Source organism: Cibotium barometz, chromosome 8 (assembly GCF_041138505.1).
Source record: "Cibotium barometz isolate CiBa-2024 chromosome 8, ASM4113850v1, whole genome shotgun sequence".
Taxonomy (NCBI): domain Eukaryota; kingdom Viridiplantae; phylum Streptophyta; class Polypodiopsida; order Cyatheales; family Cibotiaceae; genus Cibotium; species Cibotium barometz.
In genome coordinates, this window is record NC_141053.1 from 46,234,954 (window position 1) to 46,359,473 (window position 124,520).

At 43.6% G+C, this 124,520-nt stretch overlaps 1 protein-coding gene across 2 annotated transcripts; it reads right to left on the reverse strand.

The window, feature by feature from the left end:
• Positions 1-38,975: 38,975 nt before the first annotated feature.
• LOC147636337 (cysteine proteinase inhibitor A-like) lies at positions 38,976-93,892 on the reverse strand. 2 transcript variants are annotated; one of them, XM_086801772.1, is made up of 3 exons: positions 93,732-93,892; positions 39,330-39,510; positions 38,976-39,171 (listed from the first exon to the last, which is right to left on the reverse strand). In XM_086801772.1, the coding sequence occupies exons 1-3, from the start codon at positions 93,879-93,881 to the stop codon at positions 39,155-39,157; spliced, it is 348 nt and encodes a 115-aa protein (XP_086657898.1). In that variant the 5' UTR covers positions 93,882-93,892; the 3' UTR covers positions 38,976-39,154. The 2 variants fall into 2 exon arrangements, with proteins under 2 accessions (XP_086657898.1, XP_086657899.1); XM_086801773.1 differs by having other exon boundaries at positions 38,976-39,179.
• Positions 93,893-124,520: the final 30,628 nt, after the last annotated feature.

Genomic DNA, 124,520 nt, shown 5'->3' on the forward strand with positions numbered 1-124,520 from the left:
CCGTCAGGTCCAAGCCCGACCCACAACACCGTCATAACAGGCAGAAATTTGTTTGAAGAAGAGGGGCAGATGGCGAAGGGGAATTAATCAAAATGAGGTTTAGCGATGGTCAAGAAGAAGCATTGCTTAATTATGAAGGTGTAATCAAACGATGATGGATTGGTGGGAAAACACATCTATATAGAGTGTGATCAGTAACAACAAGAAGAAGAAGGGCCCAAATCGATCATGAACCGCACCCAGCAAAAGAAACCCAGTAATTTAATTTGATTATGATACAAAATGCCCATCTTCTACCTTAGCTGTTGAGATCCCAAGCCTAGTGTAGGGCCACATCGATACAAGGATTACAAGGTTATAGTGATTACTAATCTTCTCATATCTTGTCACTCACATCAAGTCAATTTTTGACCGGCTAACTCCCTTTTTCTTTTCAATAATGGCATTTTTATTATTGAAGAAAATCGAGACAAGTTACAAAAGTCGGGCTGACATCAAATAGCGGTCAAGGCCATTTTCAGGCCGAGACTTCTCTCACTATCCTAGGCAATCAGCGAAGAGCAATGACCCTCTGGGTCTCTATCCTAGGCTCTAGAGGTATTGGAGCTTCAACACATAGCTTAGATCCACGTTTACAAGATATTCTCTCTTCTCTTGAAGCTTAACTATTGTTGTACACTCTCAACTATAGTTGACATTTGTGTTATGAAACTAGAGAGTGTGATTGTACTCAGGGAATGCTAGAACTTTTGGGCAATTGCTATGTATTGATCTGTCATATTCTGGAGTGTAACTAAGAGCAAGCTTTCCATCTCATTATTGTTCTGAGTGTCTTCTATGTCTAAGTTTATTGTATCACTGTTATGCTAAATATATTGTGTGTTCATGAGAAAGTGTGTGAGATGCTTTAGTGGAGTGTGCAGAGAGTGAGCTGAGAGAGTGAGAGTGATGGGTGGCTATATGGAGTTATGTTCAGTGTGACCCCGTGACCATATGGGAGTTAGTGTTTGTACCCGGAACCTCTGGTGCGTGACTGTATGTCTCCCACAGCATTGCCTGACGAGTTTGCTAACACAAACTGTTGTCTTGGCTGTCCGCTCTGTTAAGGAAAACAATGAGAATCACTTGGTGATCTTGCTAGGGACTACAATTTCTTTGAACAAGTCTAAAAAGAAATAAGAGCATGGAAGGAATTCTCCGGAGAACTCAACACTTGGAGAACTTCCCATAGCTTCAGGCATGCTACACGCATGTTCAGAGATCTAAGAATGATGAAAAGTAATGCCTTCCAAGAGACCCTCTGGGAAGCTTGCAGCTAGAAGTGCCTCGCACCGTCTCTCAATCAAGAAGGCAATGCTAAAATTTCTGCAACCTCGCACGAACAAGAAGAAGTGTTAGAATTTAGGCACGACTCAGACGAAGAAAAGGAGTGCCAAAAGTGAGAAGTCGGGCACAATCCAGGTCTGCAAAGCCCAAGAAGGATGGATCATGGAACAACAAAACTAGGAATAACAACCACAACAAAACCCTCAAAATGGTTCAAGGGAGCCATAGTGTCATTAGCCATGAATTTCCCAGTGTATTCATGAGAGAAAGGGGAAGATGCAGACCTGCATGTGAGGAGATTTGAGCAATACAAGAAAGTAGCCAAACCTCGGGATATGGAAGAGCCAGAGTAGCTGAGTGAAATTCGCAAAGTTGCTTTCATGAATACCTTCAAAGATAGAGCCACAAAGTGGGTGTCAAGATACCAGGACAACCATTTCCAGACCTATGAAGAGGGCATGACTGCTTTTTTGGGAAGATTTCCAGACCTATGAAGAGGGCATGACTGCTTTTTTGGGAAGATTCTGCAAAATAAAGTTTGCAACTCAACTCTGTGATCAAATGAGAGAGCTTTGTCAAGACGATATGGACATGGAAGCTTATACAACAAAGCTACTAAGCTAAAGGAAGAGAGTGGCAGAGCAAAGCCGACCCTCCATGAAAATTGTGGATGACTGGTTTGTCCAAGGGCGAAATTCAAATATCCACGTAGTAGTTAGCACAAAACAAGTAGAGATTGAAGAAGCGTTTGATGAACTGGTGGAGCTGGCCAAAAAGGCAAAAAAAAGAAGTTGAGAAAGGAGACAAGAGAAGAAGCCTAGAAAGAGTGTCACCATCAAAGAAGACGATTCAAGCAACTCTTCGCAGGACACACCAGTGGGTAATGAAAAAGAAGAATGACAAAAAGAAGAAAATCGAGAAGGCACAAGGAAGCACTGGTGAATTAATGCTACAGGTAAAGCAGCTCATTATACAAGAGATGAAAAAGAGCAAGGGCTTAGAATTCCGCAAGAATGTGTTATGTTCCTTCCCAATGTAGGCAAGAAGTTCACCTCAAGGAGGAATGCATTGTGCCACCAACTTGCACTATTTGTAATATGTACAATCATAGTACATAGAATTGCAGAGATACAATATGAAAAATAGAGCTCCCATGGTGACCAACATGGAAGGAGCAGAAAGAAGACCTCAAGGAATGGGAAGGTATGGAAATAGAGGCAATGGAAAAATTATTCAGGAAGAAGAAACCAAGGACAAGCTGGTGGTTCAACAACCTTCACCTGCTATTATTGTCAATAGCCTAGTTACACCAAAGCAGAATGTGCTAGGAAGAAAAAGCATGATAAAGAAAGATAAACAAAATTGATGCAGGTCAAAGAAAATCCACCAAGCACCAACATGATGTAGGAAGATGACATATAGAAGGAAGTGCATGACATCTTGACAGTCACAAGGGCTAAGGCTAATGAATCTGAGGTGGTAATAACTTTGCTACATAATCAAAACTCACCCCAAGCCCGCAAGAAAGCAGCTGTGGACTAGGATCAACAGGAAAAGGTGAGAATGCAAACTACTATGGAAATAGAGAAAACGTAAAGTAAGCAAAAAGAGGATGGCTCACGAGAAATCAACACGAAATTTCTGGAAACAAGTAGAAGCAAGCATTCAGAGCACCTCTATAGGGAATACCCGGAAGAAAACCAAAATGATGCTGACTAGTTACAAATGAATATAACGTCAATGCTACTGGATAGATAGGTTCAGCTGAGACAAGTGCTGGACTTATGTCCAAGGTTCAAGGCCCAAATCCTAAGGGCAAGCATTGAAGGATTGAGCAAGGAATTAAAGAACTCAATAGAAGGAGAAACCTGAGAATAATGCAGCAACATGTAAGCAGAAGAACCCCCAGTATATCTAGAGATGATGAAGTGGCCAAAGTCACAATTCAACGCTGAGCAATGTACTCATTAATGATGCAGTGCTGGATGGAGGATCCGGAGTGAATGTCATCACCATGGAAACTTCATTGAGGGATTGAGTCTCAAGTGGGAGCCCATTTCATTCAACATAAGAATGGCAAATATCAGGGTAGTGGTACCTAAAGGAATAATAAAAAATGTTCCAATGAAAATCAAACAAGTTAACTTCAAGATAAAATTAGTGGTGATTACCATAGAAAACCACATTGGGTCTTACCAGGTATTATTCGGAAGGCCCTGACTAAGAGACCGCAAGGTAAATCACAACTGGGGTAGGAATAGAATTACCATCAAAAAAGGAAAGCAGAAAGTGTATGTCACGCAAGGGGAGTAGTGAAGCCCGCTCAAAGACCACCGCTCAAAGACCAGTCCATGCTGAAACATTTAACATGTCAAAAGGCTTGGATGACGACAATGAGAACATAATACTTTGTGAACACCCAAACCCGGTGCCCTTATACATGTTAAATGTGGGGTAAGTAATAAGGCATTATGCAAAAGCAGAGAGTGAAGAAGGAGGCATCGGCAGATAGACAAATGAAGAAAGAATAAGATTCTGAAAAGACAGAGGGCTCAAAATTAAGCAAAACCATTTAGAAAAAAGCCTCTAAAGAAATCAAGTGGGCTCAGAATGTGGAGAAAGAAGAAGAGATTCAGGAGATCCAAAATTGGGTGCAAAAGCAAAAGGAGAACCAGGAAAACAATGCAGCAAAGGTGAGCCCAGACAAATTACAAGAGGTAAATCTAAGGGATGGAAAAGAAGAAAAGCATGTAAACAGGATTTGGTAGCCTTGCTAAAAGAATATCAATATGTCTTTGCTTAGTCATACGAAGACATGGAGGGCATTGACCCTAAATTCTTCCAACACAGCATCAACTTGACAGAAGAAGTTAAACCTGTCAGGCAACAAAGGTACAGAATGAACCCGAATTATGCAAAACAAGTGAAAGAAGAGATTGACAGATTATTGAGAGTGAGTTTCATAGTACCAGTAGAAAAGGCTACGTGGATATCCCCGATTGTGGTAGTTTCCAAAAAGAATATGAAAATCAAGATCTATGTAGACTACCGCAAGCTGAATGCCCGCAACTAATTCAGATCCTTTTCTGCTCCCTTTCACAGACTTCTGGCTGGATGAGGTAGCCGGAAAGGAGATGTACTCTTTCTTATATGATGGCTTCAGCGGATACAACCAGGTGAAGATGTCTCTAGAAGACAGGAAGAAGACTGTATTTGTCACCGAATGGGGTGTCTTTTGTGGTGGCAACTGTTATGATGTTTGGGTTAAAAAATGCACTTATTACCTTCCAGATAATGGTGCAAGAGATTTTCTATGACTATCTGATAGAATTCATGAAAGCATTTGTAGATGATTTCATCTTATCCAGAGATAAACCAAATCACATCTACCATTTAAGGCTATTCTTGCAAAGGTGCAGAGATACAAGGGCTGAAGTTGATTGAATCCAGCCAAGTGTCCTTTTGCAACAAAATCCAAAACTCTGTTAGGACACATTCTGTCAGCCCAAGGATTGGATACAGATCTGGAAGGCAGAGACCATATCCAAAATGTCTGCTCCCTAGAATATTAAGCAACTTGAAATATTCCTTTGCAAGGTGAAGTGGCATGCAAGATTTTTGAAGTACCTAGCTGATATAGCATACCCATTATATGCACTGACCAAGAAGGATGCAAAGTATGAATGGAGTCCGGAGTATCAGAGAAGGCATTTCACTAGGCTGAAAAGCATGGTATCATCCGCACTAGTAATGACCAACCCGGAATGGAACTTAATGTTCCATGTTTATGTAGATGCTTCAGACAAAGCAGTGGGCAGTGCACTAATACAGGAAAATTAGAAAGGTTATATGCAGTCCATCCATTATGCCAACAAAGCCCTCACAAGGGTGGAAAGGAACTACATCACAACAGAACGAGAAGCTCTTTCGATGATCTATGTTGTGAACAAGTTCCATCACTATCTCTTGGGAAATAAATTTGTTTTCCATGTAGGCCATCAAGCTCTCATTTACTTGGGTAAACAAAGTTTTTCTAGCGTATGGAAGATGGCAAGATGGATGCTTCTCTACAAGAATTTGATTCCACTATTCAACACACACCCGGAAAAGAAAATGCAGTGGTTGGTAGATTTTTATCCAGACTAGATTCCAGAGAACATGATTTGGGGGGCATGGAAGATCAACTCCCAGACACCAACTTATTCACAGTGGTAGAAGCTGAAGTGGAAGAGAACTGGTATTATGACATGACACATTTCCTAGAAGATGGAATATTTCCAAAAGGGTACACTACTGACAAAAAAAGGAGAATTGCCTTAAGAAGTAGAAATTTCACTATGATTATTGTGGGCAGCTCTACTAAAGAGGCATAGACGAGATCTTACGTAGATGTGTTCTGGATCATGAACAGCAAGTTGTGCTAAGAGAAGCACACTGTGGGATCATCAAAGGACACATGGGTGGAGAAATAACAGCTCGAAAAATTTTGCAAGCAAGCCTATGGTGGCATATAAAGGATGCCAACAGTGAAGAAAAGAACTGTGATGTCTGTGCATCTCACCTGTACTACCTCTATCTCCGTTCATGAAATGGGGATTGGATTTTTTTGGACCAATCAAACCGCCTGCAAAAAGCAATAAATGTGAGTACATCATTGTGGCCACCAATTATTTCAACAAGTGGGCGGAAGCTAGTGCTATAAAAAGTAACTCCGTAAAAGAATGGGTCAACCCGAAAATGCTGATAAATTGTCCATCTCACCTATACTGCCTCTATCTCAGTTCATGAAATGGAGACTGGATTTTGTTGAACCAATCAAACCGCCTCAAAAACCAATAGATGTGAGTACATCATTATGGCCACCGATTATTTCACCAAGTGGCCAGAAGCTAGAGCTGTAAAAAGCAACTCTGCAAAAGAAGCCGTGAAGTTCCTATTCATGGGTTTGGCAAACTGTCAAGCCTAGCTCATTATATTCATGATCTAGGCAGTGCTAAGATCTTGATTTACCATAGGCAACAATGGAGAAGCCATTGTTTACTTCTTTAAATGTTTGTCTAGGGTTTTAGGTGGACATGATCTTTCGTGGCAAAAGGAAAAGATCATTTTAATAGAGAGGTTGTCTGCCATAGATATATTTGGGGATTATGTGAATAAGCAGGCCTCTAGGGCCACTTACTTTTTGTCTTACACTTCTTATGCATTAGCATGTGGTGTTAAGGAGCCTAAATGTTTGGAGGGCTATGGAAAACACAAGCTCATAAGGTTTCGAGAGCCACCCATGATTGCATCAGGCAACACAATCCAAGAAGAAGAATACGTGGAGATAGCCGAAGAGAAGGATACCCCTCCCAGACAAGCAAGAGAGGCAAGCATTGATAAACAGACAGTCGACATCAAGCCAACAAGGAAGAAAAAGAGTCCAATCAAGATCAAAAAGAGAGTTCCGATTGGCAGGCCCTGGGAGTAATAGGATTTAGTCATCAAATATAGCACAAAAATTATGTGTTGAAGTTGAACTGATTTGTACAAAGTCTTTGATGTCTGGTATGATCTTGTATAAATGAACAATATGTTGAAGTTGAACTGATTTGTACAAAGTCCTTGGGATAGATAGAGTGGTGTCATTAAATATTAAACAAACAATATATTGAAATTGTGAACAAATTGTATCACCTTTTTGTTATCTGTTATCTTTTGGTATAAAGATGGCATTGCTTATGAAACGATTACTCTCTGATACTTATAAAGGTAAGCATTTTATTATATCATCCGGGAAAAATCCATCACAAAATTCTCAAGTACATTTCATCTGTTCACATTTACAACAGCCTCAAGAGAGGTGGGATTCATCTACACCCATCCTTCCTAAGGGCATGTAATAACATGGCTGAACAAAACTGCAACAAAAAGAGATCTCCCTAATCCTCTCTATCACAATAGTATCCTCATCTTCTATCTAGTCCTCCTTGAATGGAGTTAAGCCCTCCTAGGATAGACATTTTGAAGGAGGGAGGCAGCTCCGAAATCTTTGTAATTTCCTTGTAGAAGTGGTGCATTCCTTTCTTACAGCTCCGGCAGGATAAGCCCCAATAGGGCTAATCGTCTACCTTTCCCTCGTAGAAGTCAAAGAAGTACGTCCAACATCATGCCTTCATCTGCCATCTTAGTCTTCCTTTGCCGGCCCCTTGATATGTAAGACTATCCGCGTCACAGAGTTAAGCTCCTTCTTGTTTTGCAAGATCCCCACCCACCACTTCGAATTAATATTTGAGAAAACCACACTTCAAAATATCATTCCAAATTGATATTCCCTCCTCGATGGTGGTGGTGGATTGACATGCATCTTGTCATCAGTTCCTTGTCCGTATGGACGATCAGTACCCTTTTGCATTTGTCCCATCACCGTACGACACTTCAGTACTCTTCCCACACTCAGTAGCTTCTAAAAGCGTTTGACACTCAGTACCTTATTGGTAAGGATCAATAGTGTGTCTAGCATAATTAAGTAGTATTGATTGAATTTTTTGTGTGTAGCTCATGGATGCATTGATGCTTGTTAATATAGATCACATGTTTCACAAAAGAAATACTTTTGATGGAGTCTCAAAACATATAGGCATAACACCAAGAGTCACTTGTTCCACAAAAAAAAATCTATTGATTGAGTTTGAAAACATGTGGACATAACACCAATAAGTTACAAACTGCTATTCATGTTTACTTTTCCATTTATGGTTTCTAAATATCTTCGAATCCCTCCATTGTCTATGTCTCTCTGCTGTCATTGAATTGTCCAAAGTTTGTCTTCGTCTTTGATTTTGGGCTAGAATAAAAGCAAGCTTGACTTTGGAGCTAGCAACTTTTCTTTTAGCATGCAGCCTCTGTAGTATGCCTCGGTAAAACCATTGGAAGACTTCCTTCAGACTATTTGCCTTTTGACTCCCTCCGTAGTGTTGTGTGTGTCTAAAAAATGCATTACGTGCCATGTAGTGAGACTTCTCCATGCCTTGGGTAGACCAAATTGCTAGGCATCCATACTTTTTGACAAAATAGGGAAGGTGGTTGTAGATGATATGCTGTTTTCACAGAGACAAGTTATAAAAAAAAAGAGGATCACACTTAAGTAAAAGAAGAAGATAGAACCTTACCATGTAGTGAGTTATATTGCAGGGGCTGTCCACGCGTCTTTCATTGACTTCCCAAAATGTTTAATTGCCTCTTCAAAGTTCTTGTAATCACTCTTTGTCCATGTTACATTGTCACAGAACATGAAGAGTTGATCAAGAGACTTCCACACCTCTGCCTTCACATTTCGTGCTTCCCCATCTGCCTCATGATCTTTCACGGCATTATGGACTTGCTTCCACAATCCATAATTAATCCTTGAAACTATTCTACCTTGCCTTACTTGCTTACTACTGCGTTTGGGTCGAGACAAGAATCTTCTTGCCTTAACACCACCAATAGAGGGCTTGATTGGTACCTCCTTGCCATTGGTAGACTTTTTAAAATCCTTTGTGATATGAACATCACCTCCATGCAAACCTATATCGGATAACACTTTTTCCAATGCTTGAAGAGCATCCTTTCTATTTTTTTCGGGATGGAGTTGCCAAGCAAATCCAATATACAAAAATACCAATTTCTCAATAATTCGACATAGACCATGCAATGTGCATATGTGAACATTACATACTGGAATGTCAAGAATGGCCTTGAAGTCAGGGTCAACTTTATCTCTATTAGGTGCTCTCTTCCACCATTTGGAATCCATTACTTGAGCTGATTCTTTGCAGTAAAGACAAGGAGACTTTGACTTGCCTCCTTTACTAACGTTATACATGCACTTAAGTGTTTTAAGATCCCCCGCCATGTGCCACTCTACTTGAAAATCACCTTTTCCTGCAACATGGAGATTCTCTCCTTGCACTTGTCTTTTAATTATTCTTGGTATTTTTGTGTGGTGAAACACCCAATCTAGTGTTTCATGGTCTTCTGTCTTCACCTGTGATTATAGAAAACAAAAGTCCTATAAAAGATTTGAAAACAATGACTAAAATCAAGTACGAAACAAAAAATGATCATACCTAGAACGAGCCTAACCACCATATGTGTTTCTCCGACTGCACACTAAAATACTTCGAACTTGCTTCAATTAATGATGTATCAAGTGCTCCATTCATCAATGTAATAGTAATCCTTTCCATTTTCTTTTCCTTTACAACCTCACACTCATCCAGTTTGATAACAAATTTCAAAATGCCTTTGCACTCCTCAAATGTTATTCCATAAAACTCGACCATTCTTCTTTGAAGTTGTTGTAGATCTACAAATATATTGTTCCAAGGGTCATACATAGTGGTTCCTTTACCACCATGAAATATTTCTTCAATATGGATATATTGTCCAATAAACTCATCTATACTTTCATTCAAATGACCTCTTATCCTCCACACGGTTGCTGGATTTGGTAGTAAAACTCATTTAATCCTTTGATCTTTCAAAGTTGAGGATATCGCATGGAAAATCGAACTATATCCCTTCCTGCTAACTCCACTAACATCAAGAGCCTCTTGGATTGTAGTGCCATCAACTTGATTATTGGATATAAGGTCCTCTACAACATTGCGTTTGATTGTTTTGTATTTTTTTCTTCAATCAAACCTTTTGCTACACCACAAGAAAGCAATCCTTTCATTTGTTTAATAGGAAGAAGGTTGGGATCCATATTTTCTTTTGCAGGCGCTCCAATAGTTTCCTATAGTAACAACACAATATGCCTATATCATTCAACACCTCCATTCTTGTTTTGCGTTAATGGACGAAATAGATATAGCCATTTGAGAGCCTTTTTGAGTATACAAAATGAAAAATTTCAAACTAGCCTTGCTTCCTGAATTCTTCGCTTGCATCCACCAATCCCAGCCTTTAAATTTGCAATGTTTTTAATCTTCCTGCTTCGTAGTCTGTCTCCAAGCACGGTTCTCTTCTTTCTTGTTCTTGTCAACTATTTTTTACTCTTTGAATGCTCCTCAATTTCATTCTGTAAAACTGCTGGTCCAATTTTGCACGAATGGCTATCTCTTGCATCCTGGCCCTCTTTTCTTGTAGGTACATCATTTTATACGTTTCTGCAAATGCAGACTACGCTGAAATATAACCAAGAAGTCCATTATGTCCATCGCCTACAAACCTCAGTAGTGTGGTTGGATTGACAAATGGAGGTGTAGAGTTTTTTACTAGACATTTTGGATATATGCTTCCATCGCACCATAAGTCAATATGTTGAAGCCCTTGTCTTCTCATATTTTCCCCTTGTTGAGCATTCAACACCGTATCCTTTCGTCTTTTTTGTGCTGGAGCATATTGTTCTTCTAAGTCGATGTGAATATGGTGTAATCGCTTCTTTTGAGATCGTGACTCACTAGTATTGGCCATTTTTTGTGCTTCTGAGGTTGCGAAGTTTGCTTGTCAATCTCATAGTCTTTTTGTAACATGAATCGTGGAAGTGTGGTGGTATCCAAAATATTTTGAAAAAGTGCAATCATCAAGTTCAGTGAGATGGATTCTTTATGAGAGGCCTGCACACGTCGTCAAAAGAGATGCGGAATCTTCGGGAAACAAAAAAAAAACTAAGGAGATATTTAATGCAAAATCGTGTTAGTTAGACAAAAGATTATCTTATTCCTTTCTGAAGTGACATTTCTGTAGTCCTTACTGACAGTTCTGAGCCACGTTTCTGTATTTTACTATTTTTGAGGTCTTTTAGGAGAGAAATAAATAAAAAAAAATAGTGAATTTCTTGCAGGGCCCCAAAATGAGCTCCCTTTTTCCCTAACCCCAAAAAGTGATAATCACCCCAGGAGAATTAGCCATTTTGGTGAGCCTTAACTTGTTAAAAGCATACAAGGATGACTTATTCATAATGTCCCTCTCCTTAATGCCATCTGTTTCTCGCTGTTTTCATTAACAGTCTATGGTGACAGACCCCTCAGGCAATGCCGTGGGAGACATACAGCCACCCACCAGAGTTTTTGGGTACAAACACTAACTCCCATATGGTCGTGGGGTCATGTTGAAGATAAATCCATAGAGCCACCCATCACTCTCACTCTCTCAGGTCACTACACACTCCACTAAACATCTCACACACTTTCTCATGAACACATAACATATTTAGCATAACAATGATACAACAGACTTAGATATAGAAGACACTCAGAACAACGATGAAGATGGAAAGCTTGCTCTTAGTTACATTCTAGAATATGATAGATCAATATAGAGCAATTGCCCAAAAGTGCTAGCATTCCTTGAGTACAATCACACTCTCTAGTTCCATAACACAATTGTCCACTACAATTGAGAGTGTACAATAGTAGCACTCGTTATCTATCATAGTATCTACTCTATTCCTGCCTATGAGTGCACTATCCTCTTATCACCGTACATAGTGACTGGTTGCCCTTTTACACTAGTCATCTTATTCTTGGCAATGGATCCTTGGTGGTTACAATTTGCCACCTTCACATGTGTGATAATGAGGTGGTGCGCACAATGTGTGGAGTGGGTTGCTGGCGCTTTTTGCCACCTATGAGTTGCAAGGCACAACGCTTGGTACACCTAGTGCTTGCCCTTTTGCTCCTGAACCGGTCTCCCTGACAAATTCATGTTTGAACCTTATGAACATTTCTAGTGGAGTATGGTCCGGGATGTATATGTCATCTGATTAGGTTGCATGCTTCTTCATCCTCATTAGTTTTTTTTGCTTGCTCTTCTATGTATCCCAGACCTCTGTTGTTGGTCTATGGTGTCTTCTGATTAAAAAGTCTAATCACTAGTTTGAGTGGGGTTTTCCCTAAAATTTTCTTTTCTACCATTGGTATGGGTCTCCACTCAACCTGTGCAGCTTCTTCATACTGTTCTCGATCATTGGTAGGTGAGATTTTCTCTTTTTCTACTTCTAGGTGAGATTTTCTCTTTTTCTACTTCTAGGTCTCTGGTACTCCAGTTCTAGTTATTGATATTTGTGGGTGTTTGCATTCGAGGTGGGGGCATCCTTCTTCCCTCTGGTGTCTGTGAGAACAAGAATTGCGAGCAACGGGTATTCCGAGGGAAGAGGTTTTCGGGCAAGTATTGGCCTAATCCTACTTGCATTCTCGAAGTATGGCAGTAGTTCCTTGTTAGCTCTTAATAGCTTCGAGAACATTACATGAGAAGCTTCAAAGAAAGGGTTGTCGAGGCTGGCCCATGGAGCTGCTGAGCTGTTGACCAGCCGGTCTTTGAGTTTCTCATTCTCTTTGTGCAAGGCTTGGTTTACATCAGTCAATTTTCGGACCTCTACCACTAGCTCCCCTCTTTCTTTTTTGGGTACTCTGGGTGACAGCACTGTTGTATTTGCAGTGGCTAGTTCAGCATCGATCTTTACTTTTGCAAGTTTTGCTTGAAGTCTGGCCACTTCTTACTTTGTTTCCCCCTTAGCTCTGTTTTCCACTGTAGCCTTGTCTTTTGCATTTGTTGCACCTTCTCTATACCATCTGCCTTGCCTTCTCTATACCATCTGCCTTGCCTCCTCTATTTGAATCTGGAGAGCAGTCTTGTAGCTTTCCCACTCTCTGGGTCCTTCTTCTCTAAGCTAATTCTCCTTTTCCATGCAGTGGTGTAGCTCTAATTCCAGCACGTTCAACTCATTGATGGTGTCCAGTTCAAATTTTGCACTTCTTTCCAGCCTTTTCTTATAATCCTGTACCTAATCCTTGGCCTTTTCTCTTTCTTGGAGGGATTCTCTTAGTATATCTACATATTCTCTGGAGGGTGTGGTGTTTTGCAATTCCTACTGTAATGCCTTATTTCTTTCCACCAACTTCTTGGCCTCCTTTTCCCAGTGTTCCTCCTTCCAAGTGATGGCTCTGAGTATTTATGCTAGATCATTGTCATCATTATCCACTTGCTTTCCTTTTCTTGAGGTACTTGTTTTGGGGGATTGTTAGCTTGATGCATGTGCTGTTGCTGTTGAGACTGACTCCTTGTCCGAATCATCATCTTTATCCAGGTCATGAATGACCTGTTTGTTGGGGCTTGCAAACTATTGTTCATGAAACTCTATCAAGGCTTGTAACGCTTGATCCCACACCTTACTAAGTCTGGCCTTTGCTGTATTTAGCACTGCTGCTTTGGCATCTAATGGGAGGCACATGACTTCCTCTTCTTCTTGGTTTTTCAGGGCTTGGACTTCTGTTTGGGCAACTACCAATGCCGTTGTTCTATCCTACAATTCATTATTTAGCCCTTGGATGGTGTCTACCAAGACCTTTGTTGGCTTCCTTGCTTCAATTGTGCATGTATAGCCTCTCCACCTAAGCTTGAAGTAAGTGCCTCTCCATCTAAGCTTGAAGTAAGTGCTTCAATTGTGCATGTAGCCTCTCCACCTAAGCTTGAAGTAAGTGCCTTTTGCTGATGAGGGTTTTGATCTTCCCCTCACTCAGCTTCTTTTATTGGACTAAGGCCCTTTCTACCATGTCAATCTTTTTCTTTGTCTCCTCGTTTTGTTGTGCCATCATCTAAGCTTTGCTCTCCAATTCTTTGGCTTTGGTCGTGGCATTTACTAGCATCCCATGCTGTTTGTGATTTTGGGCACACATGTCATTGATTGTGCTTTGGGCCTTCTTCTCATACTCTTCCACAGACAAGAGGGCTTGTGAAAGGATGTTTTGGGCTACAGACATTAGCCCTTTGTTTATGTGTGGTTGTTGGCTGGGAAGTCCTACTTCTAGTTCTCCAAGTAGCTTGAAATTGTGGCTTGGTCCTTCTTGCACCTTATGTGCCAGATTTGCCACCCAAGACTGTATTTCTACTGGTATCACCACTTCTATCCTTATGGGCTGTTTCCCCTTTTGGGCTTTCTCTTTCTTCCTCTCTTGTTCTCCTTATTTCCATTTCCTCTCTTCTTCATCATTTCTTCTCTTTTCTTCTTCTACCTTCTTCTTCTTTTCTTCTTCCTTCTTCTTTTCTTCTTCTTCCTTTCTTCCTCCGTAGCTTCTCATTTCTGTTTCTCCTCCAGCTCCCTTCTTTTTTCTTCTTTTGCTCTTTGTTTCTTGATGTCTTTTGGGTCACACAACGTTTCTTCATCTACCCTGTGCTTTCACTTCTTGCTGGCTCTCTGAGTGATCTTTTGCCATTCCTCTTCATCATCAATGTCATCATCAAATGAACTGAAGGTGACCTTTGCAGCTCTTCCCATAGGTGCTCTAGCAGTTTATCAAATCCACACTTCCTTGGCCACTATTAATGCTCCTTTCTCCTCATATATCGGGGACGATCATGGGCATGCAAAGGCTCTTCACAGGCTTTTTGTTTGACCTTTTGGGCTTGTTGATCTTTGGCATGGTGATGTTTTCAGAGAGGGTGTTGTAGATGGGTGCAAGAGATGTGAGCAAGAGTGCAGATTGCAATTCTGTATTTTTAGGCTCCTCGTGTTCTTTTTTGTGATGTTTTCTCCTTTTTGCTTTTTTTTTGGTATTGTCGTTTTCAACTTCCCTCTTTTTGATGTGATGTGACCCTTGATACAATATGTAAACCACTCTCCTCGCATATTGTTACAAATATCTGGGATGTTCTATGAGATTATTGGACAGTAGGACTGGGACATGTGACAAGAAATGCTGGAGCTTAGTGAAAATGTGGGATATGGGATGTGGTGGATGGGAATTACCCAGATATCTGGACATCAAGAAGTCTATGGATGGAAGAAATATATATAAAAAAACATTGAAAAGAATCTAGAACTCTGACCTTTCTTTTCCTTTTCCATGATGTTGGAGTTGCACTAGTGAATCTTCTGCTCTTTCCCAAACTTGAGCTGTAGCCTAGGTAACCTGGAGATCTGGCAGTGGTAGTAGTCTTCAGGCAGGTTGCAGTCTGGATGGAGTGTGTTGGGTAGGAAGGGATCAGAGTGTGTTGGATGGAGTATGTTGGGATCAGAGAGGGAAGGAAAAGGATGATGGGAGGGTGCTGGCAGGGATGAAAGATTGGGAGAGGTAGGGGAGGGAAGAGTGGTTATGGAACTGATTATGAAATCATGATTGGCACAAGTTCCAAGGCAAAAAGTGTCCCATTCACATGTGCCAAGTTTCAAACTCCAAGAGATCTGGGTCCCATCCACACGTGTGAAAAAATGACTCCATTCCACACATGTGGGATTTAGTAGCTGCCTTGTTTGTATTTTGCACTAATCTTTTCCCTCCTGTTTAATCTCTCCTGTCTCGGCCCTCCCGTCTCAGCTCTCTTGCCTCCCTACCTCCCTACTCTGCACCATCAGCATCCTGACCAGCAGCACAGGTTCATCCCCAGCAGCATAGGGTACTTATCAGCAGCATAACACACCCACAAATAGCTTCCAGGTCAGTAGGACTCTCGATATCCTTATCTTCTTGTTTAATAGTATAACACACATACCTTTGGGATATGATGTAGCTTAGATATTAGGATAAATATTATAGGCAATCCTTAGCTTTTTCCACTGCAACCACAAGCAGGAAGACTTTTGAATTGGGCTGGTTGAGTGAGAGATTGATCATCTTTATAGATTTCGCAATGTTTGCAGATCTTAAAGTGTGATAATTGCATTTAAGGGTAAAATTTTATTTATGGGTACTTCCTTTAGTCTATGCACTCTTCTTGCCTTCCATAGACTCAATCCATCTTGCATCAAGTTGCAAACACAGTGAAATGACTGAAGGCATGTTCCAGCATGCTGCCTCATGAATTTGCAGGAAAACGCGAGGAGAAGGCTTTAGGAATTTCAAAGAGCCGAAATGTTTGTTGCAAATATTGAACTGTTGCTTCATCCACCCCTGTCATTGTGGTTTTGTGTCTTTCCAAGTTGTCCATGGCTGTACTCTCCTTGCATAGACTCAATCCATATTGTATTTAGTTGTAAAGACAGAGAAATCACTGTAGGAATGTACCAGCATGTTACTTCAGGTATTTGCAGGAAAACGCGAGAGTGAGCTGTTAGGAATTTCAAACTGTCGAAATCGCGTTTTGTTGCAAATTTATAAATGTTGCTTCATCCACCCCTGTCATTGTCTTTTTGTGTCATTCCATGTTCTCCATGGCTGTAATCTCTTTCCATTGCTTTGTATGCAGCTTGTCAGAGTGATGGCAAGAACCAAGTCAACTGCAAGGAGTACTGGCAAAGGGCCAGGGCTTGCAACAGCAGCAATAGCAGCTGGGGCAGGTACCAAGGAATTTAGTGTGCCTCCAAAGGGAAGAGGTGCACATGGCAGGAAGGGGAAGCCAATGAACCTGCTCCAGCAAACAAAAGGCCAAGAGATTGAAACATGGTGCAGGTGTGCTAAAGGAGACCTGGAAGCAACAGAAAGTTATAGGCTTTGCAATCCCCAAGGCACCTTTTCAGAGACTAGTGAAAGACATATGTGATAGTGGCACCTTGGTTTCAGGTGGAACAGGACTGCCATTCTTTCCTTACAGGAAATGGTAGAGGATTACTTGGAGAAATATTTTTAAGATGCAATGCTAGTAGCAGCCCATGCTCACAGGGTAACTCTGATGGCCAAAGACTTCAACACTTTGTCCAAAGTGAGATGGAGGTATGACAAGCTGGTCCATCCTATGGAATGGCAGGACATCAAGATGAGAGACATATTATTAATTCCACCTACAAGAAAGTCGAAGGTAGATGAGGTTAAGGTTATTGAAGTAACCCACTCAAAGAACACCAGAGGGAAAGCTGCTTATGAGGAGTCACTGAAGCAGCAAATAAAAGAATCCAAATCTTTTATAGATGTGGAGACTGTACAGAGGGAGCTGCAGATACAGAGAAGGTTGCAGGAGCTGGGCCCTAACATAGTTGTCCTATGGAATGGCAGGACATCAAGATGAGAGACATATTATTAATTCCACCTACAAGAAAGTCGAAGGTAGATGAGGTTAAGGTTGTTGAAGTAACCCACTCAAAGAACACCAGAGGGAAAGCTGCTTATGAGGAGTCACTGAAGCAGCAAATAAAAGAATCCAAATCTGTTATAGATATGGAGACTGTACAGAGGGAGCTGCAGATACAGAGAAGGTTGCAAGAGCTGGGCCCTAACATAGTTGTCCATATTGAGGATGAAACTTCAGTGAATGATTTTGACTTGACAAAACCATTCTTGGCAGCTGGAATCAAAGAGAGAAGTTTCCAAACTAGCCGTCCACTTCCAAGGCAGTAATGTTGGAAGTGATTGAAGAAGAAGGTGATGAAAGAGATTATCCTTCAGTTTTGCGAGATGAGGACATCTCGTGTTTTTTAAGTGGGGTTAGGATGTAAGATTCCTCCCTCTAGATTTTGAGATGTAAAGGTGTAATAACCTCCCCTTCTATCTCTTGTAACCATTCCGGCCTTAGAAATGGAAAAAGATCTTGTTTTGCCCTGTTTTGGCTTAGAGAGAAAAAATGTCTAGAGAGAGGTAATTCAAAATTGAGATATTTTTTGATACAAAAATTCTCCTAATGTCTAAGATAAATTCCTCTGAAACAGAAGTTCAAAATGAACTTTCCAATGTGCATTAGGAATTAATTGAATATGTGTATAAGGAAGGGATCTTAGCCTAAGGGTCCACATTTTTAGAAATTTTTGGATTAAGGTCCAAATAAGGTTCTTATGGGCCAATAGGATTAATCCAAGTGTTGGAATGAGATAAATACAAAGAATAAAAGAAAATACCCCAAAAATGAGTAAATGTTCACATAAGATGAAGAGTTGACTGAGTACAAGGTCTATTAGTTAAAAAAAACTAAGGTATATTAGTTAAAAATGAGATATTTAGGTGAAATTATGCATTTTTGACACCTCAGTAAGGTGGGAAACCCACTTGATCTAGGCGCCTTCTTCATCATCATTGTTTGGCTTTTTTAATTCAAAAAAATGAAGATATTTCATCTCTCCTCTCTCCTGGTGCAAAACTATATCAAAAAAGGGAGCTAAACTGATCCAAATCTTGTCCGAATTCGGTTAAACTGAAGCTAGAAGGGTCTAGAACCTAGTTGGACTTGGTTAGTGGCCTCCCTCACCTATAAATAGATCCTCATTTCTTTGTATTTACATATGGGAGCAATACCATGCCAATATTATCTCTAAATTAGCATATTTCTATTATCCCTCTGATTTGCCTCTTCTCTTTAGAGCTTTGGAGCTTCTCTCTCCTCCATCCTCTCTTGGAGATTACTCTCCCTCTCTTGGTGGCCAAGGACTTGCTTGGGGGCTTCACTTCTAGCCAAAGAAACAAGCCCAAATAAAAGGCAAACCAATTTTAATGGTTTTCTTTCAATTTTCTCATTGATTTTCTTCTTCTCAACCCCTCTAAAGCTTGAGAAGCTTTCCAATCAATGGCTTTTTCTTCAAATCAAGCTTTCCATAGATTCACAATGTCTATTTAGATCAATGTTAAGTTTTATGCTTAGTTATAATGATTTCTTTAAGAAAGTCTCTCTTTTGGAAAGATTGGTCATTCTTATGGCTAGATCCTGGGTAGGAGGATGATTCTGAATAATAATCTCTTTATCTTAACCCAAACTCTAAGCTTGACAAGCTACAGAAAGAGATTAGTTATTTTCATGATTTTTAAACTAGGAAAAAGGATGATTAATTCTTTTAAACTTATTTATGATATGGAAAAATCATATTAATTTATCCTAAATTAAAAGACGGTTATGCCAACATTTTCAAAAATAAGGAATGATTATTTTAATCTAATCTAGAGAATTAATCATAATTATGCTTATAATTATGCTATGTATGCATAAATTTAATTTTAACTTGAAAGAAAAGTTTCTATCATATTTTCATTAGAAGTTTTCATTTTGAATAGAAAAGTGAATATTCTCAGTAATTGCAAGTGAAGCTATGGTAAATTTTCTAGAAATATATATATATATATATATCTTATTTTTATGCATAATTGTAAATAATGCAAAAAGAGGAATTCCTATCATATTCTAGATATTTTTATACTAAAAGAATGATTTTTGTCATATTTATAGAAAATGATTTTTAGTATTTATGCACATTTATTTAATTAAGAGAAAAGATAAATTTTTTATCAATTTATTTTTCATGCATAGAATTTAGATGTAAAAAGAGGAATTCTCATGATAATCTAGATTGAAACATTTAAATGTTAAAAGAGGAATTTTGGTATATTTTAAAAAAAGAGTATTTTTATTTACTTTTCAAAAGTGGAATTCTGAGTATTATCATTTTCTTAGAAATATGGGTATAATTGATTTGTTAAATCCCATGAATCTTTTTTTTCAAAAAGAAGAATATTGAGTATATGTTATTTTAGAAATTTGAGAAAGAATGTGAAAATATTCATCGAGAAAACTTGGATAATTCTTAATCAGAAAAAGGAATTTTGAATACATTTAACTTTTGGAAATTTCACGTACATGTAAAATAGAATCTTGAAGTACTTTTTGAAGGGGAAAAGGACTTCCGTGAAAAAGACTAGAAACATGCTTACCTAAATGAATGTATAACTGATTTTTTCTTAAATTCCCTGGAAAAGGAATCTAGAATCCCTTAGAGGATCAAAGATCCAATAAGTGAACGAAAATTTAGAATTAGTCTGCCTTAATGAAGCTTAAGGAATGAAAAAAACAATACTTAAATGCTCTTCCTGAGTTTTTACTATAAATTTCTGATAAAATTCATTTTTCCTTTTTAAACCTTCAACACTTTGATACTTAGATTTAATGGAATTGAGAAAAAGTTGCCTTTAACTAAGCCCAAGTAATTGGTGGAGACTTAGAAAAGTTTTGTCTCGGTATCAAAAGTAGAGTAACCGTACTTTCAACCTGACTGAATGTAAATGGATATGATATGATGTGGATCTGGATAGATGTAAATGGATGTGATGTGATGTGATGTGGATCTGGATAAATGTGAATGGATCTGGATGGATGTGAATGGATCTGGATGGATGTGAATGGATGTGAATGGATGTGAATGGATATGAATGGATCTGAATGGATGTGAATGGATGTGAATGGATGTGATATGATGTGGATGGATTTGAATGGATGTGATGTGATGTGGATGGACGTGATGTGATGTGAATGTATCTAAATGGATGAAAATAGATGTGATGAGATGTGAATGGATGTGATGTGATATGAATGGATTTGAATGGATGTGATATGATGTGAAATGGATGTAAATGGATGTGCTATGATGTGAATGGATGTAAATGATGTAAATGGATGTGATATGATGTGAATGGATGTAAATGGATGAGAATGCATGTAATGGATATGAATGAATGTGGAATATGCGATGTGAATTAATGTGGAATAATGAGAAATGATGTGGAATAATGTGGAAAGATGGGAGTTGTTGGAAACTGTGTTTGTATATGAAACCTATTTTTATACTGTTTTATGTCAAGAATGCTAGGGAAGCATTTTGACTATCTTATCGATTAAGGTCGTGAGGACCTAAGTGAAAAGGTTGCCAGCTGACGGAGAGTCAATGAAGGACGTCTCGCATGGCAAGGTCCGACCGAGGTCTTGACCAGCCTCGGTTCGATTAAAATGGTGAGCTTCCGGTACAGTGGATGAGGGACCAAGGAAGTGGCCTATGAGTGAAATGCTAGTTCACCTATGAAGGAACCTAGAGGGTGCTAACCATATGGTGCTCGGGCTCTAGGTCGCCCAGGATACCCATGCGTGTGTCGAGTATGAAAATGGAACAATGAGTTGGATTTGTTTTCTGAACACGGGCATGGATCTAGTTGATTGGCCTTGCTGGTCTTCAGTGGATGAGTCCATGGCTCTTTTACATGAATCTCATTGATTGATCTTGCTAATCTTCAAACAGAGAGTCCATCTAGATTTTTTTATGTGATTATATTTCCGAGTACTATGAGCTAGGAACTATTGAAAAGGCCCCCGAGAGCAGGTGGTGAGCGTTCTGGTTGCCAATGATGCTATAGGTACACCGATGAAGGAATGATTGAAAATTGGACTTCAAGCTAGATATTTTGGAGGATTATGATCAGTGATACTATGGTTTCATTAAAAGTTTGCTTTAAAGATAGCTGAATCTATAAAAGGCAATTTCATATTGGGTGTGTAAGTGGTATGTCTGAAATGTATTTTGCATGAATCCGGCTAGGAGGCCTGGGAACTCTTTTCCCTGGTACCTAGGACAAAATATAACTAAATTTCTAAATGGATCCTATCAATACAGTGGTTGGGCGGTTGGCTAACCCATGGGATTGGATGGGGTTAGGTTGGACTGATGGATTTCTAAAATAAAATTTAATTCTGTTAAATTACGATAGTTTAAGTAAATCACGTATAATCCTTGTTCTATGAAAAAGAATCAACGGCTGTGCCTCATAACGGGGAAAAAAGTGTTGGTCTCTGTGATCCAAGTGCAAGTTCCTCCCTTGACCGGCCGGAATGAAAAAGGGTAATTTAAGGCTCTTGACTACATTAGAATAATTTTTCCTGGGGAGGAATCGCCTATGCCTTCTGGGCGAGGGAAGTTTTTTCAAGTTTGGTTTTGAAAGAACCGAGAGATTAGTCTCTTGTCCAGATATTTGTGGCGAGGCCCCGAGTGGGAGACTCTACCCTGCACAAGAAGTGCTACTTCCGCTGCTAGCACCCCTGAATCCATTGCGCAAAGGGGACAGGGATCTTTCAGGTGGTATTAGAGTGAACTGGCTAAAGTTGATCAACCAAGAAGCAAGAAATGTCAAAATTTTATGAGTTACCACCACAGTAAAAGATTGTAATTATGTGATGAAATTCATACAAATTGAAAGAACCGAGAGATTAGTCTCTTGTCCAGATATTCGTGGGCGAGGCCCCGAGTGGGAGACTCTACCCTGCGCAAGTAGTGCTACTTCCGCTGCTAGCACCCCTGAATCCATTACGCAGAGGGGGCAGGGATCTTTCAGGTGGTATTAGAGCGAACTGGCTAAAGTTGATCAACCAAGAAGCAAGAAATGTCAAAATTTTATGAGTTACCACAGTAAAAAATTATAATTATGTGATGAAATTCATACAAATTGATATTCAGAATGAAGATTCATAAATTGGGAATTGGGTCTTCAAATGGAAGTACCGTAATTGTGTGGAATCCCTGACTTGCTTGAGGCCTATATATGATGGTATTTACCTTATTGTTCCAAGGACCATGATTACCCGTATATACCGTGAGTATAATTATAGCTCTTTACTAGCAATATATACGAGTAAATCTAAGACCTTAAAGTTATAAGCAAAAATGCTTTCCTAGAGGATGATTTTAGGTGCTAGTTGATATGATTTTAGAATTCTGGTTGAGAATTAATAAATTTATTTGGATTCTGATTGAAAGATGATAATTTCTAAATTCTAGTTGAAAGTAGATAAGCTGCAAAAAGTTATGGTGATAATGAATGGAGAGAATCCCAGTGATGATGTTAGTAACCTGGATGACGATTAAGACTTTCAGCAGCCTATGAGATTAGTGGATCGTGTTGATAGATTGTTTGCTGTTTGACTTTTGACCTAGTGGACCTAATTAAGGAATAACAAATTGAGAACCTATATAACTGAAATTCTCGTAGGGAATGTTCAAATGGAATTTCTGGTCTAATGGACCATTATTGTGTTAAGGATATGAATGAACTATTTTCTGATAATGAGTTTTGTAAGTTCTTCTTGTAGAAGGGATCTTTATCCCAAGATTTTGTGAGGGTTGACCAGACCTTAAGGAACCCTAGAATCAGTTGGATCTAAAGTTGCATTCGAATTATAAATAAAGTGGTCTTTTCACCTAAGTGTCTTGGTTAAATTGGAAAAAGGGAAGAATTTTCGTATTGATAGAATCATGGATCGAGGTTGTCGTGGTAGGAATGTTAACCCCCCCAACTCGACGAGGAAGAGCTTGACCCAGATGTTCATAAAGCTCTTCATAGAAATCAGCTTAGACCTTTCAAGGGTGAAGGGAAAAACTTGGGTGAGGCTGTGGAGAAGTGAATCGAAGCAATGGAAGAATACTTCAATGTCACCGGATACAACGAGAAGAGTAAAATGGCTCTTGCAAGGCTGAAGATAGTTGAAACGGCCAGAGTGGCATGAAGAAACCACTGTGAGACAAACCATTTGGATCGAACACCTAGACATGGAATGATCTCAAGATTTACCTAAGGAAGAGATTCTATCCTCTTGACTTTTTGGAAACCAAGATGAATAAATTCTTAGAGTTAACCCAGGGGAGTAGAACTATTGAAGAATATCACCAGGCGTTCGCTCTCCTCCTTAAATACTCGCCACTGCTGGGATGAAGAACAACTGATGGCTAGGTTAATGCGAGGAATGAATGAACCTTTGGATACCCTCGTAAAGAATGCCAAGCCAGTTTCCATGGCTGAAGTAGTGCGGATGGCAAAGGATTTCGCCAAGGCCTTTATTGTCAAGATTCCGCTGAAGCCGCACCATCATCTTTTAAAATATTTCTAGCTCCAAGAGGTGATTGCAACTTTCCACCTCCTAAGAGACAACAAGGTCAAACTCAAGATGTGAGAAGTTCCAGAATGGAAGAAAGGTCTTTTTTTCGGAACACAATCCCCTAGAATTCAACCTCAGAAGTTCCACCCTTGAACAAAGAAGTTAAACATGCTATAACTGTCAAGGATACGGACATCGCAGTATGGATCGCCCAACTCCTTTTGGATCAAGGTTTTCGGGGGGTAGGGAAGTCAGGGACCAAGATTCCACACTCCAGCTCCTTCCTTCCAGAGTAATCAAGTTCCTTTCTGTCAAAATCAAGGAAACCCTAGAGGTAGACCCTCTAACCAACCCTCAGCTTCAATGCAAAGTAATGCAAGACCTCAGTCTAAGAATTGGGGGAATCAAAGAGAGAAGTTCCCAAACCAGTCATCCACTTCCAAGGCAGTAACGCTAGAAGTGATTGAAGAAGAAGGTGATGAAAGAGGTTATCCTTCATAGTTTGCGAGATGAGGACATCTCGTATTTTTTGAGTGGGGTAGGATGTAAGATTCCTCCCTCCAGCTTTTGAGATGTAAAGGTGTAAGCACCTCCCCTTCTGTCTCTTGTAATCATTCCCCCCTCATAAATGGAAAAAGATCTTGTTTCGCCCTCTTTTGGCCTAGAGAGAGGTAATTCAAAATTGAGATATTTTTGGATACAAAAATTCTCCTAGTGTCTAAGATAAATTCCCCTAAAACAAAAGTTCAAAATGAACTTTCCAAAGTGCATTAGGAATTAATTGAATATGTGTAAAAGGGACCTTAGCCTAAGGGTCCACATTTTTAGAAATTTTTAGATTAAGGTCCAAATAAGGTTCTTACGGGCCAATAGGAATAATCCAAGTGTTGGAATGAGATAAATACAAAGAATAAAAGAAAATATCCCAAAAATGAGTAAATGCTCACATAAGATGAAGAGTTGACTGAGTAAAGGGTTTATTAGATTAAAAAATAAGGTATATTAATAAAAAAAATAAGATATTTAGGTGAAATGATGCATTTTTGACACCTCAGTAAGGTGGAAAACCCACTTGAGCTACATCATCATTGTTTGGCTTTTTTAATTCAAAAAAATCAAGATATTTTATCCCTCCTAGTGTAAATTGGATCAAAAAAGGGAGTCAAACTGATCCAAATCTTGTCCGAATTAGATCAAACTGAAGCTAGAAGGCTCTAGAACCTAGTTGGACTTTGTTAGTGGCCTCCCTCACCTATAAATAGACCCTCCTCATTCCTTTGTATTTTCATATGGTAGCAATACCATGCCAATATTATCTCTAAATTAGCATATTTCTATTATCCCTTCAATTTGCCTCTTCTCTTGAGAGATTTGGAGCTTCTCTCTCCTCCATCCTCTCTTGGAGATTACTCTCCCTCTCTTGGTGGCCAAGGACTTGCTTGGGGGCTTCACTTCTAGCCATTTTGTGACATTGTCAACAAAATGGCTTGTACATGTCCCAACTGATTGTCAGATATTACACCGGGTGCATTGTAGGCATAAATGTTGCATTACCCACTTGTCAATGCATTCTAATCTTGAATTTCTATGTCTGAGACCCACAAGGTTGACTCTAAGGCATGCCTGAGTGGCTAGGGCTTACCAGCAATTGTGCATCCGGGCCTGAGAATTTGAGGCATGTCAAATGTGCTAAGACTTGGTAGGCAAGCTAGTAATGTGTATGCCCAGCTATAGAGTAGCTCCCAAGTCAAGATATGTACACTCTAGGTATGTGTCTAATGCCTTGTCTCACAAGTGTCTCAAATCCTATTTTGTTCATAGAAACCCCAATTTGCGTTTGATTACCGAAAGGCCATAAGGATCATCATTTTAGGCTCAAATTAGGTCAGCACATGTGTCATGATGGTGGCCAAGGGGTCTATGTGTTGTCCGAGGTGTTTTGATGAGATGCATGCGCTCAGTCCAACAAATTATGTCACTGCGAACACTTATGGAAAGTAACTTTTTGAAATTTTGGATGGAGCATATCTTGGAAACCATGGTTCATATGGTGACATGATGAAAAGCAAAGTTGTGGACAATTTATAGGTCTACAACTCTCCAACTATGGGAAAAATGTAGTTCCACACCAGTTTTTAGATATTTTATCTCGAAAAAAAACCCCGTCACTTTTGTGACATTGTTGAAACAGCTTGTACATGTCGTGAATGATTGCCAAAGATTACAAAACGAAAAGATGCAGGGGAGAAGAGAGCTTGAGCTCTTGCAACAAGCACACACACTCACAAAACCCTAAAAGAGAACACACAAGGTGAGAGGCTGAAAATCTTCTTCTTCTTCACTCAACACTCAACACACCATATACAAAGATAAGAGTACACACAATATGAAAGGTACTTCACCAAATACATACTAGGGTTCTCTATAGTGTGAACCCAACTAAATGAGCTAGCACTATAACTATGCCAGAGACTCTAGAATGGCTATCACACAGCTTGTCATCCCATTGGCCGCATATCACCCATGATCTCACCAACCATGCCAGTGGTGTAAGTGTGGGGCCTATCCCCCAGCGGGTCATCAGTGTCCTCCGCCTCACTAGATGAGCTCGATATCTCAACACTCCCCCTCGAGCTCAACTCCATCTCATGTACACCAAGCGAAGCCCTGAATCTGCGGAGCTTCTCTATACCTAATGCTTTGGTGAAGATGTCAGCGACCTGATCCTGTGTGCTAACATAAACAAGGTCAACGTCTCCTGCCAAAACCTTCTCTCTGACAAAATGGTAGTGGACCTCTATATGCTTCATGCGAGCATGAAAAACTGGGTTCTTGGCTCACTGTATACTGCTAATGTTGTCACAGAAAATGACAGCTTGTCTATCCACCACCACTAATAGACCCAAATCTGCAAGTAGCTTTCTCAACCAAGCTACCTCACATGCTGTCATAGCAGCACCTCTGTACTCAGCCCTCTGTACTGGATAGAGCAACCATAGGTTGCTTCTTGCTGCTCCAAGTCACAGCAGCACTCCCCAAAGAAAACATGAATCCACTAGTAGATCTTCTATCTGAGATACTACCAGCCCAATCAGCATCTGTGTACCCATGTACACATATCTCTGTCCCAGTTTCATAAAATAATCCACAATGCAAAGTAGACCTCACATACCTCAGTATGCGTCTCAATGCATCCAAATGCGACTTCCGTGGAACCTGCATAAATTGACTCACTAACCCAACAGCATAGCTCAAATCTGACCTGGTGATCGTCATGTAGATCAAGCTTCCTACTATGTGTCTATACATAGTAGGATCCTCCAAAATCTCTCCTGAATCTGCACTCAACTTGCCATTCTGATCCAATGGCACTAAGATAGGCTTACAGCCTGTCATACCATACTTGGACAACATGTCCAAGCCATACTGTCTCTACAGTAATCCAATACCATGTGGTGACCTAATCACCTCAATGCCCAAGAAATATCTGAGCTCCCCCAGATCCTTCATCTCAAACTTCTGTCTAAACAAGATCTTTACATCAAAGATCTCTGCATCATGGTCCCCCGTATAATGATCAGGTCATCTACATAGATGACAACAAGCACAACCCCTCTATCACTGTGTCTCACATACAGCGAGAAATCTGCATTGACTACTACTACATGAAAGCCAATAGTGACAAGATATTCAGAAATCTTGTCAGACCATGCTCTTGGTGCTTGTTTTAAGCCATACAAGGCTTTCTTCAACCTGCAAACATGCTCGGGGGGTGACTCACATCCTCATAACCAGGTGGCTGCAACATATACACCTCTTCCTGCAAATCCCCATACAAGAATGTATTCTTTACAGCCATCTGATGTAAAGACCATTGCTTTACATCCATCTGATGTAAAGACCATTGCTTTGACACACCCACTACTATCACAACTCTCACTGTTGCCATCTTGGTAACTGGGCTAAAAGTTTCCTCATAATCAATGCCATATGTCTACGCATATCCTTTGGCTACCAATCTAGCCTTGTACCTGCTTATGCTTCCGTCACTGTTATGTTTTACTTTGTACACCCACTTGCATCCACCAATGGCTTTCTTGCCTTCAAGCAATTGCACTAAATCCCAAGTCTCATTTCCATATCGTGCATCCATCTCCTTCATAGCTTTCTCCCAACACACATTTCCAACATCCTCATCAATGCATGTGGGCTCTACAACCTACACAACTTTTGCCATGTATGCATAGTGATGTGCCACATAACCATCATAGGTAAACCTCTGCACAGGATTCTTCACTCTCCCAGATCTTCGCAGCTTTGCATTCATGGCTTCCATAGCCTTCTTTACACCAGGTGTTCTCATAGTAGCTGATATCCCAAGATCCTCATCATCAAGGCTCATCTCTGAGAGCCACTAGACTCTCCATGAACATGAGAATGCCCTGCAGAAATGTCAGGCATACTAAGGGGATCAACCACTTTCTCTTTGCCTTTATGTGATATACTAATCACATTTGCAGGACTGGTATTATGATGCAGCTTGCCACTCCATGGTCTATCAAGTGAACCACTAGATGAGGACTCTCCTAGTCCACTCAAAGACTGTGATTGCTGACTTGCATTCTGTGCAACCACATTTCCACTCACATCAGTCCCAACAGCTTCTTTTCCAGCAGCATACCAGCTGCTCATCTCATCAAAAAACAACATCCTTGCTTACCCTCAACTCACGTGTAGCAGGGTTATAACACCTGTATCTCTTTTGCTCAAGGGAATACCCAATAAACACACATTTTTCAGCTTTTGGATCCAGCTTAGTTCTCAGCTTATCTGGCACATGCACATATGCAATGCATCCAAAGACTTTCAGATGAGACAAATCAGGTTTTCTGCCAGTAAACCTCTCCTCTGGAGTTACATCATGTATGGTTACAGTTGGAGTCCTGTTCATGATGTAAACTGCTGTAGATATAGCCTCAGCCCAATAGCTATGCGGCATATTCTTCTCTCCCACCATCAATGCTCGCGCAATCTCAGCAATGTGCCTGTTTTTTCCCTCAGCAACTCCATTTTGCAGCGGAGTGTATCTGCATGTAAACTATCTCCGAATACCATTCTTCTTCAAAAATTCAAAGAACTCATTGGAGAAGTACTCTCCCCCTCCGTCTGACCTTAGGCACTTTACATATTTCCCTGTTTGCTTTTCAACCATAACTCTGAAATTCTGAAAATGAGTGAACGCCTCACCCTTCTCCTTCATGAAGTATACCCACACTTTCCTTGTGTGGTCATCAATAAATGTCACATAATACCTGCAGCCTCCCATAGACATGGTCTTCGTAGGACCCCATATATTTGAATGCACAATATCTAGTGCATTTCTGCTCACATTTCTGTCACGTGAAAATATATGCTTTGTTTGCTTTCCAAACTGGCATGCTTCACATATTTTCTGCATACCTTCAACTTTAAACTTTGGCAGCCCTGTCACATTCTGTTAGTCTGCATAGACTTCATTCTCTGTACATTCACATGTCCAATTCTTTTATGCCAAATGTCTATGTCTGCAACAATTCTTGAACCATTTGCAAACATCGCAGCACTCACTTCAAGCATGTTTACATTCAATGTAAACATTCTGCCCACTCTGTTGCCTTTTGCAACCAACGTGCACTTGTCTTTAAAGTCTTCAACATAACAACCATCAGAATTAAACCAAACTTACAAACCCTGCTCAATCATCTGGCCAGTTGAAACCAAATTCTTTGTTATATTCGAAACATGAAGTACATCTGCAAGATACTTCACTTTGCCATCCTGCATAGACAATGGCACATCTCCAACATGGGCAATTGGATGAGCAGTGTCATCCCCCCTGTTTCCAAAAAATCTAGTCTTTCAAGGTTTTTCATCTCCTTGAACCACTCCCCACCATGACTTGTCATGTGGTTCGAAGCACCTGAAGAATCAATATACCATACATCATCTTTATCTGCTGCTTCAACATTTTCAGACATGGCATTAACAACATGTTGCATAACAAACAACCTTTCATTATCCTCATTATTTCTGCTCGAGGATGCATAGTTGTTTTGCTGCAATTTCCCATTTTGCATGTCAGTCTGCTTCTTATAACAATCTGTCCAGGCTTACCACAATAAAAGCATCCACGTGTATCATTATTCTGCCTTTGCAAATTTCCAATTTCCACGACCTCTTTGACTCCCCCTGCCTCTGAATTGGCCTATTCCACCTACGTGTTGTTGTTGTTGTGAATTCTGGGACTGTTGTTGTTGCTGCTGCTCGCCATAATTCTGATTACCTGTTCGGCCATCTCCTTGGCCGCGTCCACGGCCTCCTCTACCTTGTCCTCTTCCTGAACTTGTGTAGAAGGCCTGTTGCTCTGAATTGTTTTTGTTTTGTAAAGACTGTTGGTCTTCACCCAAGCTCTTCTCTTCTATAATCAACATAGACACCAAATCTGTGAAATTGGGAATGTTTTTCCGAGTCTGAATAGACGTCTTGAATGCCTTGTATTGTGGACCGAGACCACATAGACAGACTTCCACCTTATCATCATCATCTACTGAAACGCCAATAGATGCAAGGCATTCCACAATACCCTTGATTTTCAATGCATAGTCATAGTGTGAACCCAACTGTATGAGCTAGCGCTATAACTATGCCAGTCTCTAGAATAGCTATCACATAGCCTGTCATCCCACTGGTCGCATATCACCCATGATCTCACCAACCATGCCAGTGGTGTAAGTGTGGGGCCTATCCCCCAGGCGGGTCATCAGTGTCCTCCGCCGCCTCACTAGATGAGCTTGATATCTCAACACAAAAGTCAAGTAGGTGCATATTCTGGGTGTGTTGTAGGGAAAAATGTTGCATTCCCCACCTGCCAATGCATTTCTATCTCGAATTTCCATGTCTGAGACCCACAAGGTTGACTCGAAGTGGCATGCCTGAGTGGCTAGGGCTTATGAGCAATTGTGAATCCGGGCCTAAGAGTTTCAAGCATGACAAAATGTACTGACACTTGGTAGGTAAGCTAGTAATGTGTATGCCCATTTGTAGAGTAGCCCAAATTCAGGATATGTATGCTCTAGGTATGCGTCCTGATGCCTCTGTTCGCGAGTATCTCAAATCCTAGTTTCTTCTCCGTGGTAACCACAATTCGTGTTTTGGTACCGCATGGCCATGAGAATCATCAATGTAGACTCAAAACACTTCATCACATGTGTCATGATGGTGTCCAGGGGTCTGTGTTGTCTAGGGTGGATATGCTCAGTCGAACAAATTGGGCCATTTCACCACTACGAACAATTGTGGATACACAATCAAGCCTTGCTGCAAGGAAGAAGTCGTATTTCTCTTCTGTAGCTACACAGTCAAGCCTTGCTGCAAGGAAGCAGTCGTATTACTCTGCAGCTACATAGTCAAGCCTTGCTTGAATTGTGATCAGATGCATGAACATTGTTGTTGTTATGTATTGAGCTAAGTCGTTTGATGAGAAGCATTAGCTCATTGCAAATGCATCTTCATGAGTTCATAGTTGGAATGCAGGGATAGATTCATTTCCTCCTCAAAGAACTGTATGAACTATGACGTAGGCTACCAAGTCAAAGTCTCTGGGATTATTGCACATAAATCTGTAGATGACTCAGAAGGTCATGTCTTCAAAGAAGTTTCGGGTTACAATGCTTGTTTGATCTGTGGACAGGAAACTATGGAATCTCATTTCAGCCATTCTGTGGTGGCAGACATATCCGCTGGAGGATCTGTGGAGATTGGGTCTGGGTGTAAATGGTGTGAAGTAAGATAGAAAGTTTTGCCAAAGCTTCGAGTGGAAAAGTACCTGTGGAAGCCGGTTTTTTCGAAGCTTCTCGTGTGGCAAAGTACCTATAGAAGCCGGGTCGACATCTTCATTCATAGAAGTGTATGGGTTGTCAATCTTTTTGGTCTCGTTTAATTCTTGTAGTTTTTCTTTGAAATAGGCATTTGTCATCTATCAAGAATGGAGGAATGGAGGAGGTCTCTCATAGGCTCAACGTTGAAGCCTCTACAATGGCAAGCATGTGCAGGCTATTAATGTCAGATACCGCGTTAGTGAGAAGACAAAGTCAACCTTTAGGATTGCTGAGTAGGGAGTAAAGACTGTAGGCCTTATGGGTTGCAACTGATGGAAATGCCTTCAATTCAATGTTGCTTTGTTGTAATTACCCAACATTGCTCACAAGGAGGGACAAATATCAGGAAACTGCTAACTCTGTGTCGTCCTGAGTCATGGGAGGGGCCACATCCATATTTCTCTGATCTACTCTCTTGTTCGTGCTCGCTTTCTGGCCATCCTCCTAGCATGGGTATGACTAAACTACTCTAGTTCATCTACGGCTAACTACAATAAAGCTATCCTCTTGTGGCTAGAACATGATTTGTGTCTACCCCTCTCATGATAGTCATAGGCAACATCTAGAGTATCCAAAAATCTTTCAATTTGCCTCTGGTTTTGTCTAATTTTTTGAATTACGAGACTTTCTCCAGGGCTATAAAGGTCCTCCACTAAATTCACCATGCAAAAATATATGCATTTCAACAAGGTACAAACAGATATAAACACACTTTTGTTTTATGATCCCTCTCTAAGAAAATGTCACACCTCTTCTTCCTCCTCCTCATCATGTCAATTAGGCGATATAGATGAAACAAGCAAGGAAAACTTGGTGCTATAGCAAGATCCAACCACACTACACTGGGCTACCTTAACATATCATCAACACTTCTTCTTCTTCTTCCCATCACATCAATTAGGAAATGAGGATGAAACACATAGGCCCTTCATGATAACAAAGATGATAACAAATTATGCCAACACAAGACCAAGCACGCACATGGCAATGAAAGCTTGGTGCTATACCAAGATCCAACCCACACAATACTCAGCTACCTTAACGTATCATCAACACTTCCATAACTGAGAGAAATTAATGGATGTGGGTTCAAAAATTTATGTTCTGCTTAATATGGTTTGTCACAGCCGGATAGAGGACCCTTGTTAGGTCCCGACTTCTCAGCTATGATCCTCTTAGTGGTTTATATAGACGCAATTGCTATGATCCTCTTAGTGGTTTATATAGACGCAATTGCTGTGTCACTTTCATTTGTAGTGATATGCAATATACCAAAATAGCGGAAATCAGCGAGAATGTATTGCACTACTTACGAGTAGGTGGTACTATTGGACTGATTTCCTAGTAAGAAATCTTTGTCATTCTAGACAATATATCTATTATCGAGTAGGTAAAACGGTTGTTAGAAATATCAATAAAGAAATGAAATCGTACCCACAAAGCCGCAAAATGGATTTAACCTGGGAACACGATCCTCCATCCATTTTCTTCTTCACGATGGTGCACTGACAACTACTACTCTAGTCGGCGGACTCAAACTCAAAAGTCAAACACGGGAACCCTCAGACTCTGACTGCGGAACCCTCAAGATTGGAACATTAGACCGGCACCGTATCAGGAATGCTACCACACGCTGCTTGCAATTCGGCTCCAATCGGATTCAGTCGTCACTCTGGTTGGTTCCCGTCGCTCCACCTTGCCACCTCTATAGTGCCCACATTAGCACTGCCACCTTGTCTACCTTCACTGCAGCACAGCGCGCTTTGACTCGAACTTTTCACTACCCTCCTAAGCACATCAGCCATTCGATAGCATCAGCACTAGCTAGATAGTCCGCCATCAAACCAACAAACCCTAGCCGTATGCAATCTCCACCTTCCAGACCGGATTTGCTAGATGCTGGATGTCGTAAGCTTGCCACCTTCCAGACCGGGTTTGTTGCTTGACTCTGGAATTTGGATGATGTAAGCTACGGCGCTGGATCACCTCGGCTCCCGGACGATGTCACTCGCTTCCCGTTTGACGTGAATGGCGAGTTGGATGAAGGCAACCACCTAGGAGAACCGAATTAGGGCTCATGTCGCCAGCTTGCTGCGAAGAATGCTATGGGCAGATGGCATCGACCTTCAGCCAAATTGGCGCTGAACTGAGATTCTAGCGAATGCTTCAATGCACACAACGTCAGCCGATGAAGATTGATGGATTCATCTACTACAAGTTGATGGAAACGAGAGTGCTCCTACACAAATTCACCTTCGGTGCTCTTCAGGGTGGCAAATTCAGATTGCTAGTCTAATTCCATCTCGGCTGGACCAACTCTGCCCCAATGGGCTTGAACGTCAACATTTTGTTCACGGCTAGGGCCCAAGACCCTAGCCATCATCGCCATGAGCCTCATCGTGAAGTCACTTCAAGGACATAGCAGGCCTCATCCTTGGAAGTTAGAGTCTCCATAGGTTTTTTTTTTTATAAGGGAATTCTCAACTTTGGAAAGTCTTATGTGATTGGATAAATGGGAATTTAAGAGCCTAATCGAAAGTTGAACTTGAAATGAGTTGTGCCATAGTGAGTGCTTTCCTTCCATACCCAAGACAAAGATTGCCGAAAGTGCCCATGAACAAGTTGAGACACCACTTTGAAAGTGATGAAATGAACACAGTGTTACCTATCATTTATAAAGGAATGACATTCTCTGCAATAGTGGATTGTCAACATAATTACCAAGGATTATTGGGAGGCTTGGGGAAGTCCACCACTCCCTTGTAGGCAAGCCTCGTGGGTCAAGCTTGCTAAACCCTTAGACTTCTTATAGGATGCAAAGATTAAGACCTTCGAGCTAAGATTCCACCATACATTCGTGGTGAGGGATTTTCAAAGAAAAGGGTCATACACCATGATCCTTGCATGAGAGACACAAGGCTGGTTCCAATCACATTTATATACGTACCAGTCCTTGAAAATAAACCTCAAAACTAGAAAGATTCATCCCATGGGTCAATGGAAACAAATGTCATTTATGTACGCAGAGGTAACCAATCCTTGAAAATAAACTTCAAAATAGAGAGGACTCATCCCATTGATCAAGGCATTCTTGCCAATGAGTCGATTTTTGTAGAGCATACAATGCAAAAGCTCACAATGTTGATTGATATCTCTAGAGCTTGCAATAAAATGTTGGAAGGTAAAGATGGAGACCAAGAATATGAGCCCCTCCTAGAGTCTCCCGACTCCGAGAATCGAATTCACATTCTAGCAACCATGGACACTCTTCCACATAAGCTTGTTGGGACAAGAAGATTGTACGGTGCCAAAATCACATCCATGTTCATGCTTGATGCATTCAAAACAAAACCAGTAGTGAAACTGGGTTTCCTTGAGCTCGATTTTCCCAACAAAAACCACCTAGTTGCACGGCCCACCTTGTGGGACTAGTTATAACACGTATTGTCTTGAGAGATGTGGAACCTTATTAGGCTACCCAGCTCTCTCAATATACATTGCAACAAACATTATCACGGTTGTTTTAAGTGGAGTGTCTTATTGGATCTAAACCTGCATTGTGCAAGTTTTATGTAACCCCTGTAGGTACATTATTGAAAGAGATCATCATCCTTAGGACGTGGCCACATATTACATTGTCAGCTTGACAAAGGACCTAATGCTCAAGCTCCCCTTCATAATGGTTACTATACTCTTGGTGGATGAGGAAACTCCAAACCTATCAACATCCCAATCCTCATCCTTCACTTACAAACCACGACATCAGGTAGCCTCTAGCACTAAATAACACTCACTTCACCGTGTCGGCGGCGGCTTAAGCTATATGGAGATCCAAAACCTTTCTTGAGAAGACAAAGACCAACCCCAAAACCTCAACTTCAGCAACCCTTTAGGGAGATCGCTAAGCAAGAATTTGTATCCAAGAGTACCCTAGCTAGTCAAGGCAAGTATGATGCCCATGCAAGGACCTAGCATCCACCATTTGGCCTAAAGTCCAATCGTGAGTAGAGATTTTCCAAGTAGCCCCCGTCAAGCTGCTAGAAAATGTCCATTTAGATCCCAAGAACCTCATCTCTGCATAAACCCTAAAGGCAAAAAAAGCCAAGCAATGGCATCACAACCCAATACGACCTCAAAATTCGACACTTCGTTCCAATAAACTGCTCAAAGGACAACAATTCTGTAAGGGAACGCAACATCAAGTGCCAAGATCAAAGAAACCCATACCCCAGGACCCCACAAATGCACCCTCGAATGTCAAATCCAAGTGGGTGTGGAGACCCTTAGCTATGCCTCTGATGCCAGCTCTAAAGCTTAAGCATGAATGCATAGTAGTGGCTTCCGCCTTAATTGTTGTGCCGATGCCACCTTCGGAAAAGTCGAAAGAGACCATGGAGTCTGAGCAGAGCAAGAGACAATACCTTGCCCATTTGGAATAGCCCTACCCATCCTTATTCCCATCGAAGAAGAGCCACCCATGGTGCCCAACCCCACACACTTTTGTGGCACCGTTGAGAAAGTGTGTGAAGACCCAAAGCCATGCCTCCCAATGCCAACTCTAAAGCTTAAGCAGGAATGCACAATAGTGCCTTCCACCTTGACTCGTGTCGACACCACCTTCAAAAAAGTCGAAAGAGCCCATGGAGTCCGAGCAACGAGAGTCAAAACCTTACTATGTGCAATGGCCCTACCCGTCCTTGTTTCCATCGAAGAAAACCCACGCATGGTACCAAGCCCCACATACTTTTGTGGCAAGCAATCTCAGAGCTCAAAAAGATAACCATAATCCCACAACACCTATGTGCACCATGATGCCACACCTGTGTGCGTCACAGTATAACACCAACTCACAAGCTGCAACTAGAAAGGCACGGCTCAATCAAGTGCGCCAACAAGCCGGCTGCAATGGGCGTCCAAGCTTTCATCATGGATGGACAAATGATTACTATTGTTTTAATTTTTCATTTAAAAAACAAGACGCTATTTCTTTTTCCTTTCTTCCACACTTTTTTTTCCATTTAATTTTAGTTTTATTTTTTCAAAAAAATCTCCCTGGTTAATTCAAAAAAATCCCTTCTCTTTTTTAGATTTTAAATTGTTTTGATTTCTTATTTTTATTTTACTCTCTTTTTCATTTCTTGCATTCTTTTTTTCTTTTTTATTTGTTACCATTAAAAATAAATAAATAAAGAAAAAAAAGAATCCTCTTTTTTTGCTTTTTTCTCTTCCTTTTTTAAAACTATTATTTTCGCGAGGGGTACGAATAGCTAGGTTTTAGCATGTCCCTATCATCATACCCTCCGCATAGCAAAGGCTCGTTCGCATCAACATATAGCACCATCTTTTAGCCACACGAGGGAGAGGGGACGCTACAGCCTCCCGGCACATGTGATAGAGGGATGGAAGCATGTTAACATGCTACGCCTTTTGCGGTTGTTAGCAATAGTAGTTTTTAAAAAGTAGGCATGTGGTAAAATTTTTGCAAATCAAATCATAATTTGCCGAAGATTATACATCAAGATTCCTTATTTCAATAGCTTTCCAATGATATATAGCATGATAGGAAATTTTGCAATGGGTCATATTTGAATCTAGTAGCACATCAAAAAATTGTGCTAATTAGCACTGTCTCGGGACATGCTTTTTTGAGCACGTTAACATGCTTTGGCCCAAAGGAGCGTACCCTCCCAAGCGCAGCCAGTACACCATCATGACAACACTTACGCTTTCATGATTTCCAAGGCATGCAAGGGGTCTCTTCAAGCATGCAGACCCAAGCATGGCATTTAACAACGGGCGCCCACGTTTCGCATCTTAACCAAGCCTCCAGCACATGGCGGCCTTCCTGGTTGAGGCACAATCCAATTTCCAATTCCCAGTAGTTAGGCGCCTCTCCCCAAGCGCCAGCCATGCAAAGAGCCATACAAACATCTTCTCTGCACTAGGGCATCTCGAGGCAGGCACTTCACAACCCGCTCGTCACCCAGGCTGAAGGTGCAGGGTCCCTAGCGGAGCTCACGACAAAATCAACACTAGTAATTTCTCCTAGGACAAGAAAGAGGGCGTGGCCGCTTATGGGGCAGGAGGAACTAGAAGAGAAGCAGTAATTTAAAAGACGTCGAGAGAAATAAAAAATAAAATTAGGTTACCCTTTCCCCCGGCAGGCGCGCCCCTCCTTCCACCCTGGTCACCCTGCACAGCCGCCACCTTTGCCCCCCTCATAGGACCCCTGCATGCCCGCAGTGCCCTCCCCTCTTGGCCCACAGTTGGTGCCCACAGCGTTGTGCCCACCCACACTTCCATCCACGGCTCTCGCCGCCCAGCGTCGCCACCACTGCCCTAGCCACCACACCCTCAACGCCTTCGCCTCTCTTTGCCTAGCGTTGCACAGGCCAAACCCACCACCCTGCCCTTGGTGCCGTCCGCCGCCCAGGGCCAGCCCGCCTCGTCACCCCTTGCCCCCCCTCCTCCCACACACACAGCAATCATCACCACCCCCATCACCACCATCGGCCTCATCGTCAGCACCATCTCCATCACCACCCTCATCAACTACATCTGGCTCACACAACCCTGGTCTCCAGCACACAGAAGTTGCATTATGTCTCGTTTGACCTTGCGACGTTGGTACCAGCTTGGGGCTGCTTCGGTCTACTCTTGTTCGATCTCTTCACTGCCTTGCAGAATGAGAGGGGATGCTATGTCTCTCTCATGCCCTCCATGTCTTCTTCGCCATCGCCCCACTCCCCCTCTTCTTTGTGCCTGCCCATTTTTAGACGCAGGAGCTTTGCAGGTTAGGGTTTACGCTCCTCTCTCTCCTTTGCCCTGTGAGCGTCTTCACTTCGAGTACCTATGGCAGCCCCACCCCTTGTTACCGTCCAGTCTCCCGATAGGGATGCCATGACTGAGAGCACTACCCTCCCTGAGCTTCGTTCACGCCAACATGACCAAGAACAAGCGGCAGCCCTATGTCTCTTTCTCTTTGCAAGCCAGACATGCTGTATTATATCATCCCACAGAAAATCCAATAATGGCCCTGGGGCCTGGCCCCTTATCACTCACTTGTCCCAGTTCAATCATTCACGCTTATAACACAGAGTAGACATAAGCATTTCATCATGTTTTCATACAAAGGCCTCAACTTCCACAAGGAAAGTATGAATGAACAATTTTGGTTGGGAATGTATGAACTTTAAGGCACAGTACACGATGTCAAATATCATCATATGCATGTAAGTTAGCCAAATATGAAATTAAGATAGGAAATCATTCCACATCGCTTGATGTATAAACATAACTGAAAATTGTGAGTTTTCAGAATCCTTCTGTTTGTACTATACATGTGATCATAATACGATTCAGGCTATCTGGCGTATGCTTCAGCTCCTAGGCCTGCCTGTTTGAGCCTATGAGCATCTCCAATCTAGTTTCCTGCACATCCATGAAAACGATTACCCTCCATACATATCCATATTAGTACATAACACAAGTGCAACACCCTATCTATCATACAAACCTGATATTTATGCCTTAAACAAAGCATGAGAATTTAGAAACCATCAGGAGCCATGGAAACCATACCTGCATTGTGGGGTACAAAACTTTCCAAAGATTTGACATTCTGCCATGCCTTCTCCAAGACCTTGGCCTCGTACAAATTCTTAAGACCCCCAGATTCCACCTCCACAATCAGATGGTACAGCACCCCAGAGACTACTTGCTTATGTGCAGACACTAACTGGACAAAAGAAAGCTGTGAATTCTGCAAGGGAAAAAAACAGGAAAGAAAAACAGCAAAAATAAGTTAGTTAGTCCTAAGACCTGTCTGCCTTTCAAAGGTGAGAGTCAAACATTTTGGACCTAACTACTGCAATAGGGGGCATGTAGGTTAAATGGTAGAGGGATTGAACTTGAGGACAAGACGTCGTGTTCGAATCCCAGCAGCCTAAACCCACTGGATGGTGTAACTAAATATACAATCTCTCTCAAACAAAAAAGTAGAGTTCCGTCGTCCGTCCAGGGTCCACACACAACAATGGTGTGCCTGTACTAGCGCCTCGGTTGCAGCCTCACGATGGAGACTGCTGAAAATGGAAAACTGCCACCAGAGGACACTCCCAAGCACAAATCCAAGCATCATCATCAGATCAGGCATCAGTACCATCATCTCATCATCATCATCAGCAGCACACCATCATAGTTTCAGCATCTACATTATAAGCATCAGTGGGAAGGCACAAGGGGCTGTCGGCTGGCAGCCAACCATAGTCACCAGAAACGTTTTGGGGTTTTTGACATTTCAGGACAAAACATTTTGTCTTTTGGCTAAAAAACGTGGAGGTTTCGTAGTTTTTCTATATAAATACAATAAAATGGTTTAGAACTTGCAGTTGTATGACACGGCTGGGAGAGATTCGCGAGCGGGAGCATCGGCTGAGACACAGCCTTGCTTCGCTTCAGCGCCTTCAGGAGCAGCAGCCTGCATGTGAGTGGGTGGCGTCCCAGCTGAGCCAGGCACGCCAGGAGGTTAGAGAGGCAGAGGGGCAGAGACATGAGTTTTACTATCGTTGCCAGGCCTCTCAGTGGACGCAGCTTGGTGATAGAGTGACTGGGGAGTTTTTTGAGATTACTGGACCCCGCCATGCTCGAGCAGGAGTCCGTCAGCTTGGGAGGCCGGATGGATCGGTAGCTACTGAGCCCGGGGAGATCAGAGCCATTGCCACTGGGTTCTATAGAGACCTGCTTTCAGCGGAGCCAACCACTAAGGCTCGGGATGCTTGCAGACAGACTGTGTGGGCCCATGTGCAGGAGGGTCACAGATCGTATGCGTACAGTTCTTGGTGCGCCTCTTTCAGAGGTTGAGCTTGCTGAGGCCTTGAGGGTCCTGCCGCGACATAGTTGCCCAGGGGAGGACGGACTGACGCCTGCCTTTTTTATGCGCTATTGGGACCTTTTGGGGCCAGGCCTCCGCAGGGGCTTTCAGTATGTTTTGGACACTGGGGTGATGCCACAGAGCTTTTCAGAGGGTTTGATCTTTCTTATCCCCAAGGGGGAGGGAGTATCAGATGATATTCGGCATTGGAGACCTATGACGATCCTCGATACTGTCTACAAGGCCTTAGCAAAGGCCTTGAGTTTGAGGATCCAGCCCTTCCTGGGGGAGTTGATTCATGCTACCCAGACAGGATTCGTCTCGTCAAGGAGCGCAGTATCCTTGACAACATTCTAGATTTCTTGGTGAGGACTTGGTCGTGATGCTTCTCGATTTTGAGAAGGCATACGATAGAGTCAATTGGGGTTTCTTAGAGGGCACTATGCTTCGCCTTGGCTTTGAGCCAAGTTGGATTAGAGGAGTGGCGGCTTTGTATTCCACAGCTCGTAGCCAGGTGTTGATTGCAGGAGGACGAGGGCCGAGTTTTGAGCTGACCAGATCAGTTCGTCAGGGGTGTCCCCTCGCCCCTTTTCTTTTTCTCTTCTTTGCGGAGGCTATGAGCATGTATTTGACGGCAGAGGAGGTTGGTTTGAGAGGACTCCAGCTCCCAGTCCGGGGGGGGGGGGGGGGGGGGGGGGGGGGCTGCTCGATGCTGAGTTTGCTGACGACACGGGCTTATTTTTCCATGGCCAGGAGGCCAATCTTCTTCGGGCAGAGCAGTCGCTCCAGGTTTTTAGTGCAGCTTCGGGAGCATTGATCAATTGGCGCAAGACAGTGGCCTTTTGGATCAGTAGCGCTCCCACTCCGGCATGGAGCCCGGACCCTGGTTTTAGATGGATTCCTCCTGGCACAGCAGTGCGGTATTTGGGATGCCAGATTGGACTAGATTTATCACCTGAGCAGCAGATTGCCCCGCTTCTTCTGAGCATTCGGAAGAAGCTTTTGTATTGGAGTACAGCTCGACTATCCTTGGCTGGGAGGGTGGTGGTGGCAAATTAGGTGCTGTTAGCGACCATGTGGTACATTACGTCTTGCTGGATCTTCTCGAGCTCTTGCATCAGCCAGGTACAGAGGCTGATCAGGAACTTTCTTTGGTCTGGGTGGGACGGTCAGCCAGCCTGAGCAAAGGTTGCATGGGCAGTTATTACACTTCCGCTGGCTCAGGGAAGCTTGGGCATTATAGATCCAGTCAATCAGAGTAGAGCCTTATTGGGGAAGCTTATTGTTCGAGGGCTGCTTCCAGGCGCTGAGCCTTGGAAAGAGCTTCTCTTGCAGCGGCTGCAGGCTCGGGCTCCCCCAGCAGGGGACACTTGGGCACCAAAGATTCGATGGATCTTCATAGAGATGAGGAGGACAGGCCTCAGTAGAGGATGGGAGGACAGATTTGCTTTGAGCATCCTGAGAGCTTGGGAGCTGCTGAGACCGGGGCTCTCTCAGTGACCTCCTTCTTGTGTTGAGGAGCGGGCCAGACAGCCGCTCATCTGGAGCCCAACAGTTCGCACAGAGCAGGGTCATATGCTGGGTTCTCGCCTCGTCTAGCCTGGGGACCTTTGGCGGCAAGCCCAGCACGTAGCTTTGGAGACTGGCAGGCCTTCTGCAGTCTCCCAGAGGAGATCCAGGTGGAGAGGCTGAGTCACTTCAGAGGAGGGTTGATTATGAGGGATGACATTCAGGAGGCACTCACAGAGGAGTGGTTCACGCCTATCGAGCTAGTGGCCCCACGGTGGATGGGAGCCTTTACACAGTTGGAGATCCTGATTGCTGTCAAAGCTTGCACTGAGGATGGCAGATGCCTCTACTATGAGATTCAGGATGAGGGCAGACTTCAGAGAGTGGAGGTGGAGTCGCCTTTGGTTGCAGAGTGCACCTTTCAGAGGATACGGGTAGTGGCCGCCACTTCTCGGAAGTGGCATATTGACCTAGACCCTGCAGATGTGCTCCCGGATTGGCGCATATGGGCATATGCAGCGCGCCCCTTGGCCCGGCTACAGTGGGACCCTGGGAAGTACGAGTGGCATGATCCTTATGCATCCCTTGAGGCCACAGAGATCACCTTTTCCAGTATACTGTTCGGCTGGGGCGGCATATTTTGACAGCGAGGAGGATGGTCTCTCCAGCTGCAGCGAGGCACTGGCGGCTACAGGGACTCTCACAGGAGTTCCTGGAGGATTTTTGGGCCCAGCTCTGGGCTAGTCGACAGGCCCGCAGGATCTCGACTTTCCAGTGGCTGGTCTGCGTCCGATGCGACCACCCTATGGAGACACAGAGACATTGCCTATGGGATTGCCCTCAGGCGCAGCAGATTTGGCTGCGGATGCTGCGTATTCTGGCCCCCCTCTCTCCAGAGGGTATGTTTACATGGGGTGCCGCTGCTTGGTCGACTTCGTCAGGGCCTCCTATGGGCTATGAGAGCAGGACAGTCAGGCCATCAGATTCATTAGGGGCCAGCCTCGCTTTGTTCCGTCACCGGATTTCTCGTCCGCCAGCTGGACACAGGAGAGGGATTTACGATGGGAGCTCCTCAGCAGCCTCACCATCTGGTTCACCTGGAGGGCCCAGTGTTTCAGGGCCTTTGAGGGGAGACTGGAACCACCAGCAGAGACTGTACGGGGGATTCGGCAGGAGTTGATCCACACCCTGCGAGGACAGTATGACCACATCCGGGGCGACTCGGACGAGGCGATCTTGCGGCGCCAGGCCTTTCACACCACCTGGCGCAACGGCTCCTTCTATACCCTACACGCGGGGTCCCCCCGTTGGCATTACAGGCCACCTGTTTGGCTTTTTCCCCCTCCTATTGTATGATTTAGCCCCTCAGTTCTTTGTACTGATGCTTGTACTTTTCAGCACCTAGGGAGAGTCTCCCGGGCTGCCTTGCTTTGTTCACTGCTCTGTTTTTCTTGTGAGCAGGAGAGGATCTTTTGTAGCCCTACGGGCGTTTTTATATAACTAATGAAAGGATCTTTTCTCGGAAAAAAAAAAAGAACTTGCAGTTGTAGAATTATTTGTAGGCCTACGTAGTGCTAGCTAGGCACTTAAAATATGGTAAAAGCTTAGCAATTGGGGAGTTGAGGAATCGTGACTCATCAAAAATTGGGCAATTGAGAATTTAGGGAATTGGGAATATTGGATGGATGGAGTGCTAAGGCAAGATGCATCTCTATATGCTGAAGGGGTAGTACAAGCATGCTATGCAGATCTATGTCTAACTCCATCCAGTGCCATAAGAGGGATATAAGATATCATACATCGCCGATGCTGAGGCTGTGAATGGCATGAACATGTACCCTGAGTCTGAATGAAAGCGAGCTAGCCTCTCCTGTGTCTCCATCTGGTGTCTCATTCGGATAGCTGCTCTCTCTCGGTGACGGAGTCGGGGTGTTCTATGTCCAGTCTGTCTAGGTCTCCTCCTGGCTCTCAATTCCTCTGCCTCTTTGTGCGGTCACCCCACGTGGTACATCAGCTGGCACTGGCATAGCTCTCTGGAAGAAATCTGTGAGCTGGGACTCTCTCCCACCCCTAGTGGGAGCGGGTGTCTGGAGGAGTCTCTCTCGAGAACTATGAAGCTCTAGTAGTAGTCTGCCAAGTTGTCGCTGGTCCGAGGCCTCCATCAACTAATGTAGTGAAGAGTGCTCCTCAAACAATCCTGCATATCTATCTCTGACCCCCTGGTGGGCTCTACATCTACATACAAAGTGAGAGAGAGAGAGAGAGAGAGAGAGAGAGAGAGAGATATTAACGTCTACGAGAGGCCAAAGTCGGCCTATGAGACAAAAAATAATACAACTGTGTTCTTTCGGTCATCGGAAGAAAAGAAACAAAAGAAAAAGTGTGCATGTGTCTGGATACAACTGTGAATCATCATGAATCGGTGGAGCCCATATACAAACAATATAAGGGGGGTGGGGATGTGGATGGAGTGCTAAGGCAAGATGCATCTCTATATGCTGAAGGGGTAGTACAAGCATGCTATGCAGATCTATGTCTAACTCCATCCAGTGCCATGGATATAAGATATCATACATCGCCGATGCTGAGGCTGTGAATGGCATGAACATGTACCCTGAGTCTGAATGAAAGCGAGCTAGCCTCTCCTGTGTCTCCATCTAGTGTCTCATTCGGATAGCTGCTATCTCTCGGTGACGGAGCCGGGGTGCTCTATGTCCGGTCTATCTAGGTCTCCTCCTGGCTCTCAATTCCTCTGCTCTCTGTGCGGTCACCGAGAGGATGTTTGGGCTATAGGTCGCACGCACACACACACACACACACACACACAGAGCCCAACATTTTAAAAAAAAACACTAAGACAAAATTTAAAAAAAGACTTTTTTTTATAAACAAAAAAAAATCCACGTTTCTGAAACGCGTTTCGGCCGTTTTGCGGTTTCCGAGTTTCTCAGCCCAGAAACACAATTCTGTGTGACTGTGCAGCCAACACCCTATCGATTGGTAGCAGAACCTCAAGCAGCAGGTGGCTAAGCACCCCGAGTGCAAGGCAGTAGTCGTGGGCAAAACAATTAGCATAAAGAACAGCAGGTACAAGAAACAGCATGATTATTTTGTCCCACAAACAAGCCGACAGCTCCAGTAGCTGGCCGACTTGCATCCCAAACATAGTAATGAAGTCATTTTTCAGCAAGTCTTGTTGGGGTTGGGGAGAGCTTGCATGTACACACACACACACACACACACACACACATAGTGAGCTTGAACAAGAAACATGGGAGAGAGAGCTACTGGAAAAGTACTCTTTGTTGATAAGGTACAAAAGTACAATGAGTACATATATAAGCCTAGGGCAAGGTGCTCAACACACGTAAGTGTGTTCACACAAGAAAAAACCTGTGTCCAACCACAGGGAAAAAGTGTCCGTGAGTAAGCTGGGTTCACACCTGAACTAGCCAAGACTACCAAAGCACTTTGACTGTCAGTGTAAATAGTGGTAGGGGATTGCTTTCCAACACCAAGATCGAAGTGTGATCATTCTTCAGTTAATCAATTTATTCATCAGTTTAATGCTCATTTTCCATTAGCTAAGATCACAGACCCACAAGACAAAGTCCACTTAGCGGCTCCCCATCTCACTGGTGAGGCAGTCACTTGGTGGCAGCATTGGTCTAGTATTCATACTGACCAAGCCACAGGTGTCACAGCCTTTGACTGGGACATCTTTGTCCATGACCTGAAGACCAGATTTCTCCCGCCCCAGTACATGACCGGTCTGAAAGACGAGTTCTATGGACTCAGACAGAACGGATCCCCAGTGCTTCAGTTTTCCGGTAAGGTTATTACTTTAGCACAGCAGTTAGGGTTATCTGAGCAGGCCAAGATGGAGCAATTCATTCATGGATTGGACTCCAACATTCGGTTCACAGTTCGTAACTTTGAACCAAGTACATATGACCGGGCTCTGACTCTCGCTCAGAATGAAGAAATGAAGCTCAACGGGGGCAAGCCCAAGCAGACATCTCAGTCCAGTACCAAACCCAGCAGCAGCAATCAGCTGCACAGACAGGGAAAGGTAACGCATCTTCTAAAGATGCTAAGAAGGACAACAGTAATAGCTCCAGTTCAGGGGGTAAGAAGGATAAAGAACCTAAGAAAACCCCCGATGAAAAGGCTAAAGCAGGCATTACTGGAGGTTATCTTCCTCCAGAGGAGCAAAGGAAGTACCAGTCAGAAAATAGATGTTTTTTCTGTCATATTATAGGGCATGGTAAGAAGGATTGCCACAAATGGCAAGCGGCACAAGCTGCCAAAGCTCCTTCTGCCACAGTTGCCACAGCCTCCCCAGCTCCTCCAGCCCCGCCTACTACCTCAAATGTAGTTCAACTTTTACCTTCCATGCATCCTATGCCATCCGTGGTATTTGATGCTCAGCAGGAGGGTGAGAGCGATGCTGCTCAGAAGAGCCTTATCCGAGCTTATGGCTCTGCCCAGGGCCGACAGTTTGTAGTCCTTTTCGATATGGGCAGTTTTGAAGACACCATCTCTCCCCAGTTGGCTAATAAATTGAACTGCACTTTAGTCCCATATCATCTGGATGTGGACGGGTTTACACCTGGTCTTCGCACCCACATTTCCCAGAAGGCACAGCAGTTTGCCTTTGAAGTTCAGAAGGCCTCATTCCAACGAGATTTCATCGTCTCCCCTCTGTTAGGGTGTGACATGATCTTAGGAATTCAGTGGTTCCGTCAGTATGAGCCTATTCCCAATTGGGGGCAGGACACTTTTACTATTTGTAAAGGTTTTCCTGAGCCTATCATGATTCGTGGGGATAGAAGCATTCTTGGCATCCCATTGATTTCACATCTCCAGGCCAGACGAGCTATCCGCAAGGGAGCAGAAGGAGCACTCCTTTATGTTCGTGCTCAAACAGCCCCTCCCTCATTAGTAGCATCCCTTACATCTTCAGTCCCTCAGTTAGCAGACCTCCTATCCAGACACCAGGACATTATGCTTAGGGACGATCTCCCACCCAGTCTCCCACCCTCTCGCCTTGAGGACCATCACATTGATTTGGTCCCTGGATCAGACCCTCCTAGCAGGTTTCCCTATCGTCTTTCCAAGACTTTAGAGGGCGAGTTGGAAAAGCAGTTATCTGAGCTTCTCCGAGCCGGATTCATTCGGCCTTCTTCCTCCCCATTTGCTGCACCTATCCTATTTGTCCAAAAGAAGGACAAGTCTGCACGCCTTTGTGTAGACTACAGGGCATTAAACAAACTCACTATCAAGAATAAGTTTCCTATGCCCAGGATAGAGTACATTTTGGAGCGTTTAGACGGTGCTAAGTTTTTCACTAAGATCGACCTCAAGAGTGGTTACCATCAGGTCCGCATTTTTGAAGCTGACATTCCGAAAACAGCTTTCAGGACAGAGCGTGGTCACTACGAGTTCGTAGTCATGCCTTTTGGGCTTACAAATGCACCCGCAACGTTCAATAAGATGATGTCTAGGATTTTCGCAGTCCACATTGGGAAGTGTGTTTTCATATTCCTTGATGACATACTAGTCTTCTCAGCCACTGCGGAGCAGCATGAGAAAGATGTGGAGAAAGTCTTGCAACTTTTGCGAGATAATCAGCTCTACATAAACGCCAAAAAGTCTATCTTTGGTGTTAAGGAAGTTCAGTATTTGGGCTACATCATTGGTTCCGATGGGATTAGACTGGACCCATCAAAGGTTCAGGAGATCTTAGATTGGGATATTCCTAAGACCGCCCAAGAAATCCGTTCATTCGTACGTCTTTGTCAGGCCTATAGCACACATGTCCATCAGTTTTCCAACCTTGCAGCACCTCTTACCGACTTGCTCAAGGGGGTGAAGACTCGCAAGCAGAAAGTCTCAGTTACAGGTAAGGCACTTGATGCATTCCGTGCACTCCAGAAAGCTGCCTCAGAAGCACCTGTATTAAAGTTAGCATCATGGGACGAACCTTTCGAGGTCATCACCGATGCCAGCAATGTAGCCATAGGTGCAGTCCTCCAGCAGGACAATAGACCCGTGGCATATTACAGCAGAAAGTTGGATGTTGCCGAAAAGAATTATTCGGTATATGACAAAGAGCTTTTGGGTGTGATCACAGCGCTCAAACATTGGAAGCCTTTTCTTTATGGGCAGGCTTTCACAGTGAAAACAGTCCACCAAGCACTTAAGTGGCTTCAGACTATGCCAAGTGCCCAGTGGAGTGATCGACAGGCCAGGTGGAGTCAAATCTTCCAACAGTTTGGAGGTATGATTGAATACATCCCTGGTAAGCATAACCCAGTAGCAGATACTCTCAATCGAAAGTCCAGCATCCAAGCAGTCCAAGAAGCTACCATTCTCGAAATCACGGGGAAGGACTTGGATAGTATGAAAGACCAATATGTCGACTCCCCTGAGTTTGATACTCAGTATAGTTTGGCCCTCACTTCTGAGCCTGGCCACTATTCAGTACAGAACAGTTGGTTGTTCTACAAGAACCGTCTCTGTGTTACTCGGGAAAAGCATTCCGCTCTTCTCCACGATGCCCATCACTCCTTAGTTGGAGCCTGGAGGACATAGGGGTATCAACAGTACCCTCGAGAAATTGGAACGGTCCTTTTATTGGCCAAAGATGAGGCGTGATGTCTATGCACATGTACAAGCCTGTAAGATTTGTCAAAAAGTCAAGGTTCCCCATACAAAGAAGGCAGGTTTACTTCAACCTTTGCCTATCCCCGACGGACCTTTCATCGACATATCTATGGACTTTGTAGGGCCTCCACCAGCATCCACTGGATCCCATAACACTCAGTGTTTTACCATTGTGGATCGCTTTAGTAAGTTCTGCATGCTCATCCCATGCAAGCATACAGCCACAGCCGAGGACGTAGCCCGTCTGTTTCTCAAGCATTGGTATCCAATTTGTGGTTTGCCTAGCACCATAACATCAGACAGAGATTCCAAGTTTACCTCGCATTTCTGGAGGGCATTATTTGAAAACTTTGGAACTAAGTTGCAGTTGTCTAGTGCATTCCATCCCCAGACAGATGGCCAGACAGAAATTTATAATCAGTTGGCCTTCGATGTCCTCAAGTCATACTGTCATGACCAGCAGTCCAAATGGGAGCACTATCTTCCGTTGGTCCAAGCTATCTTAAACGACACGCATTCATCCAGTGTCGGACGGACTCCATATGAAGCAACCTTTGGTCGTCGTTTTTCTTCTCTTTTGACGAGAATGGTGTCTCCATCTTTAGAGGCTAATAAAACCACAGAAGCATTTTCCGAGATCATTGAGTCAGTTAAGGACCGCTTGACCAAAGCTCAGGAAGCATATAGCAGACAGGCAAATAAGTCTAGACGAGATGTCCACTTCAAGGAAGGAGATTGGGTCTATTTGCGTATCATGAAGCAAAGATTGAAACAAGTGGACAAACGTTGTCCCAAGCTTTCATTCCGTAGTTTTGGCCCTTTTCCAATAGTTAAGAAGATAAGTGATGTCTCAATGAAGTTAATGTTGCCTGCCAGTTGGACAATGCATGATGTTTTCCATGTTTCTTGGCTAAAACCATATGTTGGTCCAGAAGTGTTTGATGTTTCAGATGAACAGCAGCCAGACGTGGTAGAAGAGGCAGAAGTGATTGAGCCTGAGCAGATCCTTCTTCATCGCTGGAAGCATGGTTCCGGTCGCCGGATTCGTCAGTTCTATACGAAGTTCCGAGATCGAGGCACCCACGAAGCCGTATGGCTCGACGAGGAGTTCTTCCAGGAGTACCCCCAGTTATTGGCGGACTACTTGGAAGCCATGAACCTGCCGCCAAGCTAATCAGGAGGGAATGTCACATGCACTCTGCACTCAGTGCATGGTGACAAGATGGCTCATCATCAAAAGTGCAGCAGTTGTACAGTTTTAGAACCCAATAGGATGATTTTTGTCGTACGCCGTGACTCCATTGTACATCCTCAGTCCAGGATAAGTCAGGCACGAGCTACGTAGGTCATTCCTCAGCCTTAGTGGGTCAGTCAGTCAGTCAAGTCCCTTAACCCACTTGGAGAGAATTATTCATGCATGTAGAGTCAGTAGAAGCCTTAGGGTTTGCATCAGAAAGCACTCTGCATCCTGCATAATATGCATTCATATGCCTGTGCATCATTTAGAACATCCCCAAAGCCTTAGGGAATTTACTAGGATTTATCTGGTATTTTTCCCATATTTATTAGTATTTATTTAGCATTATTTGCATTATTGGGCATTTATAAATATTAACTTTATTAAATGACCAACCTCCAGTTAGTATAAATAGGCTTGCCTAGAGCCTCTTTTGCTCATTCAGTCTTCATTGTGCTAAGAGCTCTCCTCTCTCTTGCTTTCAGCCCAAGACTAATCCAACCCTAGAGCCCATAAGCTTGCTTCTCCAGCCCTTGAGAAACCCTAGTTTCATTCAGCCCTAGGTGCCTGCATTCAGCCCTGAATTCAGCATCAGGTCAGCCCACAGTTCAGCCCACAGATTAGCATAGTTCTACGCCAGCAATCAGCCGTACAGCAGGCTGCGTTTCTGATCCAGCAGTACAGTAGGCTGCATTTCTGTTCCAGCCGTACAACAGCAGCTCCTGCAGTCCCTGATTCTCATGCGTTTCAGTCCACAGCCTTCTCTTCACCTCAGCGTTTCTGTCCACAGCAGATTCCAGCCCTGAAGGTTCAGTCTACAGCAGTTTCCAGCCCTGAAACAGTTGTTTGCATCAGTGTCCAGCCTTCTGTGCATCATCCACACATTCAGCAGTCATCTGGTGAAGGTAACTCAGCATTCTTATGTGTTTTCAGCATTCTAACAGTGTGTAGAACAGTCCACCTTCTTCTTCTTTGAGCCTCAGGTGTGCAGCCCTTCCTCATGCCCTTGGGAAGAGTGCATAGGCTCGAGATCAAGTCATTGAGGTGTTTCTACAGCAGTGTACAAATCAGCCGCTCTCCGATCCTCCGAGATCTTGCGTTCGGCTTATCTACAGTCCAAAGTCACTCTCTCTAAAGTAATAAAGCAAATACTATCTCGTTATCGGGATAGGGGGCCCTTCAGTGGGTAATTCGGGACCCAATCTGGTGTACAGTTCTCATCTATCTCTCTCTCAACTCTTTAAAGTTTGAAGTAATTAAAGTGGATTGCTAAACTCACAAAACTCAGGATACAGAAGACGGTGTGAGCATATTGTGTGACAGGATCTTCCAATACAAAGACTTCCGTTGCATATCACATCTAGAGGCCTAGGCACTGAATACTTGCTGTTTGGAGGCTGGGTAGCCTGTATGGACTGCCCCATACTTGCCCTACAGCCATCACAATGCTGGATGTCCTGTCGGCTGCCCCTGGCATGCCCCTAGGGCTGTCCTACAGCCCTCCATGGCCTACCCATGGCTGGTGGGTACAGCCAAGACCTTCCTGGTCCTCATGGGGATGGTTTTACACTGTCCCCATGCCCAAACAATTACTTGGGATAGCCCTATGGGCTGGCCCCTTTCCTATATGCAAACCGTAACTATCTACGCAATGACCTGGCATCCAGTACTATCTACACAATGACCTGGCATCCACTTGGCGAACTAGCCTGCTGCCCCCTCTTCAGGTCAAGCGCGGACAGCGGGCAGCGAGTAGCAAGAGTGCACCAACAAGGCGGATGGGGGCGGGGATGGGGGTCCGATGATATTAGGGTAGAGGGAGTTGCAGGGGGGAAAGCCGGAACAGAAGAGGGGGAGGGGGGGGTGTGTTGGAGAGTGAGGAGGGAGAAGGAAGGGAAGAGATATATACTGGAGGCGCCCTCCTGGACTAACGATGAGGATAAGCTCTAGCAAGGTGTCCCATGTGCCAACCAAGTGCAATGACCAGTTATGTGAAAGAAAGTGAAGCAAATATAAAACACAAATGTAGGCCCAGGTACAAGACCTGTAAATGCTAGAAGCTGATGTTTATTGCTGAAATCTGGGCACGAAGAAAGCCCGTAGGTTCTTAACAATGGTAAGAAGCAATAGCAGCTGCTAAGACCTCAATTGAATGCTGAAAAATGAGATGGATTGAGGGAAAGGGAGCCAGCCCTTATATACTACCTTAGTATGATGGTCGGCCAGTTGTAGCACGCCAAGAGCATGGCTGTAGCATTAAATGCTACATAAAATGCCAAAGATACCAAAAATGGTAGAAAAAATGCTGAATAATCTCTGCTAAGATATGCCAATGCACGGTCTCATAATTGGCCAATACAAGCATGAAAACGATGATGTAGACCCTCTGGAGATGATATAATCCAACACCTCCTCTTCAGTGCCAAAGGGGCGTTCCAATACCAGCATGCTTAAGTAACACCTCCATAGTAGCTCTCGAAAGTGGTTTGGTGAAGAGATTAGCCACATTGTCCTTGGTAGAACAGTAGGCCAGTCGAAGAAGGCCCAACTCGATCCAGTCGCGTACAAAATGATAATGCACTTCAATATGCTTGGATCGTCCCCGTATCACAGGATTCTGTGCTAGAGCAATAGCACTTTGAGAACCTGAGAAAGTAGTAACCAGGGAAGTGTCGGCACAGCACAAAGTGTCTCGGTAGAGGAGAGAAGATAGGATTTATACTCAGCCTCGGTGGAAGAAGCAGAAACAGTTCTCTGCTTTTGAGACTTCCAAGAAACCAATCCAGAACCAAGCATGAAGCAATATCAGCATATGCCCTCTCAAAGCCAAGACTCAAGAGATAACAAGAAGGCATCAATCTTCTGATACCAGGCACAGGGTGCCTATTTAAGACCATAAAGAGCCTTGTGTAGAAGATAAATATGGGTGTCATGTCCCTGAATCACAAAACCAGGAGGCTGCTCAACATAAACTTCCTCCTCTAAATCTCCATTCAGAAAAGTAGATTTGACATCCATTTGGAACACGGGCCATCCAGAGCCAAAACAATCCTGATGGTGGTATACCTGGCTGTAGGAGCAAATGTCTCATCAAAGTCTTCACCTGCCTTTTGAGCATATCCTCGTGCAACAAGGCAGGCTTTGTACTTGTCCAAAGTACCATCTGCATGAAACTTGACTTTGAAAATCCATTTCACACCAATAACACGACGATGAGAAGGCCGTGGTACCAAAGACCAAGTGTTATTCCTCTCAATAGAGGCCATCTTTGCTTCCATGGCTTGCCGCCACTGCGGTTGTGAAAGAGCCTTCTCTGGACTCTCAGGCCCATCAATCTCCTGGAGAGAGAACTCATAAGAGCATAATTCATTGTGTGATGAGATGTGGCAGCCCAAGATGAACGGCGAGGTCCAAGGGTGGTGGTAGAGATCTAGTTATGGAGTTGTGCATCAGTGAGACCATAATCTATAAAGAGTTGTTGAACCCACCAAGGTAGGCCAACCTTCCTCTCAAAGCGTGAAGAAGAAGATCCAGCTACAGTAGAGGACTCATCCGATGCTACTGGAAGTGGTAATGAGGTAAGCACTGGGAAGGGTAATCCCAGAGTCAAAGCAAGACTCGTAGAGGAACTGGGAGCTGTAGAAGCTGATGCAACGAGAACGGGTGACTGTAAAGGAGCAGCTGGCACCGGGGTTGCAGCAGGAGAAGGAGGAGGAGCTGGACATGGAAGAGGTAAAAGATCACTAGCATCTGCCGGGAATGGATCATCCAGAAAGTCGGAAGGTGCATCACGTGGAGAGGAATCAAGCTCTCATCAAATCGAGCATCACGGGAAATGATGATGTCATCAACCTCCGGATCCCAAAAGTGGTACCCTTTGGATCTCAGACTGTAGCCTGTGAAGATCATCCTCTTTGACTTCGGGGCGAGTGTGGTCCTTCTCTTATCTGGGACATGCACATAAGCAACGCAACTAAAAACACAAAGATGAGATACAGAAGGCTTGTGTCCTGTAAAGGCCTCCTCCAGAGTAATCCCCTCAACCGCTTTTGTGAGAGAGCGATTGAGGGGATAAACTGAGGTAGCCACAGCTTCACCCCAAAAAGCAAGAGGGAGACCTGCATGATGCAACAAAGCACGAGCCATCTCTTTGACGGTCCGGTTCTTTCGTTCCACAACCCCATTTTGCCGAGGAGTGTAAGGAGATCTGGGAAGAAAAATTGGTGATCTTGTAGAGACCCCCATCATGGACTCCATTGGCAACAACCGAGAGAGTCTTCCTTTCCTCTCGTACTAAGTTGAATTACTATTGCGGCACCACTCATCAGTAGGGTAAAACTAACCTGTCTCACAACGGTCTAAACCCAGCTCACGTTCCGTATTAGTGGGTGAACAATCCAACACTTGGCGAACTAGCATGCTGCCTTCTCTCTGGGTCAAGCGCGCGCGGTGGGCAACGAGCAGCAAGAGTGCACCGACAAGGTGGATGGGGGCGGGGAGGGGGTTCCGATGATATTGGGGCAGAGGGAGCTGCAGGGGGGAAAACCGGAGCAAAAGAGGGCGGGGGGGGGGGGTGAGAAGGGAGAAAAAAGGGAAGAGGGATATACTGGAGGCGCCCTCCTATAACGATGAGGACAAGCTCTAGCAAGGTGTCCCATGTGCCGGCAAATGAAGCATTGGCTAGAGAGGCTAGTATACTCAACTCTCTATAGAATAGGAGCTCCCCGGAGGCAAAGAAGCGATATGACATGAGGAACTGACTCTTGAGAGGCTATGCATATTGTAGATACGAAGAGATGGAATCTCAGCCGTCTGAGCTAGAACCGAAGCCTTGGTGGAGGGGGGTTCCATCACTCTCCCGATAAGACCACCTATTCATTGGGAAGAGTGCAAGGTATTCCTTCCTAAGACCAAGAAAGAAAATTATCACATGGGAAAGCTTGAGACGCCATCTAGAGGGTTGGACACTAGGTCAAAGCCATGCTGCCACCTCGCAAAGAAGGTGTGGACCGTACGCAGTGCAATGGGGCTTAGCTGCATGACTCTATCCAATGATGCAAGCGAATAAAACTCGACTTGGTAGTATCCACGCCCCAACGGATGAATATTAGTGATCTTTCTAGGCTCGTCAAAAAGGCTTGCCTACAAAAGGTTCTTGAGCTGTCCACATGCCAGGCGGCTTCCCACAATCTTGCAAACCAAGGTGGAGGCCTCCAAGGCTACAATGTTGAAGCAAGGAGGTGGAGGTCTGCTTTTGAGAATTTAAGGCACTGGATGGCAGCCTCGGTCGAGTTTGACGAAGCGGTTGTCATGGAGACCTCCTGGAGGTGTGAAGACCAAAAGATGCTAACGACACTCACCGAATAGAGAACAACCTGAAAGCTAAAACATCTTATGAGAGAAAGGAAAGGGCTGGGGTGATTGAAGGGGCAAAGGCGACGAAGGCAAGGTGGAAGAGGGGCTGGCGGCAGAAAGGAGGGTCAAAACAAGAGATGGGGCAAACCGGAAGGAAGGGAAGGCAGGAGCTCAACAAGACGGGGAAAGTGGATAGGAGCCAAGGGAGAATAGGGGGCACAATTGGCGGGGGCTCAGCAGGCAGAAGAGGAGATGGCGGGAGTTGGGGGTGACTGGCCAAGGAAATTTACTAACTTAGTTATCTCTAGAATTCTCATCCTCGAGAACCCACTGTGGCAATTACTCCAGTGCCTTCTCTTGTACTTGATCCCTTACCTTGGAACTTTCAGGTAGCCACACCTGCCTCCCAGCCTTGCCAATTCGACGTGTGGGTCTTTATAGTGACTGTTGTCGAGGAGTACCTGCACATTACACTTTATTACTACAACAGTATCTGGACATGGGCCTCTCCATTCTTGTTTGTTGCATCATGTTCCAAAGGTCCCACCTGCATCTTTTTCAGTGCATGATTTGACACCAGAGTGTTGGACGATTCCGAGCAAGGTAACCCCTTTTATGCATTATATAAGGAGGTGGAGAAGAGGAAGTTTTAAGTCAACATTGCACGCCATTGTTCAAAAGACTTCAAAGGTATACTATCCTAACCAAACCATGCAATAGCTTACTCACTCCGCAATGATAACCAGGAGTTTACACATAAAGTGGCCTCTGGATAGGTCTTACAAAGGTAAATTTAAGGCCGATTTTATGTCACGTGCATTGTGCACTTGGATGCCATGTGGACATATCTGTACAAGCAGGTGCATGACCTTGAGTAGAAATTGGTCCCTTGTGAGCCCAATCCGAGACGAGTCAACTCGGGTTCCACTCTAAGCGTCCAAGGTCAAGTGTACAAGTCCAATACATGGTCTTGGTCAAGTGTGCAAGTCCCACACATGAAGCAGTGAGAGTCCGTACTATGAGTCACCCTCTGGAATGATGACAGGTGTTCCAAGTGTTCGGCTTGTAGCCAGATACTAGGCATCTGAGTTGTTGCATGTAGAAGAAGGGGCAGCCCTGTGGGTCACCCCAAAAGAGGGTTTGATACCCTTGCCTTAGAAGTGTAACGCGCGGAAGCTCTGGGAGTCTTCTTTCAGCCCTAAACACTCTTGAAAACCTTCTGATGCAAAAACGCACCATCTGATGCAAAAACGCAGGTAGAGAGAGAGTAGAGAGAAGAGAGAGAAGTGCTGGAAATTCAGTATATACTATGGTACAAAAAGGTACATATCTTGCAGCCCTTGGCTGCCTTCTTGAAAAGGTGGTAAAACACCAAAACCTGTCCCCTATGGGACCTCTAGTGATCCCAACCCCCAGTGGGTTTGAATGCTTACAATGATGAGCACTTATGCTATTTATAGGGGTCTTGGACATATTTTATGCTGGTCGGCCAGTCATAAATGCATAAAATTGTTTTAATGCTGCCGACTGGTCCTGATGCATGCGCTTCTCAGCTGCCTTGTCTTCTGGTACAGCCGACCACTCCAGTGTGCAGCCGACAGCCTTGTGTGCAGCCAACAACACCTTTTCCTGCAGCCGACAACCATCTGGTCTTCACTTTGCTCTCCATGCCTGTCTCCAGTCTTCACTGCCAAAGGTAATCTGTGCTCTATCATCCTGGTTCTACTCTTTATCTGGCTGCCTCTTCTGGATCTAGCCCTGAAAATGTCCATGGCATCCATGATGCACATGACATCCCCCTCTGCTAAACTTGATGACGGGATTCCAACCTGCTCTTGGATGACTGTCATCATCCCAATCCTGTTCCGAAGTCCCTCTGTCATCATCCATCCCTGGCAAACCCTTTTCTCTGAAAATCCGGTCTGTTCTCCAAACCACCCTGTCTCTGATGAAGATCTATGCATCTGGTCTTCCTCTAGTCCACAATCCATTCCTTCCCTGACTCTGAACACCGTCTTGGTCTTCATTCCTGGAACTCAGTCTGGCACTCTCACATCACCCTTGGAGGATCAACCTCCCTTGGGACCGTTGCATGTGAACCTATCTGGCTCACGGCACTGCCATCCCCATCTGGCACTGTGGAACACCACCAACAAACCTCCTGGGAGTTCTTCCCGATCTGTGTTCTTGCCTTGGGCTTCGAATCCGTGTACTTTCCTGTACCTTGGACCTGTACACCATCATCTGGGACTGAATCAGCGTTTAGCCTTGCTGAGCCTGATGCTCTGATACCAATGTAACACGCGGAAGCTCTGGGAGTCTTCTTTCAGCCCTAAACACTCTTGAAAACCTTCTGATGCAAAAACGCACCATCTGATGCAAAAACGCAGGTAGAGAGAGAGTAGAGAGAAGAGAGGGAGTTCTTCCCGATCTGTGTTCTTGCCTTGGGCTTCGAATCCGTGTACTTTCCTGTACCTTGGACCTGTACACCATCATCTGGGACTGAATCAGCGTTTAGCCTTGCTGAGCCTGATGCTCTGATACCAATGTAGCACGCGGAAGCTCTGGGAGTCTTCTTTCAGCCCTAAACACTCTTGAAAACCTTCTGATGCAAAAACGCACCATCTGATGCAAAAACGCAGGTAGAGAAGAGAGAGAAGTGCTGGAAATTCAGTATATACTATGGTACAAAAAGGTACATATCTTGCAGCCCTTGGCTGCCTTCTTGAAAAGGTGGTAAAACACCAAAACCTGTCCCCTATGGGACCTCTAGTGATCCCAACCCCTAGTGGGTTTGAATGCTTACAATGATGAGCACTTATGCTATTTATAGGGGTCTTGGACATATTTTATGCTGGCCGACTGCTGGTCGGCCAGTCATAAATGAATAAAATTGTTTTAATGCTGCCGACTGGTCCTGATGCATGCGCTTCTCAGCTGCCTTGTCTTCTGGTACAGCCGACCACTCCAGTGTGCAGCCGACAGCCTTGTGTGCAGCCAACAACACCTTTTCCTGCAGCCGACAACCATCTGGTCTTCACTTTGCTCTCCATGCCTGTCTCCAGTCTTCACTGCCAAAGGTGATCTGTGCTCTATCATCCTGGTTCTACTCTTTATCTGGCTGCCTCTTCTGGATCTAGCCCTGAAAATGTCCATGGCATCCATGATGCACATGACAAGAAGGGGGTAACCTTTTGGTTCACCCTAGGGCCAAGGAGGCCCATGGCCAAAGCCCAACAGCCAATATGGCTGGGCATGCTGTCGGCCACGCCTAGAAGGGCCTGGGAAGCAAGGCCGCCACCAGCCCCTATAGCTTGGCCAGCCAACCAGCCAGTCCCACTGGAATGGGCCGCCAAGCCAGTCAAGGCCAGGGCACAAAGGCTGCCAAGCAGCCAGTCAATGGGCAAGAAAGGCGCCTATTATAGGCAATAATAAACAGTTCGTGGAGAACTTTTTCAGCAAGTTCATTCATCATTTTGCTTATGTGTTGGATCATTGCTCGCTGATCCAAGTCTTTCCTCTGCTTCCACTTGCTGCCTTCAACCATTCTCTCAGTATCTAAATAGGGGCACAACCTCAAAGTCCATCTTATCACAATATTGGTGAATGGGATAAGAAAGTCGAGGGGCCATGGTATTGCACTTAAATCTAGACCTATATGCAAACTCTATCTCACAAGTGTGGGGATTACATGTGGTGCGTATTTTCAAATGTTGAACCATTGTTGTGGGCATTTAGGGCATTCGGACCAACGATGGTTTCCTGAACATACGATGCATAATCCCGATATTTTGGACCTTGAGAAGAGAATTAAGGTTTTTGGAGCTACCGGATTAATTGCGTCTAGAGTCTCGTCCACGGTCAGATCCTTGTGGTTGGTAAGATTATTTGGTGGCATGGACCGTCAAAGGATGACCCATCTCTTTGGCAAGGCTTTTGAAAAGATTATTGCTAAGAATTAGGCCGAGATTGAGAACCGCCAAATGAAGGCTTGGAACCATCATGAACCGATCTATTACCATTACCAAAGTTGGAATTGTGTTGAAGAACCCTGAGGTGTAAATGAGACATGAGGTATGCACTCATCATAGCGAGTTGTGGCAAACAGATCGACTGGATCATATTTGTTAAGGTCCGTGCGCAACATGGGTGCAAGTCCTTCGACAAAAGCATGTCGCTTGTCTTTTGGTGAATATGTAGGAATCTTCGGTACTAGGCTGGTAAACTGCGAGATATAAGAGACCAATGATCTCGTTTGGGTCAAATGGCGTACTCGAGAATTGCTTGAAAGTCGGCATTGGTAGGTATGAATAGCTTATGGATCACACCGCAGAATTTCTCCCATGTGTTAACGGTCTTCCCATCAATTAGTCGTCATTGCCACCATAAAAAATGTGTTGTCTTTCAGCAAAGACATGGCAAAGGTAATCTTTTCGGCATCGGTGGGGTCCAAGGATTCAAAGTACAAGCAGAGCTTCGACAACCATTGATCAAGAATAAGCTTGTAACGTTGTCGAAGCTGTGCTTGTACTTTGAATCCTTGGACCCCACCGATGCCAAAAAGATTGTACATTGATCAAGAATAAGCTTGTTACGTTGTCGAAGCTCTCCAAAGCCTTATGTAATTGAGCCTCCATCTGGACCTGTTTCTCCTACTGCTATCGGGAGAGAATCGTTTCCTCTTGAAGAAATGATTCATTCGCCGTGGTTGCAGATGGAACCTGGTCACGTTGCTGCAACTCATGTGGAGAACGTTGTTGTGCCCTAGTGAGAACCATCGCTGGAAGGGCGAGTCGAGGTCATCGTGGAATAAATGTTAGCACATTCATCCCCAGTTTCTGCCCATTTCTGGTGTCCTTTTGGTCCCTTTTGCATGGACCTTGATTGTGGGCTGGCCACCCCTATTTTACATATTTTTCTGGAAGTTTTCCCAGCCCTTCTGGTATTTTCCCAGTCGGCCAGCTTATCAACTCCAGTCGGCCAGCATATCAGCTCGAGTTGGCCAGCCCTCCTTACCTATAAATAGGTGGGGATAGCCTCTCACTTTTCATTCGAGTCTTGTACATATTTTGCTCCCTCACTTATGAGACTACTTGTGTCTCTTGCTTGGGACTGTTTTGCTTCAGTATATTCAGCTGCTCCATATCTCTCTCTCTCTCTTGCACTCTCTATTCAGCACACTCTAGTGCCCCTTTGCTTCCGCTCTATGCACTCTTTCATGGTATCAGAGCTCCCGGTTTAGCAACCTCTTTGCTGCCCCAGATTCAGTCCTGTTTTCAGCACCCTCTCCTCTGCGTTTTCTCTCAGATTTGCAGCCCTTTGCTGCTGCGTTTTCTCGACAGCCCCTGCTGGTAACTTCGCCTACAGATTGGCTTCACCGACACAGCCATCAGATACTCTTTGATCAGCGTTTTCTTTTCCACGTGGAGTGTGGACATAGGCGGCCTGTTTTTTCAGGACAGCAGCCTTCTGTGTGCTCGTTTTCCTCTCCAATGGTCTTTCCCCTTTGCACATGGGGGTCTGTGGTGTTTCAGGCTTTGGTGGCACCCTTGGTACCTGTGGAGGACACTTCTTCTTCTGAGATTGTGCGTTTTTTTCTTCAGGAGAGCCCAAGCTTCAGTCCTTGTTGATGCCTTTCCCTCTTGCACCCTCTTACAACATATTCCCAAGCCCTGTGTGGCTACCTTTTCTCTCTATATCAAATCTGCATTTTTTGCTTCCCTCTTCTGGTGGCCTGAAGGTTGGAGGTACAGTCGACAGAATCTTCTGCGTTTTTTGCTACAGGAGGATTTCGGGTGCTGTCCATCCTCTTAGGGCTGCGTTTTGGTGGGAGGAAGGGCCCTATATCAGCATTTTTCTGATTTGGACAGTTTTATCTTATGAGGGTTGGTTCTATTGATTGGATCATGTTGGGTGTTGGACTCACACACTCACACACACAAACCTGCACATTAGGGTTAGGTGCAGGGTAGAGAAGCTCACACACAGCAATGAGAGAGAGAGAGGGAGAGCCAAAAGTGTGGTATCCACAAAATGCAAGTCAACTCTTGCATGAGTGCCACATCCATATAATATACAAGTACAAAATATTATATGTTAGTGTCCTTTCACACTTGATGTCCAAGGGGAAAAACCACATGGGAAAAAGTGCCCTAAGTTAAGCCCTGTTCACACATAGCACTACCATAAGTAAGCATATGCCTATAAATCCCCCCTGTAGTGGAAGTGTGAACCTGTACAAGGTAGCAGATCACTCTCTGCATGAGAGTAAGCCCAAAGCTTTGCGGAAAGCTTCAAACTTTTCTCGAGGTAAAGCCTTTGTGAATAGATCTGCAACATTATCCTGTGTAGGGCAGTAAGATAAACTGATCTCCCCTACATGTAGCCTCTCTCTGACATAGTGATAATGAATCTCTATGTGCTTGGTACGTGCATGAAATACTGGATTTCGTGCCACGGCCATAGCACTCTGGCTATCAGTGAGAATGGTGGTGGGTGTTTGCTGACACTCACGAAGATCAGCCAATAGTCTCCTCAACCATACACAATCAACTGTAGTTGTAAAGACTGCCCTGTACTCAGCCTCACAAGTAGATGTAGCAACAGTGGGTTGCTTTTTACTCAACCAAGATATGCATGAACTGCCAAGAAAAAAACAATTCCCACTGGTGGATTGCCTGGTATCATAATCACCAGCCCAATCTGAATCACTATATGCATAAAGCTGCAAGCTGCCCCCCGGGACAGAACAAACCAAGATCCAAGGTACCCTTAAGATAACGAAACATGCGTTTGACTGCTTGCCAATGCTTTGTGCCTGGACTGTGCATGAATTTGCTCAACAAAGACACCCCAAAAGATATGTCTGGCCTCGTGTTACACAAGTAAATGAGGCATCCCACTGCCTGGCTGTAAATGCCGGCCTCAAAAGGCTCTTCAATATCATGCATAGTAAGCCGTACACCTGGTTTTACCGGAGTAGAAATGGGCTTACATCATAGTCACATGGGAACGCCGTTCCATTGGTGTGGAACGGGGGAACATGGAGTAATGGAACAAGGGAACGGCGGAACGTGGAGGAACGCTTTTTTAATTTTTTTTTCCATGATTCGCGAAGCGGCACCCCTTACGTTTTTTTTTCCACGTCACAAATCCGCCGGCAGCGTAATAGCGCATCGTTCTTTCTTTTTTTTGGACAAGCTGGGTTACGGGTGCCCAAAACGTTTTGGGCACCCTTTGTATTTTTTAAAAAAAAAAACGGATACCTGCAAGTAGCGCCGCCGCCGACCCCTAAAAAAAAACATGGGAAAAAAAAAAGATTATGCAACGTTTTTTTTAAACGTTGAAAGAAGACCTGCCAGGCTGCCCTGCAACGTTCAAAAAAAAACGTCAATATCAACGTTTTAAAAAAAACGTACCTCTCTGAGAACTTATAAAAACCTACAGAGTGCACACTGCAGCTGCAAGTACAGTGTGCATAGCCAAGTACAATCTCTCTCTCTCATTATTCATAGCCAAGTACATTGTACAATCTCTCTCTCTCTCTCTCTCATAAGGGAACCAAGACAGCTTTCTCTCTCTCATAGCCAAGTACAATCTCTCTCTCAAAGCCAAGTACAATCTCTCTCTCTCTCTCTCTCTCTCTCTCTCTCTCTCTCTCTCATATAATGCCTCCTAAGGGAACCAAGAGAGCCAAGAAGAACGAAGCATGGTCATGGTGGGATGAGGTGGATATTCTTGAGGCCAATCAAGGCGGAGGAGCTAGGAAGTGGAAATGTCGCTATTGTGGCAGCACCAAACATGGGGGAGTCAACCGAGTTCGAGGTCACCTAATCCATGAGCCGGGACAAGAAATCCAACCATGCTTGTCAATCTCAGCTAAGAAAAAGAGAGAGCTAGAAGCTAGGCATAATGAAGTGATTTTTCGTGCTCCTCCTCCAAGAGCTATGGCTGCGAACCCACCATTCTTTACAACTCCTTCAAGCAACTTCTCCACATCCGTAGGCTCTTCTTCCGTGCATCAACCACCACCCCCCAAAGGCACGCAAAGAACTCTTGCGGGTTCTTGGAATCCACGCAAACGAGAAGCCGTGGATGCAGCTATTGCAAGGTTCTTCTACCATGACCACATCGCTTTCAATGTGGCAAGGTCCCCTTATTTTCGGGAAATGGTTCGTCTCATTGCTGAATTTGGACCAACCTACACTCCCCCTTCTTCGGAGAGCCTTCGAACCACGCTTTTGGCAAAGGAAAAGGAAGCTGTTGAGCAAGCCATGCAAAACGTCAAGGAAGGGTGGCAACGCAACGGTGTCTCCATCATTAGTGATGGATGGAGTGATAGCCAATCTCGCTCCATCCATGGCATCATCGCATACTCTCGAGGGAACACATTTTTTGTGTCTTCCCATGATGCCTCTCCAACGGGCAAGTATGCCGACGTCATCGTGGAGGAATGGGCAGAGGCAATTGAGCAAGTGGGTCCTCAAGATGTGATCCAGGTCATTGGTGATGGGGAGGCCTCAAATCGAGCTGCAGGCGACCTTCTTTTGGCAAGGTATCCACACATCACATTCACTCCATGCATTGCACATGGCTTGAATAATCTTCTGAAAGACATTGATGGTCTTTCATGGGTAGCACCATGCATAGCAAAGGGAAAAGACATAGTTTCATTCATCACTCGGCACACATTTAGCCTCTCCGAGTTTAGGAAAAGATCCCCAAACTTGGATCTTAAAAAATATTCGGAAACTCGTTTTGCATATAATTTTATTATGCTAGAGAGGCTAGTTGCACTCCATAACATTCTCAAGCAGCTTGTAGTGAGTGACGAGTGGAGCACGTGGCCCACTGCCCGTAGCACACAAGGAACAACTTGTTACACCCACATCATGGATGCTCCTTTGTGGGTGAAGATTGAGCATGTTGTCAACATTACGAAGCCCATTATCTACATGCTGCGTATGGTGGATGGGAAAAAACCTTGCATTGGCAAAGTTTATGAGGGCATGGACAAGATGGTGGAGCGTATCCTTTCTTTGGAGCCCGACACAACAAAGAAGGCAGAACTTCAAAGTTTGTGTCAAGCAAGGTGGGACCGATATCACTCACCAATGCATGCAGCTGCATTTGTCATTGATCCAGAGTTTCAAGGCAAAGGCCAGGAATCGGATGAAGAAGTCACAAATGGCTGGGACAAAATCCTTGCCAGATTGGTACCTGATGCTACGATGAGAAGCAAGATTAGAATTGATTTGGGAAAGTACAGAGCAAAGACAGGTAATTTTGGTTCAGCAGATGCCCAGCAAGATAGGACACTTATGGGAGGTGCTCTTTGGTGGGAGAACTCAGATCGGGTACTCCAGAGCTACAACGGCTTGCAATGCGCATTCTCAGTCAGAATGCAAGTTCTTCTCCAATTGAGCAACTATGGAGTGTTTTTAGCCATGTTGCCTCGAAGAAGAGAAATCGGCTACTCACTACCAGAACAAATGACCTTGTGTATGTGTCAGCCAACTTGCGACTATTAGCCCAGGTTGCTAGTGGTGACTTTGACCATGAGAGCTTCATAGATATGGAGCCACAGTCTGAGTCGGATGATGACGACCCTCCACCTCCACCTCCACCTCCACCTGCATCGATGCATCGATGCATCTATGGATGATCTAGCCGACATCTTTGCACCTATTTGATATCACCTAGGACTTTAGGTTTCTTTGTTCTTAGCTATCTAGATTCTAGCTTTCACTATGTGGCTGTACATTGTACAAGCTATTGTACTTCTGGTTTTCAAAATATGAACAAGGTCATTGAGTTTGCTATCAAATTCTTGTCTTTTTTTGTCTACTTTCAATTGTATATTTGTCTCTTTTTACCTGCTTTTAATTGTATATTTGTCTACTCATGTGTATTGAAATATGATACCGTGTCGTTCAGGATCCCGTTCCGGATTGCAAGGGGTCCCGTTCCCGTTCCGGATTGGCCCCTCGTTCCCATATCCGTTCCCGTTCCCTGGTGACTATGGCTTACATTCATCCATGTGAAACCTTTTTAGCAAACTTTTTATGTACTTAGTTTGCTGCATAACAATGCCATCATCTCTATGCATAAACTATATGCCGAGATAGTAGTGTAAAGGCCCCAAATCTGACATATCAAATTCAGCTTTCAAATCAGCTTTGAAATCTGAAATTTATGCTTTGCTTGTACCTGTAATGAGCATGTCATCTACATACAAGATGACTATGAGAATATCGGCATCGGTTTTCTTCACATACAATGTGCTTTCAGCTGGACTATTCTCATAACCTTGGCTGGTTAGATGAGCATGTATCTTATCATACCAAGCTCTTGGAGCTTGCTTTAACCCACACAATGCTTTGTGCAACCTGCATACTTTATGTTCCTCACCAAGAACTACAAAACCAATGGGCTGATTTACATATACTTCCTCCTGTAAATCCCCATTTAAGAATGCAGTTTTGATGTCCAATTGATGCACTTTCCATCCTTTATGGGCAGCCAATGCAATCACTGATCTTATTGTGGTCATTCTCGAAGTAGGAGCAAAAGTCTCTTCATAATCTATTCCCTTTTTCTGGGAGTAACCTTTAGCCACAAGTCTTGCTTTGTACCTGTCAATAGTACCATCAGACTTTCTTTTGACTTTGTACACCCACTTTGTTCCAATTACATGCTTGCCTTTAGGCAATTCCACAAGATCCCATGTATTGTTCTTCATGATAGAAGAAATTTCAGCTTGCATAGCTTGCAACCAATGCTCATTCTCATGTGCTTCTTCATAAGAAGAAGGCTCTTCTGAATCAAAGAGACCACCCATTGCAAATGCAAACTCCCCACGATGTACATTCAAAGCATGGCTGGAACTAGCCCTTGTTCTACCTGTGAGTGGAGCTGCAAGTTTGCTTTCTTGCAAAGTTTTCAGCAACCATCTTTGTCACGTGCATCCCGCACTTGGATGCCACGTAGACATTCTGTACAGAAGGTGCAGGACCTGGGATGGTGAACTGGTCCCATGTGAGCCCAGTCCGGGACGAGTCAGCCAGGGATCCATCTCAGTCGTCCGAGGTCAGGTGTGCATTGTCCTGCACAGGAGTCCAAGGTCAGGTGTGCACCGTCCTGCACATGAAGCAGTGCCAGTCCGCGCTGTGAGTCTCCCTCTGGAATGATGTCAGATGTTCTGTGTATCTGGTTGGCAACTGGATGCCAGGCCTCTGTAGGCATGTAGGATTGCATGTAGAGATGGGGCCAGCCCATAGGGCTACCCCAAGTTGGAGGATCTAGCTTGCATTTGTAGTATGGGCATGGGGGAGGTGTCCAACCACCCCCAAGGGGCCAGGAGAGCCCAAGGCTATGCCCACCAGCCAAGGCATGGGCTGGAGGGGCTGTCAGCCAGCCCTAGGGCTGCAAGAGAGGCAGCCGACAGGGTTAGAGGCCTTCTCAACCAGTCGACCAGGTGTGGGGGGCAGCCCTACACCTCTACGCATGGTGCCCAGCAGCCAGGGTGCTGTCCCAGAAGGCTGGACAGCAGTGTGAACTCATGCGCAGGCTGGACAGAAGGAATAGAGTGTGAAAACACTATATTATATTTAACTCAGTCGTGGGTCTTCAGTAAACCAGCCGACTGGATGTTTTGGGAAGTATAAAAGCCCAGCCCATAGTTTCATTAGAAGGATCTCACAATTCACCAAGAGCCTCAAGCATTCAAGGGCCAGGACAGCCAAGGGTTTGCTAAAGCTAAGGGGTGAAGGACTGAAGGTCAAGGGCAGGTTTTCCAGCCAAGAAAAGGTCAAGTACTTTGTATTTGTTTCAGATTTACATCATTCTAATAAAGCAAATACACCATCCGTGGTGGGCACTGGGGGCCCTACAGAGGGTAATTGGGACCCAATACTGTGTCCTTCTCCATCTCCCCCTTCTCTCTCTATTTTCTGCACATCGTCTTTCAGTTTTGTGCGTTAATTCCGTCGCGAAAAGAGTGCTGTTTTCTGAGTTTTGAAGTACCGATCCTTCTCCGAAGCTTCCGCATATTACAGTGGTATCAGAGCCTACTTCAAGGACGAAGATTCAGCAAAGAAAACCAGAAAATTTTTCGCTCGTGTGGTTGGTTTTTAGACGCCGGTGGACTACCCTTTTCGGAGTGACTCCTGTCCCTCGAAGGACGGTTGGTTTTTAGCCTCCGGAAGCCTCCGGAAGTCTCCCACACAGATAGTGGATGGTCAGATTGCGTTCCGGAAAGGAACTGCATATTCCCGCTATGGCGAGTTTTGGCGACGAGAGAGAACCAGAACCATGGGACCAGAGTGCACCAGGCAGCCCAGCTCGGGCACCCGGCTTGAGTGTACAAGACATGTTCCAGCAGATGATGCGAGCAATCGCAGACCAGACAACCAAGTTGGACGAGCAGAAGGCGCAGATTTTGGCTCTGGAGGAGAGTTCTCGCTCTCCAGCGTCGCGTTTTCCATCTCCTCCTCCCTCTCCTTCCGTACCCCAGATACCAGATCCTCGTCACAGGGACCCTCTCGAGGGGTCACAGCCGCAGTCAAGCTCCTTGCTTGAGAGGCAGATACAGGCATTGGAGATTCGACAACGAGAAGACGAAGCCATGCGACGAGTGGAACACGAGCGTTACCTCCGAGCTTTGGACGCCAGATTGACACCGGCGGCGCCCTCGAATCATTTTCCCGAGAAAATGAACTTCAGTAAGTATAACGGTAAACTCGATCCCACTACTCTGTATTCATGGTTACATCAATTTGAAGCTTACTTTGCCGCAGTTAGGAAATCAGATATTGACAAAGTGATCTTAGCCAGTTGGTATTTGGAAGGTGAGGCCATTCCTTGGTGGACTCAGTGGGCTCATGCCCACACCAGATCAGGTATGGCAGCTTATGGGTGGGACGAGTTCGTCCGTGAACTTAAGCAGCGGTTTTTACCGCCCCACTACCTTGAGCGACTCGAAGACGAGTTCAGGGGAGCGCGTCAGAACGCGCAACCAGTCCTTCAGTTTGCCAATAGAATTTCGACCTTGTGTCTACAATTAGGCTTATCTGATGCGGACAAGAAAGGGCAGTTTTTGTATGGCCTGGACACGCAAATCCAATGGGAGGTGCGTATGTTTAGGCCAACCACCTTTGAGGACGCACTCTCGCTTGCGCAGAGTGCAGAAATGAAACACAATGGTGGCAAGTCCAAGACTTCCCAGCCGGCTTCTCCCAAGGCTAACGCCTCGGGGGGCAAAAGCCAGAACCAGACGGGGTCTTCCCCAGGACAGAGCCCGGGAGCCTCTGGCTCCAAGAACTCGAACAATGCGTCTAAGCTTACTCCAGACCAGAAAGCGGAGGCAGGCAAGACAGGTGGCAAGTTGAGTGCTGAGGAGCTTGCTCAGTACAGGAAGGAGGGTAGATGTTACTTTTGTCACACAAAAGGACATACTTCTCGGGATTGTCCGAAGAAGCCTCCAAAGCCCGCCGCCGCCTCCACAGCTTCCGTGGTGAGCACGGCTCCCACACAGACCCCAGCGGCGACCCCTAGTTCTTCAAACCCCGGTGCTTCAGTTGGAGCAATTATTAGCCGGGAGCTCGAAGATAAGCAGAAGGGCGCCCATGACCAGGAGTATGAGCGCAACGAATTGCTCAAGTCCTTTGGCTACATAGGTGGCCAGAGAGTCGTTGTCTTGTTTGACAGCGGCAGCACGGAGGATGTGATCACGGAAGAGGCCGCTAGGCGTGCCCGCTTCGAGCTCACTCCGGTGGACAAACAAGTTGAGGGATTTAGCACAGGTATGACTACGAGCGTCAAGTATGAAGCTCTCGGTGCTAAATTAGTCATTCAATCATAGAGTTTGTGCGTGATTTTATGGTTGCCCCTCTTGTAGGAGCAGACATAATTTTGGGGATCCAGTGGTTTCACAAGTTTCTCCCTGATGTCAAGTGGGACAAGCACACGTTCCAGATTGATCGGAATGTGTCAAACACCCCTGTGACCATTAAGTGTGAGCCAGGTATTCCAAACTTTCCGCTCATAAGCCACTTGCAGGCTAAGAGAGCAGTCAGGAAAGGCGCACATTGTGCGATGATTTACATCCAGACAGCCCAGACGGTGGCCAGTGCTTCCGAGAAGTACTCGGTTCTCCATGAAAAGTTCCAGAAGATTTTTCTTCGGGACAGTCTCCCTCCCCAGCTTCCCCCGTCCAGACCGGAGGATCACAAGATTGACCTCCTCCCAGGCTCGGAACCCCCGAGCAAGTTTCCGTATCGCCTTTCTAAGGCAATGGAGTCGGAGTTGGACCGCCAACTCCAAGAATTGTTGCAAGCTGGCTTCATCCGCCCCAGCGTGTCGCCATTTGCAGCACCGATCTTGTTTGTCAAGAAGAAAGATGGGTCTTCTCGGTTGTGTGTCGATTATCGTGCACTCAACAAGCTGACTATTAAAAGCAGATTCCCGATGCCTCGAATTGACTATATTCTGGAGAGGCTGAATGGAGCTAAGGTGTTCTCTAAATTGGATTTAAAGAGTGGGTACCACCAGGTTCGGATTGTTGAGGGGGACATCCCCAAGACAGCTTTCCGTACAGAACGGGCCCACTATGAATTTGTGGTCATGCCATTTGGTTTGACGAACGCCCCAGCTACATTTAACCGCATGATGATGCGTATTTTCCGGGAGTTGATTGGAGTGTGTGTGTTCATATTTTTGGACGACATACTCATATTTTCAGCTACAGTTGAGCAGCATGACATTGATGTGGAGACAGTCCTTACGTTGCTGGCAAGCAACGAGCTCTATATCAATGAAAAGAAGTCAGAATTTTATCTGTTCCAGGTACATTACTTGGGATATATAATCAGTGCCGAAGGCATTCGACTTGATCCGGCTAAAGTGGCCGAGATTGTTAACTGGGAAGTACCTCAGACTGCTTATGACATTAGATCATTTGTGGGTATATGCCAGGCATATTCCACCCACATAGACAAGTTTTCTGATCTCTCGGCAGACCTCACCGATCTGCTCAAGGGAGTGAAAACAAGGAGGCAAAAGATTCGAATGACTCCACGAGCGTTGGAGGCATTCCAGAACCTCAAGGTGGCTTTGTCAGAAGCGCCTTGTTTAGCCCTTGCCTCGTGGGACGAACCATTTCAGGTGATCACCGATGCGAGTAACATCGCAATTGGAGGTGTATTGCAACAGAATGGTCATCCAGTAGCTTACATGTCTCGTAAGTTACTGCCCGCCGAAAAGAATTACTCAGTCTACGATCGTGAACTCCTAGCAGTCATTCAGGCCTTGAAACATTGGAAACATTTCTTGTATGGCCGTGACTTCGAGGTTCGCACTGACCATCAGGCATTGCGCTGGATTCAGACGATGCCAAGTGCACAGTGGAGTGATCGACAACACCGCTGGAGTCAGATATTCCAGCAGTTTGGTGGCATGATTGAGTACCTTCCAGGAAAGGCCAATCCAGTGGCCGATGCTTTGAGCAGGAAGGGACAAGTATCCACGATTCAGACCACTAGACTGGACCTTGTTGGTACAGGACTAGAAGACATGAAGCACACGTACGCGGATTCCGAGGAATTCGGTACGCAGTGGGAACAGGCATTGGATGCCACAGGACCATGCCATTTTCTGATACGCGATGGTTGGCTTTACTACAAAGGCCGACTTTGTGTCATGAAATCATTCCGGGCAGCTCTTCTCCATGATGCCCATGACGCCATTACAGGTGGTCATAGGGGCATGAATTCGACTTTGGAGAAATTAGAACGGCAATACTATTGGCCAAAGATGAGGCGTGATGTGTTTACCTATGTACAACGCTGTGACATTTGTCAAAAGGTGAAAGCTCCTCGTGGAAAGAAGATAGGGTTGTTACAGCCTTTGCCAATTCCTGAGGGTCCTTTCCAAGACATTTCGATGGACTTTGTCACAAATCTGCCTCCCAGTCCGAGTAAGCGTAATACACAGTGTTTGACTATTGTTGACAGGTTCAGCAAATTTGTGATGCTTATTCCTTGCAGGGCCAATGTGACCGCCGAGGATGTTGCCCAGCTTTTCATTCAGCATTGGTACCCGATTGGTGGGATTCCTAGGACCATAGTGTCAGACCGCGATGCCAAATTTACCAGTCATTTTTGGAGGGCATTGTTTGATAATTTTGGTACTAAGTTGAATTTTTCCAGTGCATTCCACCCACAGACAGATGGCCAGACAGAGATATACAACCAGTTGGCCTTTGATGTGCTGAAGTGTTATGTCCACGATCAGCAAGGTAAGTGGGAATCGTTTTTGCCTTTAGTTCAAGCTGTTTTAAATGACTCTTTTTCTTCAGCTATTGGCAGGACTCCATATGAGGCAGCGTTTGGAAGGCCTTTCCAGTCGTTGTTAACCAGGACCTCGTCTTCAGTACCGGAGGCGAACAGAGTGACGGAGTCTTACCAGGAGATCCTAGAGTCCGTCAAAGATAGGTTGGCTAAAGCGCAAGAGGCCTACACTCGACAGGCCAATAAAGACCGAAGGGACATGAAGTTTTCGGAAGGAGATTGGGTATATCTTCGGATTATGAAGCAACGATTAAAGCAGGTGGGCAAGCGATGCCCAAAGTTGTCTTTCAGGAGCTTCGGACCCTTCCCCATCCGGAAAAAGATTAATGAGGTGTCTATGCAGTTAAAGCTACCTCCGAGTTGGACTATGCACGATGTATTTCATGTCAGTTGGTTAAAGCCATATGCAGGTCCACCCCCTTCAGCGGTCAAAGACGAAGCGGAACCAGACATCATTGATGAAGCCGAAGTAATGGTTCCAGAACAGATCCTTCTGCACCGTTTCAAGCATGGCTCAGGCCGAAGACTACGACAGTTCCTCACGAAGTTTCAGGACCGAGGAACTCATGAAGCGGTATGGCTCGACAAAGAATTCTTCGAGGACTATCCGGCTTTATTGACGGATTATTTGGAGGCTATGCAGCTTCCGTCAAGTTAAGCAGAAGGGGATGTCACGTGCATCCCGCACTTGGATGCCACGTAGACATTCTGTACAGAAGGTGCAGGACCTGGGATGGTGAACTGGTCCCATGTGAGCCCAGTCCGGGACGAGTCAGCCAGGGATCCATCTCAGTCGTCCGAGGTCAGGTGTGCATTGTCCTGCACAGGAGTCCAAGGTCAGGTGTGCACCGTCCTGCACATGAAGCAGTGCCAGTCCGCGCTGTGAGTCTCCCTCTGGAATGATGTCAGATGTTCTGTGTATCTGGTTGGCAACTGGATGCCAGGCCTCTGTAGGCATGTAGGATTGCATGTAGAGATGGGGCCAGCCCATAGGGCTACCCCAAGTTGGAGGATCTAGCTTGCATTTGTAGTATGGGCATGGGGGAGGTGTCCAACCACCCCCAAGGGGCCAGGAGAGCCCAAGGCTATGCCCACCAGCCAAGGCATGGGCTGGAGGGGCTGTCAGCCAGCCCTAGGGCTGCAAGAGAGGCAGCCGACAGGGTTAGAGGCCTTCTCAACCAGTCGACCAGGTGTGGGGGGCAGCCCTACACCTCTACGCATGGTGCCCAGCAGCCAGGGTGCTGTCCCAGAAGGCTGGACAGCAGTGTGAACTCATGCGCAGGCTGGACAGAAGGAATAGAGTGTGAAAACACTATATTATATTTAACTCAGTCGTGGGTCTTCAGTAAACCAGCCGACTGGATGTTTTGGGAAGTATAAAAGCCCAGCCCATAGTTTCATTAGAAGGATCTCACAATTCACCAAGAGCCTCAAGCATTCAAGGGCCAGGACAGCCAAGGGTTTGCTAAAGCTAAGGGGTGAAGGACTGAAGGTCAAGGGCAGGTTTTCCAGCCAAGAAAAGGTCAAGTACTTTGTATTTGTTTCAGATTTACATCATTCTAATAAAGCAAATACACCATCCGTGGTGGGCACTGGGGGCCCTACAGAGGGTAATTGGGACCCAATACTGTGTCCTTCTCCATCTCCCCCTTCTCTCTCTATTTTCTGCACATCGTCTTTCAGTTTTGTGCGTTAATTCCGTCGCGAAAAGAGTGCTGTTTTCTGAGTTTTGAAGTACCGATCCTTCTCCGAAGCTTCCGCATATTACAATCTTGGCACTGACTTGGCTGTGTCTATGGCTGTTTGCTCTTCCCTGACAAGATCTTCCACTTCTTCCACAGAAGGGGGCTGAATGGCAGGCTGTTCCACATGTTCTACATGTGGATTTTCTTGTGTAGGGGCTGGCAGATCTGAATCCCCCCTAATTGCAATGGGTAAAAGTCCATCAAACATGTCCTGTATGCCTGTATCATTGCTTTTATACAAGCTGTACATGGGCTGTTCTGAATTTTCAGCAAATACCACATCTCTACTGACAAAAATCCTTCATGTAGTTGGATTATAAAGACGGTATCCTTTGCTCTCATAAAAATGCATTTAATTGCTTTGTCATCTAGCTTTGTTCGGAGTTGTTCTGGCACATGTGCATATGCCAAACACCCAAATGTACGCATATAATCCACTGTTGGCTTTCGGCTATACCAAGCCTCAAATGGTGTTATGGTTTTCAAAGCTTTTGTTGGACACCTGTTCAACACATGAGTTGCACACATTATAGCTTCCATCCAAAATTTGTGAGGCAATTTTTGTGCTTTCACCATGCATCTTGCCATCTCCATGAGTGATCTATTTTTCCTTTCAGCTACACCATTCTGTTGCGGTGTATAAGGCACAGTACATTGGTGTTTGATGCCCTTTTGAAGCATATAATCATTGAATGCATTTGACATGTATTCTCCACCTCTATCTGAGCGGAGTGTTTGGACTTTACATCCACACATATTTTCAGCCATTGCTACAAAGTGTCGAAAGCATGTAAACACATCTGCTTTCGCTTTCAAAGGGTAAGCCCAAGCAAACCTGGAGTAGTCATCAATGAATGTGACAAAGTAAAGATGCCCCCCTATGGATGGTGTCCGCATTGGACCACATACATCACTATGTATGAGCTGTAATTTACTTTCAGCTCTAACAGCTCCATCTTTGGGGAATGGTTTTCGTTGCATCTTTCCCAAAATACACCCCTCACATGTCTTGGTGGAGACTCAAGAGGCGGCATATTATCAACCATATGATGCTTCTGCAAAAGCATCAAACTCTGAAAATTTACATGCCCAAAACGAGCATGCCATAGCTCTGCATCATGCATAGCAGGAGTGTGGGCAGCCACTGTATTTGCATCATAAGTGCACTTGTCATAGCTGTCCAGCTTATACAAGCCTTTGTATCGGGTTCCAGAAGTGACTATTTCATAACCCTTCGATGGGTCTTTTACCAAACACTTCCCGTCTTCAAATTCAACCTTTAAACCTTGGTCGTTTATGGCTGAGACGGAGAGCAGATTTTTCTTTATCCCTGGAACATACAATACATTTTTCATACATATATTGGCACCATTGGCTGCAATAAGTATGACATTACCAATTCCCTTTACTGGATATGTGGTATGATCTGCACATGATACAGTGCGGCTTTTGAAGCATAAACCAAGTGCTGAAATACATCTTTGCATGAAGTGATGTGGCTCGAAGCACCACTATCAAAATACCATGATGCATTCTGTCTGTCAGATGCAATGCAAGACATATCAGTGTCTGAAGCACTTGGTGTATCACTAGTGCATGTGACCAAAAAAGTGTACTCTTTCTGGATTCGATTAGCTGATTGTTGTGCTTTGTCATCAGAAGAGTCTGCTACTGCATTGCCTGCTTCTTTCCTTTTCTCTTTTGCAATCCGCTTCCTACATTCACTGATGTAGTGTCCAGGCTTATGGCAGTAGTGACATTTTCCCTTCTTTTTGGGCTTGTTTGCATCCCCTTTGTCAGGCTTTTCACCACTAGAAGAGGGCTGTCCATGACCAGCCTTGCTAGACTGTTGTCCCCCATGCCTAAAGCTCTTTGCTTTTCCCTTATCCTTGGCTGTAAATGCCTTTTCTCCACCACAGTTGCTCGATAAGTTTGCTCTTGTTTGCTCCTCCTACAAGAGTAAACCCACGAGCTCTTCAAGAGTGACGGGATCAACACCTCCTCTCATTGAGAGGTTGAGAGAGATGTGAAAGCCCAAGTAGTAAGGCGGTAAAGAATGAAGAGTGTTGGTGACCATCTGTCTGTCTGGGATAACCTCATCAATGTTGCGCAATTGTTCCTGCAAATCTTTCACTTTGGTGAGATGATCTGCCATGGAGTCACCCTCATCCATAGAAAGAAGATCCAATTGCCTCTTCAAGTAGGCAACTCTTGGCTCGTTGCGTACCTGATACATTGCTTCCAATGTGTCCCATGCAAGCTTCGATGTCTTGCATGAATGAATGTGCGGAATAATAGTCCTTTTCACTGAAAGGGCTATCAATGACATGGCCTGTGCATCCCTAGAGTCCCATCTCTTCTGCTCTTGTGTGGGAGCAGGATCTACATCAAGAGCTCTATGAGCACCTCCCCTTTGAGGCGTGGCTGGCTGTATGGTAAGTGGGCCTGTGTCATCACCACACACGATGCCCCAAAGCCCTTTGGCTACCAGCAAATTACGGATCATCAAACTCCAGAGGGAGTAGTTAGATCCATCCAGCTTGTCCTCCTGGGTGAGCACACCAAATACATCTGTAGCATTCTGTGCCATGTCAACAAAATATATCTGCAAGCAAACCAAGCACCAATGTGCACTGCCAAGCAACCAAATGTCCTGTGCAAATGTATGCCTGCAAACCAAAGCAAGTGTAAACATGCACCAAATTATCCAATTACACACAATGTGTACACATACGCAACAAATCGTAGCTGTAATGCCCAATTACATGCTCCAATCAGAAAATCCCCAATTTTTATGCACTCCAATCGCTTCAATGTGCATCTAATTGGCCAATTTTGACCTCAATTTTGAAAACCCCCAAATTTCTGCAAATGAAAGAGGGTCAATTTGCTGATTTTGACCTCAATTTCGAAAACTCCCAAATTGCAGGCAAAGCAAAATGCCCAATTTTTTCAATTTGTCTTGAAATTGAGAAATCCCCCAAAATTGCCTGAATCCTGTACCACCTGCAAGCTTTCATCAAATCTGGAGCGGAGTGCCTGCAAACCTTATTTTGTTTACTTTGTTTAATTTTTCCGTTTGCTGAAACAAAGGTACCTAATGATGCACAGCCGGGAAAATGTAGTACGGAAGCACAGTTGGGAAGAGACCTGGGCGTTGGAGGGAGTCGTTGCAGGTGGAGGCGTTGGAGGGAGTCGTTGGCAGGTGGAGACTCAACAAGCTGCACGTGGGTGCGTGTAGCCAGATGGAGGCATGAAGAGAGTGTCGAGGAGCTGTCGGCAGGTAGACGCTTTTGTCGACGGGCAGCAGCCAGGCGGAAGTGAAGGTGGAGCGCATACAAGCGAATGGCAGGTGAATGCGTTGACGGGCAGGCGGAGTCTCGTGCGGAAGACCGAGCGCTGGAGGCAAGAACCGTCTGCTGGGCGGCGGCCGTGTCGGATGTCGGTGGCCCCCTGCGTAGCAGAAGCACTGGCGTGAACAGAGGTGACGAGCGCTGGCGCGAACAGAGGTGACGAGTCGTTGGAGTCAGGCAGGACGGACGGCGGGCTGGCAGCAACGTCGACGGCTACCCGAACGGGTGGCAAACGTGAGTCGACAACGACCCGAACAGAACGGCCGTCGTGGGAACAGCAACCGGCGTCAGGCGTAACGGGGAGGGCGTGGTCGAACCTGGGCGACGGCGACCCAGGCCGGAACGCAACGGGTCTGACCGTCGACAGCTCTGGGCAGCGGATGGGAGCGCTGACGGAAAACGCCGGCTGCAGAGGGCGGTGCCGCCTGCGAGCTAGGCGGCGGTGGTGGCCACTAGTGCCGCCCGTTTCTGGTGGCCGGATGGAAGCAAGCAATCCGGCGACGGACGGAACGACAGTTTTCGACGACATTTCGGCAACGGAATTCCACAGTCAGCAGTTTTTTCAGGGGCAGAAATCCACAGGCAACTCCCTGCTCTGATACCAAATGTTGGGTGTTGGACTCACACACTCACACACAAACCTGCACATTAGGGTTAGGTGTGCAGGGTAGAGAAGCTCACACACAGAAATGAGAGAGAGAGAGGGAGAGCCAAAACTGTGGTATCCACAAAATGCAAGTCAACTCTTGCATGTGTGCCACATCCATATAATATAGAAGTACAAAATATTATATGTTAGAGTGTCCTTTCACACTTGATGTCCAAGGGAAAAAACCACATGGGAAAAAGTGCCCTTGGTTAAGCCTTGTTCACACATAGCACTACCATAAGTGAGCACATGCCTACAGATCAATGATGACAACTTCAGATTCGGCTCCCGTACCACTTTCTTGTTATTTCCTAGATGAGGCACACAAGTTGGATGGTGGTAACTTTCAGTCATGGAAGTTGCACGTTACTTCTATTCTCAGGGAGTATGTTTTGATGGAGTTTCTCTCGTACAAGAATCGGTGCTTGCCGGACCTTGCCTCTGCGGAGGATGTGTGTTGGTGGAGGAAGACTGACGGACAGATCTATGGCTTTCTCCTCTTGAATTGTCAGGATTCGGTTCTTCGACACTTCATCTATGCTCCTGATGATGCTTCTACTTTCTCAGTGTGGCAGTTGCTTTGTGACCTGTATGGTGATGCCAGTGATGATCGGCAGATGGTTTCTACTTCTGGGTGCTCTGCAGCCAGATCTTGTGGATACTTCTTTTGGAGATGTTCTTGCAGCGAAGGAAAGTGGGCTAGTTTTGCTCACTGCATCTGAGGAGTTTGTTTCTCCTGTTGCCTTGCCTTCAGTTTCTGTGCATACTTCTCCTTGCTAGGATGATATCTTTGGTAATGTTTTTGAAGAAGACGGTGGGCTACACACCTTTTGAGGGGAGATTTGTCTCCTATTGCTTCGCCTCCGACTCTTTCTTCGTCAACCAGTGACCAGGATGTGTTGCTGGTCCCTTTGCCTTCTATGGAGGAGCCTGCTTCTACACTGTGTGATGCTATTGAGGAGGCTACTACTACTTCACTTTCCACTACTGTGAATGTTCCTATTTCCCTTACTCTGTGTGAGGATTCTGGATTGTGGTCAGGTGTATCCGTGACCGTGCCTGGGGCACAGTGGTACTTCCAGGGCTTAAAGGATTGGGATTTGGATTTGGTTGGGCTTGTGGAGTTCCAACATCAGTTTTCAAAGGGGGCAATTGAGTTTTTACATCTGGCGATGCCGACCCTCAAGGAGGATGCTATTGTCAAGCATTTGGCTACTCTTGGTACAGAGTTGGAGCAAATGGACTCTATTTCTTTTGAGGGTATTATCTTCTTGGAGCTACAGGCTTCTAGGGATTCTTGTGACACTATGTTTACATTTGGTTATTAGGGATTGAGTGGTTTAAGACTCTTGAAGTCCAGATAGATTGGTCTAGTCATATTTTTTCTTTTCATCATAAGGACACCAAGTATAGTATTTTTGGTGATTGTATTCATCCCTCTCAGGGACCTCTTGTAAATACAATTGATTTTGGAAATATAATGGATTCTTCTTTGTATACCGCTTTCCATTGTGTATTGATTCCACTTTCTTCTTTCTCATCCCTTCCATGGATGTAAATGAATTAAGTGTGTTTGAAAGCAAAAAATTACAAAAGATACTTGATTCGTTTCAAGACGTATTTCCTAAGGAACTGCCATCGGGTCTACCACCTGAACGAGCAGTAGATCATCATATTGACGTGATCCCTTGTGCTCATCCTGTCAGTATTCCACCTTACAGGATGAGCCAAGCCGAGGAAGATGAGTTGGCTAAACAACTCGAAGATTATTTGAGGATGGGCCAGATCCGTCCAAGTAAATCACCTTGGGATGCACCTATGTTGCTTAGGAGAAAGAAGAACAATACTTGGAGATATGTGTATAGATTACAAGAGATTGAACAAGCTAACCATTAAGAACCGTTATCCTTGTTGGGTGTTGGACTCACACACTCACACACACAAACCTGCAAATTAGGGTTAGGTGCAGGGTAGAGAAGCTCACACACAGAAATGAGAGAGAGAGAGAGAGAGAGAGAGAGAGAGAGAGAGAGAGAGAGCCAAAAGTGTGGTATCCACAAAATGCAAGTCAACCCTTGCATGTGTGCCACATCCATATAATATAGAAGTACAAAATATTATATGTTAAGAGTGTCCTTTCACACTTGATATCCAAGGGGAAAAACCACATGGGAAAAAGTGCCCTTGGTTAAGCCCTGTTCACACATAGCACTACCATAAGTGAGCATATGCCTACAAATCCCCCCTGTAGTGGAAGTGTGAGCCTGTACAAGGTAGCAGATCACTCTCTGTATGAGAGTAAGCCCAAAGCTTTGCTGAAAGCTTCAAACTATTCTCGAGGTAAAGCCTTTGTGAATAGATCTGCAACATTATCCTGTGTAGGGCAATAAGATAAACTGATCTCCCCTGCATGTAGCCTCTCTCTGACATAGTGATAATGAATCTCTATGTGCTTGGTACGTGCATGAAATACTGGATTTCGTGCCACGGCCATAGCACTCTGGCTATCAGTGAGAATGGTGGTGGGTGTCTGCTGACACTCACGAAGATCAGCCAATAGTCTCCTCAACCATACACAATCTACTGTAGCTATAAAGACTGCCCTGTACTCAGCCTCACAAGTAGATGTAGCAACAGTGGGTTGCTTTTTACTCAACCAAGATATGCATGAGCTGCCAAGAAAAAAACAATTCCCACTGGTGGATTGCCTGGTATCATAATCACCAGCCCAATCTGAATCACTGTATGCATAAAGCTGCAAGCTGCCCCCCCTGGGGTAGAACAAACCAAGATCGAGGGTACCCTTAAGATAACGAAAAATGTGTTTGACTGCTTGCCAATGCTTTGTGCCTGGGCTGTGCATGAATTTGCTCAACAAAGACACTCCAAAAGATATGTCTGGCCTCGTGTTACACAAGTAAATAAGGCATCCCACTGCCTGGCTATAAAGGCCGGCCTCAAAAGGCTCTCCAATATCATGCATAGTAAGCCGTACACCTAGTTCTACCGGAGTAGAAATGGGCTTACATTCATCCATGTGAAACCTTTTTAGCAAACTTTTTATGTACTTAGTTTGCTGCATAACAATGCCATCATCTGCATGCATAAACTGTATGCCAAGATAGTAGTGTAAAGGCCCCAAATCTGACATATCAAATTGAGCTTTCAAATCAGCTTTGAAATCTGAAATTTGTGCTTTGCTAGTACCTGTAATGAGCATGTCATCTACATACAAGATGACTATGAGAATATCGGCATCGGTTTTCTTCACATACAATGTGCTTTCAACTGGACTATTCTCATAACCTTGGCTGGTTAGATGAGCATGTATCTTATCATACCAAGCTCTTGAAGCTTGCTTTAACCCATACAATGCTTTGTGCAACCTGCATACTTTATGTTCCTCACCAAGAACTACAAAACCAATGGGCTGATTTACATATACTTCCTCCTGTAAATCCCCATTTAAGAATGCAGTTTTGATATCCAATTGATGCACTTTCCATCCTTTATGTGCAGCCAATGCAATCACAGATCTTATTGTGGTCATTCTCGAAGTAGGAGCAAAAGTCTCTTCATAATCTATTCCCTTTTTCTGGGAGTAGCCTTTAGCCACAAGTCTTGCTTTGTACCTGTCAATAGTACCATCAGACTTTCTTTTGACTTTGTACACCCACTTTGTTCCAATTACATGCTTGCCTTTAGGCAATTCCACAAGATCCCATGTATTATTCTTCATGATAGAAGAAATTTCAGCTTGCATAGCTTGCAACCAATGCTCATTCTCATGTGCTTCTTCATAAGAAGAAGGCTCTTCTGAATCAAAGAGACCACCAATTGCGAATGCAGACTCCCCACGATGTACATTCAAAGCATGGCTGGAACTAGCCCTTGTTCTACCTGTGAGTGGAGCTGCAAGTTTGCTTTCTTGCAAAGTTTTCAGCAACCATCTTGGCACTGACTTGGCTGTGTCTATGGCTGTTTGCTCTTCCCTGACAAGATCTTCCACTTCTTCCACAGAAGGGGGCTGAATGGCTGGCTGTTCCACATGTTCTACATGTAGATTTTCTTGTGTAGGGGCTGGCTGATCTGAATCCCCCCTAATTGCAATGGGTAAAAGTCCATCAAACATGTCGTGTAAGCCTGTATCATTGCTTTTATACAAGCTGACCATGGGCTGTTCTGAATTTTCAGCAAATACCACATCTCTACTCACAAAAATCCTTCGTGTAGTTGGATTATAAAGACGGTATCCTTTGCTTTCATTGCTGTAGCCCACAAAAATGCATTTAATTGCTTTGTCATCAAGCTTTGTTCGGAGTTGTTTTGGCACATGTGCATATGCCAAACACCCAAATGTACGCATATAATCCACTGTTGGCTTTCGGCTATACCAAGCCTCAAATGGTGTTATGGTTTTCAAAGCTTTTGTTGGACACCTGTTCAACACATGAGTTGCACACATTATAGCTTCCATCCAAAATTTGTGAGGCAACTTTTGTGCTTCACCATGCATCTTGCCATCTCCATGAGAGATCTATTTTTCCTTTCAGCTACACCATTCTGCTGTGGTGTATAAGGCACAGTACATTGGTGTTTGATGCCCTTTTGAAGCATATAATCCTTGAATGCATTTGACATGTATTCTCCACCTCTATCTGAGCGGAGTGTTTGGACTTCACATGCACACATATTTTCAGCCATTGCTACAAAGTGTCGAAAGCATGTAAACACATCTTCTTTTGCTTTCAAAGGGTAAGCCCAAGCAAACCTGGAGTAGTCATCAATGAATGTGACAAAGTAAAGATGTCCCCCCAATGGATGGTGTCCGCATTGGACCACATACATCACTATGTATGAGCTGTAATTTACTTTCAGCTCTAACAGCTCCATCTTTGGGGAATGGTTTTCGTTGCATCTTTCCCAAAATACACCCCACATACATGTCTTGGTGGAGACTCAAGAGGCGGCATATTATCAACCATATGATGCTTCTGCAAAAGCATCAAACTCTGAAAATTTACATGCCCAAAACGAGCATGCCATAGCTCTGCATCATGCATAGCAGGAGTGTGGGCAGCCACTGTATTTGCATCATAAGTGCGCTTGTCATAGCTGTCCAGCTTATACAAGCCTTTGTATCGTGTTCCAGAAGTGACTATTTGATAACCCTTTGATGGGTCTTTCACCAAACACTTCCCATCTTCAAATTCAACCTTTAAACCTTGGTCGTTTATGGTGGCTGAGACGGAGAGCAGATTTTTTTTTATTCCTGGAACATACAATACATTTTTCATACATATATTGGCACCATTGGCTGCAATAAGTATGACATTACCAATTCCCTTTACTGGATATGTGGTATGATCTGCACATGATACAGTGCGGCCATTTGAAGCATAAACCAAGTGCTGAAATACATCATTGCATGAAGTGATGTGGCTCGAAGCACCACTATCAAAATACCATGATGCATTCTGTCTGTTAGATGCAATGCAAGACATATCAGTGTCTGAAGCACCTGGTGTGTCACTAGTGCATGTGACCAAAAAAGTGTACTCTTCTTGGATTACATTAGCTGATTGCTGTGCTTTGTCATCCGAAGAGTCTGCTACTGCATTGCCTGCTTCTTTCTTTTTCTCTTTTGCAATCCTTTTCCTACATTCACTGATGTAGTGTCCAGGCTTATGGCAGTAGTGACATTTTCCCTTCTTTTTGGGCTTGTTTGCATCCCCTTTGTCAGACTTTTCACCACTAGAAGAGGGCTGTCCATGACCAGCCTTGCTAGACTGTTGTCCCCCATGCTTAAAGCTCTTTGCTTTACCCTTATCCTTGGCTGTAAATGCCTTTTCTCCACCACGGTTGCTCGATATGTTTGCTCTTGTTTGCTCTTCCTGCAAGAGTAAACCCACGAGCTCTTCAAAAGTGACGGGATCACCACCTCCTCTCATCGAGAGGTTGAGAGAGGTGTGAAAGCCCAAGTAGGAAGGCGGTAAAGAATGAAGAGTGTTGGTGACCATCTGTCTGTCTGGGATAACCTCATCAATGTTGAGCAATTGTTCCTGCAAATCTTTCACTTTGGTGAGATGATCTGCCATGGAGTCACCCTCATCCATAGAAAGAAGATCCAATTGCCTCTTCAAGTAGGCAACTTTTGCCTCGTTGCGTACTTGATACATTGCTTCCAATGTGTCCCATGCAAGCTTTGATGTCTTGCATGAACGAATGTGCGGAATAATAGTCCTTTTCACTGAAAGGGCTATTAATGACATGGCCTGTGCATCTCTCGAGTCCCATCTCTTCTGCTCTTGTGTGGGAGCAGGATCTACATCAGGAGCTCTTTGAGCACCTGCCCTTTGAGGCGTGGCTGGTTGAATGGTATGTGGGCGTGTGTCATCACCACACACGATGCCCCAAAGCCCTTTGGCTACCAGCAAATTACGGATCATAAAACTCCAAAGGGAGTAGTTAGATCCATCCAGCTTGTCCTCCTCGGTGAGCACACCAAATACATCTGTAGCATTCTGTGCCATGTCAACAAAGTATAACTGCAAGCAAACCAAGCACCAATGTGCACTGCCAGGCAACCAAATGTCCTGTGCAAATGTATGCCTACAAACCAAAACAAGTGTAAACCTGCACCAAATTGTCCAATTACACACAATGTGTATACATACGCGACAAATCGCAGCTGTAATGCCCAATTACATGCTCCAATCAGAAAATCCCCAATTTTTATGCACTCCAATCGCTTCAATGTGCATCTAATTGGCCAATTTCCACAAAAGCCCCAAATTTCTGCAAATGTAAGAGCTTCAATTTGCCAATTTTGACCTCAATTTTGAAAACCCCCAAATTTTTGCAAATGAGAGGTTTAATTTGCTGATTTTGACCTCAATTTCGAAAACCCCCAAATTGCAGGCAAAGCAAAATTCCCAATTTTTTCAATTTGTCCTGAAATTGAGAAATCCCCCAATTTGCCTGAATCCACCACCTGCAATCTTTCAAATCTTCCTTGCATTTTTATTTTTTTTTGTTTGCTGAAACACAAGTACCTGGGCAGCCGGGAAGACCTTGTTGAAGGTAGTCGTTGCAGGTGAAGGCGTTGGAGGGAGTGGTGTTGTGGGGAGTTGTTGCAGAGCACGGATGGCAAGACGGAGGCGTGTAGAGCTGCAGACGGGTGCATACAGGTCACGAGGTGTGCAGAGGACAGCAAGGCGGAGGCGTGCTCTGGGCGGTGGCGAACCAGCAGAGGCGTACGTTGTGGAGCTGTCGGGTCCCAGCGGGCGAGCAGCAGGCGTGCTGGAGTCGGCTAGGCGAGCTGGAGTCGTGGGCTAGCGCGAATGGCCTGTAACAGGCGAGCGAGCAGTGGAGCCGGAGTCGACGGTGTCGGAACGGGTCGGAGCATAGACGGCCGACGGAGCACAGACGGTGGCCTTGGACTAGCGACGGGCGAGCGCGCAGGTGGCTGGAGTCGACGGTGGAGGACGGACGGCGGCCGGAGCAGAAACGTCGACGGTGGGTACGACGCTGGTCGGTCGGAACGGCGAGCGCAGGGCGACGGTGACGGCGAGGTCTGGGCCCAAACGACTAAGGCCAGACGGGAGCACGTGCGGATCGTTGACGGGCCAGGCCGGGCCGGGACGGAGGTGACGGAGCTCCCAAGCGCCGACGGACGAGCGGGAGGTGCAGCTGGCACGCCGGCTGGAGTAGTGGCGCCGCCCGCGAGGCTGGGCGGTGGTGGGGGGCTCCCCACTAGTGCCGCCCGATTGTGGTGGCTGGACGGAGGAGCGTCGACGGAACCGGCGAACGAAAACCTCTGACGGACGGCGACGGAAATTCGCAGTCGACGGAAAAACACAGCGTCGACGGAATTTCGCAATTTTTTCTGCAGATTCTGCACAGCCACCACTCCAGGGACAGCTTCCAGCTCTGATACCAAATGTTGGGTGTTGGACTCACACACTCACACACACAAACTTGCACATTAGGGTTAGGTGCAGGGTAGAGAAGCTCACACACAGAAATGAGAGAGAGAGAGAGAGAGAGAGAGAGCCAAAAGTGTGGTATCCACAAAATGCAAGTCAACCCTTGCATGTGTGCCACATCCATATAATATAGAAGTACAAAATATTATGTGTGTCCTTTCACACTTGATGTCCAAGGGAAAAAACCACATGGAAAAAAGTGCCCTTGGTTAAGCCCTGTTCACACATAGCACTACCATAAGTGAGCATATGCCTACAATCCTCTCCCTAGATCAGATGACCTGATTGACCGGTTAGTGGGAGCGAAATATTTCACAAAGATAGATTTACGTACTGGCTATCACCAGATACGTATTCATGAAAGGCATGTCGAAAGAACCGCCTTTCGGACTAGGTATGGCCATTACGAGTTTCTCGTATTACCTTTTGGGTTAACCAATGCTCCAACCACTTTCCAGCAAATGATGAACGATCTTTTTCGTGAACATTTGGGAAAATTTGTGGTGGTGTTCCTGGATGATATTTTGATATATAGTCGTACTCTTGAGGATCATGTCAGACACCTCACGATTGTCTTATCTATTTTAAGACAGAATCGACTATATGCAAAGTTAAGTAAATGTGAGTTCTTTATGACCGACATCATTTACTTGGGACACAAGATCACTAGAGATGGATTGAGCATTGACTATGACCGAGTTCAGAAGGTTCTGGACTGGCCTATACCGCGAACAGTGAAACAACTTCATTCTTTTCTCGGTTTTGTTGTTTTTCTTCGAAAATCTGTACGGGAGCACTCTTAGCTCACACTACCGATGACCGACTTATTGAAAGGTCGTAGACGTAAGTCAAATCAACCTATCACTTGGAATAACGATTTGGATATGGCCTTCAGACTTTTGAAAGATAAAGTCAAGGAAGCACCTATCTTAGCATTACCTGATCCTAGTCGGCCTTATGTTCTTGGAACTGATGCCAGTGACTATGCTATCGGAGCTGCTTTATTTCAAGATGGTAGACCGGTTGCTTTTGAAAGTAAAAAGCTAGACGACACTCAATCTCGTTGGCCAACCCTTGAGAAAGAGCTTTATGATGTGATTCATGCTCTCAAGGTTTGGAGACATTATTTATATGGCTCCAAGTTTGTGGTATTGACTGATCATCAGTCAATCAAGTATGTGTGTGATGCGGATGATTTGAGAGGAAGGAAAGCTTATTGGGCAGAGTTAATGCAAGATTTTGATTTTGAGATCCGTTATCGAAAAGGGTCCATGAATAGTATTGCAAATTCGCTTAGTCGGATTAGAGAGGTGAATACTTTGTCGTTCACCGAGATTTCTACTGACTTATTTCAGTCATTGAGAGGGCTTTGCAGGACTTATAGTTATTTTGGTCCATTTTGGCAGAAGATCCAGGACGGGAGCTCATTGATTGACCAAGACTTAATGACTGAGCAGTCTACCATTCAGGCTGCAGGCGGCCAATGGATGATTCGGAATGGTTTACTATTCCGTAATGACAAAATTTGCGTACCACAGATCCCGGACATTAGGTCCAAGATTCTTAACGAGTGTCACGACGCCCCTTCTCCTGGACACCCTGGGGTACACAGGACACTATCATTAGTGAAACACACTTTTTATTGGCCAAAGATGAAAGGGTATGTAGAAGATTATGTTCTCAAGTGTCAGATTTGTCAAGCAAATAAAGCTGAACGCTTTAGACAGGCTGGGTTGTTGCATCCTTTGCAAATCCCAAGTAATAAATGGAAAAGTATTTCCATGAATTTTATCACCGGATTGCTAAGAACACATCAAGGCCACGATTCTATTTGGGTTGTGGTAGATCGCTTGACAAAAATGGCTAGATTTTTACCGACCCGGAAGACTATTACAGCTACGCAATTAGCACGGCAGTTTATCGAGCAATTGTTTAGACTGTACGGGTTACCGCAGGACATAGTCAGTGATAGGGACTCTAAGTTTACGAGTGATTTTTGAAAACTTGTTTTTGAGAAGTTGGAAACAATTTTGAATTTGAGTTCCTCAGATCATCCTCAATCTGATGGCCAGACTGAAAGAGTGAATCAGATTTTGGAGGATATGCTTCGAGCATATGTATCCAAAAGACAGAGTTCATGGGAGGATTATCTTCCTATGTTAGAATTTGCATATAACAGTACTAAGCATACGAGTACAGGGTTTAGTCCTTTCATGCTTATGTATGGTTTTCAACCTAGATCACCTGTATCAGTAGGATTCTCAGGACTTCAGCATGATGCAGCACGTAATTTTTTGCAAGATATGCAGGAAATGTTACAAGTTGCAAAGAAATCTATTAGAAGTGCTCAAGACCGAGACAGGTTTTATTCTAATAGACATCGTTCACCCAGAGAGTTCTCTGAAGGAACGATGGTGTATTTGCGAGTTCCAAAAGATTCCGAGACTTTATGGACACGTAGATCTCCGAAATTATCCCCTAGATACTGTGGACCATTTCGTGTTACACGACCGATTGGTTCAGTTGCATATGAATTGGATTTGCCTTCTCGTGTGAAAGTTCATCCTGTATTTTATGTCAGTAGACTTAAGGAAGTACTGGGTGGAGCAGATCAGTTAGTTACTCCTCAAGAAATTATAGATGTCGAGGGCATGACATTTATTCCGCACGAACCTGAAAAGATTCTTGGATTTCGTGAAAGAAGATTGCGTTATACGCTTATCACGGAATACAAGATCAAGTGGAAGGATCATGTTGAGGAGGACGCTACATGGGAGACATTGACTACTCTTCAGAGAGATTACCCTGGCTTTTAAGTGAGCTCAGGAGTGAGCTTTTAGAGGAAGGGGAGTATGTCATGTGCACAGTGTGTATCTACCGTGTGCTACACGCACGCAAGACTAGTTTCGAGGCTTGGGGAAGCTTGGAACTAGGCACGCTGATTGACGAGCTGAGTTAGGGAAATACTAACGGGTGGGCACCCAAGTATGGACGGGCGGACACCCAAGTGTGGACGCCCGATGACCGGCCAAGAGCCTATAAAAGAGTGGCCAAGGTTAGTTATTGGGATATAGAGAGTCTCGCGAGTTTGTGAGAGCTCTATGGTCTTGGAGCCTGGATCTGGTGCAGACGTGCACCCGCTTTACGCAACCAAGGCCGGCAGCAGTCTCGAGGCCTACGAGGGCAGCTTCGTGGCGGTATGGGACGTCGCGAGGAGGAGATTGGTCGGTACGTCAACCTAGTTAGCTCAGCTCGTGGCTCGGTGGGGACAGTCAAGACTGTGGGCTCGCCCACGGCTGTCATGGTTGGGAGGTGAGTCAGGCCTGCACCCCCTTGTTGTTTGTTTATTCGTTTGTTTGCACGTTTCGAGTCTCGAACCATGAACGATCACAAGGAGATCCGTGGGGATTTGACAGGCTATCAAGGGAAGAGCAGCAATAGACCACCCCGTGTATGGTGGGGGATCGACATGAACCGTGGTCCGATTGAGACTTTGGGGTACTGTAGAGGATGTGAGTATCCGAGGAAAATAATTGCTTTGATGCATGGGCCCTTATAGATTCCAGATTTGAAATGCTAGGTGCTTGAGGTGTTGACTCCATCCTGTCGAGACGGGCAGATATAGCCTCCATTTTAGATGCCTGCGCGTCCGTGGATGCTGAGAACCAAATTAGTGAATTGTGAATCCATGACAAATATCAAGTGATCAAGGACCAGGTGAGGGATTTCAGCCCTGTGGGATGAGGTAGAGGTTTGGTGGGGCAAGGAATCAAAATATATCCCAATTAACCCAGGTGCAATGAAGAGAACCCAAATATTCACTTTCCCAAAACCCGAACCTGTGCACTCGTGGAATCTAAGTGCTCTAATAGATTTGTAGGCTCCCTAGGCTTTGTGTAGAACACTTGTGCCTATGTGGTAGGGTTTTCCAGAGAGAGAAAGAAGAGTGCCGCAGAATCACACATACAACACATAAGATTCCTCAACTCCTGCTTAGTATTATGTACAAGAAATTAGTAATACAAGTGAAATTCAAGTACAAGATGTGACTGAGAGTGAAGATGTCAGATCACAGTCCTATGACCTATGTTTGGCTTTGCCTTGCCTACTCGTAGGTGTGTCGCAAGGATCCAACAGGGTAATGATCCTATATGCACAGTCGTGGACAAGTTTAGCAAGCAAGTACATTTCTTGTCTGTGAGGAAGATCATTAAACCCAAGCATATGGTGAAGGTCTTTCTTGCATATTTTTCAAGCATCATGGTATGCCGAAGTCCATTTATGGGGATATAGATCCCAAGACTACGAACCTGTTTTGGAGGGCTCTCTTTTGATAACATGGACACTAAATTGGATCATTGGTTTATCACCCAGAAATGGATGGCCAAAGTGAGGCTGCACATTCAGCTGTGTTACATCTTCTCAAGTGCTATGTTGCAGATCAATAGACTGTGTGGGAGAAGTATCTATCGCTTGTATAGTTTGCCTACAACATGGTAAATGCATCCACGGTGAAGGCCCCATTTGAGATCGTCTATGGCAAAGTGATCTTGCCACCCTTTGCACCAAAGATGAGATATTTGTCGCCGCCCATGAGTATGTTATGTTGCCTTTGCACAGGTGTGGACAACCATTGCTAGGTCTTAAGATAAGCATAAAAAGGTTGCTGTGTAACTTGGTTGAACACAATGCTAATCAATACCCTTAAATACACTAAGATTTGATGGACACTTGCTCAAATACAAGAAGTAAATTGCTGAATTGACAAGAGACACACAATGAGCCGGAACGGCTGACCCCTCCCTCAAATAAAGTATATTGATCTTGGGAGAATCAAGTACATAGTGTCATGGGCATTTCTGACCAGATTTCCATACCAATGCATATGAATACAATATTGCAAACAAGTGACCCACACTACCCTCTCAAGTGCCCATGTTCCCTACCATTTGCTCTCTATTGTTCCACCAACACATGGTAGCAACAATCTGCAAGAGAGCACGTAGGACAAGAGAACACTACACAGGATATGTGATCTTGTAATCCGGTTCCTTCCTCCTGCTACTTGCTCCCATATTTAAGCATAAAAGCTCACCAATAGCAAGTAGAGTCGATGACAGCAGAAGTCTTCGCGATGAAAGTCCTTGGAGTGTTGAGATCTTTGATTTGTCGCCTTTCTTCGCGACAAGAGTCTTCAAGAGGATGAAGGGAACCTTGGGAAAGCTTCCCCTATGGTTCAACTTGAGAAAGGAAGGCTGAAATTAGGGTTTTCAGCAAAAAGACCAGAAATTAAAACCAAAATGAGAGCTATTTTGCTGAATTTCAGTCATTGGGAGTGAGTAGGAGAGTGATTAGCACTTGGAAACACTCTTGGAAGCTTGGAAAACACCCTAGCAAGTTGGGTATGGCTATGGAGAGCTTGGCAATGGAGAGAAATGGTGAAAAAACAGAGTTTTCAGCCTCCAAAAATCTTCATGAAGAGAAAACACGAATTTTCTCTTAATAAGTAAGTGAATTCGGATCTAATCAGGTGAAGGGACATGGGGAGATGCCCATTTATGAGTAAAAGGGGAGGATCAGGTCCTGGACATTGAGTCTTGTCCGCCTCGGGACTTCAGTGAGTGTGAACTTGGAAGCGGCCATAATTTATAAGTGACTTTTGGGCGCCCAAACTTTAATGAAGTGGGAACGCACTCACTTATTAATATTGGCTAAGTCCTAAGAGCTATTTGAGCCTAGATTAGGTAATACTTACCACCTGTTCACATGCCACACAACCTGTCAGCAGACAATTTCAAACGCACGGTTCACGGGCAGGCGTCCCCTAGCCCGGAACTACACATAGGTCATGCAGGCATGAAAACAGCATGCAATTTCATTTGCAAGCAAGCACATAAAGATGCTATGCAATGTAGCATTGGTATGGACAATCCCCGTTCTTGAGACTATACCAAAATAGACGTGCTCCAGGCAAGTACACGAGGTACGAGACCCAATAGAACACCAATCCACCAAGCATTTCCGGGCATGTACACAAAGGCACAAGTCCCAACGGGAAGCCAAATCTACCGTATCACATGAGTGGCATCAATTCCCGGCATAAACAACTGCCATGGACACCAGTCCAATGTACATACATGATAAGAAAGCACGGGTGGACCAATTGAGTGGCCAAATGGTGACATCCCCCCCAGCTTCTAAACAGTTGTCCGCAACTGAAAAGCATCCAAATATGTTTGAAGCACATGCGGGCAATCTTTGAAGCACTCTTCATCTACCCATTTAGCATCAATGGGAAGATAGTTCCTAAACTTCACAAGGTAACGCCTCACAACTTTGCCTGCAGAGCAAGCTTGCGTTCCTTGTGATACACAATCTGCTCTGGCTGCAAGATCCCCTCAAGCTCATCCACTTCTGGTGGATCCTCAATGACCATTTCACTGGGCTCCGGCTGTAACTCGCGGCGAGTGCCCGGGGGACTAGGACCTTTGACACACTTGTCGATACCATCAAAGCATATTAAAACATTTGAACATGGCCACAGCCTTAACACATATCCATTATCACTTTGCATAAAACATAAAAGCTAGACAAAGCAAATTGGCGAGCTAGGCTGGGGATGGACTGACAGGCGGGCACCCATGTGTGGATGCCCGGTCACCAGTGACCAGCCAAGAGCCTACAAAAGGGTGGCCAACGTCGGTCAGTCCGTCAGAGTCTCGTGAGGCTATGCGAGAGCTCTGCGGTTAAGAGCCTAGATCTAGTACAAACGTGCACTTGCTTCATGCAACCGAGGTCGGCGGCAGTCTTGAGGGCCATGAGGGTAGCCTCATGGTGGTATGGGACGTCATGGGGTAGAGACTGGTCGGCACGTCTAGCTAGTCAGCTCAACTCGTGGCTCAGTGGGGACAGCCAAGACTTGTGGGTTTTGCCCACGGCTGTCATGGTTGGGTGGTGAGTCAGGCCCGCACCCCCCTCATGGTTTTATGGCTTTGTTTTGCAGGTTTGGAGTCTTGTTGCAAGTATGTCCTCCGAGGCATCCCTTGGAGGCTTGACACTCTTTTTGGTAATATAATCTAAAGGGAGGGGGGTTGGCCTATCTTCGGCCCCTACTGTGATATACCATGGAGATATTTCATTTGTTGTTAAGTAGAGGTCGAAGGCCCAAGCCTGATCCACTTGGCTTTGTGCTCGGAGTACACCGACAGTGCAAAATTAGATGGGTTGTGCTGCTTTTAGCGATCTTAATCTTGTTTACAGTTAATTGGTTCCAAGGTACTCTCTGGCCCGTTATTACAGTAGTGAAAGGCAATAATTGTGACTTGTCTAGTTCCATCTCAAGACAGGGATGAGGACCACATTTCTTGTTTGGATATGTTTTTGGTCCCCTTCTAGCACCCAAGCTATGTGAATCTGGTCAAAAATAAATTAAAATGTCAAATCTAGACTTCATCTCGATATGTACACTGAAATAAGATGCCATGAGGTAGGATCGTGATGATGGGAAAAGAAGAAAGAGTCTCCTAAGGCCTTCCATTGTGATGTGGAGATAGAATGCAACATAAAAATACCAGAAATGATGGGTGCCTTGTGTTTGTCTACCAGGTAGACATCCTCTTCACTCCTATAGTAATTGATTGGCTTCGCCCTCGTGTGAGTGGCATGCCTCACAAGCCCTGAGTGTTTCATCATTAGCAATGAAACCCTTGCTGTTCTTGATGAATGAATCTTCTAGGAGACAGCTGGGTACTATTCACCTCCAGTGTATCAGATTTTCCATCTTTAACCCAGCCTACATTCTGTAGTTTCGTTTTTAGTGCATAAATGTACTGCAAAATTAATGATTATTTAAAATAAATCAAAAATAAGATTCGTGTTTTGTACAATTGTACTGAACAAAATAATCATTACTTATATTACTAATCAAAAACACTTTTTTTTAATTGACGTAACATCCTTTCAGTGAGTTTATCACGTGCGTTCAACCCTATGGGGAGGCCCACCTTTCAATGCTTTTCGTAGAATCTCTCTTTCCCTGTGGGCAGGCTTCTCGTACGACGTAAACTGTGAATTTATCACAGTTTACAGCTTGGATAATGTTTTGAAATCGGCAGAGGTCATAGAACGGCTATACAAAGAACGACTAGGGTTTTCTGACATCCATTGTGGGAAGATACTCATTATAACCTAAACCTAAATACACAGAAACCCTAACCCTAGATGGGAGAAAACACCAAATAGCATAAATGATTGGATTAACCTGGCGGGTGTTGTGCTGATCGACAGCAAACTTGGCGACATCGACGAGCTGCGGTGTATGTTCGACTTGCTTTTTTCCTCCCAGAGTAGCCATGGCGTTAAGTGAAAAGCAATAAGAAAGAAATGAACGATACTTGAGGAAGAGGCACATATTTATGCATATTGTAAAAGAAGCCACGTGACAATGGCGTGGGATCCAAGTTAGGCTATGATGCTAGAGCACTATTTTTTCAAGGAATAATATTAACCAGGCGAGGTGGGCTATGATGTTGCCTTGACTCTTCTGAGTTGCCTTGACTCTTCTGAGTTGCATCCACACACTTGTGACGAGGAGTCGAGGACATCTCCGGCAATGGCCACACTCCTTGGCACCTTGTGAAATCAAAACCCAACAAGAACCTTGTGAAATCAAAACCCACACTCCTTGGCACCTTGTGAAATCAAAACCCAACAAGAACCTTTGATTTGCAAACTAGCCCTCGGCCTTGATGGCAAGGTAGGGTTGTCCATGGAGACAATTTGCGGGTGGAATGTTTTGATTGCCACCAAGAGTCCATCTTCGACACACTATACACACGAGCTCGCACAAGGATCTTCATCTCATGGCAGCCCACTCAATTAACAAATGATCTGTGCATAAACACACTACTACTTTACCTAAGCTAAAGTGATGCCTAACTAAGATGAATCCATTGTGAATCTAAAAGTGTGGAGCTACATGCCCATACGTATGCTCATACCCACCATGACATTACACATGCTCATCGAATTGATTCTTCTCAACATTTGTAGGATGTTGTACAATCGACTATAAAGCTTAAAAGTGATTTAATTAAATATAGGCTCCTACAACTTCGTTTATTCTTACATTAAATCCATTCACAAAAAATAGTGAAAGATGTATACTCCTATCTCTGTAAGGAGGATCACCAAAGACTCAATTAGTAATGTGTATACCTTGGTCATTGCAATTATGAAATTATTGTGATTGCTTGGCTCCATGGGATCTCCCTTGAGAGGTTCACACAAAGAAAAGTGTTAGAATATCAGGTCAGCATGTGTGTTCCGTTTATTGGTGAGGGGAGGCAAGTGTCTCCACATTATTGATTTTACTTATTGCTACTAGGCATCATCTTTTAAAGTAATTAATTGTTATTTTAATCCTATGTTATGATCCTCCTTTGCTTCTCGTTGACTTCAAACTTGGAATTAAGCTAAGCTAGGTAGGATTAGCTAGTTAAACAAGCTCAAAATAAGAGTATTTAGAGAGAGAGAGAGAGAAAGAGAGAGAGAGAGAGAGAGAGAGATTTCAACTTTCCAAGATCTAAACTATCCTCTATTTTGTAGTTGTAGTTGCAATAAGACCTTTTTAAGACTCAAGAAACCATCTCTAGTGGCAATTGTAGCTTTAATCCTATGTTCTAATCCTCCTTTGCTTCTCGTTGACTTCGAACTTAGAATTGAGCCAAGCTAGGTAGGATTAGCTAGCTAAACATGCTCTGATTGTGAATTTTTAGAGTAGAGAGAGAGAGAGAAAGATTTCAACTTTCCAAGATCTACACTATCCTCTATTTTCTAGATGTAGTCATAATAAGACCTCTTTAAGACTCAAGAAACCATCTCTAGTGGCAATCATAGCTTATTGTGCTCTCTATGTGTGCTACAATCTTTGTGTGTGCAATGGTGCACCTTCAGTAGTATTTCAATAGACAAATCTATATGGTAGATACTGTGTGGCTCTCACCCCCACAAGCTCGGGAAGCTAGAACATGTTAGTTGACTTCCACAATAGCTCGTAGCCATTGCCCTTAGTATTTAAAGCATGCAAGGGTTCCTTCCTTTGTGGTGGGCAACTAGCACGAATAACATTCAACTAGCATCGATGCCATTTGCCAACAATTGATCTCTCTCATCCCCAACATTTGCTCATCTCCTACATTAACACAATGTTCTATAAGATAAAGCTCAAGGCAATGCCTTCTCCTCTCGTATAACAAAGATAGATTTTCCCATACTTGTAATGCAAATCTTGGGCATTTTCAAAATGGTGGTAACTTCGGGTGGAATCGTGCAACTTCTTTGCATTCAAGTCCCCATGGGCTTGCACTATAAGCAATGTGGCTAATTGAGTTGATATTAAAGTTTATTAAAACCTTTTTTCTATAAAGCAACCTCTTAAAACCGTAGTGGTGTTAAAAGGTCATCACATAGGGTCAACGGGATCATCATTTTCAAGTGTTTTTATTACAAATGTTATCATTGAAAATTATGTGGACTCATCCAGTTGGGCATCATTGAAAATTATGTGGACTCATCCAGTTGGGCATCACCAAAGGATTCTTTATTAGCATCATGATCTTCATCAATGAAGTTGACATCGAAGTCATGCTTCACCCACACATGAAGCTGGCATCAAGTCATGGTTGATCGACGCATGCTTCTGTGGTGGTGATGACCACATCTACATTGACATCACCTAATTCTTCATGGTGTTTACTATTAGCATTCATCAAAATATTTTGTATTCCCATCATGCTTAGATTGTTGGAATTTTTTGTGATGAAAAGGAGCATTTCTCTAGTTGTAAAAAATCGTATGTATGAGCATGAACCTAAAGAGCAATGTTTGTCTGTATGGAATTCACGAATGTAAGGTTCCACAATGTGCAGTGTAAGTGCAAGCACATTGTGATATAGATGGGTTCTCTTGAGATAGGGAACTTTTAACACTAGTAGAAGAAAAGCCATTTTTATGGATTTTAAAGATTTTGTAAAAAAATCATTTCTTTTTAGCTATAACTTCTCGAAGAAGTTTCTTCCAAGAAAATAATCTCAATACAAGATTAGTTGGAAAAAAAAACACCAAAAAATATAATACATTATTTTTCACAGTCATCATTCAGGCATTTTTATGTAAAAACTATTTTTTAAATTTTTTTCTTTAAAAGCACCTTGAACAATTTCTTAAGCATGCCACAAATACAATACACATTTTGTTATGAATGTATTTAATCCATTTGCATGTACCTTTCATCAACTAAAGATATAATTTTTGCATACTTCTCCCTCTAACATAAGGCTATTGTATAATATTTTTCTATTTTTAAAATTTATAAAAGTCATAAATTGTCTAGACATGTGTTTTTCTTTCATACTTTTGACCATGTGTAGATGAATATAGATCAAGATTACTCAAGTAGTTTCATGAAATTTTGAATTTGACCATGTGTAGATGAATGTAGATCAACAATACTTGAGTAAATTCATGAAATTCTAAATTTGTTTACCTTTCCATTTCTTAAAAATTTTAAGATCGCCCTTGAGCCGTTTTTCTTACTGAAGCTATTGGAAATCAATGCTCCACCCTTGTATGTTGATTGTATCGATTAGCTTCACCCTCGTCATGTTAATCTTATATGGGTATACCAACATGGGTGCACCATCAGTTGTACCATCAATTTGTATTAGTAATTTGAAATCATTATCCACTCTTCTTAACAGAGTCCTTGTTCTCTATGTGAAGGTCTTGGTATTTGAGCCTACCAATTACATGATAAGTGCTAGCACCTAGATTTGGTGTGTGATCCTACCTCTGAGTAACACGGCCCTATGATGTTGCAAGCAGTTAAGTAGGAGCTTCAACCCCCAGTCCACATCAATCTCACTCAAGTGGTGGATTTATAGGCAAGGGTCTGTATGTTATGTAGACTTTGCACCATGCTAAGAAGAATGCATATTAGTTCAGGTTGATTGGCCACACTCTTGGGTAGAAGAAAATCTTCTTGGGACACCTAGTCCTTGGGTTGTAGTGCCCATTTGGGCACTCATACAACCTTAGATGGGTTTGAAAGCTGCTATGTTGCTGTCTAATATGATTCTAGTGAGGTAATGTGGGATGTTTGATTCATTTGGACCAGCTGTATATACGACTAACCTTGGATAATATATATAGACTAGGTAGTCCTCATTTCATAACAAGATCAATAGTTTTAGATCTATCTTCATTGGGTTGTGTGCCCTTGTATGTGCATGACATCCTTTGCCCATAGTCTATCTAGAGCACCATCAAAGCTACTTGCCGAGCGCATGGGTGGGCCGATGCCATCAGTTTGTAACTTTGGTTTATAATAATAATTCAACATTATTATCCATCTCTTATTTCAAGTTCTTGCTCATCCTCATTTTTTCTCAAAATTCTCTTGACTTCATTTTTCTCTTGAGCCAACACCATGCTATAGTGTCTAAGCTCAAATTTTAACACTCTCAGTTGGCCTTGGTTGGTGTAGTTGCTCAGCAATATTTGTAATTTTAGACACTAGTATTTTTGGGTGCATGATCCTTTGGAGTTCATCTCCCTAATCCTTAGTGAATTCAGCATGAACCTCAGTAGCTTCAATAAACCACAACCATTGAGCATTTGTTACCATGCTCCTTAAAATATTGTTTCTTTTTTACTCAATAATTTAGCCTTCATCATGTTCAAAGAAGTACTTGGTATTTTCAGATCTCCCTCCACATCTAAGTAGTTGGATCCAACCTTAGGCATAGCATCAATTATTGATAGTAGATGCATAAAGTTCTCGCAAAAGCTAGGTTCTACAAGCGGTTCATATATGAGATTCCCACAGCAACAAATCTCTCTTATCTCATGATATGATTGGCAAACTTGAAAAAATATTGTCCTAGTGGTTGTTGTTCATATTCATTTGCAAATAATCCTATACCCATGGAGTGCGTGTCTTCCTTATTTTTAAGTCAACCTTAAGCACATGATTTTTTGTAGAACAAAGGTCGGCCTAGAATAACATTATAAGAGTTTGGTTGCTCTCTGGGAAGCTCATCACCACACAAGTGTGATGATAATTAAATGAGAAGATCTTGACTTTCAAATCATGAAGAATTCCCATCAATTTGGTAACACTACCATCGACCAATTTGACTATGAAAATCTTTCCAAAGGTCTACCCCATATCTTCGAGCATTCCTTGGTAATAATTGTCACAATGGCAACATTACCCAAGTGCTCCATCTCTTAAAAATAACTTGTAATGTTGCCTTTGTGTCATCCCTTTTTTATAATAATCTCCCTTAATATTGATCAAAATATTGGCCAATTTCTTCCCTTCAAGTCTGACAATGACACTTGGTCCTTGTGTAGGCAACTATTCCATAAGAACTTTGTTTCTTGCTCTTGTAAGTTGTTATTTACCTAATTTTTGAGATCCATCCAAAGACTTGGATTCCTCTAGAGCAAGGACCCAATATAGGTTTCTGAGATAGAAATGTTATAAGTCTCGCAATATCTCTTAGGTACACTCTCTTAGTTTGCTCACAATCAATTAGATTACTTAGTGATGATTAGGTATAATTACCTCTTTTGGAGACACATGCCATCCTTCATCAAACATCTTGGACATTACGTTGTTTTTTAACTTCCTTCCATTTTCTCTTTTGAGGTTTTAGAATTTGGTTAAGTATATCCAAAGGTTTTGCAACCTGCTAAGCTCGATAGCACATTTAGATGTATTGTTTCAGTGCTCTTGCTAGCCTTTAGCTTAGCTGCAAATTTATCATGTCACTCACATATCAAGTTCGTAGCTTCTTCCAGACAACTCATGCCTTAGAATAACTGTATACATGATTAGTCATGGATTAGGAGAGCATAATGTAAGCTATGTTATTTTAGCCTTGCTAATCTTGATTAGTGGATTAGCATGGATTAGGAGAGCATAATGTAAGCTTATGTTATTTTAGCCTTGCTAATCTTGATTAGTGAAGGATTAGGAGGAAGACTAAGGAGGTACCATATAACCTATCTACAAGATGAAAGAGGTGCCATGTCTTGCATGCATGATATTTCTCTCTCTAGAGTTTGATGATGACTCATGCTAGTTGTGGTGTGCTCTCTCTCTCTCTCTCTCTCTCTCTCTCCTTAATGCCATATGTTTCTCGCTGTTTTCCTTAACAGCGGTGGAAAGGCAAGATAATAGGCTGCGGTAGCAGACCCGTCAGGCAATGCCATGGGAGACATACATTCACCCACCAGAGTTTCTGGGTACAAACACTAACTCCCATATGGTCACGGGGGTCACGCTAAACATAACTCCATAGAGCCACCCATCACTCTCACTCTCTCAGCTCATTCTCTGCACACTTCACTAAACATCTCACACTCTTTCTCATGAAAGTTCCAAGTCTGGGACTCAACAATAGGGACAACAAAAAGGCAAAGACAAGGGTAGCTAGTCCAAGGCCAAGGATGATAAGGACACGGCAAGTGGAGGAGCCTCAGTGTCTTGCCCCACCCCTGAAGAGCATGGCACCAATGGTTGTTCAACAGTGCTTTTTTTGTGACTCCTCTGAGCATGAAACATTGACCCGCTAGAACTCCTCCTGAGAGAGCCGTGTGCCTGACACTCTCCGACTAGAACTATTTTTATCCTCCATGGCCTTAACAACTCCTTTTGGAATCTCCTTGTCCTTTTGTTGCTAGACTCTCCCACGTCTCAAGGGTCATAACAAGAAGAACCGCGTAGAGATCATGGGGTCCATGTGCACAAATATCTTTGTTGCATGACGGTTCAAACCATCCTTGAAGCGCTCAACCTGCTCCAACCGTCGGGAGCATGAGAAGCTTCCATAAACGTGCTAGGTAGTCGGTTATTACCTGCCCACCCTGATTCTGGACATTGTTCCCATTGCTGCTTTAGCTCACGGTAATAGTCCACAGGAACAAACTACTTCAAGACCACCTTGCGGCAATCATCCTGGCAAGTAACCAAGTGGTGCCTAAGGTGGTCTTCCCACCACAAGAGGGCAGCACCTGCCAAAGCCGTACACACCAAATGGAGCTGAAAAGCATGCAAGCCAGCTATTGCCGCCAACATGGCAGTCATCTCGTGGGTCGATGATGACTTTTGCGTCCATCTTCTCGTTGAACTGACTTTGTTCCTCATGAGGTTTTAAAAGCTTCAATAACTCACCTTGTTCCTCATGAGGCATGACAACATATTTAGCATAACAGTGATACAACAGACTTAGACATAGAAGACACTTAGAACAATAATGAGATGTTAAGCTTGATCTTAGTTACATTCCAGAATATGACAAATCAATACAGAGCAATTGCCCAAAAGTGATAACATTCCCTGAGTACAATCGCACTCTCCAATTCCATAACACAACTGTCAACTACAGTTGAGAGCGTACAACAATAGCACTCTTCATCTATCTTAGTATCTACTCTATTCTTGCCTATCAGTGCACTATCCTCTCATCACCATACATAGTGACTGGTTGCCCTTTTACACTAAGTCTTCTTGTTCTTGGCAACAGATCCTTGGTGGTTATAGTTTGCCGTGTGATACCGAGGTGGTGCTCACAACGTGCGGAGTGGGTTGTTGGTGCTTTCTGCCACCTATGAGCTATAGGGTGCAACACATGGCATGCCTAGTGCTTGAGCTTCTGCTCCTGAACCAGTCTCCCTAACAAATTTCTATTTAAACCTTATGAACATTTCCGGTGGAGTATGGTCTGGGATGTATATGTCATGTGAGTAGGTTGCATGCTTCTACATCCTCTTTATTTGTTTTGGCTACTCTTATGTGTATCCTAGACCTCTGCTCTATTGATTTGTGGTGTCTTCTGATCAAAAAGTCTTATCACTGGTGTGAGTGGAGTTTGCCCTAAAATTATCTTTTCTGCCATCAGTATGGGTCTCCACTCAACATGTGCAACTTCTTCATACTGTGCCGGATCATCGGTAGTAGGTGAGCTTTTCTCTTTTTCTGCTTTCGGGTCTCTGGTACTCCACTTCTAGTCATTGATAGTTGTGGGTGGTTGCACTTGAGGTGGGAGCATCCTTCTTCCCTTTAGTGTCTGTGAGAATAAGAATTGTGAGCACAGGTGTTCCGGGGGAAGAGGTTTTCTAACAAGTATTGGCCTAATCCTGTTTGCATTTTGGAAGTATGGTGGTAGTTCCTTGTTAGCTCTTAATAGCTTCGAGAACATTACATGAGAAGCTTCAAAGAAAGGGTTGTCTAGGCTGGCCCATGGAGCTGGCCCATGGAGCTACTGAGCTGTTGACCAGCCGGTCTTTGAGTTGCTCATTCCCTTTGTTGAAGTGGTGGTTTGGATCCGTCAATTTCCAGACCTCCACCACTAGCTCCCCTCTTTCTTTTCTGGGTACTCCGGGTGATAGTATCGTATTCGTAGTGGCTAGTTTAGCATCGGTCTTTACTTTTGCAAGTTCTTCTTGAAGTCTAGCCACTTCTTCCTTTGCTTCCCGTAGCTCTGTTTTCCATTGTAGCCTTGTCTTTTGCGTTTGTTGCACATTCTCTGGCATTTGCCTTGCCTCCTCTATTTGAATCTGGAGAGCGGTCTTGTAGCTTTCCCACTCTCTAGGTCCTTCTTCTTTGAGCTGATTCTCCTTTTCCATACAGTGTTGCAGCTCTAATTCTAGTGTGTTCAGCTAATTGATGGTGTCCAGTTCAAATTTTGCACTTCTTTATAGCCTTTGCTTATAATCCTCTGCTTGATCCTTGGCCTTATCTCTTTCTTGGAGGGCTTCTCTCAGTATATCTGCATATTCTCTAGAGGGTGTGGTGTTCTACAATTCTTGCTGTAATGCCTTATTTCTTTCCACCAACTTCTTGGCCTCCTTTTCCCAGTGTTCCGCCTTCCAAGTGATGGCCCTCATCAGTGTTTATGCCAGATCATGGTCATCAGTATCCACTTGCTTTCCTTTTCTTGAGGTGCTTATTTTGGGGGATTGTTGGCCTGCTCGGTGTTGCTGTTAAGGCTATGACTCCTTGTCCGCATCATCATCTTTATCCAGGTCATGAATGACATGTTGCGGCTTGCACGCTATCTATTCATGAATCTCTATCAGGGCTTGCAATGCCTGATCCCACACCTTACTAAGTCTAGCCTTTCCTATATTTAGCACTATTGCTTTGGTGTCTATTGGGAGGCACATAACTTCCTCTTCTTCTTGGTTTTTCAAGGCTTGGTATTTAGTTTGGGCAACTGCCAATGCCATTGTGCTATCCAGCAATTCATTCTTTAGCCCTTGGATGGTGTCTGCCTAGACCTTTGCAGGTTTCCTTGCTTCAGCTAATTCTGCATGTAGTCTCTCCACCTGAGCTTGAAGCAAGTGCCTTTCACTAATGAGGGTTTTGATCTTCCCCTCACTCAGCTCCTTTTGTTGCACTAAGGCCCTTTCTGCCATGGCAATCTTTTTATGTGTCTCCTTGTTTTGTTGTGCCATCATTTGATCTTTGTTCTCCAATTCTTTGGCTTTGGCCATGGCATTTACTAGCATCCCATGTTGTTTGTGATTCCGGACACACATGTCAATGATTGTGCTCCCGGCCTTCTTCTCATACTCTTCCATAGACAAGAGGGCTTGTGAGAGGATTTTTTGGGCTACAGACATTAGCCCTTTGTTTATGTGCAGTTGCTGGCTGGGAAATCTTGCTTCCAGTTCTCTGGGTAGCTTGAAATTGTGGCTTGGTCCTTCTTGCACATGCTATGCCAGATTTGCCACCCAAGGCTGTATTTCTGCTGGTATCACCACTTCTGTCCTTATGGGTTGTTTCCCCTTTTGGGCTTCCTCTTTCTTCCTTTGCTATTCTCCTTCTTTCCTTTTCCTCTCTTCTTTGTCCTTCCTTCTCTTTTCTTCTTCTACCTTCTTCTTCTTTTCTTCTTCTTCTAGCTTTTTCTTCCTTTCTTCCTCCACGGCTTCCTGTTTTTGTTTCTCCTCTAGCTCCCTTCTTTTTTCTTCTTCTGCTCTTTGTTTCTTGACTTCCTCCTCCGGGTTAGGCAACAATTCTTCATCTACCATGTGCTTCCTCTTCTTGCTGGCTCTCTGAGTGATCTTTTGCCATTCCTCTTCATCATCAATGTCATCCTCAAATGAACCAAAGGTGACCTTTGTAGCTTTTGAGGATCCTCCGGCCTCCTTGTGTTAGTGTTTGACATGTACATCTCCTACCTTGTGATCTAGAGACCTGGAAGCCTGAGCGATTACTCACATAAGTGAGCATGTACCACTGTGGGCTGTTTCTCCTTGGCCTAGGTGGATGCCCTCTTCACCAAATTTTCCTTGTAAATGGCGGCCTAGTTTATTTTTTCCCTTGCTTCTATTGCTTTGAGTAGTATGTAGTTTTTAATTGACATGTCATCCATCTTGCCCACAAACATGATGTTCTACAAGAAGAACATGAACTGCTCCCACCGGGTTTCATCTACCACATCCTTTATCTGATATATGTTCCCAGATTGAGGGATTTCTTCTTCGACCCTTGGTTTTAGATTTGTGTCCATCTCACCCTCCATTGATATTCCGAGTGCGTGATGCACTGTGAGCTCTGAAACTTTTATGGGCTCCTTTCCTTCTGTGTGAACTGTATTTGTCTCCAAAAATTGATTTATTAGTTTTTTCCCATCCTTGGGGTCCTGCAACTCTTCCCAATGGTGCTCTAGCAGTTTATCAAATCCACACTTCCTTGCCCGCTCTTGATGGTCCTTTCTCCTTATATCGCGGGTGGACGATCATGGGCATGCAGAGGCTCTTCTCAGGCTTTTTGTCTAACCTTTGGGGCTTGTTGATCTTTGGCATGGTGATGTTTTTAGAGAGGGTGCTACAGATGTGTGCGAGAGATGTGAGCAAGAGAGTAGATTGTAATTGTGCGTTTTTAGGCTCCTTGTGTTCTTTTTTACGATGTTTTCTCTTTTTTTCTTCCTTTTTTGGGGTATTGTTGTTTTCAGCTTTCCACTTTTTAATGTGCTGTGACCCTTGATATAATTCAAGGCCGTCGCCTTGGCTTAATGGTATTAAAGCATTTTTTTTGTCTTCCCATCTTACTGTTTCTAGTGGGGTCTTAATGATGTTGTGACACCTGTCCTCCATGCAGTTACTCATGTTGACATCGTGTGGCCTCTTGAGATATTGACGTGGATCGGCGGGTTGGCACCCCTTAGTCATTTGATTTTTTACAGTCTTGGGTTTTATTGGTTGCGGAGATCTGAGGTTTTATAGCCTAGCCACCCTTGCGGACTAGCCATCCTTCTAGGGCTTCATGGTCTTTAGAATTTTTCGCATCCACTTCTACTAGTGAGATCATGCCACCAGCTGCTCTTCCGCTTCTACTTCTTTCGATGTAATTACTTCTGGGTGGCGTTTATATTTTCTCATCCTGAAGCTGTTCATTGTTTTTGGAAAGGGTGTACCATCTAAGTTTTCTAAGGTGAAGGCATTCTGGCTAATTGGGTCCTTCACTATAAATGGTCCAATCCATTGGATTTTGAATTTTTCGGGGTGAGGTCTTAGCTTGGAATTGTAGACCAATATAAGATCTCCTTTCTCAAAAATCTTGTGCTTGAGATGCCTATCACTCCAAGCCTTTCTTCTCCGTTGTACTATCTCTGCCCTCAGAGCGAGTTAATTTGCCTTTATTCCTCTAAGGCTAAGAGTTTCTATATTTTGATCTCCCGAGATTCTTCCATTGGTAGTTTTTCTTGAATGGCTACTCTCAGACTAGGTACCACAAATTCCATGAGCATAACTGCTTCCAACCAGTTTGAATGGTGTTTGCCCAGTTGAGACTTTGTAGGATGTGCGAAATGCCTATAGGGCTACATCCAGCTTCTGGTCCCAATCTTTTTTAATAGCATTTACAATTTTCTTGAGAATTTTGGTGAGAACCTTGTTGGTCGATTCCACATTAAAAGTTGCACTGTGGGTAGTAGGTTGAGGATTTCTTGTGATTAATCATGTATCTCTCCATCAGCCCTTTCATCACTTTTTTCATGAAATGTGTCCCCTGGTCACTAACTATTTCTACAGGCAACCCATGCTTAGCAATGATATCTTTGAAGAGGAACTTCACTACTTCTTCTACACAGAGTTGCTCTTTACATCTCTAGCTACCGGCCACTTGGTGAAATAATCGGTGGGCCACAATGATGTACTCACATCTGTTGATTTTTGTAGGCGGTTTGATTGGTCCAACAAAATCCAATCCCCATTTCATGAACGGAGATAGAGGCAGTATAGGGGAGATGGGCAATCTATCGGCATTTCTGGGTTGACCCATTCGCTGCTAATAGAAATCAGAGTTCTTTGCTTCACTGTTGGCATCCTTTATGATGGTAGGCCACTATAGGCCTGCTTGCAAAGTTTTTTGGGCTATTATTTCTCTGCCCATGTGTCCTCTGGTGATCCCACAATGTGCTTCTCTTAGCATGGCTTGCTATTCATGATCCGGAACACATCTATGTAAGATCTGGTCTATGTCTCTTTTGTAGAGTTGCCTAGTAATCATAGCGAAATTTTTGCTTCTTAAGGCAATCCTCCTTTTTCAGTCAGCAGTGTACCCTTTCGAAAATGTCCCATCTTCCAAAAATTGCATCATGTCGTAATACTAGTTCTCTTCCACTTCAGTTGTTGCCACTGTGAATAAGTTGGTGTCTGGGAGTTGATCTTCCATGCCTCCCAAATCAGGTTCTTCAGAATCTAGTCTGGATAAAAAATTTGCAATTGTATTTTCTTTTGCGGGTGTGTGTTGAATAGTGAACTCAAATTCTTGTAGTAGAAGCACCTATCTTACCATCTTCTATACCAGAAAAGCTTTGTTTACCAGGTAAATGAGAGCTTGATACTTGAAGGGGAGAGATGAACAAAAGGAGATGGGAGGTTTTAACCTACTCCAATCACGAGGTAAGGAGCCAAAGATAGTCATGGGAAGAAGTGAGGGAGAAATTCCAAACTTAGAACCCATAAATGAAGAGCCTAGAGTTGAGGAAGGGTTTGTAGCCCTAGAAGAAGAGGATAATCTAGTAAGAGTGGCGGGTGAAGTGGAGGACCGTCTGTACACCAAAAAAGGCATTGAGCAGATGATCAATCATCCTATGTTCCTACAGGACATGGAATTTTTAATTTTATAAAGGCGTACAGAGGTAACTAATGATGAGCCACTCCAAGGTGCAGTGGTAGGACCATCCCATGGACCAGAGACACCTATTCTAGGTAGGGGGGAGAAATTCCTCAAAGACCAAGGGTGGATCCAACCAATGTAGCCACACAGATGGATCTGTTGAGAATATGGCTGGCAGAAATGGGCCAAGGAATGGTCAGGGAATTAGGCACTGCTCTAGAATCCCGACCCTCCCCAGATGAAGCCACACATCATTTCCAAACTCATCCAAAAATTCTCTGGGGACGGAGATCCTATCCAATATGTAGAGATTTTTGAATCCACATGCAAAACCTCTTGGCATGTCAGTGATGTGACAATGATTCATGCTTTCTCACTAACCCTAGAAGGGAAAATCAGTGGTTCCGAACCCTCAAACCCGAGGATAAGGTTAACTTCACACAACTCAAGAATGCGTTTGTGCCTAGCTTTGCCAGAAGTGGTGACAAATGGAGCCCTGTGGCACAGCTGCACAATATCAAACAAAAGGAAATGGAATCGATGAGAGACTATGTGTCTCGACTCAAGCACTTAAATTCAAGATACAAACTATGGGAGAGGTTAACTGACGACGATCAGTTATTGCCTTGCTTCCAGAGAGGAGTTAGAGATCACAGGATGCATGATTATCTAGTACTAGCTTGACCAGCCACTCTAGATGCATGTTGCAAACTGGCAATTGAATATGAAGATAATATGTTGGAATTGCCGTAACCAGAAGATACCAACACAAGGAAGAGAAGAAGGATAATACAGAGACAATAAGAAAGATTCAAAAAGGGGCCAAAAGTTAGAATTGGCCTTTACAAGCAGGTTGGCAGTACTCCAGATACACCAACATCCCACAAGGCATTCATAAGCAATGGGTCCGAAAGGATTTACTATAGGCGCAAGGATACTACCAAGGCAATACAGCAGTGTGGGTGCCCAAACCCCGCTTAGTGACCACCATCACAAACTATCCTGATAACAAAGGAAAGGGTAGTAAAAGCATGCAGCACCAACTCCCAACTAAAACCAATGCTTAAACTACATGAACATTGGTATGGAGGAAGAAAACAACTCAACATGATGGGGTGAAGGGTGCCAAAACAGTGTCAGTAAAACCACTCCGATCAAGGAGATGGACAAGGACCCTAAAGGAAGAAATAAAGAAGTTCAGCAAAGGGATACAGATAAAAGCCCCCAACCACAGGACGCAGTAATAACATTGTTCAAATGGGTGGAAGGAAGAATCAAAAACTCCCACACGGAGCTAAAACGCCTACAACAACACCTACCCAGAAGTTCCAAGGTGTCACCTTGGTTTTCATGGCAATAAAAGATGAAGGTATCCATTTATTGCCCAATGGATACAAGGTATCCATTGGGCAATAAATGGCAATAAAAGATGACAATAAAAGGTGAAGGTATCCATTTATTGCCCAATGGATACAAGGTAAACTGGGTATCATTCACTCATTTAATGCATGTTTGAATGACTGAGCATAAAGAAACAAAATAGAAGGTATCAATCTTGCACACTCATGATCCGGAAAAGTTCATGCTCTCTAAGCCAATCTTAAAAAGTTCACGTCGTGAGTCAATCCTCAAGGGTTCATGCCATGATCCAATCCTGTAGGGTTCACGCCGTGAACTGGTCCAAAAAGGTTCATGTCGTGAACTGGTCCAAAATGTTTCATGTCGTTAAACGGTTACTTCTCAGGGACCAATCATAAGATGCCATGTGGCATTCTTCATGAAGGCAGCCGCCCAGTCTGGTGGCTGCACTATAAATTCAAAAAATCTTTCCTTTTTCGTCATTTCGCATCGTGTGATCCAACGCAAGTCGCCGTCCATCTTGAGCTCCCACATTCGATCGTGCATCGCCTTCCTTGGTTCTTCTAGCTCTAATCGACATTCACCCATTAAGGTGGGAGCTTGGACCTTTTATTTTTTTCTTTTCTTATTTTCTTATTCTTTTTATGATCAATTAATATCGTGATCTTTGTTAGCATTCGCATTATCATCACCCAAATTCTGTGTTTTTTTCTAAAACTTCCCTTGTGGTATCATCACTTGCACTCATTGAATATTTTGATACACAAAAACATAAAAATGTTAACATCATAATAACCTGCAGTTTCATGAAACTACCATGGACCTGTAGTTTGATGGAACAATAAAAACCTGCAACTTCACGCTTCCAAAAACTCTCATGTCACAAATTCTCATAGGATCCCGTCTCATAGAACTCCCTTTTCAAGTCTTTAACTTTCACATCACAAATTCTCACGGGATTTCGTCTCACGGAACTCCCTTTTCACGTCTTTAACTTTCATGTCACAAATTCTCACGGGAAGCTGTTTCACGCAACTCCCTCTCCCGTGACTGACTCTCATGGGATTCCGTCTCACGGAACTCCCTTTCATGTCACAAATACTCACAAGATTCCGTCTCATGGAACTCCCTTTTCACGTCTTTAACTTTCACGTAACAAATTCTCACGGGAAGCCATTTCACGGAACTCCCTCTCACGGGATTCCGTCTCACGGAACTCCCTTTCACGGCTTTAACTTTCACGTAATAACATCTCACGGGATTCCGTCTCATGACCTGCAACTTCAGGGGACTTCCAAATTGCTGCACCTTCATGCCACAACATTCACCCCGTTAAATTAACACACCTTGTTTATTGCTCCTACACTAACACACTTCTCATCTCAACTAACCATTTTACCATTAAAAAGAAGAAGAAGAAGAAGAAGAAAAGAAAAGACAAGAAAAGGAGTGGTAATTACCCCACTAGTCTAGAGACTGATTTTCTTTTCATGTACATATGTCGGCCTCAGAAATCGAAGCCATAGAGACCCCCGCAGTCACCCAAGCCAATGCTATAGGCTCCCCGATGAGTTAGAAGAAGAAACTAGTGCGGGTACCAAAGATGAACTACTTGGGCCCATATGCCCAAGCCTTCCATGGGGCCATCATTTAGCAAGGAGATCCATATACGGCACATGAAAAGGTAACACTGTAATATCACAGCCTGGAATGCCTCCAAATCTTGGAAGAGGCCAAGGTAAAAGAAAAGCTGGAGAAAGTGGGCCTAGGGAGAATGGCACAGATTTTTCAAAAGAACATCGACACGGAGCTCTGCGCAGAGTACATAAAGACTTATGACAAAGCCACCAAGTGAGGAGCAGTCACATGAAGGCCGATGGCACAATAGAGCAGGTCTTAATCAGAGAGGACCTCATTCCGAAGCTCTGCAGCTCCCACCAGTCAAGGTACACACCCATGCATTTGACAAAATGCCTTTGGGCACTATGCTAAAGAAGAGTTTGTATAACTCCAATGGGGCAGAGTATGAGAATATCCGGGATGAGGTCACGGAGAAAGCATTCAAAGCTATGTCGCTGATCATGCAAGTGAAGCCAGTGGACTGCTTACAAGAGGGTCCCACTGAATAGGATTGCTACGGTGCATGAAGAGAAGGAAGAGGACTGGGCGTATTACATACAAAGGGAAATGGACAACTATCTCAAGGCCCATCAATCCAAGATTTGCAACCCTTACCTACTGACCCAAGTCCTCAACCATGTGGCAAAAAGGCCTCTTCCAGAGCCCGTACCAGTAGAGCAGATGCAGTTACCATTATTGCGAGAGCAACCAGCATTGACAACTGAAGAGATGCAAGACGGCCAAGCTGTCCTAGTAGAAACACAAGCCATAATGAAAGAGATAAAGAAAGGGAGGAAGAAGAAGACAGAAAGAAAAATGAGGGGAATCATCTCGGACATGGCTGTAGAATCACAAAAAATAGAGGCTGAGTTGGCATAGGAAATAAGATCATACCAGGAAGTATTGACACTGCAAGAAGCCACAGTCAGTCAAGCCACTTAAGAGCAAATGATGAAGATTACTTCTTCTCCGAGCTTGGCATAGCTTATCTTTATGAACCTGTCCCCACTCAAGGATTCAACCTTGGTAGACACTCCTACAAAGATAGAACCAGAACCAGCAGCATCAATTCCACTGCCAACTGAGGAATCACAAGAAATTGAGATAGCAATGGCCCTAGTGCAAAATTCAGTAGACCACATGGATATAGGTAAAAGACTGCGGAGTGCACAGCCATCAAGCCCAAGCAAAAGAAGTCGTCTCTGGAGGATGAAGAAAGACTACCCTAGCTATTCTTCCTACAAAATGTTGATTATGAACAGTTCATGCAGGAGACTATGGAAGGTTTGGATGAACTGTTAAACCTAACGCATGCTAGACTAGAAGGGGCCGCAAGCACAAGTGCACCACTATGGGAGCAGGAGCAAAGAGTATGGCGTTGCCAGCTCCTCACAACACACATGCTGCATGATCGCAACGCTGCACTTTGGAAGTAGGTTAACGAGTCAAACACACAAGTACAGACTTTAAAGGAACACTTGGTAGCATCAGAGGCCACGCATCGGGATGTCATCAGGAAGAGTTTAAAGGCCACTAAGGAGCAAAATGTTAAGATTCTAGAAATGGGATTGATCATGGTGAAGGACATAGATTAAGCATAAGATAATTAAGGTGGATTAAACCACACTAAAAACTCCATGAGAGAGAGAGAGATTGCACACTCAACACTCAATTCTATTCACTTGCATATCACAATGAACCATACAATGATATAGGCTTTCTAGCCTTATCCCACTTTACACATCATCATCCATGTGGCAACTCCTTTTCCACTCTTTTGGTCAACTCTCACACACCATGCAATATTACATGTGGCATTCTTATCTTGCCACAATATCTTTCACCTCTAGGGTGCTTTCCCACATACACACAACACCGCGGTTACATCTCTCAACACCCCCTCTTAATCGAGGTGTTCCACAACTCACCCATCACCCATCACAATGTAGCATTGCATAACCGCAATCGCTACCTCTCAACACTCCCCCTCAATGATACATTGGAGTGTCCATCAACCAAACGTGTGCGCGTGTCTACCATCTTAGACACCTAGTCCATTTTGAGCCAGCTCGCTCACAGCGGAACCACTGAGTCCGATTTGAACATGGAAGTTCGGGTGGGAACCAACCCATGCGCATGCACCTCACACGTGCATCGCTCTTGCACACATCACAACAACCATTTTGAGCTTCTTGATGAGCTCGGGCATGGTTACCCTCATACCATGGGTGAATACATATCTCGTTTTGAGCACGGAGGCTCAGGCATGGTTGCCCTCACGTACATGGGTGGAAAAATCACAAAGCCTTTGGCCATAGCCGAGAAACGGACCTTGTGTGAACAGTTTCCCTTGAGTTGAGCCGATATCACCAAAACTGTGTGTTACAATTCACTTTACACCATGTAATCAAATATGTAAGATGACATTTCTGCCCCACCAAATACGAAGTATGCCTTTGAAGGCATGTGAACAACCTCCTAAGAGGTGTTTTTACACCACAAAAAAATAGGGCTTATCCTTATCTTTTATGACTTGATGTTAATTAGAGAACGTGGGGTATTGGTTGCTCCTCTCATGGAAATGACGATGGCGAATGGTAGCCCCATGCTTCCGCCTGAGTGTGTTGCTTTCTTGCTCTGTAGATCCAAACGCTGCAAGATCTGGCTGTGTTGCCTGCTTCTCTATACTTCTCCATGCTGTGCGGTGCTGTTCAATTTTGTCAATTGTTTACTACTATCTTCTCTCTGTTTGTGCTTCGTCTTTCAAATCCACGGCAATGCTCTATAGGCGGGCATCATTTTTGCGGGCATTTTTCAACTCTCTGAAGGCATTTTTGAGCTTCTACGACAGAATTCGACTCCCTTGCAAGCTACTCGCTTGTCTCCTGCTGCTTCTGGTTTGCTACGCCTCCTTCAGCTCTTGCTGTTGTGCTAGTTTTACTAAGCACCTGCTTTCTCTGCTGCTGTGCTGCTGTTTCTCTGTTGGAGCTCATCTCAGCTCCCATGGTGATCGATCTCCTCATGAACTGTTGCTCTCAAGATTCTTCTTTGCACTGCCTACTGCTTGTTTTCTCTGCAACTCAGTAATGCTACCGGTCTTGCTGCCTTTCAAACTGCTACTACTGACGCTTTGCTTAGTACTCTTATGGTTTACTATTGGCTAGTTATGCCGCTGCCTTTTAAAGTGTGCAACACGACCCCTTCCATCGCATCCCTCTCCTCTGAGGCACTTATCTCATTTTCTACAGAGGCTACTGCACAATCCTCTCTTTCGTATGACGCTGAGCTCCACCCATCTCTCACAGTCGGGGTGATCTCCCACTTGAGGTCCATGTGTAGCTCCTTTTGCTGCAACTCCTTTGTCTCCTTCAATGTCCTTTGTGGAAATACTTTTGAGCCTTCCATGTGGGCTCACACGAGCTTCCATTATTGAAGCTCCAAGCTGCGACATCTCCTTGTCACATATCATTCCAAGACTTGGCTGTGTTGACTTGTTGCCGGATCTATGTCCAAGTTCTCCACCTTCTTGAGCTCTCTTAACAAGCTCCACAATGTGCATGCTTTCCTTGCACACATCATCTTCAAGGGTGCTTTCTCTGAGTTTCTCCCTATGAGAAACCATAGGTGCATTCACATGTGAAAGTTTCCACTACTTCCACCACTCACTCATTTTCTATGAGCGAACACATGTGCATCCTTCTCTTGATGCACATACATGGACTCCATCTTGAGTCTCAAACCTTGCTTGCTTCAGCCAAGCAAAACATGCACCTTAAAACATGCTCTTTGCCCAAATGCAAGAGCCATGGAATCCACGTATCCCAACAACCAGCAACCCTTCAACATTGAGCATTTTTCCATGCTCAAAACCAAAACTTTGAGGCAAAACTTCACAAAACCAACCTTCTTGAGGCATTATCATAGCATATCTTCTCTTGGCAACTTCTCCTTGACGATGATGAAGACTCCATAGCCTTCATAATGCTGAAATCTCCATTTTCAGCTTCCTTGATGAGGATGAGCAAGCTCTCCATGTTGCAAAACTCCATTTGCAACTCTCTTGGGCAGCTTCTATGCAACCTCCTTGTTGCAAATCTCCTCTCAAATCCTCACAAATGTAAATCCAAATGACAATATGAGTGTGCATAATTTTTTTATAATAAGCTGAAATTAATGCTTAATCAAAGAAACACACAACCAAGCTAATATACATAATAATCACCATGACCAAGAGCCCACCCAAGCTTTGTAACAAATTTTCCATTTTTCTTACTGTTAGAGTAAATGGCTTCTCAAGGTGGGAAGGATGAAATTGGTGAGAAGGGGGAAAACCCAATGTCCTCTTTCCACATGAAAGAGGATATTACAAAACCAAATGAAATAGATATGCAAGATTTAGACCTTAATGATTATGAGGATATAAAATTGAAGGAAATGAAAGGAACAATTTCTAATATAAAAAATAAACTTGAGAAAATGATGGGTCTTCTTAACTCCTTGATGGGAGGGGAAGGATTGGGAGTAAAAGAAATATCTAAAAATATTGGTGAGATGGAAGGGAAAAAACTCTTCAAAAAGGATTGAATGAAACCATAATTGAAGAAGGACCCAAAACTAGAGACTAGGGTATGGTATTCAAAGATTTAGTGGAGAAGAGAAGGAGAGAAATAAAGATGTGGTCCATATTTTTCTACAAAAATGGCAAGATTTTCATCTTTTAAGAAATGTGTCTAATCATAACTGCCCTATTGAACCTACCCTATCCTTACAAGGCAAAGATTATAAGTGGTGGATTAGTTTAGCGGAAGCTAGACAAGTACCGATTCTTGGGATGATTCATTCAAGGAATTATTCTTAAAGAAATATCTTTCTGAAAATGAAGAAGAGCGAAATTGGGAGGAGTGGGATAATTGTTCTATGGAACAAAAGAATTTAAATCTCACTCAATATATAGCTTGCTATAGAGAAATTATCTTAAAGCTTAAGAGAATAGACAATTTTTAAAAATTAAGAGCCTTCATTAGAGGCCTAAAAAGGGAGTACAAGAAGGAAGTTTGCTCCAAAGAGCCAAGAAACTTCGATGAGGCTATAAGATTTGTAAAATATTTTTACGATACCATGGGTAATGGTAATCGTAAAGAAAAAGATAAATAATTTTTATATAAGCCTCATGGAGAAAAGTTTGGCTCTCAAAAAAGAAAGAGTTTTTTTCTTTAAAAAGAAGAACCTTTAAAAAAGCAAAAAAAATCTATCCTAGTATGTTTCTAAAAAAGCAAGATTTTGAGAGAGCAATTAAGAAAAAATTGGTTTCTCTTGTCTTGAGCCGGGACATGATAAAAAGCATTCTATTCCTAAGTCCCAAGGACAAGAACTTATTGGGAATGGTAATGATAAACCTAAATAAAAATCAATGCACATTATTCAAGTGTTAACACTTAAGGATTTTCCTAAATATAAATCGGTTGAGCTTTGTTATTCTAATGAAAAGAATTGTTGTATAGTGCAAAAATCTATGTGGGAATCATCATTTGGACCACATTATTTGTTTCGAGTGTATGGAAAAATTAAAGATAAAAAAGCTAGAATCCTCATAGGTAATACGGCCACACACAACTTTTTAAATTATAACTTGGTTAAGAAACTTAAGTTGCCTCAAGTCCCAAGTTCTCATAATTATATAGTATTATTAGCCAATGGCTATGATAAAGATGAGTTGGATATTGTGGTAAACCAATTTGGGATAAAAATTCAAGAGTATGAAGCACTTTTTGATTTTTAAGTGATGCGTCTATCGAACTGCAGATGTAATTCTTGGGAGAGAATGGTTATTTTCATTGGGGGAAACACTTTCAAGAAGCTATTTGCATAATACACTAACATTTGAGGATAAAGAAAAAATTATTACATTGCAAGAAGGAGAGAACAATGTACCATCTTCTCCTTTGATATATTAATATTGAGCTCCAAAAGCTTCATTAAGATAATGAAATAGAACAAATGTTTTTCTATGATGCAATGCCTCAATCTAAAAACCATTATGAAAAGCTTGATTCAAGCATTTGTTAATTAGTTAATTCTTCTTTGAACAATTTATCAGAAGAATTTAAAGATATTTTTTTAAAAAAAAGGTTTACCTCTAGATAGAGAGGTAAATCATCCCATAGAAATTTTAAAGGATTCAAAGCCAATTAAGTGAGCCGCCTTCTTATAGAGTAAGTTTGACTGAAAGACAAGAAGTTGAAAAAACAATTGGTTGAATATTTAGACAAGGCTTTATTAGGCCAAGTAAGTCTCCTTGGGCTTCATTAATATTATTGGTGAAGAGAAAATATGGATCTATGTACTTATGCATAGATTATCGTGGATTTAATGCAATCACAATAAAAATTAAATTTCTTATTCCAAGATAGATGAGTTGTTTGATCAACACAAAGATGTTCAATATTTTCTTCAGATAGATTTAAGGTCTGGAAATCATCCAGTAAGAATTATAATTGAAGATGCTAAAAATAATATTGAGGACATCTTTTGGGCATTATGAGTTTTTAGTTATGCCTTTTGGTCTAACTAATGTACACACTACTTTCATGACCATGATGAACACTATACTTCATTCTTATTTAGGAAAATTTGTGATGGTTTTTATTGATGATATACTAGTCTTTAGTCAATATGAACAAGAACATATTGACTTCATATTGAATACCTTAGAAACGTATTTCAATTATTGAGGAAAAATAAATTATTAGCTAAAAAGTCTAAATGTGATTTCTTCAAAAAAGAAGTGCAATATCTTGGACACAGTGTCCGAGAGGAAGGGATTTGTATGGATTGTAATAAAGTTGAAGCTATATTGAGATGGAAGGCCCCATCTAATATAGATGAGTTATAAATCTTTTTAGGACTTGTAGGGCTCTATATGCTAAGATTACTGTTCTAATGATAAATTAGCAAAAGAAAAGGAAAACAATTTACTTGGATTCAATGTGATCAATAAGCTAGTTTTAAAAAATTGACAGAAGCAATAGCTACTTCTTCTATGTTGCAAATAGTGGATCCAAATGAACCATTTATATTGGAAATGGATGCTAGTAATTTTGCTATAGGAGCAGTATTGTTGCAAAAGGGAAGGCCAATTGCATTTGAAAGGGAAGGCCAGTGGCATTTGAAAGTAAAAAGTTGCACTAAAACAGAAAGAGGGAGCAGTGGCTTTTATAAAGGGAACTGGAAACGTGTTGGGATGTAAGCATTGTTATTTTTTTGATGCTATAAGCGGCGCTATAAGAGATGCTATAAGCATCGTGTATGAAACCTATTATGTGTATAATATACATATCTATTCAAGGAGGACTTAAAAAAATATCTATTATGTGTATACTCTATGCATGCAGAGAGTTTTATGCATAAAATTATACATTGAGCTTTAACCATAAGCTTAAAACTTGTATTAATCTCTATGCATAAAGCTTAAACGCATTGAGCTTTAATGCATAAGCTTCAAGCATGCATTAAGCTCTATGCATGAATTAGTTCTATGCTTTATCTAAAATCTTAGGCATGCATAATCTTTAAGTTTAAAGCTTTATGCATGTATTAGCTCTCTATGCTTTATGTATAAGCTTAGGCATGCATAAATCTTTATACATAAGCTTTAAGCTAAAAGTTTTATGCATGCATTAGCTCCATGCTTTATGCATAAGCTTAGGCATGCATAAAGCTTCTACATGAAGCTCACGCATAAGCTTAGGCATAGAGCCTCATGCATAGAGCCTTAATGCATAAGGCTCATACATAGAGCCTCATGCACTAAGCTTAGGCATAGAGCCTCATGCATAGAGCCTTAATGAATAAGGCTCATACATAGAGTCTCATGCAAAGAACCTTAATGCATAAGCCTCATGCATAGAGCCTTAATGCATAAGGCTCATGGATGCATAAGGGCTCATGCATAAGGCTCATACGTACATAAGCCTCATGTATGCATAAGGCCTACAGGAAAAACATATGCAAGAAAAATAATCCCCAGCACCACCCGACGTGCTACAAAAATAACAGAGAGCACGGTCAAGAGGCTTACCTCTTACGCTTGTGAGAAGGCTTGTACTACGTGATTGATATACTTGGAGAAGACACCCTAAAACTAGTCAAAAAAAGAAAAGTTTTTAGCTATGCATTAAGCTTTATGTATAAGGTCATACATAAAGCTTAATGAAGCTTATGCATAAGATGTCTGCATAATGTTTTATGTATAGATCTTTAATCTTAAAGCTTGATGCATGCATTAGCTCTGTGCTTTATGTATAAGCTTAGGTATGCATAGATCTAAAAGCTTAAAGCTTTATGTATGCAGTAGCTCTACGCTTTATGTATAAGCTTAGGCATGCACAAATATTTATGCATGAGATTTAAGATTAAAGTTTTATGCATGCATTATCTCTATGCTTTATGTATAATCTTAGGCATGCATAAAGTTTTTACATGCACTAAGCTTAGGCATAGAGCCTCATGCATAAGACTCATGGATAGAGCATTAATGCATGTCTCATACATATAGCATCATGCAAAGAGCCTTAATGCATAAGCCTCATGTATAAGCCTCATGCATAGAGCCTTAATGCATAAGGCTCATGCATGCATAAGGGTCATACATGCATAAGCCTCATGCATGTATGAGGCCTAGAGGTAAAACATATGCAAGAAAAATAATCCCTACTACCCGAAGGTGTAAAAATAACAATGAGCAAGGTCAAGAGGTACCTCTTATGCTTCTGAGAAGGCTTGTATGCGGTTGATCTTCTTGGATAAGAAACTCTAAAACTAGCCACAAAAAGCAAAGTTTTTATTAGTAGCTATGCATTAAGATTTATGCATAAGGTTATGCATAAAGCTTAATGAAGCTTATGCATAATATGTATTCATAATGCTTTATGCATAGAGCCTTATGCATAAATCCTTATGCATTAATCTTTATACATAGAGCTCAATGCATAGACTCTAATGAATATAGCTCATGCATAGAGCTTAATGTATAAGGTTCATGCATAGAGTCTCAAATGTTGAAGCCTCATGCATAGAGTCGTATGCATTAAGATTTATGCATAGAGCTTAAAGCATAAGGCTCATGCATGAAGCCTCATCATGCATAGAGCCTTATGCATTAAGCTTTATGCATAGAGGTCATGTATAGAGTCTCATGCATGAAGCCTCATGCATAGAGCTTATGCATAGAGCTTAATACATATGGCTCATGCATAGAGCCTTTATGCATAAGGCTCATGCATAAGTCTCATGCATAGAGCCTTTATGCATAGAGCATCATACATAAGGCTCATTCATAAGCCTCATGCATAGAGTCTTAATGTATAAGGTCTCATGTATGCATAAGGCTTAGAGGCAAAACATATGCAAGACCAATAGTCCCCGGCACCCAAAGGTGCAAAATAATAAAGAGTAAGGCCTGAAGAAGCTTACCTCTTATGCTTGTGAGAAGTGCTTGTACGCGGTTGATCTTCTTTGGAGAAGAAACCCTAAATCCAGCCCATAAAAAGCATTAAGATAATAATTTTTTTATTTATAAAAAAACTATTAATACAACTAGTTAATCATTTAAGAGAGCAAAGAAGCATACAAGAGAGCAAGGTGAAGGGTCTTACCTCTTATGCTTGTGACGTAAATATTAATATAACTAGTTAAGCATTGAAAAGAGCATTCAAGCAAGCATACAAGAGAAACAACCGGTAAGTCTCAAATCCTAGATTAGATCTCACTCAAAATTGAGTTTTTCAGCTTGGAACTCAAAGAGGGAGACAGCATTGGAGCCTTCATCTCTCACTTGAAGGGCCTTATGGCTCAACTTGAACGTCCTTATGGCTCAACTTGCATCAGTGAATGCGAGAATGGATGAAGATGATCAGTGACTGTTTTGCTAAAAGCAGTTAAGAAGGTGTACCCCACCTTAGTCACCACCCTGAAGAACATACCTAATCCCACCCTTGAAGGAGTCATTCAATGTTGTCTTGATGAAGAAAAGAGGCCAAAGGGAGGAGCTAAATCTTCAAATACAACCACTTCATCGAATATCGAACAAGCTTTGTCACATCAAGTGATCAAAGTAAGATGTGCCCATTGCAAAAAGGTGGGTCATTTGGTAAATAATTTTGGGATCAAATATCCCAACAAAATGAAATGTAACAAGTGTAAACAAATGGGACATATTAGTTCTAAATGTCCTAACAAAGAGTCAGAAGGCTAACTTTGTATCAGCCTCTAACTCCACTGAGAAATTATTTTAAATCTCAATGTAACCACACCTATATTCCTAACCTTGTACGCCTAATGTTATAAAGGAATCTTATGTCCAATACTACCTATTCCAATTACTTTCATAGTTGGTATTGGGGGGGATATTAAGAGACTAAGGTTATGTAAAGGGGAGGAGAAGGGTGTGTGTGTGAAGGGACTTAAGGTCCACTAGCTCATATATTTAAAGGCATTTTTGTATGGAGCAAGAAGCCTAGTTGTATTTTGAGCAACTTAATAAGCAAGATATTTTCTTGTATTTTGTGAGTTTCTCTCCTTCACATAGTTGATCTAGCATGAGCACCATGAAATCTTATCAGTCTATGTGGTCTCGGGCTACAATACAAGGCGCTAAGACATCTATTCAGACTCGGGAGGAGAACATTCCCAACTTCACAGATTTGGTACCAATGCTGATTATTGAAGAGAAGAATTTGGGTGAAGATCAACAGTCTTCACAAAAAAAAAATTAGTTCAGAGCAGTAGGCCTTCTACACAAGTTCAAGTAGAGGACAAGATAGAGGTCATGGACGTGGCCAAGGTGGTGGCCGAATAAGTAATCAGAATTATGGTCAACAACAGCAGTCCCAAGATTCGCAACAACAACACACAAGTGGAAGAGGCTAGTTTTGAGGCAGGGGGAGTCAACGAGGTCACAGTAATTGGCAAAGGCAATATAATGATATACGAGGATGTTTTTACTGTGGTGAGCCTGAACATGTGCAAGCAGATTGCTATAAGAAATAGAGTGACATGCAAAATGGAGAAGTGTAGCAAAATAACTATGCATCCTCTAGTAGAAATAATGAGGATAATAAGAGGTATGTCCAAAAATGATGTAGCAGCATGTAAGGATGATGAATGGTATGTTGATTCAGGTGCTTGAACCACATGACAAGTCATGGTGAGTGGTTCAAGGAAATGAAGATTCTTGAAAGACTAATGTGGAAATACCATTTTTAAACAAAATGTGTCGTAAGATTACACCATGTTTGACCCAGAATTGACATTTTACTTTGCTCTCATCAGTGGAAATACCATTTTTAAACAAAATGTGCCCTAAGATTACACCATGTTTGACCCAGAATTGACATTTTAAAGGGTTTAAGGATATATGATATAGTTGACATCTCTCAAACACCTTTCTCAATCAAATCAAGTGTTCAGTCCAGCGTGAGTGTGCGCACAAATCGTCAATAAATACCTCTGGCCACTTTTGCAAGTAGTCCTTGAAGTCCTTGCACATCAGTCGTTGGAAAGTTGTTGGGGAATTGGTGAGGCCAAAAGTCATAACCTTATATATGTCCATATTGAAAGTCGTCTTGTGCTGGTCTTCTGGTGCTATGGACACCTGATTATAGCCTAAAAACCCATCTAAGAAGCTATAGGCTTCTTCACCTACTAATACATGTTCCGTATATGAAAGTGGGTAGTGGTGTTTCTTGGTGGCCGCATTGACCTTTTTGAGATCAACACAAACTTTCAATTTTTCATTTTTCATTGGCACATTTCCATGTATTTCCAAGCAAAACAATCCTTGAATTCTTTTAAGTGAGTAATGAGCTCTTCTTCTTCAGAGTCGCAGTTAAGTCTTTAGCAATGTAGACAAGTTTTGTGTCCTCCCCTAGCTCTGCAATATCAACCTCCTTAACTTTAATTGGACCATCGTAAGACATGGATTGGCCATCTTCCTTTACTCTTTTAGCCTTCAATTGGACCACTTTTTGCTCATCATCAACGGTGTATGTTTTAAAATGGTCCAGCAAGCACTGAGAGCAGGTCTGGCTCGTCTTCCTCCTCATCCTTTGTCCAAGCCATCTCCTTCTTTGCCTCGCGCTCGACTTCAGCAGCCAGAGCCTTATTTCATTTTCTATGTCCTACCTTAGTGAGTTTAGGCATTCCCGGCTCTTGTGGCATAGCCTTTTCCTCTCGTTTTCCTTCCAGGGTTATCTTACTCAACTCCTCACCCCAGTTCTTAGAAAACTCCTCGCGCACCTTAGTGACCTCAAAATATCTTAGCCTTTTCCTCTCGTTTTCCTTCCAGGGTTATCTTACTCAACTCCTCACCCCAGTTCTTAGAAAACTCCTCGCGCACCTTAGTGACCTCAAAATATCTTAGCCACTGGGCATTCATGGGATTACTTCGTAGTAATAGGGAATTTCATTGAGTGATATACCTCTTTTGTTTATGCCATCTCCTGAGGCATTGGGTGATGTTGCAGCCTTGCGATCTAGACCACTCTATGCTAGAGACTTCATCCTCTATTTCCTCTTCTCTTGGTTGCACATCTACCATGCGCACTGAGGTTGTAGGAATGTTTTCCAATTCAACGTACTGGGTTCCTCTTGAGGGAAACCCATCTATAGTGGCAAGCACGTGCATCGAGTTTTCACTAGGAAGCGATGCATACATCACAACCTCTTCTTCTTCCCGTGAATTCTCCTCAACTGGTTAAAAGACTTGTAAGGATGTGGTTCGCTCTATGGTGACCGAATCATTTGCAAACAATTGCCCTTCCATGGGGTCTGTCTGCCTTCCATATATGTAGATCGATTTATAGAATTTGTGAATCCTTTCAAACATACACTTGATCTAATATCCAATCATGCACCAGTTTGGCTTCCCTCATGCAAGGTCTGCCCAAGAAGGTCTGCCCAAGATAATGTCGTATGAATCCGGCTGGCGCAAAAAGTCCATTACAAAACAAATGACCTTAAGCCTAACGAAAAGACCTTAAGCCTAACATTTTTCAACAGCCCCCCATTGGTCTTGAAGATGTTCCATCTGTTATCTTCATGATTAGATCTGCTCTCTCCAATCTTGGTTTACCCCAGTTTTTCCAACATTGTTTGGTAGTAATGCTCACCCCCACTCCTCCATCCAAGATAGCCAGTGCTTGGTATCCATTATGGTGGATTGGAATTGTGGCATTCGTATCATCACTCTCATAATACCAGCGCAATTGGTTGATAGGTATTTTGACAAATCTGGGTGTTCCTTCTTCCTCATACACTAGGTTTTTCTCTGCCAGAGGTGAGTGGCTCTCCTTTGTAGTGGACATTGGGTTCAATCTTCCTTCTACCTAGTCCTTGACATATACCCACAATGTCAGCATGTTGCGTAGCAATGGTCCTGGTGGCATTTTAACAGCTGTGGATATTATGGATGCGAGATTGCTTATGTCTCTAGGTTCTCGGGCAAGTGAGGGCTCCTTACACGTGTTTGTAGCATATTCAATCCTAGGGAATGAATGAATTAACAAATCTTGATCTGCTTCCTCAAACATTATTTCCATGAGGGCACTTTGAGTCCCTTCCTCAAACTCTTCTAGGATTGGAGTAGGCACGTCCAATCTCCTTTCCTCTTTAATAGCACATTTCTTGGGTACCTTGTATCCCTGGCCTGGTTTGCTCTCAATTTGGCTTCGTGATTGCGTTGACAATCCTCAACCAGGGCCTTAGCTTCTTCAAGCTTCCTTACTTCTACTTTAGTATTTGGATACTCTCTGATCCCCTCAGGGGTTTCTGGTCTCTCCCTTGTAGTTTCTTGGCTACGCCCATCCTGTTTTGGCACTTGGTTGCCTTCTTCCTTTGATTGGGTGGATCCGGTGTCAATCGTATCTTCTTCGGATCCATCTTGAGTTATGCCCATGGTATCTCCCTTGCCCACTTTTTTCACTCTTATTCTTCACCGAGTCTTAGAGGTTGTAACTCCTCCTGGGTTTTTCCCTTTGTCCACTTGTTTCGCTCGCGCTAGTGTCAGGACATTTAGTGGCGTGATAATCCCAAGCTGCACACTTATAGTCCTGATAGTGGCATTGTTAGAAGTAAAAGCAAAACTACTGGCGCGATATGGGCAGTCTTTGATCAAATGATCAACACCACACTTCACACATGAGAGTGTAGGCATGACATTGGTCTGTGTTGCAACTGGCTGAGCTTGGCCAGCATTAGCCACATTCTTATGAAAACATTGTATGTGTCCCCTTCTCATAGTTGAGTTTATGTCTTTTCCTTTACATTGTGCTGTGGTTTGGAACACTGGTACTGGTGTGCTATTTTGTAAGACATAGTGCTCTGGTGTGATCTCTATGGGATCCTCGTAGTAGTCATTATTGACTTCTACCTTGTGCATGAGTTCTCCCTAATCCAAGGGCTCCTCAATCAACACATGGCTGATTTTGGCATGTGGTGGCTGTGGTGGTAGGACATGTGGCAGCAAAGGCGACATGTCTTGCATTCGAAACATCCCTCTTGGTGGCAGGTAGGTATTTGGCTGCCCTACAGTCACATTGGTTTGTACGGACCCTCGAATATCTGCACGTGGCAATGTCATGGTTCCCCAATCTCTGGTAGTGAGCACAGTAGAGTAATTTCTTTGGTCTCTTAAGTGAGGGCATTCGGTGCTCGTGTGATTTTGTCTGCAAATTAAGCACTAAATCAATTCTCTCCGGGGGTAAAGATGAGCATTCCTTGATGCTTCTCTCCCATCCCTGACCTTTAATTTATCCAAGATGGCATTATTGAGCTGTTCCACTATAATATTACCAACTTGCTTGCTCTTAGTTCCTGTGT

What these genes read in the sequence shown, in the direction of transcription:
- LOC147636337 (XM_086801772.1), bottom strand. Translation starts at nt 93,881, where the DNA reads ATGTGCCTCTTCCTCAAGTATCGTTCATTTCTTTCTTATTGCTTTTCA. An exon ending in ATCAGCACAACACCCGCCAG is followed by an intron (nt 39,511 to 93,731) that starts GTTAATCCAATC and finishes TTTCCCTTGCAG; the next exon opens with AATTCACAGCTTTCTTTTGT.